At 40.5% G+C, this 144,179-nt stretch overlaps 2 protein-coding genes, 1 non-coding gene and 1 pseudogene across 14 annotated transcripts; 3 read left to right on the forward strand and 1 right to left on the reverse strand.

Annotated features, from left to right (window-relative positions):
* Positions 1–14,821: 14,821 nt before the first annotated feature.
* On the reverse strand, positions 14,822–17,769 carry LOC102283376 (phagosome assembly factor 1-like; annotated as a pseudogene).
* A 1,616-nt stretch (positions 17,770–19,385) lies between these two features.
* TRNAG-CCC (transfer RNA glycine (anticodon CCC)) lies at positions 19,386–19,456 on the forward strand. Its single transcript has one exon. It is a non-coding gene; the product is annotated as a tRNA-Gly (tRNA).
* Positions 19,457–19,714: 258 nt separating this feature from the next.
* TIA1 (TIA1 cytotoxic granule associated RNA binding protein) lies at positions 19,715–74,763 on the forward strand. Of its 12 annotated transcripts, none has more exons than XR_011466023.1 (14): positions 19,716–20,019; positions 30,403–30,499; positions 34,086–34,184; positions 36,129–36,183; positions 36,353–36,385; positions 37,644–37,731; positions 40,883–40,958; positions 46,962–47,070; positions 47,453–47,548; positions 47,648–47,732; positions 48,114–48,237; positions 49,080–49,225; positions 55,261–55,403; positions 74,568–74,697. XR_011466023.1 is itself a non-coding variant. In XM_070379318.1 (13 exons), exons 1-13 carry the CDS (start codon positions 19,994–19,996, stop codon positions 74,761–74,763), a joined length of 1,230 nt encoding a protein of 409 aa, XP_070235419.1. In that variant the 5' UTR covers positions 19,715–19,993. The 12 variants fall into 12 exon arrangements, 8 of the variants coding, with proteins under 8 accessions (XP_070235419.1, XP_070235420.1, XP_070235421.1 ...); XR_011466022.1 differs by lacking the exon at positions 74,568–74,697 and adding an exon at positions 55,508–58,690; XM_070379318.1 differs by lacking the exon at positions 55,261–55,403 and having other exon boundaries at positions 19,715–20,019; positions 74,568–74,763.
* A 550-nt stretch (positions 74,764–75,313) lies between these two features.
* C11H2orf42 (chromosome 11 C2orf42 homolog) lies at positions 75,314–101,681 on the forward strand. The gene is made up of 8 exons (XM_005893599.3): positions 75,314–76,136; positions 76,846–76,956; positions 84,272–84,376; positions 85,677–85,781; positions 89,162–89,269; positions 91,102–91,202; positions 92,544–92,706; positions 99,849–101,681. Exons 1-8 carry the CDS (start codon positions 75,314–75,316, stop codon positions 100,055–100,057), a joined length of 1,725 nt encoding a protein of 574 aa, XP_005893661.1. The 3' UTR covers positions 100,058–101,681.
* Positions 101,682–144,179: the final 42,498 nt, after the last annotated feature.

Here is a 144,179-nt window from a genome sequence, read left to right on the forward strand (position 1 = left end):
AGACAAGAAATCATAAATGTTGGCATGGATGTAAAGAAATAGCAATCTTTGTACAGTATCAGTGAGAAAGTAAATTGATGCAGCCACTGTAGTGGAAAATACTACAGAAACTCTTCACAAAATTAAAATAGAACTACTTGGACCCAGCAATCCAATTCTAGATATTAATCTAAAGAAAATTAAAATACTAATTAGAAAACATGTATAAACCCCTATGATCACTGCAGTATTATTTATAGTAGCCAAAATACAGAAGCAACCTAAATGTCCATCAATAGATGAATGGATAAAGAAGATGTGGTATAAATAATGGAATATTTCTCAGCCATAAAAAAGGATGAAATCTTGTCATCTGCAACATCGAGGGACCTCGAAGGTATTATGCAATGTGATATAAGCCAGACAGAGAAAAACAAATACTGTATGATATCACTTATATGTGGAATCTAAAAAACAAAACAAAACAAGGAAATCCCTGGTGATCCAGTGGTTAGGATTCCACAGTCTCACTGCTGGACCTGGGTTCAATCCCTAGTCAGGGAACTAACACTCCACAAGTCATGCAGCAGCCTAAATAAATAAATTAAATTAAAAAAAAAAAAGCCAAAACAAATGAACAAGCATAACAAAACAGAAACAGTATCATAGATAATAGACAGTTAAGAAGTGATTGTCATTGGGGAGGGACTGGGGAGAGGAAAGAAATAGGTGAGGGCGATTAAAAAGTTACACATTTCCAGTTGTGAAATAAATGAGTAACAGGTAGAAACATACAGTGTGGGGATTATAGTCAAACTATGCAGTATCTTTGTACATTGACTTATGACTAGAATTATCGTGGTGACTACTTTTTAATGTTTGGAAATATTGAATCACTACGTTACACAGCAGGACCCAACAGTATTGGTACTGTACTGGTATTGTATTTAACAGTAACAGTACTATAGGTAACTTACATTTCAAAACAAACAAATTCTTAGAAAAAGAGATCAGATTTTTGGTACCAGAGGTGGATATGGAGAGGGAAAACTGGATGCAGTCAGTCATTAAGTATGAACATCCAGTTACAAAATAAATAAGTACTAGGAATGTAAGTTAGTAGAGGTGATGGAATTCCAGTGGAGCTATTTCAAATCCTGAAAGATGATGCTGTGAAAGTGCTGCACTCAATATGCCAGCAAATTTGGAAAACTCAGCAGTGGCCACAGGACTGGAAAAGGTCTGTTTTCATTCCAATCCCAAAGAAAGGCAATGCCAAAGAATGCTCAAACTACTGCACAATTGCACTCATCTCACACACTAGTAAAGTAATGCTCAAAATTCTCCAAGCCAGGCTTTAGCAATATATGATCTATGAACTTCCTGATGTTCAAGCTGGTTTTAGGAAAGGCAGAGGAACCAGAGATCAAATTGCCAACATCTGCTGGATCATGGAAAAAGCAAGAGAGTTCCTGAAAAACATCTATTTCTGCTTTATTGACTATGCCAAAGCCTTTGACTGTGTGGATCACAATCAACTGTGGAAAATTCTGAAAGAGATGGGAATACCAGACCACCTGACCTGCCTCTTGAGAACTCTGTATGCAGGTCAGGAAGCAACAGTTACAACTGGACATGGAACAACAGACTGGTTCCAAATAGGAAAAGGAGTACGTCAAGGCTGTATATTGTCACCCTGCTTATTTAACTTATATGCAGAGTACATCATGAGAAACGCTGGGCTGGAAGAAACACAAGCTGGAATCAAGATTGCTGGGAGAAATATCAATAACCTCAGATATGCAGATGACACCACCCTTATGGCAGAAAGTGAAGACGAACTAAAAGCCTCTTGATGAAAGTGAAAGTGGAGAGTGAAAAAGTTGGCTTAAAGCTCAACATTCAGAAAACGAAGATCATGGCATCTGGTCCCATCACTTCATGGGAAATAGATGGGGAAACAGTGGAAACAGTGTCAGACTTTATTTTGGGGGGCTCCCAAATCACTACAGATGGTGAGTGCGCCATGAAATTAAAAGACTCTTATTCCTTGGAAGGAAAGTTATGACCAACCTAGATAGCATATTCAAAAGCAGAGACATTACTTTGCCAACAAAGGTCTGTCTAGTCAAGGCTATGGTTTTTCCTGTGGTCATGTATGGATGTGAGAGTTGGACTGTGAAGAAGGCTGAGCGCCGAAGAATTGATGCTTTTGAACTATGGTGTTGGAGAAGACTCTTGAGAATCCCTTGGACTGCAAGGAGATCCAACCAGTCCATTCTGAAGGAGATCAGCCCTGGGAATTTTTTGGAAGAAATGATGCTAAAGCTGAAACTCCAGTACTTTGGCCACCTCATTCGAGGAATTGACTTATTGGAAAAGACTCTGATGCTGGGAGGGATTGGGGGCAGGAGGAGAAGGGGATGACAGAGGATGAGATGGCTGGATAGCATCACTGACTCGACGGACGTGTGTCTGGGTGAACTCCGGGAGTTGGTGATAGACAGGGAGGCCTGGCGTGCTGCGATTCATGGGGTCACAAAGAGTTGGACACGACTGAGCGACTGATCTGATCTGCTCTGATCTGATAATGAAAGGACATCTTTTTTGGGTGTTAGTTCTAAAAGGTCTTGTAGGTCTTCATAGAACCGTTCAACTTCAGCTTCTTCAGCGTTACTGGTTGGGGCATAGACTCGGATTACTGTGATATTGAATGGTTTGCCTTGGAAACAAACAGAGATCATTCTGTCGTTTTTGGAAGTCAAATCACTATGTTGTATACCTTAAATTTACACAGTGGTCTAAGTCAATTGTTTCTGTAAAATGAAAAAAATGAAAAAAAAAAGTGAACAAAACATTAACATTGTTGCTAACAGCTCAAAGCTGCATCCTTGGGAATGACCCTAGTGCCCTTTTTAGTGCCTGAGAAAACACAAAGCTGCCAAAAGAAATTACTGTTTGTGGGAACTTCCCTGGTAATCTAGTGGTTAAGAAGCTGCCTTGCAATGCAGGGGATACTGGTTCCATCCCTAGTCAGGGAACTAAGATTCCACATGCCCAGGAGCAACTAAGCCAGCGCAGTACAACTACTGAGCCCATGCACTGTAACTGGTGAGTCCTTGTACCTCAGCAAAAGATCCTGCATAATGCAATGAACATCCCACAGGCCACAACTAAGACCCAACACAGCCAAATAAATTTTTTTAAAAAAGAAATTAGTGTTTGTTCCAGCAAACACTTTGAGTACGTGCATGCCTGCTGTCATTAAGTCATATCTATTTGCAACGCCATGGACTGTAGCTCAACCAGCTCCTCTATCTGTGGGATTCTCCAGGCAAGAATATTGGAGTGGGTTGCCCCTTCCTCCTCCAGGGGGTCTTCCTGACCCAGGGATCAAACCCACATCTCCTGCATTGATTGGTGGATTCTTTATCACTGAGCAACCTGAGAGATACAGCCCCTATCTTCTAGCCTATTAGGAATGGTATGAGTCTAACTATGATAAGCACAAGTTAAGGAAACCCTGTGAGTTTCACTTGAACTAACCCTTGCTTCTCATTTTCCAAAACTTTACTTCCTTGACTCTCAGTTCAGTTCAGTTCAGTCGCTCAGTCGTGTCCAACTCTTGTGACCCCATGAATCGCAGCACGCCAGGCCTCCCTGTCCATCACCAACACCCGGAGTTCACTCAGACTCACGTCCATCGAGTCGGTGATGCCATCCAGCCATCTCATCCTCTGTCATCCCCTTATCCTCCTGCCCCCAATCCCTCCCAGCATCAGAGTCTTTTCCAATGAGTCAACTCCTCCCATGAGGTGGCCAAAGTATTGGAGTTTCAGCTTTAGCATCAGTCCTTCCAAAGAACACCCAGGGCTGATCTCCTTCAGAATGGACTGGTTGGATCTCCTTGCAGTCTAAGGGACTCTCAAGAGTCTTCTCCAACACCACAGTTCAAAAGTACTACTGAGCTCCAAATCATTCCACTCCCTTTATCCTCTGTGCCTTTCTAAAAGAGCAGATCATCTCTGTACAAACTGAAGTGAAGTGAAAGTCGCTCAGTTGTGTCCAACTCTTTCCAATCCCATGGACTATACAGTCCATGAAATTCTCCAGGCCAGAATACTGGAGTGGGTAGCCTTTCCCTCCTCCAGGGGATCTTCCCAACCCAGGTATTGAATCCAGGTCTCCTGCATTGCAGGAGGATTCTTTACCAGCTGAGCCACAATGGAAGCTCAAGAATACAGGAATGGGGCGCAAACTGAGGTATCAGGGAAGCCCCTGTACAAATTGAAATTGATTTCAACTCACATTGGAATTTCTGTATTGCAATAGTATATTACTAATACAAATTTAAACTTAATTAGTGTCCACATTGTATTCAAACTGAACCTTCCCCTATTGTGATACTATATTATTGACTACAATTTAAACTTTAAATATTGTCCAACTTTTTTTTATCTTTGACAACACTGATATTTATAACTCTGCCAAAGCTCCATGTTTCTTTCTTTCAAACCACCTTGAAGAAATTCATTTTCTACCTTCTCATTTCCCCATAGCTCATTTCTTTCTTATTCTAAGTAGTCTAAATGATTACTTACTCTGTCTTAGACAGCATGTTGCAGCCTGGTGGGGCATAGACCAGGACCTGCCCCATGACTTGAGGGTGCGGCAAACTGTTCCCTCCTGATTGTCCTAGCAAGCATGCTGAAGGGACATTTTTGGGGCGGGACATGCTCTCTGTTCCACTTCACTGCCCACCCCTGCATCTGTCCTCATGGAAACAAAACAAGATATTCCTGATCAACAGCAGAGCCTTCATTAATCAAGCTCCCCAGTATAGCTATTCCCTAATGATCTCATGTGACTTCTGGTAATAAAAGTGTGGGCTGAAAGGAGCCATTCTCTCTTCCTGCCATGGAGAACAGGAAGGCCCCAACTCCTCGATTGCCAAATTATACGTGCCTGTCCTTTCATTGCGCTTGCCCCTGTTTCAGGTCTTTCTCACTCGCTGTGCTGGATGTGGCAACAACACAGAAAATTCAGAAGCAATATGAAAAGATAAACACATCTGATTCCATAAAACTTAAACATTCTCAGATAGCTAGAGATAGAATTTTTAAAGTTTTTAAAAAGACATGAGAAAAAATCTGTCACTAATGTGACAGGCAAGATTGTAGTTTATATCAGAAATATACACAGAGCTCTACATATGGATAGAAAGAGGTAAACAACTCAATATAAATACACTAGGTATATAAAATAAATTGCTTGGAGAATCCCAGGGACGGGGGAGCCTGGTGGGCTGCCATCTATGGGGTCGCACAAAGTCGAACATAACTGAAGTGACTTATCAGCAGGTATATAAAAGGCAAATCAAAAAAGAGAAAGCTAGTACCATTGGTCAAAAAAACACACATGAAGAGATGCTAAACTCCAGCAGCAGTTTGAAAGTGAAAGTCACTCAGTCTTGTCTGACTTTTTGTGACCCCATGGATTATACAGTCCATGGCATTCTCCAGGCCAGAATTCTGGAGTGGGTAGCCTTTCCCTTCCCCAGGGGATCTTCCCAAGCCAGGGATTGAACCCAGGTCTCCCACGTTGCAGGCAGATTCTTTACCAGTTGAGCCACAAGGGAAGCCCAAGGAAAGTAGTACTTTAGATGAATGCACTTGATCTTAAACAGGGAGATACAAGTCTTAATTGTTCATATTAGCAAAAATTAAGACTAAAAACAATTTAATGCAGAAGAAAATGAGATGAAGTAGTTGATGATCTCAGGAACTGATTTTGTTCATGTGGATGTAAATGAATAAAACCTTTTAAAAACATTAGTTATTAAGATATGTAGAGAGAGATAACACGTATTTCAAAAATCCCAAATTTCTGAAAAATTTCCAAATACGAAATCTATTCTACAGAAATAAAAGAGCTAGTTACAAGGATATATATACTAGGATGCTTATTGCAACATTATTTGTAGTATAGGGGGAAAAACAGATATAAAATAATAACAGACCTAAGGAAGAAATTGACTGAAATGCAGTAATAGTAGTGATGTTAACATCCCACTCACCAGGACTTCCTTCATGGTCCAGTGGTTAAGACTCCCATTGCTGAGGGCCCAGGTTCAATACCTGGCTGGGGAACTAAGATCCCGTAAGTCAAGCAGCACAGCCAAAAAATAAAATAAAATAAAATAAAATGTCAACAAATAATAACTGTTGGTGAGGATGCAGAAGAAAGGAAACCCTTGTACACTGTAGGTGGGTGTATAATCTGGTGCAGCCACTGTGGTAAACCATTTGGATAGTAAAAAAAAAAAAAAAAACCACACCAGCTGTGCAACATGGCTGCCCCCCAAAAAAAATTACAACAGAACTACTATACAATTCAACTGCTTCACTTCTGAGTATTTACCAGAAAAAAAAAAATTCAAAAAGATATGTGCACCTTCATGTTCACTGCAGGATTATTTACAAACAGCCACGATACGGAAGCATCTTAAGTGCCCATCAATAGATGAATGGATTTAGAAGAAGTACTGTATGATTACACACATGTGTGGAATCTAAAAAACAAACAAATGAATAAACATAACAAAACAGAAACAGAGTTGTAGATACAGAGAACGATCAGGTAGTTGTCAGAGGTGGAGGTCATGAGCAGGAATGAAATAGATAAGTGAGATTAAGAGGTACAAAAACAATAATAATAAAACAAGAACAGTGGACCTTGAATCTATGTCAATGAATGCTATTTATGGTCATTTATTCAATTTGCCATTGAATACATCGTGGCATATTCTAGGAACTCTTTGCAGCTGCCTTCTCAGTACTCTGCAGGTATCCCGAATAGTTCTCATGCTGAGATCTTACTGTTTGTTTGGCTTTAAATATTTACTTATTTGGCTGTACCGGGTCTTCACTGCTGCACGCGGGAACTTTTAGTTGCAGCCTGTGAACTCAATTGCAGCATGTAGTATCTAGTTCCCTGACCAAGCATCGAACCCAGGACCACTGCATTGGGAGCACAAAGTCAGCCACTGAACCACCAGGGAAGCCCCAAATCATATCAAATGATGACCTGAAAATTTTATTCTTGGAGACTTAAGGGACACTTGTACGTTTCTTAGGCAGGGACATAGTGGGATACGAGTGGAGTGCTCAAGGAAACATAGGTGGCCATGTTTTTGTTAAATCTGGCTTAATTGACAAACAAGTAGATACATGGTCTGAACAAACTGCTAGTGAAATGAAAGGTGAATTATTCTGCTCTGAAGAAAAGGGACATTTGCTCCTTCTGGCCACAAGGTGTCCTCAGGCAACTGAGAACCTAGTGGAAGCATCTGAAGATCAATCCTTCCAACGTGGACCAGTCTCACAGGGAATCCCAGCACAACCATTAAGGAAATGCTGCTCTTCCTGAGACGCACGATGTAAAGACTGATCATCTAGTGCCCTGAGCACCCAAAGCAGTTTTAAACTACCAGAGGGAAAAACAGAGACATGTCAAAGAGTCAAAAATCCAAGGCTAACTCTTTGGGGAGCTTAAACTCAGAAACAGTACACATCTGATCCACCACACTCTTCTCAGAAAATTGTTCAGATCGTATCTGAGTTAGGGTACCAAATTAATAATAGGAAATTGTTCCTCGAAAGCCTAACAGCTCGCTGACAGGCACCTATGGGCACCCCAGTAGGGCTTATGTACAACACTTATGGATAGGGAAGTCTGGTGTACCGCAGTCCATGGGGTCATAGAGTCGGACACGACTGAGCAACTGAACTGAACTGAAATATGGACAAAATACTTGCAAATGCTTATTTATTTGGGAACTGAGGAACGTTGCGCCCCCAAAATGACTAAGATGGGGCTCTTCTCACCTTTCCAGGCTGGCTTTGCACATGCATTTACATAATGCCAGCTTGATCAACATCTTTTCAGAATTCAGACCCTAACGGAACAAGTTCTTCTAGGAGGAACTCGCTTTTCTCTCCCTAAGCCTTGATATGTAAATTTTCTACCAAGGCTCTCAGGAAGTCTTAGCTTACTCCTATCTAAACCATCTGCAATTCCTGAGACTAAGAAGAAAAAAATGGAAAGGAGGCCTTTTTAAACTCACGCAAATAAAATTAACTACTCCAATTTTGGGGCTTCCCAGATGGCACAGAGGTCAAGAACCTGCCTGCCAATGCAGGAGACAAAAGAGATGTGGGTTTGATCCTTGGGTCAGGAAGATCTCCTGAAGGAGGGCATGGCAACCCAGTTCAGTATTCTTGCCTGGAGAATCCCATGGACAGAGGAGCCTGGCAGGGTTGCACAGAACCAGACACAATTGAAGCAATTTAGAATGCATGCACTCCAATTGCTATTTACAAACCAGTGAGTTTATACTGTAATCCCTGATTCATGACTAGATTTGAAAATGAAGTCATGAAATCTCTGGTTGTGTCTGTCTATATATGTGTGCGTGCTCAGTCACGTCGGACTCTGCAATACTGGAGTGGGTTGTCATTTCCTCCTCCAGGAAAGGATCAAATCCATGTTTCCTGTGGCTCCTGCATTGGCAGGTGGATTTTCCACCACTGAGCCACCTGGGAAGTCCTGTATGTATGTAAGTTATAGATATGATATACCTTTACTGTGAATGACTTTACCAAAATTAACTTGTAAATTAACTGTATTTAATTGGCTTAAAGAAAATTAAACTCTTACGTAAATACTCAGAAATAGAAAAGAAACTAATTCAAATGAATTTTAGGTTCATATGATTTGAAAAATACTCAAAAACAGTTTTCAGTTCAGTTCACCTCAGTTCAGTCGCTCAGTCATGTCCGACTCTTTGCGACCCCATGAATCGCAGTACGCCAGGCCTCCCTGTCCGTCAACAACTCCCGGAGTTTACCCAAATTCATGTCCCTCGAGTTGGTGCTGCCATCCAGCCATCTCATCCTCTGTCGTCCCCTTCTCCTGCTGTCCCCAATCCCTCCCAGCATCAGGGTCTTTTCTAACGAGTCAACTCTTCGCATGAGGTGGCCAAAGTACTGGAGTTTCAGCTTCAGCATCAGTCATTCCAATGAACACCCAGGGCTGATCTCCTTCAGGATGGACTGGTTGGATCTCCTCGCAGTCCAAGGGACTCTCAAGAGTCTTCTCCAACACCACAGTTCAAAAGCGTCAATTCTTCGGTGCTCAGCTTTCTTCACAGTCCAACTCTCACATCCATACTTGACCACTGAAAAAACCATAGCCTTGACTATACGGACCTTTGTTGACAAAGTAATGTCTCTGCTTTTTAATATGCCATCTAGGTTGGTCATAACTTTCCTTCCAAGGAGTAAGCGTCTTTTAATTTCATGGCTGCAATCATCATCTGCAGTGATTTTGGAGTCCAAAAAATAAAGTCTGACACTGTTTCCCCATCTATTTCCCATGAAGTGATGGGCATTACTATAAGTCAAATAAGGTCTTATTATATGTTAAAAAAAATTAGCAAGAAAAAGAACTTGATCTGATGAAACCAAGATTCTTTCATCAATTGTATTGTAAATAGATCTTTAACCACGCCTTTTAAAGTCTTTTGTCATTTAACAGACAGCTATTGTTGCTCTCTGATACTTTGGAAAAAGATATTTCATCTTCAAGAATATTCTTAGTAAGGACCTTTTGACAAGTACAGTTTCTAATAACTTTCAAATCATACCACTAATCTGAGTAAGAAATTAAAGAATTCTAATGGAAAACTGATGATGGTTTCATAAACTCTTAACAGACAATCAAGATCAACAAGAATTAGCTACAACAGGACTGAATGGACTGATGAATATAATTTTTATGACTTTTTGTCTGAAATATTATTGGCTTTCAATATTTGTTTTCCAGTTTTAAGGAAATCTTTCCCCTTAAGCTAATAAAGACTTATAGCAACTTGGTGTTAGTCACTCAGTCGTATCCAACTCTTTGCAACCCTATGGACTGTCCATAGGCTCCTCTGTCCATGGAATTCTGGAGGCAAAAACAGTGGAGTAGCCATTCCATTCTCCAGGGGACCTTCCTGACCCAGGGTCTTCTGCATTGCAGGCTGATTCTATCTGAGGCACCAGGTAATTCTGTCAGATTACCATCTGAGGCACCAGGGAAACTTGTACCTTTTTAAGCAGAATTTAAATATTTATCCTTTCTCCATAACTGCTCATTCCAGAATTTGGAAACTCTTAGTGAATATTCTTATTTTTAAGCAATATAGTTATTTGAGAAGTTTTCTTATAAGAGTGCATAACTGGAAACACTGGTAATATTACTTTGGCTTTTATTTGAATGTCGCATTACAGGGTATTTATAGAATCAAATATGACCAAACAGCTTTGAAGATCTAACGTGAACTTTATGACACCATAAAGCCTCTTGGAAACAACCTGGTACTCTGCTTGCAGGGTTCTCAGCAGCCTTACTAGGTAAAGAAAGAACTCCACCTCCTGGCTGGTAAAGGAATCTCCAGATATTCTGGAGACCACTAGAAGACAGGAATTCACCCAAATCTATAGATACTGCGCAGTCAGAATCTAATAGCAAGCCCTTGGGGTGGCTTTCCCGCCCTTGAGAATCCTTTTAAACATTCAGCCTGAGATTCCTTATGAAAACTTCCAGAAAAGCCAATTTAAAGAGCCTATAGAATCAATTGCTGCTGCTAAGTTGCTTCAGTCATGTCCGACCCTGTGCAACCCTATGGACTGTAGCCTGCCAGGCTCCTCTGTCCATGAGATTCTCTAAGCAAGAATACTGGTGTGAACTGCCATGCCCTCCTCCAGGGGATCTTCCTGACCCAGGGATCAAAGCCACATCTCTTATGTCTCCTGCACTGGAAGGCAGGTTCTTTATCACTAGTGCCTTACGTGAATAATCAAGACAAATTATTGAAACCAGGTTTATTTTGCAAACAAATTAGTCTTAATTTGGCTATATTTGGTGGAAATGAGGATAATTTTATTTTTCCAGATACCTTTTTTTTATTTTTAAAAAATTATCTACTTAAATTGGAGACTAATTACAATATTGTAGTGGTTTTTGCCATACATTGACATGAATCAGCCATGGGTGTACATGTGTCCCCTATCCTGAAGCCCCCTCCCACCTCCCTCCCCATCTCATCCCTCAGGGTCATCCCAGTGCACCAGTCCCGAGCACCCTGTCTCATGCATTGAACCTGGGCTGGCGATCTGTTTCACGTATAATACATGTTTCAATGCTATTCCCTCAAATCAGGAAATGAGGATAATTTTAGAGAGAAAAAAAATTATGTTTCAACAATATAACTTTGTGGATATTAAATTTTAGTGTTCATTTTTTTTTTTTAATTTACTGCCTAACATTCATTTCCTGAATGGCTTCTCATTACTATGTTATATTATTGTTAACTTTAAATTTTTCAAGAGCATTCTAAGTTTCTTTCTGAAGCTTATCACAGAAATCTATCTTTGGGTGAAGATCAAGTACCCCATGACCTGTAATCAGGCAGATTATGCATACTAGGAAAGGCATTATTTAAAGGATTATCTCCAACCTAGATGGAAGATCCTTACCAGGTATTCTTAACTAACTCACATACAGTAAAACTGAAGGAAATTGACTTTTGGATTCTTATTTCCCACTTCAAAAGGGTCCTGCACTGGGCTGGTAGAGAGACCTGCTGACTTCAACTCACTTTAATACATTGCTCATATAGAAGGGAAACGGACACCCACACTAGGACAAGAAGATAATATCAGAGGTAGACAGCTATCCTAAGATGCTGGACCTGACGTGTATGATCATTTATAGTTTTTTACTGATTTCTTGGACTTTTGTATAAACCAACTTTTTTCTATCACAGACACAAATCCTATGTAGAGTTTTAAATTAATTCAATTGTTTTACAGTCAATAGCCTATGTCCAACTTTTCCTAGTGTACTGTAGTGGACTTCTCTCCAAGGCTCTAATTGGATGGCGCTTAGAAATTTTATTTTAGAAGAAAGATACTCTAGGACTGCATAAGCTACTGCTGATATCACTAAGTGGGACTCTCTTATCCAGCCAGTTAATGACATTTGTTTGGAGTATGGCCATAAATACTCCTTTTCACTAGATGCTAAAATATTAGTTAGCTCCTACTAAGATCCAGTGAATTCATGGAACAAATTTATGGCCTTGGCTCTCCCCAGGCTGGTTAGAAAGATGCACTATTAGTTTTACTCATGCTCAAGGTCACGTAGAGGAGGTAGCCTTTGAAACTGCCCCTGTCAGTCTGCCTTTAAAGTGAACACACAGGGATCAGTCTTCCACTGGTATGATCACTTAGTCAACGAATTTATTCCTTCATTTGAAGATGTCATCATTCACAGAGACTTTAACAAAACTCACCCAGCAAGCCTTAAATGATAGTAACCAAGTCATTAGCTTGCTTAATTCATAAGTTTCCATGATGAGAAAATTCCGTGGCCTGGATATTTTCAACTGCTTCCCAAGAGGCTTCTAATATAACCCATATTGTGACACAAATGAAGACTCCAATTTCCACTCTGAATGACCTTCTTTCGAGTTTAGGGGAGATGCGAGGAAAATGGTTTGGTTTGGGAAGGAAGAGGTCGTATCTTTACTAACGGTATTGTTACTCGTTTTAATATATTTATTTATTTGACTGCACCAGGTCTTAGTTGCAGCACAGGGCATCTTCAATTTTCATGTGTCTTAGTTGCAACATGCAGGATGTAATTCCCTGACCAGGGATCGAACCCAGGCCCCCTGCATTGGGAGCACAGAGTTTTACCCACTGGACCACAGAGAAGTCCCTGGCATTGTTATTATTGATGGTAATTTTGATTACAGTTTGTGTGACTTTTAAAGTGATGGCTTCCTGCATTTCATGCTGTGTATCACCAACTTCTACTAAGACAGTAACATCTAAACTGCTTGAAATTATTGATCACATCTATAGTTCCCTATAAAATAATGAACATTCACAATGCATATACAATGTAAAACTGGCTTAAGTTCTATTGGACAATTTGGATTGACCGTTAGTCCTTGCCAGACATTCTACCAATATGTACATGCATGCGTGTTAATTCGCTTCAGTCCTGTCCAACTCTTCTTAGACACTATGGACTATACCCTACCAGGCTTCTGTGTCCATGGGATTCTCCAGGCAATAATACTGGAGTGGGTTGCCTTGTTCTCCTTCAGGGGGTCTTCCCAACCCAGGGGACAAACCCGAGTCTCCTGTGGCTCCTGCATTGCAGGCAGATTCTTTACCACTCAGCCACAGAGGAAGCCCCTCTACTAGTACTGCTGCTGCTGCTGTCATTTCAGTCGTGTCCAACTCTGTGAGACCCCATAGACCGCAGCCCACCAGGCTCCCCCATCCCTGGGATTCTCCAGGCAAGAACACTGGAGTGGGGTGCCATTTCCTTCTCCAATGCATGAAAGTGAAAAGTGAAAGTGAAGTTGCTCAGTCATTTCCGACTCTTAGCGACCCCATGGACTGCAGCCTACCAGGCTCCTCCATCCATGGGATTCTCCAGGAAATAATACTGGAGTAGGTTGCCTTGTCCTCCTCCAGAGGGTCTTCCCAACCCAGGGGACAAACCCGAGTCTCCTGTGGCTCCTGCACTGCAGGCAGATTCTTTACCACTCAGCCACAGAGGAAGCCCCTCTACTAGTACAATCCCCCCTAAAAGGAAAGAAAGAGCAGACTTTTAGAACCAGGAATGGAGGGATATGATGGTCCTAGAGCAGGTAAGCAACCATTCTGGGTGGCATCAAGGAACCAAATATTTGATTACCAAATGCCTCCTATCAAAAGATTAAAGATCAAAAGAAGGAGTTGATGAAATAAAATCATTTTTAAGGCACGACAAAAAAATTTAAACATAAAACTCTCTCTGCTCACTTAGGCCACTACTTCTCTTTAGTGTGCACTGTGCTTCCGCAATTATGTGTTAACCAGATTTCCTTAAAAGACACAGGAATTCCTGCTTGATGGTAAAGAGCAAGTATTTCTGGCACCAGAAATGTAATTCCTTAGGATATAACGTGAGGGATTGAGCATGGGGATGTTTTATTTCTTTTCCTTCTCAACTGAAGAGGGTTTTCATTTCTAGCTCAAATGTTCTTCTTATTTTATTATTATTATTTTTGGGGTGTACCATACACCATGCATGATTTTAGTTCCCCAACCAGGGATTGAACACAGTCCTGGGCAACGAAAGCACTGAGTCCTAACCACTGGACCTCCAGGGAATTCCCACATTTCTTTCTTAATCCTTAATCTGCATCTGTACATGCAGATTTGGACGATGCAAACTGTCATCATTTGTTTTGTCTTCAAAATGTATATAACTTTGCATTAATTTCTTTTTCTTTTTTTTTTTTAAGTGCTAACATTCCAGCAACAGCACAAGGTGAGCTGTTGCTGAAGCCATCGGAGGAGGACTATGGGCAGGGCATGAGGAATGTTCCCTCATTCTAGGAGGATGGGAACAGTTCTGGCTGCCCCAGAGCGGGATGTGTGCAGGTCTTTGGCCAGGCCACAGTCTACATAGGAAAACAATCAGTCACAAAGTTATGGGAATGCCACATAAGCTTGGCTATCGGCCCGGGCGCCACAAAGGAGCCCAGGGCAGGTCCTCTGCACACTCGTTGTTAAAAACTCTACAGGGTGAGGCTGTACATAAGTTTATTACAAAAGAGTTGTACTTACAAAAATCTGTACACACAGGTGAAAACTCTCAAAATTCTCATCTATGTGTCACAAGTTGCTAAGCCAAAATATTAAAAACAGGGTAAAATTATAAACTTCTCAGTTCTTTTCAAAAGGATTAATTTTTTAAAACACATATGCTACTTTCTTTAGCAAATCCCACAGACAGACTGAGCAGCCCAGCCCTCCTTGAGCCCCAGAGGCCTTGCACCATGAATGGGCCTGGCCAGGAGACACTGTCCAGAGTCAGGGCAGGAGAGCCAAGCCCACAGTGCAGAACAGAATGCTGAAACACACGCAAAAGAAGGAAGATGTCTTTAGCTAAAACCTTGGCATTAAATGAAAGAGGCAAACAGGATGGAAACATGCAGTCCTACCAGCCAGGTTGGGGAAGAGTCAGGAAACAGGCAACTTTTCAGGCTGGCTCCAAGAGCAGTGGGAACCAGGTCTGGGCACATACCTTGATAGTAGAAAGTTGTGTTTCAACCAGTTGGGTGTGCCCACTAGGCCTGGCAGGGAGCACATACAAGAAAGAAACAGGGAAGGGTAGGTGGGCCATCCTGGCCACCACCAGCTCATCAAGTAACTAATGTGGATGTAGTGCAAAAAAGTCACCACTAAGTACTATGGGCATGCTCCCTGCTTGCCTTAATGGTCACATGGCCATGCTGGGCCAAAGGCAGGACCTTGTTCTTATCCTGAATGCCTGTGTCCTCAATCACAGAAAGAGTCCCCAAAAAGACTTTTCCCAGGGTGCGTGGGACAGGAAAGACAGAGCCCTGTCTCCTTACATGTTAGTTGAGAGCTCCTGGGTCTGGGTATCAAGATGCACAGTTGCACTTCTCTTTGTAGTCTGTGTCCCCTGTTGGCACCAGCAGGTGAGAATGGGGGACAGAGGAATATCTGGACCTCTCACCTCATGGCAGAGCACCCAGCCTGAGCCCCACCTTAACATATCACAATAGCCCTTCCACACTGGCGAGGTGTCCAGGAAAACCCACAGGGTGGCCTGCTGAATAGTATGTGGTACAGTTTCATGGAGTAGCAGTTTCATGGGTCCTGATGTTCCTAGAGTACAGCTCCATGGTTCTCAGGTGGGCACCAAGCCTGGAGGGCCATAGGGAGTTACCAAGGCAATGTGGCTGTTCTGCCTGACCTCAGAGACCATCTGTTTAAGGCCAAAGCAGAATGTGGAGCCAAATGGGTTGGAATTGTTTGGGCAGGAGGACTTGTGCAAGACAACAGGTTCCCCCCACCCCCACCCCCACCCCACAGGATGGCCCAGAAGCTCCTGAATGTTGTCCCACTTGCTGTAGGTCATGTGTGTTTCTGTCTGACCCTCTGTGTTTTCTCTCTTTACAGATAGTGGAATCTTGAATTCACTGTAGTGATACATATTAAAATTATAATGTCTAGGGTAACTGGTGTGTAGGACAAACCTCTTCATTTTGTGTGTATTCCCATCAAAGCAGATGTTCATTCTGAGAGTGAAGTAGTTAAAAAGCAGTCATGGGACTTCCCTGGTGGTCCAGTACCTAAGAATCCACGTTCCAAAGCAGGACATGGGTCCCATCCCTGGTGGGATCCCACATAGCCCAGGGAAACTAAGCCCACATGCTCTAGAGCCTGTGCTCCACAACAAAACAGTTCACAAGCTGTTAAGGAAGACTCAGAGCAGCCAAAAAGAAACCGTAGTCATTACACTTGGATGGAACTTGCTTGTGAGGCGAAGGAGAAAGAATCTTCATCTTGTCTTCTGACTTGTAGAAGACCTTGTGTGGAGAGTCAAGCGTGCTAAGAACATCTTGGCAGGAATCGCCAAAATATACTAAGATTTCAAATACCTGCATCTGGGCCATCTGGTAATAAGTTGGGTCCACACCTGTGGCAAGTAGGCAAAGTTGTAAACCTGAGGATCCACTTTCATATCAAAGATTATCTACACTCAGCATACATGTTGCCCGGGAAACATCTCAGGGGCATCATGGGAGCCTCGGTATCCTGTAGGCTGTTTCCACTGTACATGTACATTCATCTCACAGTTGCTCTGTGGGGTACCTGGAGAGAAGCCAGAACATGGGCAAAATTGGGCTCATACTCAGGAAACTTGGTGCATGAGTCTAGCTGAAAAGAGAAAGACAGTCCTCTGAGGTTGAGCTGAAAAAGCTGTGCAGTGGAGTTGTCCACTCCAGGATGGGTTGCACCGAAGACTGGTCAATCTGCTCAATTAAAATGCACACCACAATAGTTTAACTGTACTTTCAGTTCAGTTCAGTAGCTCAGTCGTGTCCGACTCTTTGCGACCCCATGAATTGGAGCACGCCAGGCCTCCCTATCCATCACCAACTCCCGGAGTTCACCCAGACTCATGTCCATTGAGTCAGTGATGCCATCCAGCCATCTCATCCTCTGTTGTCCCCTTCTTCTCCTGCCCCCAATCCCTCCCAGCATCAGAGTCTTTTCCAATGAGTCAATTCTTCGCAAGAGGAGTTTCAGCTTTAGCATCATTCCTTCCAAAGAAATCCCAGGGCTGATCTCCTTCAGAATGGACTGGTTGGATCTCCTTGCAGTCCAAGGGACTCTCAAGAGTCTTCTCCAACACCACAGTTCAAAGGCATCAATTCTTCGGCGCTCAGCCTTCTTCACAGTCCAACTCTCACATCCATACATGACCACAGGAAAAACCATAGCCTTGACTAGACGAACCTTTGTTGGCAAAGTAATGTCTCTGCTTTTGAATATGCTATCTAGGTTGGTCAAAACTTTCCTTCCAAGGAGTAAGTGTCTTTTAATTTCATGGCTGCAGTCACCATCTGCAGTGATTTTGGAGCCCCCCAAAATAAAGTCTGACACTGTTTCCACTGTTTCCCTATCTATTAGTCAAGTGATATATTTGAATCACCTTAAGTTTCTGATTGAAAGCTTCAAACAGTAGTTTGATCCTCTCCCGAGTCAGGTTATGGATGAGGTCATGCTTAAAAGAGGAGACCAGTGCCAATACATATTGCTCTTTCCCCAGAGAGCGCTCAGGCACCACCTCCAGATCCACCATTGATTGGGCCCACCAGGCCGGGGTGGCCTCCTGTGCACAAGGGCTGGAGCTCCCTCACCAGCAGCAGCATGGGGCAGCCCTGAGCACTAACCTCTAATGGGCAGAAAATCCTCAGAGCTTGCTGAGAGACTGTCTCCTGGGTTAGAATCCTCTTGATTATAAATTGGCTTGAATAAAATTCTCTATTTCTTTTTTTTTAATTACCTATTTATTTAATATCTTGCTGCACTAGGTCTTAATTGCCATATGCAGGAGACATATATATATATATAATATATAATTTTTAGTTGTGGCCTGTGGCCTCTTTAGTTGTGGCATTTGAATTCTTAGTTGTGGCACATGGGATCCAGTTCCCTGATGAGGGAACAGAGTCTTAACTACTGGACCACCAAGGAGGTTCCTCTATTTCTTTCTTAGATTAACCATTAATCATTTTTTTGTGGACAATGTGAAATGTTCAGAACAGACAAATCTGTAGAGAGGGAAGATCAGTGGATTGGGGAGGAGGAGTGAGATGGGGTATTGGGAGTGACTTCTAATTGGTAAGGGTTTCCTTTGGTGGGGGGGGGGGTGAAAATGTTTTAAAACTGATTATAGAATGGGTGCATACCTCTGTAAATATACTAAAAAACCATTGGATTATACACTTTTTTTCCTTTGACTGATGGTATACAGTATCTCAGTTTCCAGAACAGGGATTGAACCGAGGCCATGGCAGTAAAAAAAAACCCCAGAACCCTAAACTTTAGGCCACAGGAAATTCCTGAATTACACATTTTAAAAATTTATATTGTTCACCCTCAAAATATTATTACTTGATGTCTTTGAATAAAATCCCAACAACGTACCACAGAGTCTAAATTCAATTTCAAAAATGATTATCTAAAAATGCTGCAGTCTAAATGAACTACTTCAAAGAAAACATCACATTTTTGGGCATGTACATTTCCCAATGTTTAAAAAAATTTTTACATAATTTAAAATGCAATACAAAATGCGTAATGAGTATACTGACATACATTTTTCTGCCTCCCTGGAAGAGGATAAAAATTTGTATATCTTCTTATTCCTTCAGTTTTAGAACTCTTGGATTGATCTGTATTTAATAACTGTTTCTTAAATATTTTCCAATGTACATTGATTATACCAAGGAAATTCAAATATAAAGAAAAATTCCTCAAAGATCTGGAATATATTCCTGGCTCAAAAATTTGGTTAACACCAAGAGGACAAATTCTTAATGAAACTCTTACTTTTTTTTTCCGGCTGCGCCGCGTGACTTGGGGAATACTTAACCAGAGTTTAAACCTGATTTCGGCAGTGAAAGCGTGGAGTCCTAAATACTGGACTACTAGCAAACTCCCGGAAACTCTTTTAAATTCCAAAAAAAAAAAAAAATTTTTTTTTTAAGTGAGATTTTTCATACAGAAAAAGTAGGAACATCCATTCAACCGTACCAAAATGAAAGAAAAGAAATCATCTCTTACCTGAAAAGTAACAGATTATGGAGACTCTCGGTAAACTTTTATTTTTAAATGACTAAATCTTCCTAATTTGGGAACGAACGTCCTCGTGTACTTGGTCCTAAGGTATTTCGGCAGAACCAGTTTCCGTGAGCGCCGCTGGTGTAGTGGTATCATGCAAGATTCCCATTCTTGCGACCCGGGTTCGATTCCCGGGCGGCGCATGCCGTTTTTGTCCCCGCTTTGGGTAATTTTTAGAGTCTTTCTTCTTCTAGAAACACAACTTTTCATTTCCATGAAGATTTATATTTTACTATAAATCACTGTTGACACATTCGAATCTGGAGGTGGAATTCAAAAATGTTTACTCAAGTCATTAAACAGTTAACCTTTACGCCTGCGCAGTCTGAGACAACCCCCTGGCGTCGTTGGAAGCACGGCTGCGCAACAAGTGAATATAAGGACTGAGGTGCAGCCTGGCGGCCAGGAGGTTGAAAGTGCAAAATTTCTCTGCGCCTGCGCGGCCCGGGTCACTTCCCTGGCTGCTCCAAGGCTCCCGGCTCGCCGCCATCTTGTATTGGGGCTTCATTGTTCGCGCTGGGCCCGGCAGTTGAGTGTAATTGCCGCCGAAGAAGGAGGCGGGGTAACCTCCGGTCAGCCGAGAATCCCGGCTACCCCTCAGCCATAGCCGGTCAAAAGATTTGTGAGGTAGTAAAGGGTAGGGAGCTGGACCTGGAGGCGCCGCCGCGACAGCAGCAGCCATGGAGGACGAAATGCCTAAGACTCTGTGAGTCTGGGGCAGCGATGAGGGGGGCGGGATGGTGATCGTCCCGGAGCGAGCCTTCGGCTCTGCGCCGCTCCCCAGCCTATTGTTCCCCGTGGACGCCGCGTTATCAAGGTTACTCTCTCTGGCGCTCACCTGGATGTCTAGGGACCGACACCCAGGCAGTGAGAACCAAATGGAAGGAGATGGGGCTCAGCCTCTAAATTAGTCCGTGCACCTAACTGCCCCTACAGCCTGGCCTTTGGCCTCGTCCCGGGCCCTCGGCGGCCTTCGGCCTGGAGAAGAGACTTTCATTCAAACCTCTTTTTAGAACTCCGCGAGCCTTTTTGTCCCATGCTTTCTTTCTCTCCTGCATCCCTTCCCCCGCTTCTTGATTAACCTATTCTGATTTTACAACCGTCTCGCTTTCATTTTACTTTGATTTTCTCCAGATACTCTTCCTTTCATTTTCTTTTCATTGATAAGAATTTTTGTCTTGAAAATCCGTGTACTCATTTTCAGGGGTGTAAACTTTATTCTCGCAGTTGCCAACTGGGAAAAAGTCAATTGTTTTTTCTTAAACTTTGGCTCTTTTTCTGTGGCAACCCCCCATCCCCGATCAAAAAGCCCCAAATCGGACCCCTAAGGATTTTGAAACTGCTTTTTTAAAATGGAACTCTCACCCGGAGGTATATATCAACTGAGGGGAAGTGGATTTAATGCTCTTTTATCTTCGCTTGCTACTTTTGTGATTGACATGTCGTTGAAGGAGCGGGGAGTTTTTAATAAAGCAACAATTGATAAGTACCTTAACTAAAATATTTAGTCACCTCTGAATTTTTGTAGTGTTAAGTGGTTTTAGTTTGGGATCATTTCTTTGTAGCGTAGCTTTCCCCCCGCCCCAGGCATTCTCCTTTGTTTTTCGAAGTACTATCCGATGAGGTGATCCTGCCTTTGTTACTCTTCTCGAAAATAAGAAAAAGCCCAATTTTTGACGTAGCTTTCTTATTTTTATTCTTCGAATACTGGCAATTTGAGAACCCTCTGCATTAAAAAAAAATACACTCTTAGGTTTCTTTTTGCAACTCTGCATATTATAGTTGTTATGAAATACAGTGTAGTCAATTATTTTTTTAGCGCCAAAAAATAGTTTTGTTATGTAATCTATGAGAAATATAGTCACTCTTTTCTTAATAAATAAGTACAATTTTTTGCTATTTTATCTCATGTTAGTGCCCTTTAGTACTAGGATGCAGCAATTAGCACATGACTTTTGTTTTTTGAAAAATTGTATCTGTAGATGAATACTCCCTGGGGAAAAAAAAATCATTAACCCCATAGAGTTTATGGAACCCTTTTTTCCCTTTTGTCTCTTCACTACAAGTATGATATCCAACAGCATACTGAATTAAGAAACTGCCTGTCTTTTTTTATATTATGATGTCTTCAAGATTCTTATTTCAAAATTTTTAATTTCAGAAACTGCCAAAAATAATCTGAGAACTTAACCTTTTTAGTATGTTGATTTGGGAATATCAAATAATGAAGACAACTTCCGCTTTCCCAGGTCAGTCTACAGAAACATGCAGTACTAGTCTGGGGACAGAGGACCAGCCATTGTGGGAGAATTAATGAAGGAAGTTTTATTCAACAAATACTTGCGTTCGCTGTTAAGCCTTTCATGTGCTTGTTTAATCCTCATCAGAATTCTGCAGTAAATGTGTCCATTTTGCATTTGAGGAAAAGCTGAGATTAGAATTTAAGTAAGTCATCCCAAGTCATACACCTTTTTGTTCATGAGCCTGCCACTTTGCAGTCCTCAGCTTTGACTCACATTTATGACTGATTTTGCCTTGTATACTACCAGAACACCACATCCAAGAATCTTCCCCAAGTTGTCCATACTTTAACATTTCCTAATATCTCCTCCCTTGCTTCTACCTTTCTCAACCAAAGCTCCCATTCTTCCAGTCAAACCAATCCTGATTAAATATGAGTAGGTACTCATCCCTAAGTTTTGCCAGCAACGTTTTTACTTTTAATACAAAATGTTTGTGTGAATAACCTTCGGAGTCAGAGACTCTTAATATGTTCTTGGCAATGTCTGATCCATGGTAAGTGATCAATAAAATTGTTTTAAAAACGGGTATAGTTTCAAGCAGTGAATCAAGGTTTACTCATTCTTGAGGGTAAGATATAGTCTGAATTTCAGTATTGCCTGTGTACCTAAATGGCTCAGAGGAAATACCTTCATTTGCCCCAAATGCGTGTTCAGCACTGCCTCTTTGGAGACCGCCAGGATTCAGTTTCTTGTCAGCAGTACTCTGGAAATGGTACAGTTTACCCTTGAACAATGCAAGGGTTAGGAGCTATAGCCCTTGAGCAATCAAAAATCCATGCAGAACTTTTACAGTTGGGCCTCTGCATCTGTGGATTCAACCAATTGTGGATTGTGTAGTACATATTTAGTGGAAAAAAATACATGTATATGAATGAATGGATCCACGCAGTTCAAACCCATGTTGTTCAAGGGTCAACCATATTGTGAGAAGCGATTTGATTCGGGATACATTTTGAAAATAAAGCTACAGGAATTGCCAGTGGTTTGATGTTGAATGTGAGAGTGAAGTCGACAATAACTTTAATTTGCAAATGCGTAATTATCAGTCATCTAGAATGTTAGTTTGTTGCAAAATAAAAATGAGAACTGCCTTGAGAGCCTGAATGTCTTAGTAAGTCTTCAGGGCATGTTTGCGTGTGCTCTGTTGTGTCAGACTCTGTGACCCCATGGATTGTAGCTCGCCAGGCTCCTCTGTCCATGGGATTGTCCAGGCAAGCATACTGGAGCGAATTTGTCTCCCATCTCCCTTATCTTTTGCATTGCATACTGATTCTTTACCTCTGCGCCACCTGGCAAGTTTTTTCTTCAGACTGATTTGTTTACAATTGGCCCTTTGTATCCACTGATGTGAAACCCTCAATATGACAAGCCAAATGGAAGAAACTTGGGCATCCATGGGTTTTGGTATCCATGGGAAGAGTCAGGTCCAAGAACCAATCCCTTCAGAGTAACAAGGGATGGATGACTGCATATGGTCTGATATCCAAGTGAAGGAGATGCCAACTAATAAAGGATTTCTGCTATCATGCAGCGGTCTTTTGTGAAGAAGAGACAGTTGTTACAAGGTTATGATGCTGGCATATAATATTTATATTATGTGCCACATGGCTCTTACCAAGTTCCATCCTCAGCTTCAATGGAGCTTGCTAGATTGTTCATGGAGAGATTAGATACCATCTGGCAAGAGCAGAATCATCTCCCCAACACATGAGAAAAGAACAGACACTGGCCTGCACCCATTTTATCCTCCTCTGCCTGTCCAGCCCATCATGGCAGCAAAAGGTGTCCCTCCTCCCATCAGAAGCAAACCCCAGGTAAAGGACTTGGATGTAAAGGAAACCAGAATATTGTCTTGAGCTGCAGATACTTTGGGGGTTCGCAGGCAGCTCAGATGGTAAAGAATCTACCTGCAATGCAGAAGACCTGGGTTTGGTCCCTGGGTCAGAAAGATCCCCTGGAGAAGGAGATGGCAACCCACTCCAGTATTCTTACCTGGAGAATCCCATGGACAGAGAAGCCTGGGAGGCTACAGTCCATGGGGTCGCAAAGAGTCACACACGACTGAGCGACTAATACATACATAGTATGTAAAACAAGTATTTACTGTTGTACATAATTCCTTTTTTAATTGAGATATAATTGATACACTGTATTATATAAATTACTAGTGTATAATTTTAAAGGTTATACTCCATTTATAGTTATAAAATATATTGCTATTTTAATATAAAATGTTGACTATATTTCCTGTGGTGTACAATATATCCTTGTCATAATTTCATAATTAGTAAGAGACATACACCTCTACCCCTGAACTAGAATAACTCCAGCAAAATGGATTAATTTTCTATCACATTGCAAATGTTCAAAAATAATTCTAAGAGAATACAGTTACCTCTTTTAAATTTTTATTTTTTTATTGGAGTATAATTGCTTTACAGTGTTGTGTTAGTTTCTGCTGTACAGCCGAGTGAATCAGCTACAGTTATCTCTTTAACAAGTATTTATAGAGCACCTAGAATATTCCAGGCAGAGTTCTAAGTAGTAGATATGAATGAAAATATGTCTCTACTCTTATGAAATTTATCATTAGATTAAAACCTATTTATTCATGTTTTTCACTCAAATTTTCAGAGGCTTCATATCAAATTCTACATTTTTATACAATGATTGTGGCTCAAAACAAACCCAATACAGCATTCTGCCTTGCAGATTTTTCTTTGTAAGTTAAATTTTCCAGAGCTGTACTAATAAATACTTAAAGTGTTTTAGATTCTAGTGTTATAACTATTTGAACTTAATATCACCTTAAAATAATGTATATGTTAAATTGACATGAAGTCCTATCCCAGAGCTGTCAAGTTTTTACTGGCATTGATGACTTTTTCCATTGAAACGTCTCAGGTAACTTTATTTTGAAAAATTTAAAACCTATGGAAATGTAGCAAAAATAGTGCATTTAAGACTTAGATACCTTTCATGTGGAATTACCAATTGCTAATAGCCACATTTGCTGAACCATTTGAGAAAACATCAATACATTTAGGGCTTAAATAAATTTAAAAATTGGGGCATTCTCTTATATAACCACAATATAATTTTCATACTAAGGAAACTACATTGATAGAGTGTTTTTAACCAATACAAAGTTCATATTTTATCCAGGTGCCTAAGGAGAACATTTACTTTGCAGTTTTGTATGAGATTGGTGCATGATCTCAGAGGTGATGTTATAAATATCAACATGACATACTTCAATCTAGGCTGTTAACAAGAAGTTCATGGAACACCTAGAAAAGGATATTTTAATGTTTTTGAATAAAAAGCATCTTGAAAAACTATAACTACATAAATGTAAGAAATGTACATTTTGGTTTAGTAGTCTATTCAACATGGTGACAAGAAATCTTGGCTTTCAGCTGCTCCAGAATCAATTTTGGTATCCATCAGAATTTCTTTAAATGCATTGCTGCAAAAAAATTTAAGCATGAAAGGAATTTGATTTTAAGAAAAGGATAACTGGGGCCATACTCTTATCTGTGAAGTGTTTCTCTGTGAATAAATCCACTTGTTACCTATCACTTTGTCTCACTGAGTTCTTTCCGCAGTGAGACATCAAGAAGCTGAGCTTCATTAGGTCCTTGAACCAGGCCCACTTGGAGGTTAGAGCTGGGAAATGAATGAGATACACATGCCCAAGAGTTTGCACTGATACTTCCAATTCTAGTCTGATGCTACAGAGTTCATTCTGTTCTTTCCCCTCTCTGTATTTGTAACTCCATTCTCCCAACTGTGAAGAACTTGGCTTCTATTGCCAGTATATATATTCCCAGTATATTCACTTATTTGCTCAGTCTTAGAATTTCAAAAAGTAGTTTCAGAATTGTTCAATCATGCTTCCTTAAAAATATATATATATATACAGAGAGAGAGGACACTTTCAGAATTTGGAGGAAGTTTATGGAACCTGGCTTAGAAAATGTTCAGGAAAGAGAGACAACTGTCAGGCCCACAGTTCTAATCAAGCTATAGACTATCCCAGAAAGCATACTCCTACCACATACAGTGAGGGCCTGGTATTACAACTTCAACTTCCACTGGACATGGGACTCTGCTGCTGTTTGCCACCAAAGTGGATTCTCTTCCGTTTCTGCTTCTAACCCCTGTCTTTGTCTTCTGTGTTCAGGGCTGGTATCTCTAATATGACCTCAGTTCAGTTTAGTCGCTTAGTCGTGTCCGACTCTTTGCGGCCCCAAGAATCGCAGCACGCCAGGCCTCCCTGAGTTCAATCAGCCAACTCCCGGAGTTCAATCAGACTCACGTCCATCGAGTCAGTGATGCCATCCAGCCATCTCATCCTCTGTCGTCCCCTTCTCCTGCCCAGCATCAGGGTCTTTTCCAATGAGTCAACTCTTCGCATGAGGTGGCCAAAGTATTGGACCTAGCCCAGATCATATGCGTGGTAGACTATATAACCATATTTAGCCTTTCATCTTTTGAAGAAGAGTCAGGCTTTGCCATAGGGTAAAGATTTCTCTAAATGTAGGAAGATGTTTGGCAGCCTTGAAAGAAAAAAAACAACATATGTAACTTAAATCTGCTGTTAATAGGAAATCCTTCGCTTCAGAAACAGAATAATATGTGACAAAGTATGGGATAACCAAAGAAACTTGTTTTATAAAATTGAGACTGTTACATATGTTAACTTAAGGTTTATTGTAATGGTGTCAAAGGTTGAGAAAAAGTTGTTTGTGTAACTTGCTCTGAAGAGACTTAATAAACAGCTGTGTGAAGTTAATTGATAAAGGCTCCAGGAATTTACATTATATAGCTGGCCACATTAAATAGATATTTAATGCTTTTTATAGTAGCTTTTATTATTAGCTATCTTCAAACTAGGAAAATCACTTAGAAATTTTGAGTTTCTGAGAAAAAATTTGATAAATTTTTTCTGAGAAAAATCTTGAAGTTTTGCAGAGTAAATGACAGACTCCAGGTTCCCTACATACTGTCAGTTTATCACTGGATTACCTAGCTTTAGCAAAGTAGATGTTAGAATTAAATTTTCAGAAGAGCCATTTTTTTCCCTTAGACATATGCAATCCTTAGGGTTTTTTATAGGCACATGAGTTGGGTAAAAATAGACAGTGAAGAGTTAAAGAGATGGTTCAGAGTTTTCACCTTCACCCTTCCCTCAATGTTAATATCTTACATAACCATAGTATGATTATCAAAACTAAGAAGTTAATAGATTGGTACAATACTATTAACTGCAAGTTTTATTACTGTTTTCCCCAGTTTTCCCACTAATGTCCTTTTTCTATTCCAACATCTAATCCAAAATACATTGTGTTTAGTTGTCATGTCTCTTTACTTTCCTATAATATGTGAGGAGATATCTTTCATTGTAGCACTTATGAAGGGTACTGATCTGTGTCATTTCAGTTCAGTCGCTCAGTTGTATCCAACTCTTTGCGACCCCATGGACTGCATGCAGCACGCCAGGCTTCCCTGTCCATCACCAACTCCTGGAGCTTACTCAAACTCATGTCCATTGAGTCAGTGGTGCCATCCAACCGTCTCATCCTCTGTTGGCCCCTTTTCCTCCTGCCTTCAATCTTTCCCAGCATTAGGGTCTTTTCTAACGAGTCAGTTCTTCACATCAGGTGGCCAAAGGATTGGAGTTTCAGCTTCAGCATCAGTCCTTGCAATGAATATACAGGACTGATTTCCTTTAGGATCAACTGGTTGGATCTCCTTGCAGTCCAAGGGACTCTCGAGTCTTCTCCAACACCACAGTTAAAAGGCATCAATTCTTCAGTGCTCAGCTTTCTTTATAGTCCAAGTCTCACATCTATACATGACTACTGGGAAAACCATAGCTTTGACTAGACGGACCTTTGTTGGCAAAGTAATATCTCTGCTTTTTATTATGCTGTCTAGGTTGATCATAGCTTTCCTTCCAAGGAGCAAGTGTCTTAATTTCATGGCTGCGGTCACATCTGCAGTGATTTTGGAGCCCAAAATAATAGTCTGTCACTGTTTCCATTGTTTCCCTGTCTATTTGCCTTGAAGTGATTGGACCGGATGCTGTGATCTTATCTCCACTGTATAGTGACTACCTTTTTTCTCAACATACCCTGTCAGAATTGAGTCACTAAGAGTTGCCCACACTCAAGGAGAGGGAAATTAAGCCTCACTTCATAAAGGGAGGTGTATCAAAGAATTCTTACCCGTAACATTATTACTAAGGTGTTTTAATGATGATTTCCCTCATTTCTTATACATTTATTAATCAGAATTCTGTAAGAAAAAGCGATTTCTCACCCCCTCGCTAATCTAGGATTCAGTCAAGGATTATTCATTGTAAATATTAAGTTGTCAGTGTCTTTTAAGTCCCTCTTAATCAAAAGTAGCCTTCCTTTTTACTTTTTTTTTTTTAAGGAGGGTAATCTTTAAGATATCAAATAAGTCACCTTATATAATATCCCAGATCTGAATTTGTGTAATTGTTTTATATGCCCAATATCCTGTAAACTTAGATCTGAATTTAAGCTTAGCTAAATTCAAGTTAGATCTTTCTGACTTGAATATTTCGTATATGATATTGTATAATTCATATTGTGTACACAATGTGTCATTGTTCGTTCATAACATGATTTAAAGTTTGATCACAGGGTCAAAGTGGCCTAGAGATCTCACTTTTTTCTTTTATTTTTTTATTGAAGGATAATTGCTTTACAGAATTCTGTTGTTTTCTCTCAAACCTCAACATGAATCAGCCACAGGTATACATATATCCCCTGCCTTTTGAACCTCCCTCCCATCTCCCCATCCCACCCCTCTAGGTTGATACAGAGCCCCTGTTTTAGTTTCCTGGGCCATATAGCAAATTCCCATTGGTTATCTATTTTACATATGGTAATGTAAGTTTCCATGTTATTCTTTCCATACATCTCACCCTCTCCTCCCCTCTCCCCATGTCCATAAGTCTATTCTCTATGTCTCCATTGCTGCCCTGTAAATAAATAAAATTTTTCTATATTCCGTATGTGTGTGTTAGAATATAATATTTATCTTTCTGACTCACTTCACTCTGTGTAATAGGATCTAGGTTCATCCACCTCATCAGAATGGACTCAAATGAGTTCCTTTTTATGGCTGAGTAATATTCCATTGTGTATACGTACTACAACTTCTTTATCCATTTATCTGTAGATGGACATCTAGGTTGCTTCCATGTTCTAGCTATTGTAAATAGTGCTGCAATGAACAATGAGATACATGTGTCTTTTTCAACCCTGGGTTCCTCAAGGTATATCCCTAGCAGTGGGATTGCTGGGTCATATGGTGGTTTCAGTCCTAGTTTTTTTAAGGAATCTCACTACCATCTTCCATAGTGGCTGTATCAATTTATTTTCCCACCAACAGTGCAAGAGTGTTCCCTTTTCTCCACACCCTCTCCAGCATTTATGGTTTGTAGACTTTTTGATGATGGCCATTCTGACCGGTGTAGAGTTCTCACTTTTAAGGTGAGTTTTCCCTTTGCATATGTTAAGTAATCTATGTGACATCTTAGGCACCCTGCACATATGCATTTTCTTACCAGCCTTTCACCTAAGTTTTACATCTATTGATGGTTCATGCCTGAATCAGTGATTTCAGTAGAGCTTACACATCGTTAATTTAATGCTGTCTGTCTACAATTATTGTCTAGCATTTTTCTGTAAAGGAATTGTTCATTGTTCTTAAGACTTGGCACTTCTATCTTTGCCATTTTAGCCTATTCCTATGCCTTCATAATAAGCATTCAGTAGTCTGTTGAATGGGTAAATGGAAGGAAGGAATTGAATCCACGCTTTCTGGCACGTATAGGTGTTTTATTTTTCTGGGGAGAGGGTCCGTACCTTTCATCACATTCCCTGAAGGATTCTTAGCAGAAGAATTAAGACATCTATAGTTGTTGGGAGACTACATTCTCTGATTTCAGAAGTAATAAAACTAACATACCTGAGGTAATCTCATTTCAAAATCCCATTTTGAATATTTATAAACCCTTAGATAAGGATAATCCTCCTCTCCCCAAAAAAGTCAGGATCATCCCAGTCATGTTGTCTTGTAATACATTATTTACAGTAATTTTGTTAGTCACCAACTTATATTATCTGTTAAAAGTCTCTCCTAGAATCTTTCTACTCCCTTTCTGCTTCCACTGATCAGTGATATTCATTAAAGGCTTCCCTTTATTTTGTGAGCATGTATAACAGTTCGATAGTGATTGATTCATCTTTCAAAAATATGTTTACTGTCTAAACCAAAGTATACCTCAATTGGACACTTTTAGGACAATCATGTGAATTAAACATTGAGGAAATTTTATTTAATGTTCTCAGTAATACTGTAGAAGGAGAATACTTGCAGAGTTTTCTAGGATTGATTGTATGAATTGTTCTACATGTCAAATGATTCATTTGAGAGATTTTAGGCATATCTTCCTAAGGTAAGCCTATAAACTTAAAGCAACAAGTTTTATTTGTGCAACCTGCACTAAAAACAGAACTTACTAGTTTCACTCTACTAAACTGTCTAGTATATTTGTAAGTAACATATATTACATCTGTTTTGTAAGAGATTTTGAAGTTTTCAAACTTTTATAAGTTCCTAAATAGTGTAGTACGCAGCAAAGATCTGCCTATTCCCCCAATTCATTGTTCAGTATTCAACTTTAAGAACTGATTTAAAAGAAGCAAATTTTAAGTGGTGAATTGTTTTTCTTTGTGTTTCAGATACGTTGGTAACCTTTCCAGAGATGTCACAGAAGCTCTAATTCTCCAGCTCTTTAGCCAGATTGGACCTTGTAAAAACTGCAAAATGATTATGGATGTAAGGGTATTTTACTTAGTTAACTTTCTTCTTTTTTTTGTTTTAAATACATTCTTTAAATCCATTATTTCCAGGATCTCTTAAATTGGTTTATACAGTCTAAATTCATAAAGGTTTCAGTAAATTTGTAGTAAATCCATTTTGGCCACCAAGTTTGTTTGACTCAGTAAAGAGAGACTAGATCTAATCATTTCCAAAACAGATGAGAACTATATGTGGGACTCTTGTTTTAAAATGTATTGAGGCATCAGAATTGTTTGTTTTCTATGTGGTGTCAGTTGATTGGCAAATCTAGAAATTCAGTTATTAATTAAAATAGGAAATTAGGCAAAAGAAATAATAGACTTTGATACTGTGAAGATGTTTTAAACTTTATTTTTAAAGGTCACAATTCAAGTTTTTCTTGAATTGTGGCAGTGCCCATTCATCAGACTTTTTTTTTTTTTTTTTAAAACAAGCATGTAGATTTTTATTTTGTATTGGGTTAGAGCCGATTAACAAACAATATTGTGATGGTTTCAGATGAACAGTGAAGAGACTCACCCATACGTATATGTATCCCTTCTCCCCCAAACTCCCCTCCCAAGGGATACAGATGTTTTAGACATAAGTCTTAATCAGTACTTGGACTCTAAGTAGATGTAGATAACTGAATCTGCATACTGAGGCTGTTTTGCTTCGGTGGGGAGAAATGTTTCTTGATTTTATTTATACCTAGAGTTCATGGTTACAGCAAAGGGGGCTTATCTTGGGGAGATGGGTATGGGCTTATTAAAGAATTGCTTGCAGGAGATCCAGAGCTTTTGCCCCAGGGTAGAGGAGTCAGAGTTTTCACTTTATACTGGAAGAGACAGTAATGAGGAACAGGACTGAACTTGGCACAATCCAATCTATACTGGAATGTTGATATTATACACATGACTCTAAGGCTGCTGCTGCTGCTAAGTCGCTTCAGTCGTGTCCGACTCTGTGTGACCCCATAGATGGCAGCCCACCAGGCTCCCCCTGTCCCTGGGGTTCTCCAGGCAAGAACACTGGAGTGGGTTGCCATTTCCTTCTCCAATCATCAGACTTTAATGTATAGAAAAAACATCAATTCACTCATGTAATCGGTATTAATCCTGAGTCATAATATGTGTAAAAAGGCAGCTTCAAATTCTCTTGATGAGAAAAACAGTACTAAAGAGAAATCCTTTTATCCCATGGTCTTTCCTGCATTTAAACGTTCAGTTTTTGTTTCTCCAGGAAAGAAAGTCATGTATGTATCGGTATCTACTACTTTCTCTTCTACTATATTCCAGTTTAATGTTTTTTACCTTGGTATTTTTAAAAGTAATTATTTAGCCAGTTGGCTTTGGTTTGTTGTCTTGTATTTTAAAATGTCAAAACTTTTCTCCTAATGTGGCAGAGTCACCCACACATAATACAGATGGATTCAACGATGTTTTTATTCTTTACACTCTTCTGAAGTGTTCTGTTAATCATATTTAATATCTGTATGCCTTTGGATAATGAATGAAAGATTCCCATACCCATAGAGAAAGATAAGAGGGAGAGAGAAAGGGAAATGATGGAGAATTTAAAACCAGTCTTTCCTTCCTCTGGGTCTCCTTCCTTATCTTAGTAATAGCATTTACTAAATGTTTACTGCCTATCATTTTTATACTGATGCCTCATCAAAAATACTAAATAGAAACATTACAAAGCAAATGTTATTCCTGTTTAATATATACAAAAATGAGGCAAAGCAAGGATGTAAACCCAGATTGATCTATTCTCTCCATAGGTCTATAGGGTGCTATTCTCTCTCTGTCTAGGTCTTTCTCAATTTTCTGGTAAAGATCGCTAGCAAAATGTTAGTGACTGCTGCACCTACAGAAAAAGACTAGCTAGGGGAGCCTCTACCGCTTTGTATAAATTGGACTTTGGTCACTCAAAGACTTAGATTCACTACTCTTTCTCCTGCTTATCATTATTTTATTATTATTAAAGTCTAAATTCCAGTCTGTTCACATCACACTGTTGGACTGATGGTCATATTTATTAATTTTATACTCCCTAGAGTATGAATTGGGAGAAGGCAATGGCACCCCACTCCAGTACTCTTGCCCAGAAAATCCCATGGATGGAGGAGCCTGGTAGGCTGCAGTCCATGGGGTCGCAAAGAGTCAGACACGACTGAGTGACTTCACTTTCACGCATTGGAGAAGGAAATGGCAACCCACTCCAGTGTTCTTACCTGAAGAATCCCATGGACGGAGAAGCCTGGTAGGCTGCAGTCCATGGGGTCGCACAGAGTCGGACACGACTGAAGCGACTTGGCAGCAGAGTATGAATTGGAGAAGGAATACTCCAGTATCCTTGCCTGGGAAATCCCTTGGACAGAGGAGTCTGGCAGGCTACAGTCCATGGGATCACAAAGAATTCAACGTGACTGAGTGACTAAGACTTTAGAGTACAAAGGCTGATAATGCATATGCTTAGAATTTTTTTTTTAATCTAAAAAGTAGTTTTTATTTTTCTGGACACAAGTGAAATGAACATTCTTATTTATTTGATTGCCATATTCTTACGTGTAAGCCACTTTTTTAACCAGTTTTCTGATTCTGATGCCTGTCAACATGGATCTTGGTAGTAGAACTCCCACTAAGAATAGCATTAGTTTGAATTAACACTTATATATTCTCTAATGCTTTTAAAAATAAATAATGGATAGTTTCAATGTCATCAATTTGGTGGTTGCCTCTTTACCCTAAAATTCTTTGAAATCATTGCCAGGGACATTTTTTTTTAACTGCTAGTTGTGCATGAAATAAAATGGCATATTTCTTTATTTTATTATCATTCTAGTCTTTTGAATTAGTTTCTTATTTTAACAATTCTGCTTGGGCGATTATGGAAAGAATTGTAAAATGGACTATGAAGCCGTTTGGTGTTTTACACCAAGAGGTGTGAAAACACTGGGTATTTTTTCTACTTCCTTGTAAGAAAACACCCAGGCTTTGCCTGTCATCAGGCTTCAACTACTTCGATCACCAACAGAAGAGAGGAGAGAGTTTCCTTCTGGTTGCACTGCACAGTGGCTTACAAGATCTTGGTTCACCAATCAGGGATTGAACCCGTGCCCCCGTAGTGGACTCATGGAGTCCTAACCACTGAACCACCAGGGAATTCTCAAGAATTTTTATTTTTAAAGGCCTTCTAAGCAGGCAAAAATTTTGATGTCATAAAGTGCACGTTCTAAAACCTATTTTAAAACTTTACTTATCTGAAAATGTCTTCAGTTTTTAGAGTGTATTTACTTCTATTTTAATAATAGGTTTAAGAAGGTTAATTAGAAGGTTTAGTCATTAATAAAAGATTAAATTACATATAGTATATAATACAAGCTGTTGAAGACGATAGCTTTCTATAAAAATAGTTATTTTTTGTTGTTGTTGTTTACTGTCTTATCTTAAACATTTACTTGCAGAACAGCCCCTCATTCTCCATGGCCTGATACTGAGCTATATAAAACTTTGTATAGTTTTAAAGTAAGGAGAGTATATAAAGCATAAAACTGACTTTTGTGTCTCTTCTTCAACAGACAGCCGGAAATGATCCATATTGTTTTGTGGAGTTTTATGAGCATCGTCATGCAGCTGCAGCACTCGCTGCTATGAATGGGCGGAAGATAATGGGTAAGGTAAGCTATCGTAATTAAAGAAGGTGACATGCACTGGAAAATTCTAAGTTGTAAAAGGTTTTATTTCCATTTTAGAAGCATCGTATTTGTTTTACAGAAAACGATCACAACTAATATTAAAAAGATGGGGTAAAGCTTTTAGAGTATGTGTTTATGTTAGTATTCTTCATGGTTCCTTGCATATGGTAAATACTGAAGTAACTGTTGAATTACTAGGCTTTATTGAAATATATAGGAATGCTGACTACTAATGGGGAAGAATAAAAGAAAAAAAATTTATTGGTAATTTAGGCAAGTTCAGTTCAGTCACTCAGTCGTGTCTCTTTGTGACCCCATGAATCGCAGCACGCCAGGCCTCCCTGTCCATCACCAACTCCCAGAGTTTACCCAAACTCATGTCCATCGAGTCGGTGATGGCCGTCCAGCCATCTCGTCCTCTGTCGTCCCCTTCTCCTGCTGCCCCCAATCCCTCCCAGCATCAGGGTCTTTTCTTATGAGTCAACTCTTCGCATGAGGTGGCCAAAGTATTGGAGTTTCAGCTTCAGCATCAGTCATTCCAGTGAACACCCAGGACTGATCTCCTTTAGGACGGACTGGTTGGATCTCCTTGCAGTCCAAGGGACTCTCAAGAGTCTTCTCCAACACCACAGTTCAAGAACATCAATTCTCCGGCGCTCAGCTTTCTTCACAGTCCAACTCTCACATCCATACATGACCACTGGAAAAACCATAGCCTTGACTAGACGAACCTTTGTTGGCAAAGTAATGTCTCTGCTTTTGAATATGCTATCTAGGTTGGTCATAATTTTCCTTCCAAGGAGTAAACGTCTTTTAATTTCATGGCTGCAGTCACCATCTGCAGTGATTTTGGAGCCCAAAAAATAAAGTCTGACACTGTTTCCCCATCTATTTCCCATGAAGTGATGGGACCAGATGCCACAATCTTTGTTTTCTGAATGTTGAGCTTTAAGCCAACTTTTTCACTGTCCTCTTCCATTTTCATCAAGAGGCTTTTTAGGTCCTCTTCACTTTCTGCCATAAGGGTGGTGTCATCTGCATATCTGAGGTTATTGATATTTCTCCTGGCAGTCTTGATTCCAGCTTGTGCTTCTTCCAGCCCAGTGTTTCTCATGATGTACTCTGCATAGAAGTTAAATAAGCAGGGTGACAATATACAGCCTTGACGTACTCCTTTTCCTATTAGGAACCAGTCTGTTGTTCCATGTCCAGTTCTAACTGTTGCTTCCTGACCTGCACACAGAGTTCTCAAGAGGCAGGTCAAGTGATCTGGTATTCCCATCTCTTTCAGAATTTTCCACAGTTTTTTGTGATCCACACAGTCAAAGGCTTTGGCATAGTCAATAAAGCAGAAATAGATGTTTTCTGGAACTCTTGCTTTTTCGATGATCCAGCAGATGTTGGCAATTTGATCTCTGGTTCCTCTGCCTTTTCTAAAACCAGCTTGAACATCAGGAAGTTCACGGTTCACGTATTGCTGAAGCCTGGCTTGGAGAATTTTGAGCATTACTTTATTAGTGTGTGAGATGAGTGCAATTAGGCAGATTAGTTGAATGTTAATAGAGAAGTTATGTATGGTTAGGATTTGTTATTTGCAGAACTGTACATTAAAAAATAAATATTTAAGGGAAAAATGAAATAATTCTGAGATTATGTCCTTTCTACATTTTTCCTAATGTTAAAAAAGCCTTTTCTCAAAAAAAAAAAAATGATAACAATGATAACAGATGGTAATGATTTTTTTAATGTCCTTACTTAATGAAACAAAGTTGCTAATTCTTTTTTTAAAAGTATTGAAATTTTGACCAGAAAATTTTGAATGCGTCTTGTCAGACAAATACCATTGTATTCATAGATGCAAATCTTGTAACACCTGATTATGACCTTTATTTTTATGAAATATAAATGTAGAAAAAATTTTTTTAGGAGGTCAAAGTGAATTGGGCAACAACTCCCAGCAGTCAAAAGAAAGACACAAGCAGTAAGTATATTTTATACTCTTTGAACTTTTGTGTTTATTGTACATAGTAGTTTTCTTGTAAACATATAAACATCATGCATTTGCAGTAATGTTTTGATCGTTATCCTAAGATATGATTGACTGTGTTTGTGTTAATAAATTTAAGAACAAATCTAATCTTTGTCATCAGGTAGTACCGTTGTCAGCACACAGCGTTCACAAGGTAATTGTATCTTCTTAAACATAAAATGAAATCTCTTGAAAGGGTATTCACTAACCACCTGAAGTTTTTTTGTTTGATGTTGGGGGGAGCGGGGAGGGAGGGATCGTATTTCTATTTGTCTCTCTGGCAATATTTTTCCCCCTTTTTCCCAGTGTTGACCAAGTGTGGCTTGTCCGCTACTTGGGTGCTATTTCAAGTTCTCTGATTCCCCCCTTGGTAGCAGCTGATGCCTTAGAAATACTTCACCACTGAAGGGCAAGATACCCTGTTTCCTTGAGGTCAAGTTCTGTGCTTCATACCCAGATCTTCTTATTGCTTGAGTTGCACTTGAAACTGTGTCTTCCAAATGGCAACCTAATATGTTGCTTAAGGCCTGCCAAGTAGGGGTAACTTTTCTTTCCAGATATACTTTGTCAGAATTGATGTGTATGTCCATTTAAAGTGTTGATCCAACTATTTTGTATATTTAAAGTGTTTCTTTTTTTTTTTTTTTTTTTTGAGCATTGTCTTTTTAAGAAAACTTCATATATGGGATCATTATTTCTCTCCAGTGCTTTTTTAATGACTCTGATATAAAGTGAAGGGATTACTGTTTTCATTCTGTTGCCTTCAGTCTTAGTTCACTTGCACATGGATTCACATAAACTGAATGGTGTAATGTCTGGGCAACCAAAACTGTTGGCTTTTGAGAAAACTCAAATACTTTAACATCAAACTGTTGCAATGCAAGGTATTTCTTTGATTGTTCTTCACAAAATATGGTTAAACCAAGTATATCGCATAGCTAGCTTCAGTAAACTGTCTTAACTGAGGCAAATCTAGCCTAATAACTCATAATACCACTATTTTAATTTGTAAAGATTTAATGTAGTGGTAAACTGAATAAATGTGAATAATTACTATTAGAATGGTAAATAAGTCATTTATTTATATATATATATTTTTTTTTTTTTTGCAAAACTTGTTATATATTAATAGTTTATTTTGGCCAGTATTATAATTGGTTATAAGTAGAAATGTAACTGTCAGTCTCCCATTAGATATATCATAGGAGAATCTTTCCTGTATTGTCACCTTGATTCATTATTCATTATGTTTAAAACTGATAGAATTTGTCTAGATATAGGATAGTGTTTTACTTATACTTTATTGTAATACATAAATTATTTTAAGAATACTTTATTGAATAGATCTTAGCATTTTTTTAAATTCTAAAATTGTATTTTTCTTTTCAATTCCCCTTCCTTTCCCCTGTAAGATCATTTCCATGTCTTTGTTGGTGATCTCAGTCCAGAAATTACAACTGAAGATATAAAAGCTGCTTTTGCACCATTTGGAAGAATATCGTAAGTAACAGAGGATAAATTTTAAAATGCTTTTAATTAGAAACAATCATATAGAAGTAATTTGAAAATCTGTTGTGAATGTTTTTGGACATAAATTTTGACACTTGAATGTAATGTATTAATATTTACTTGAATAAATGTATTGTTTAGAGCCTATTCAAGTAGTTAACAGCCAAAGATTATTTTCCCATTGATAAATCTTTGGTCTTCAATTATCTTAAATTTTTTTTTCAATTAGCATTAGTTTTTAAGAGACGAATGTGCTGTCCTGCATCCTGTTTCTTGTATGAGTGTCTTGCTAGCCTGGTCATTATCTTTAGTGAACTTGTGCTGTGACTAAGGAGTTTAGACCCTTTGGCACTTCTATGATACCATGCATTTTCTGTTAATATATTTTAACAAAAAGAAACCTTAATAGTTTAAAAAGCAGTTATTAATGTTAATTCCATTTAACATTTTGTTGTTGTTATTGTTGCTATTAACAACAATAATAATGCCTCTTACTATTTTGTGAAGCACTATATTGCTTGCGTTGTTATTAATTGTACAGTTTAGGCCTGTTATAAATAGCTCACTTGAGTATTCATCATAAAAGAACTTTAATATTTTGAAAAGCATGCCTGTAATAGAGTAACAATAAGTTGATTATTGCACTTTCTTAGAAGTAATTGTTGAATCTAGAAAACAAAGTTTTTAGAGTTTCTGGTTGCTTTATTATTGGTGTTCCAGCTAGAAAAGTAGAAAAAAGGAAATTCTAGCTTTGATTTAGTTTGATGAACAGACCAACAGCAGAGATGAGAAGGAGACTGGAAAGTAAATGCTGGTGATATTGATGTTGAATTTGGGAATTTTCATTTGAAGAGTTTTAGTTCACTGGTAGGAGGATGAAAATGGATAGTGACCAAAGAATGATCATAAGTAAGGGGCCAACTTTAAAGGCAGTCACAAGATGAGAGTTTATAGGTGGGCTCTTCTTTTAGGTAACATTTTTCTTGATCTCTTAGAACTGACTTTAGGAAAAGTTCTAATTTCTTGATTGTTCTTTTTAGTCTGTTTTAGGGTTTTGATGATGGTTAGCTGGCTTTCAAATATCTAGATTGGATAGTCTTAACCTTTTACCTCTTAAAGGCTTTATAAATTTCTGTATACAAAATTTTGTGCTTGTTTTCATTTTGGTGTGTAGTATCTTTGTAAATTTTATCCACTTTCAGCATAGTCACAGGACTGTAAAGGATTAAAGAACTTTGATCTGTATCTTTGCTACTTCTTCTTTAGAGAATTCTTTCAGATAATGTAAGAATCAAGGCTAACATTTCGTAAAACTTAACTTTAAGAAGAAAAGGCTTTTCTAACATTTTAACAGATTAAATGCTATATTATTAAATGTTTAGATTTTGATTGAAGTCGCTTTTCTGAAAGCGTGGATATTTAGTTTAGGGTTAAGATAAAGATTGTTTAACAATTGGTGAGTGTAAGTTAAATGACATCCAAATTTTAGTAATTTCATTACTTTTTAATCAAAAATCAATCATTTCTTTTTGTTAAATATGTTGGTATCATAATTGTAGTCTGTAGGTTTTCTTAGAGTCTACTATGATTACTGATGTATATATGATTTTTTTCTTGATAAGACCTTTAAGTTTTATAATTTTCAGTTGAGATAATGTCTAAGCTTTAGGTTATCTTAAGAGTTAGTGTTTCTAAATTTGAAGGAACCATTTTCAGTTGGTAGCATCACTTCTTGATTTTTTTTTTTTTTAATTAAAGGAGATACATTGATAAATACATACATTGAGAGATTCTCATGATAGTCAGGTATTGTCTGTAGATTCTACAACAGTGCTTGATTTATAAAAATTGTGTAGTAAGTGTTGGCCTATTAAAATATTGGGTATAAAAATTACAGCACTTTCTTTCCCTAATTTATACAGCTTAAATTTTTCCTGTTCCTTGAGTTTAGGGTAGTCTAACAGATTTTGCTGTAGAAAAGAATCAGCAACAAATTAAATGCATGTGTACCATAAGTATTTTTACATATTGAGAAGTGACTTGCATTAGTTTTCCTCTTTCACCATCACCTCTTTGTCATTTTGACCCTAAGCACTTAATAAATCACTCCTAAATTTATCAAAATATGCTTATGTATACTTTAATATAAAATTATATTGCATGGCTTTCTGACTTGGGTTTTTGTTGTGAAAGTGCCTGTTTTGTTCATGTGTCCTGAGAGAACAAGCATTGTGACATACCTGGCTAACTTAAAAGCAGATTGCCTGCGAAGCACAATTTGAGTCCAATTTTTTGAGGTATGGAGTTTTAGCTATCATGGCTGGGTTTTTCACTCAATCTCAAATAATAGGGCTCTGGTTATTTTGCAGAGTATCTCTGAAGAATGGACAGAATTGCCCTGGCTAACTACAAGCTACGGTTCACAGTGGATAAATGTTGGCGTGCTTTTTTACTTTCTGACTTTTTAAAATTTTGCTTTTATATCTTGTAGTTTCCAATCAATCTTATATGATTGCTATTTTAGAATTTAGTGTAAAATCTTTTCTTATATAGAATAAGACTAAAGTGTGTGTCTAGTATTTTTCTTCAATAGTTTAACATTTCTGAAAATGTCAAGTTCTCAAAATTTACCCATAGTTCAGAAGGGGGGTGTGAACTGATCTGAGAAAATGAAAAAAATTAATTGATTTAGGGAATATACATCTTTTTCATTCTTTTAGTTTCCAGTTTTCTATTTTAATTTTTTAATGATTAGGTAGTATATAGTGTAAAATAGCAAATTATAAATTGCATGGTTAAAGAAAGCCATTCATTTAGTGTGCCAGTGAACCCTATAAGTTAAGTAATTCATGTGAATAGCTGCTTTTACCATGCTTAATATTTAAAAATGTAAAAACTTTTTGAAGTGGGAGGCAGTTTCTGTAAAATGTATACATATATATTTAAAGTTTTTGATTTGCATGTTTATAAAATTAAGCCTCATTTGCTAATACATAATAAATTTTATAGAATAAAAGGTAAATTTGTATTAAAGGTTCATTTTAATGAAGATGAAACATGAAAATGAGTTGTGTATGAAATTCTCGCTTGATATCCAGAGGAGAGTTTGCAAACCTAAACTTCTGATTGTTTCTGATTTCAGAGATGCCCGAGTGGTAAAAGACATGGCGACAGGAAAGTCTAAGGGATATGGCTTTGTCTCCTTTTTCAACAAATGGGTGAGCTCAATAAAAAGTGCATGTGCAATATAAGAAGAAAGAACAAAAATGTTCGTTTCATTTTGATTATTAGTCATTTCTGTCATCTACCATTTGTTCATGTCATGATAATTAGTACTCTTACTAGAGGATACCTTCTTTCTCCTGTTTGGTTATTTAGTCAACATTTATTTAGCACCTTGGGCTTCGCTGGTGGCTCAGATGGTAAAGAATCCCCTGCAATGCAGGAGACGGGTTCGATCCTTGGGTCGGGAAGACCCCCTGGAGAAGGGAATGGCCACTCATTCGAGTATTCTTGCCTGGTGAATCCTGTGAACAAAGGGGTCTGGCAGGCTATACAGTCCATGGGCTCATAAAGAGTTGGACACAACTGAGCAGCTAAGCACATGTATTTAGCACCCTGATGCACGCTGCCGTCTATGGGGTCGCACAGAGTTGGACATGACTGAAGCAACTTAGCAGCAGCAGCATGCAAAGTACTGAGAAAATGTTTTCAGAATATAAAAAGTAGAGGTGTTTAAATCATCATCCAAAGATAGGACGGATATTGAGTATCTCATATATATTTGATTTGTTTTCTCCCTGTTTTATATTCCCATGTTAATTTAAAAGTAACTAATAAAATGTTCCAGTGGATGGGAATTTTTCTAAAAAGAGTATATTAATGTATTTGAAAATGTCTCATCATTTCCTTCATTCAGTAAACACTATTGAACATGAATTTGTATAGGCTTGAAGTTTCTGAGTTTTGCAGAGAAAAGGAAGGATAGCATAGTTTCTCAAATGAGAGGTGAAAGGCGGTTATAGAGAAGGAAAGGCTTACATATATGACAGCTGGATAAAATCTTTGGTATGTTCTCCATACAATGTAATACTGTGGTGTTTACAAAAGGAAAATGAATGAGGAACCTCTGTAAGTACTGGTTATGGAAAGATTTCCATGGGAAATTGTCAGGTAAAAAAGCTTTTTTGTGTAAAAAAGAAGAGATCTCATTATATGTGTATGCGTGGCAGGGGGCAGGGTGGGGGTGATTTCTTTTCCCCCTGCATTCCCCCTGCAGAGATTAACAAGAAACTTGTAAGGTTTCCTGTTTGTGGGGCAGGTAATGAGAGGCACATGGGCAGGAGGGCGAGAAACTTGTAGCTGTACTGTACTATGTGAAGTTTGAACCTTGTAAATATATTACTAATTCAAGTAAATAGTTTTTTTAGTGTGGTAACTCGAGGTTCCAAACAATTAAATGCAGAGATATCACACTTCTAAAAATATAGGGGTGGATGGTAGGAGAATTTATATGCATTAATCCTGGATTATATACTGAGGCTCCATTAACCTTTAATTTTATTGTATTGCCTCTATGTTACGATTGTTTGCCAGTGATAAGTGCAAAAATACTGTATTTTTTGTGCAAGAGTCCCTTAGAATGAGCCATTAAAATTTTTGATACTATGAAATGTATTTTAGAAAGGATTTTCCTTAGTAAAGGGAGTATTTGAATAGGTATCATTTCTTGATAACTTTAGGTGAAATTTATAAGCATCATTTATTGTACCAGTTCCTTCCGAGTTTTTAAAAACAACTGTTTGCAGTTATGCCAACTAGTGTCAAATTATCTTATATTTTCTAGTTTCTGTGTCTGCCTATATTGAAACTAATGTCTGGTTATTCCTCCCTATCCAGATATTCACTATAACAGCCAGCTTGCAGCAGTTTTACTTTTTCAAAATTTACTTTTCAAATAAAAAATCAGCCCTAAAAATGTTAACGTGGCCTTTTTCTTGTTTAATTAATGTCTGTGCTGGGTCTTTATTGGTGCGAGAGGGCTTTCTCTAGTTGTGGAGAGTGGGGGCACAACTCTGTTGCGGGCCCTCGAGCACACAGATTTCAGTAGTGTGGCACACAGGCTTAGTTGCTCCACAGCATGTGAAATCTTCCCGGACCAGGGATCGAACCCGTGTCCTCTACATTGGCAGGCGGATTCTTGTCCACTGCGCCACCTGGGAAGTCCTTAACACGGCTTTTAAGTTAAGGCAAAAGAAGGTAGAATGCACCGTAACTATGTGTCGGCTGTTCACACAGAGGCATTGTATCTTTCGATCACATTCTAACTATCATCTTCCTCTAATGAAGCGAAAGTGTCTTCTAAGAAGCAGGTGTTAATCTAAGAGGTCAGGAAAAATCCATATATTAGAAGAAAAATTGCAAATGGTAAAGCATATTGAGAGATGAAGATGTAAAAGCTCTGTCATGTATGGTCCCATCTACCAAGTGTAAAAGGAGATGAAAAAATAAAAACTATGAGACAGTAACTAGTTTGTAAAGCTTTACTGTTAATCCCAGCATAATATTTAGGGAAGGTAGAAGAATACCTCATGCACTGAATTGATAGCCACATTTACCTTAAAGGATTGATAAATAGGTTGTCAATGTTTTGTGATACTTGGTGATATAGGTTGAGGTCTTTGGGTGGAGTAAAAACTCACTTTTTTGCATTTGGGATTATGGAATATATTACCCTGCTATATGTCACTATTTAATGCATAGTTAGTATGGAAGTCAGATATAGCAGAGGATGTCTGTGTGTGACCTCTGTAGTTACCAGACATGGATTATAATCCTGACAGTCATCACACAAAAGGTATATAACTTTGAATAAGTGATACAATTTGATCTTCCCAAGTTTATGTTTTAGTTTCTATAAATTTGTGCTATGTAACTGGCAGGCATTCCTGGTGTTGAGAAGTGCCACAGCACTGATTGCAGTTGCCCCTGGCTCCCTTGCCTCTCCTGTGTTGTGTGTCCTAGGCAGACTCCAGTATTGGTTGAACATACCTCCCTGCCTACTCTGAAGTAACAGAGTGTTGCTATAGAGAAATTGAGTCAGCTGGTTTCACTTCTAATTTAGCAGTTACACATAGATAAACACATGGTACTGTCTTTGTAAACCTGTGTTTCTCTAGTAAAATTGATTTCCTGTTCTTTGAAAAACTGTTTCATGCTCCCTCATTTCTCCTCAAATATTCCTCTTTTTCTCCATCATCACCCTGAGCTTCAAATGAGAAAGTAAAAGCTATCATACAGAAATTCCCTCAGCTTTACCACCAAACCTACATTAAATGCTCTCACCTTCTCCCTCTTCCTCCTGTTACAGTGGAGGAAGTCTTTCCTGTAGTTGTATATGAGCATGTAATTATATTTGTTTTCTAGGGCTGCTGTATCAAAGTAGCTGAATGACTTAGAGTAATAGAAAGAGTCTCTAAGTTCTAGAGGATAGAAGTCCAGAATCAGGTTGTCATCATGGCCATGCTCCATCTGAAGATGCTGGAAGTATCCTTCCTTCCCTCTTTAGTTTCTGGTGGTAACTGGCAATCCTTGGCATCCTTGACTTGTAGCTGCATCACTCCAGTCTTTACCTTTGTCTTCACATGACCCTCTTTCCTCTGTGTGTGTCCTCATTAACTTCTCATGTTCTTACAACAGCCCTTCTTTAAAAGGGCCCACCCTAACTTGTATGACCACATCTTAATAATATACCTGCGAAGACCCTATTTCAAATGCATTGAGGTCACTTTCACAGTTATGAGGCTGGATGGACTTCATATAAATTTAAGTGACACAGTTCATCCAACAGCAGATAGTTATTAAACATCTTACAGAGTTCAGACTGGTTAGTGTGGAAAGCAATATTTGTTTTTTTAAGAAGAATCATTTCCTTTTTATGTGTCTTAAGAACAGCTTTTAGCCTTAAATTTACCTGTTGTTTTGTGCTAGGTGAAGCCCACATTTGACGTAGGCAAACCAAAGCTGAAGCCCACGTCCTTTTCAGTCTACTCTTAAGTTGGCTTTATTCTTTACTCTATACCAGGCCTACTCTTTTCAGGTTCACCTATGGATTTCTGCTTGCTTGGCTCTGGACAGTACATGGTTGTGGGTTTCTTCCTTCATCACTAGCTATTCCTTCTTAGTCACCTTAGCTCGCAATTTCTCCTTTATCCAGTTTTCACATTTTGCTGTTTTTCTAGGACACTCTTTTCTCTCCAGCCTTTCTTCATGGCTCTGAACCTTATATCTGCAGCTCTATTTACTTCACACTTAACTAACAAATTATCTTCATTTAGATGTCTTACATATATCTGAAACTTAATGTGTCTTAAATAATCGTTTCTTCCTCAAACTTGTTCCTCCACTGCCTCCCAGACTTCTCATTTCCGTCAATGCTAGCACTGTCCTCCCTGCTGCCCAAGCAGGAACCTGGGAATCGGCTTTGATTCCTGCCCTTTTAGTTACTGTGCACACGGCCCCCCCACCCCCATTCTGTTGACTCTTCCTTTAGATTACATCACTGCTACTGTATTAGTCCTGGTCACCAACATTCTTTTTTAATCTGAATATTATATTAGTCTTATAAAGTGTCTTTTTACTGTCTATCTCCCCAAACTGTTCTCCTTAAAACATAAGGATGGTCTTCTTAAGACATAAATTGGATCATGATAATCTCTTACTTAAAATAATCAGTTTTTTCTTCTCACACTTTTCCTTTTGGCACACTAGATTCCAGTGAAACTAGTTGTGTTTCACATGCTTCTTTTAGATGTGTACCAAACTCATGCCTGCCTTAACACACTTTGCAGTGGTTTTCCCTCTACCAGGAACACTCTGGTTTTTTGACTTTTCTAGCTCCTTTTCCTCAGCTTAAAAGTCATTTCTAAGAGACCTTCCCTAATCGTGCTGCCCTAAGGTAGATTTTTTTTTTTTAATATAAATTTATTTAATTGGAGGTTAATTACTTTACAATATTGTATTGGTTTTGCCATACATCAACATGAATCTGCCACGGGTGTACACGTGTTCCCCATCCTGAGGCCCCTTCCTACCTCCCTCCCCATACCATCCCTCTGAGTCATCCCAGTGCACCAGCCCCAAGCATCTTATATCCTGCATCGAACCTGGACTGGCGATTCGTTTCATATATGATATTATACATGTTTCAATGCTGTTCTCCCAAATCATCCCACCTTCTCCCTCTCCCACAAAGTCCATAAGACTGTTCTATACATCTGTGTCTTCTTGCTGTCTTGCATACAGGGTTATCGTTACCATCTTTCTAAATTCCATACATATGTGTTAGTATACTGTATTGGTATTTTTCTTTCTGGCTTACTTCACTTTGTATAATAGGCTCCAGTTTCATCGACCTCATTAGAACTGATTCAAATGTATTCTTTTTAATGGCTGAGTAATACTCCATTGTCTATATGTACCACAGCTTTCTTATCCATTCATCTGCTGATGGACATCTAGGTTGCTTCCATGTCCTGGCTATTATAAACAGTGCTGCGATGAACCTTGGGGTACACGTGTCTCTTTCAATTCTGGTTTCCTCGGTGTGTATGCTCAGCAGTGGGATTGCTGGGTCATAAGGCAGTTCTATTTCCAGTTTTTTAAGGAATCTCAGTATGGCATATTCTTGCTCTCAGCCTTTTGTTTCTGTCATGGCACTTACCACAACTAATAATTACTTAATTTGTCTCCTCCAAAAAATGGAAGCTCCATGGCAGCAGAGACCGTGTCTGCCTCTTTGACTGTATTCCCAGCACTTAACGTTAACTGCTGTCTAGAACATGATGACTGCTCAGTATTTACTTGTAAGATGAATGAGTAACCAAACGCTGTTGTTGAAAACTTGTTGGATTGTATAAAGTGAGATTTTCATCCATAATAGTCTGGGTTGTTACATGAACTTGCCAGTTCACGTCTTTCAGGTGATTAAAAATTCCCAAAAGCCCTTATGAGGTAAAAGAAAGACAGTTTAAAAGCACCATTGTAAAATAAATAAAAGCACCATTGTATTTTAGGAAAGCTGTCATATATTGTGAATATCATAAAGTATTCCATTAAGAAAACATTTGTGGAACGCAACCATGAGTTTTCTCTTTTGCAAACAGTTGTTTAACGTCAACTAATAGTGGCTTCTTTGTCATTTCTAATGTTGTGTGGAACAGGATGCCGAAAACGCCATTCAACAGATGGGTGGCCAGTGGCTTGGTGGAAGACAAATCAGAACTAACTGGGCAACCCGAAAGCCTCCAGCTCCAAAGAGTACATATGAGTGTAGGTGTATTGGAGAAGAAAAGGAAATGTGGAATTTTGGAGGAAAAAACACTAGATTTTAAATGTTAGAGCTGTTCCCGGAGACTTATTGCAGAAATAGATGAGAAGCAAATCAAGACTACTGTTCAAAAATGTACTTAGTTTTCATTTTTGTAATTATAAATAATAAGTAATATCTCTAATGTCAAGTCTCCTATTAATTAGAGAATACTGAATAATATTTAGACATTCTTGGGGGAGGTTTAATCCTCAATCAAATTGTAATATGTATTAAACAAGCATTTTGATCAAGATAAATATTACCATTACAGTAGTATAGTTAATATTGCTTTCCTCTTTCTGAACATTTTGTGAACTAAAAATATTAAACTTTTCTCCCCAGCAAACACCAAACAGCTATCATATGATGAGGTCGTAAATCAGTCCAGTCCAAGCAACTGTACTGTGTACTGTGGAGGCGTCACTTCGGGGCTGACAGGTGCGGGGACCTTACCTATGTGGCATCTTAAGATTAATTTTAAAGTACTTGATATTGGTAGGATTTTAATGCGATTCGGTTTTGGTTTTTGTGTAACAGAACAACTAATGCGTCAGACTTTTTCACCATTTGGACAAATAATGGAAATTCGAGTCTTTCCAGATAAAGGATATTCTTTTGTTCGGTAGGTGTGGTTTTTAAAAAAACTTTTACCTCCAGATCATTTTTGAACTTTTAAGTTAGTGGTTTTCTTTAAAATTTTCTTTGGTTATAAAGAAATAGAAATTAATCTAGCTTTTATTAAATTTGCCACAATAACTCCTTCCTTCCAATACAAAGGCAAATCATTTTCTATTAAGAGAATTTTCTCCAAAAACTGAAAACATAGGCCATTTTATTCTCTTATATTAACTTCCTGTTTTACCTCAGGCCCAGTTTGATTTTTTCAAATACGTTTTATTTATAAGTACCTTAAACAATTTATATTGTAATTCTTAATATTATTGTAATTGTAATATCATTGTAATTGTAATATCATTGTAATTCTTAATATTATTTTCAATAGGTTCAATTCCCATGAAAGTGCAGCACATGCAATTGTTTCTGTTAATGGAACTACCATTGAAGGCCATGTTGTGAAATGCTACTGGGGCAAAGAAACTCTCGATATGATAAATCCTGTGCAACAGGTGAGAGGGTTCTTGACTTTGCAAAGTAATGGCTGGGCTAATAGGTATATTTAAATGAAATTGTTAAAGATTCTTGTTAATGTTTCTAGCTACAATGATGGCATATAGGGGCTCTTCCTACATGTATAATATTATAGTTCCAGAGTGATGGTTCATGGATGCAGTGGTGACATGATGAATGTGACTGCCTCAACTGACTCATGCTCACACCACATTGGATTTTAAAATGTTCTAACAAACCTGACAGGGTATTAAATTTTTTTCTAATTCTTAGTAGACTTACATACTATTTGGAGAACTCACAAGCATGTTTGAGTTCAGTTGAAACAAAAGCTATAAATATATTTAGGACCTTGGCATTTTCTTCCAGATTTTGCCACCTTTGTTTTTCCAGGCAGCTCTAGTAGTTCAAACTTGATCCCACAAACATGTCTATGAGGAAATAGTAAATGAAACATCAAGATAGGATTGAGAAAATCCTAAACTATATAACTTTCTTAAGTAAACTGAATATAAGAATAGTCTTCATATCTTCCTTATCTAAAGGAAACAGTCATATGGATAATTTACAAAACACTTAAATGTTCTCTTGAGTTGAATATTTATTTCTAGGGCATTACCTGCTGGCTCAAAGAATATGGCATTTAGAGCATCACTGTAGAGTTGAAGCAGTATGACCTTGCTATTTTTTAGCAGTGACAACTTACTCTTGCTTATCCTTTAGTTTTCATTGTAATGATGACCCTATCTGTTATGGTTATGTATTTGTGGTATATAAGGACTATATATGCACCTATAATTTCAAATAATACTAAATTATCTGTTATAACTTTGTTTAATAGCAGAATCAAATTGGATATCCACAAGCTTACGGCCAGTGGGGCCAGTGGTATGGGAATGCACAACAAATTGGCCAGTATATGCCTAATGGTTGGCAAGTACCTGCATATGGAATGTATGGCCAGCCGTGGAACCAGCAAGGATTTAAGTAAGCACACTTGTTCTTTTCCTTTATTATTAACCTTTGAAAATGTCAAGAACTTAGGAAGAGATTTTAAGTAATTAGCAGGTAATGTGGCCTTCTATCTAAAGCATAGCCTTTGAAGGACTTAGAGAGTTTTTTACTTTATAGTTTTAAGTGTATATCTTTTAAAAATTGCCTGCAAATGTGTTGCTTTGATTTATAACCAGCATTATAAGCACTTTGGTAATGCTTGAATGACTCAACAAATATTTAAGTAAGAAAATAGGAACTTAATAGTTGTTAAGGTTTTTATGTGACTAATGGTCACTGGCCTTTCTTGGATACAGTTATTTCGATCCTAGTTGCTTTATTCATTAGGCTTTTTTCCTGTGCAAAAGGGTTTATTCATACATTGTTATACAAAAGCTTCTTTATACATCCTGAATTATGTAATTTTACTTAAATTTCTGAAAAACACTTTACAGTTTTTATTTAAAATTAATCTTATGTTGAAATATAAGCTTACATATACTAATAGATACTTTAATTTCTTCTTTGAGTAATATAAATGCAAGTCCGTATTATACCAGATGATCAAGATTCTTTCAGACAGTGGCTTGTTCAATGTATGTCAAACCCCAGGAGAACAGTTCTGAGATTAGAGATGAGTTTTTCTGAGTTCAAAGGGAATAAATGTTTATAGATAAAGGGTATTTTCTTAGCTGTAGTTAAACTAACAGAATTAAACCATACACATTAAAGCTACATGGATACTTATTTTTAAAAGAAAAAACCTTTTGCCTTTGCTTTCTCTGACATAACAATTATTCTTATATTTGGGCTTAAGAAAAAGGATATTTCCCACATATGTGTAATTTCTTCTTGGCATTACATTTTATTTTAATCAGTGGATTTCCCTTCCCCTCTGCTTCTTTCACATTCTCCACCAGTCAGACACAGTCTTCTCCACCATGGATGGGACCAAATTATGGAGTGCAGCCACCTCCAGGACAGAATGGCAGCATGATGCCTAATCAGCCTGCAGGGTATCGAGTGGCAGGGTATGAAACCCAGTGAAAAAGGACTCCAGAATCTAAAGTCAGGGGCTTAAGGCTACAGGGAGTAGTAAAGCCGTTGTTTACTTACAGATTTATCAAATCAGTCAGTGCAAATGTCAGATACAGTGTATTTATTTAAAAGATTCATTTTTCAATCATGAAATTACTTATCATCCACATTGTTTTAAAAAGAAACAAGATGCTGGATGTCTGCCAATTTTTGCCTTCATTACCTTTTTTGATAAAGATTCTCAGATCCTTGTTTCAAATACAAATGCAGGGATTGCTGCCACTTTTTTTAAAATTGAGGCAGAAAATTGCACAATGTTGAACTTTTTTCCACTGAAGTAGTGTGCAGTTCTAGTTTGCATTCCTGATATGATTTAAAACATGTAATATAAAGATGTAAAAAAAAAGAAAAACCAAAACTGTGCAGAGTCTAGAAGTTCTTTGTAATCTTCAGCTAATGCACAATTCTGTTTTAGGTTTTTTTGAAATAGACATTGTTTGAGCTGTCCCATCGCCACGGTTTCCCTCTGCCGTTTTTAAATATAAATTATTAGTTTACATCATTTTTGTATCTACATTTTTTCGTAAATTTGTCTTGCCTTATTAAAGTTCTGTAAAATACACTTAAATGGAAAAAAAAATGATGTTCATTTAGATTGAAAACTTTTCTCAGATGGATTGATAATTGTATTCATCTTGTGTTTTATATGAGAAGGTGCCTCAAGAATTCCCTGTTGAATCTGTTTAAAAGGGTTTTTATCTTCTGTGATAAACTTTGCTGTGTACCAGGAATTATAAAAACAAAAACTTACTAAAGAAAATCTCTGAAATGTGATAAGTTCTTATGAACCCATGTTAATTTCATATGTCAACTTCTATAATTACATGTATTATTTCATTATGTAAAATGTTTTAGCAATTTAATATTTTGCACAGTTACCAAACTTTGTATGTCATTTCATCCTTAAAGGCATCATGCAGAGTCGACAGGAGATTTATAAAGTTTTGTTTGCATGTGAATATGAAATACACACTTTGGTAGTCTTTGAATACAAAGTCATCAGCTCTTGTTTTTCAAGAATTTTGAGACACAAAGTTGTATGTAAAAAAATATATTAATTTGCCATATTCTAGTTACATTTACTCAAAAAGAGTAAATCAACTTGATTTTAATGTACAAATGATAGCTGTGAAACTGTAGAATATCCTTAGGTCAGGCATGGTGGTTCCTTGTGAACTCCAAAATTAGCCTGAATGACCAGCCGGGCGAAGCATTTTTTAAATGTTCAGAGGCCAAAAGATAAACAACAACAAAAAAATAACAAAAACCCTTGAAATCCTACCTCCTTAAACAGCCTTCGAAGAGGAGAAGCCTCAGTGCAATCATTACTTTGATTCTTTTGGTACCTGTTTTCCTGGAGTTCCCAGTTTTATTTTGGGTTGGCTCCAAGCATTAAGAAGTTTAATCTGTGATGGCATTGTTCTAGTTTTGAAATTTCTAGTACATTTCAGAGTCTCTTAGAACAATAGTGGGAGATTTTGTTTTATTTTGTTTTCAATAAAAGTCACAAACTCTCCTGTTTGACTCACAAAGGAAAAGGATCCCCACTATACCTATTTGGATGCTTGGTTGTTCTTTTTAAGACCAGAGAGCTCCCGGTATTTTGTTTAGGAACAGAAAAGGCCCATGGAATCTTAAGAGATTCCTAGCCTGTATTCTCCAGGTAGCAGCATAGGAGCCTGAACTGGTCTCTAAGCCAATACTCTAGTAAACCAGAGCCCAGGAAAGACAGCTCATAAATGTATAATTCTCTGGAGCTCAATTCTATGCAGTTGTAAACACTTGGAAATTTTATTTCCTTGTTAACTTCTACAGATCAGGGCATGCAACCAAAAGCAGCTTAAATGAAATACTCAAAAAATGAAATAATAGGATGCTGTTTTTAGATTCTTCTGGTTTATGTTCCTGTTTTAGGACCCTCGTTGTTTTTCTCTTATTCAAAAAAATTTTATGTCCTGTACATCTGTGGACTGCAGGGTAAATTATTTGGGCATAAATAATCTAAGCAAAAGTGTAGTTTTCCTTTCATTTTGACTATCTCAAATAATAACACTTTTTATTAGCCAATATTTTTTTATTGCACAATTCTAAAATGTACAGACTACTTTTTGAGAAGAAAGTAGTATTACTCAAAGGGTTACTACTGAACACATTTGCAATTCAGGAACATTGCTGACTTTGCTTTAAATCTTATTCTCAGTGTTAAATCATTTTAAAAATTAAAAGTCTAAAAATCATACTGGTATTAGTATCCAGTAAGGAAATTACAGTTTTTAAAATGAATTCTTTCTCTGCAATATGCATTCAGATTTTACTTTAAAATACATCTGGTACTGTAAAGAACCTGAAGTGGTTCACACTTAAGGGGTTCATTAATCCAGTATTCTTTGCCCTGACTGTTTGGATATTAAAGTTCATTTATGTTTTCTATAACCTTTGGGATCTTCTTGCAGTGATTATTGTGTGTGAGATTTTTTTTTTCTTTTTGGTCTAGCCATATTGTTATATTCACTCAGGTATTTGTTATATTTCTTTTTAATCTTATTTCAGAAACCATGCTTTGCATTGGGATACTGCAAAGAATTGCTGTAGAAAACTTATTATATGAAATCAGGATCTCATTTTCCTTGTTGATATTCTCTCCCTGTTGAAAATGAGATTCACATTCTAGTTTTATTCTTGTTTTGTTTCTGTGCTTGCTTAGCTTCCTTTTGTATGTGTGTTAAGAGTTCTATTACTTTGGAAAAGGCGGTTGATAAGGACTAGTTTGCATAGAGAATTAGAATTGAGTTTACCAAGAGATACAGGGTGCTCTTGAGGTTACAGTTGAATTGGAAAAATAAACTGTGTTTGTAGGAAATAAAGAGCAAACCCTTTCAATGAAAGAGTGATGATTTCTAAACACAAAATCTTCTTTGTGTACAGGATTATTGCATTTTTTCCAGTGACTACATTTTGACTGTTTAGAACTTGAAGAACATACCTCTAAAACAACAAATTTTAAGAACCTTGAGTAAAATGTATATGAATGAGTCTCAGTTGAGTAGTACTTTACCCTATGGCCTCTGAAGTTGGAGGCCGAAGTTATTCTAATAGTAATTCACCTAAAAAAGGAAAAAGTAGATTTTTGACTCAGGGTTAATATGCTTAAATGAGTTACTGCACAGAAAGTAGGAGTTAAGCAGATTTACATACTAGATAAATGAGATCCCTAGCTTATCTGTTTTCAGCTCTAGAAGACCAATAACCATACTTAAACATGCAAGATTTAGAGGCTCCTACTGTGGAAATACTAAGCTGCTTTGGAGTGAAAAGACACATGCTGATATTTGAAGGTCCTCACTGACTCAGTGGACATGAGTTTGAGCAGGCTCCAGGAGGTGGTGAAGGACAGGGAACCCTGGCACGCTGTAGTCCATGGGGTCGCAAAGAGTCGGACACAACTGAGCAACTGAACAACAAAACCAAAAAGTAACTGGCCACCAGTCCTCTTAGAGTGGAGTGTGTTGACCAGTAAGCCCTACCCATGTACACAAACCTTCCAAACAGGTTTTTAGTGCTTCACTTTTCAATGAAGTCAGCCAGAGGTCACCAGAAATTGAGAAAAACTTTGACTGCAAAAGGTAGAGCTAAATAAAAAGCAGCTCTCAAGAATCTGAAAACTTACACTGTATTCAAGAAATTAGAACAATCCTAATAAAATGTCACAACAAGAAATGAGAATAAATAAATTCAGTGGGAGTATTAAAAGACAAGGAGATGTCCTAGAACAGAAATCAAAAGTAGAAAAAATAAATATGGATCAATTCAGGAGGTTTATAATATAAAATCAATAAGTGTTCCAAGAAGAAAACAGAAAATAGGCGAGTGGGTGGAATTTATTAAATAAAGGGAAATTTCCCTGATGATTTTTTGAGTTTAAAGGTTGAAGAAAGGCTAATGTTGAGTTTGTACAATAAATAGGAAAGATTCATGTGAAGCCATACCACTATAAAATTTTAGGATGCCAGGCCTGTAAGGGGCCCATCCTAAAATTTACCAGATAGAAAAAGGATTAAGAAAAATACCCAATGACAACATTGAACCTAGGAATCAGTGGGGCACTATCTTTAGAAGTGTGAATGAATTATGGTCATGGGTCACAATAGAATAAAGACTAGATATGTAAGTTCATAGAAGACTGATTCTCAGGGAAAAACTGGATAAACTCCATCAGAACAAGTCATGGAAAAAAATACAATGTAGTATCTAGAAACAGGATCAAACAGGAGTGAGATAATAGGAAGTCCTAGGATTACAGTTGTGAAGAGACCTGGCAGCCAATCCAGATTGATGGTCAGCAGGCCAGACTTAAGGCTCTCTAGAGGTCGAGCTGTGTATTATGAGAAGCTTCACAGAACTATGGAGAAAGTGAAAAGACTAAATACTGGAAAATCAGGCAAATGGGAAGAGACAAGCCAGGGAAAACATTGTGTAAGAAAAGAAACATTCCCTGAGCCAAGTACATGCACCAAGCTAATATTTCTTGTTTTCCTGAATTATATTCATAAATATTTGTACTATTCCACTGCTTTGGTTTTTTCTGGCAACTCCAGTTGTATGTTGGATTTCCTCTGCCTGTCATCAATTTCTGTCATTTGTTCTTAATTATCTTTTCGTTTGCCTTTTTTTTTTTTTTGGCACCGTGACATACGGTATCTTAGTTCTCTGACCAAAGATCGAAGCCGCGTCCCCTGCTTTGGAAGCGTGGAGTCTTAACCATTGGACCGCCAGGGAAGTCCCTGCGTTTCTCATCTCTAATCTCTGTTCCTTAATGTGCTTCCTGTGGTATCCCGACTCAGTTGTGTTCCTTTTAATGTAACCTTCATTTCTGGGGGGAAAAAATTTTTTTTTCTGTTTCCTAAATTCTACCAATTTCTGTTTCACTTTAGGGACAGCTCTTCCCTGAATTCTTACATTTCTTAGCTGCATTTGCTTCATTAGATTTTTAAAATTTACATTGGAATGTCAGTGTATTATTTTCAACTGCTTTATGGGAACATTTTCTTGTGAGTTTTCTCCGGGGAAACTCTGGGTAAGTTTTGCTGTCTTTCTTATTTTTAATTACAGTGTCTTGGTACAAATGCTGTGCTTACATCTTTCTGTTTATTCATATTTGAAATGGTTGGTTTTTTCTAGACCAAGTACCAGCAGGAGGATGAAGGGGAAAGAACCTGTCAGGGTTTCTTACCTCCCTTCTCTGTGGCTACAATGAATTGTCTGCTTAAAAGTGTAGACGTGGTTCCTCTCTGGGATGAGGCCCTGTTCAGAAGTTCTGTGCCAGCTGAGCACCCTTGATTGCTTCATGTGCTCCATTAAGTGACAAAACTCTTGTCTTCAAGGAGATCCCCTAACTTGCTTTCTGAAAGACATCTCCTCTGGATCTTTTAGGCACTTAACACATCTTCCCTCCCTGCCTCTTCCAGTACTCACATACTAGTTCAGTCCTTCTGACAGCTGGCTCCACTCACGGTTTGGCTCTCAGACTGAATATTTGCAAGTGATTTCTGAGGTCTGCCACTACTGGCCCCCTCCTCACTCCCTGTCCTTGCCCCACAAAACTCAGTTGGCCTCCCATCCAGTACCACACTTCTTCTCAATGTGTCAAGTTTTCTCTGTATCTCTGGCTTCACTTAAGATACTGTTTGTGGGAGTTGGTGGTCATAGGTTTTCCTTATTGCTCCCTGTGGTTTCCAGGAGAAGGGTAAAGATCCAGGTACCAGACTACTAACCTTTCTGCCAGAATCAGAAGCCCAAAGGAATCTTTCATAGATGTAGATCTGATCATGACTCTTCCCTTCTTGAAAGTCTTTGCTTCAGATTATATTTAGGATGTAATCTAAAATCTTTGGAAAAGACCATGGTGCTGGGAAAGATTGAGGGCAGGAGGAAAAGGGGGCAACAGGATGAGATTGTTGGATGGCATCATTGACTAAGTGGACATGAGTTTGAACAAACGTGGGAGATGGTTACAAACAGGGAAGCCTGGCATGCAGCAGTCCATGGGGTCACAAAGAGTCTGACACAACTGAGAAACTGAAAAACAACGACCAAAATCTTTAATACAGCCTTCAGTTGTCTTCTAAAGTAGTCTGTGTTTACCCAACTTCACTACAAGCCACTTTATATATCAGAATCCCATCAGGATACAGAGACCACCACTAAAATTTGAAAAGGGAAATTTTAGTGTAAACAGTGAAAAATGGTTAACCCCTAGAAGGAGTGCAAAAATTGCAAGTGAAAAAAAAAAAAAGATACTACTTCTGAGCAGAGTGGACAGTGCTAAGGGTTTAGGAGAGCACTTGAAGTTTCTAACCTCTTCAAAGTGGGCTTGATTATTGATTATCGCAGGAACCTGCAGCCTGGTAAGAAACATGCCAGAAGGTGTGGGCCAGACCTGTTCCTTAGAAGCTGCCTACCATTGGCCAGAGTTGATCTTCAGAAATGGTCCACCAGGTGAGGGAGCTAGGGTTGCCAGATTTAGCAAGTGAAAGCACAGTCCCAAATATTACATGAAACAAACTAAAAGTTATATGATGTTTAACTGGAATCCACGTTTAACTGGGTGTCCTGTGTTTTATCTGTCAGCCTTTGAGGGTATTACAGGCTGGTGCACCCAAAGCTGCCATAGAAGCAGCTGCAAGTGAGGAAAAGTGTAGCCTAAGGGTGCAGCAGGGGCAGGTCCAGAGAACCACTGAGGGGAGCACCCCTGGGTCTTCTGTACACCGATCCATTGGATTGCACACTGAATACAAAGATTGAACCAGAACCCATAAGGAACATTCCTTCCTGTCATTGCCTTGCATGTTCCTCTAGGTCCCTCTGTTGGCAGAGCCTAATAGTGAGCCAGCTGGCACAGGTGAAATGCTTTACAAAGCAAGGCATAGCAGAGTGGATTGGGGATCAGAACTCCCATTGCAGAACCCTGCCGTGTGAATGCCTTTTGTCTGTCTGCTGTTTGTCTTCAGCTCTCCACTTAAATGTCTCTTCCTCTAAAACTTCTTCCTTTCTCTACCCACAATCTAAATCAGGAGCCTCTCACGTCATCTTATAGTTTCCCTTTAGAACATCTGTCATAATTTTAAATTATGTATTTATGCGATTATATCTTTAAAACCTGTGTTCCCCATTAAAAGTTGGTGACTGTTTTCTTCAGTGCTGTATAGATACCCTGTAGGTAGTAAATCATGTAATTAATTTAATTATCTCAATTTCATTTTAAACAAATGGCTCTCTGCTGTGTGCTGATAAAATACTGGGCGTGAGGTAATAAGAGCTAAAACTAAAGGACCACACCAGGGCCAATTCTATGAGATCTACCTTCCAAAATGTGGGGTGTAGGCACGTAAGACATTCAGGTAGAAATATCCAGTAGACAATGTTGTAGAATTTGGAAGGGAGATCCAGACTGGAGTAGAGATGGGAGTCATCAGCATTTAGGTGGTAGTTCAACCCAAGGAGTGGCAGTCACCCAGAGAGACAGTAGAGTGAGAAGAGGCCTGAGGACAGAACTCTTAGGTCTATCTGTATGGAAGGGGGCAGAGACAGCTAAGCTTGCAAAGGAGAATGAGGAAGAGCTGCCTGACAGGGGAGAAATACTGAAGGCCAATAATGTTGCAGAGATCAGGAAGGAAACCACTCAAGGAAACAGTAGTCAAGGGTCAAGCGTGGCAGAGGGGAAAAATGTTCACTGGATTTAGCAATAAAGAAGTAACTGGTGACTTTAAAAACTAACACTTTCAGTGAAACAGTAGGAACAAAATGTGGATGCAGTAGGTTAGGGAGTGGGAGGTGGAGATGTTCAGTGCAGACTGCCTTCCTGATTTAGTGGGCTGTAGAGAAAAGGAAGCAGAGAGGAAGGAGCAGATAGATTTAAGAAAGCAATAATTTTTTTAACATCTCAAGACAATAAATTATGAATAAATCACAAAGGTAAGTAAATGATCACCAAAAACAAAACCTCTACTGTTCACCCATTTGGAAATACACAACAAAAAAATACCTCTGTTTTATATAAAAAAACTGGAACAGCAGTTCAAGAATGTGTTTGTGTGCATGTGTGTACTATTTCTCTAGGATACTTAGAATTGAGAGATGGATTAAAGAATTTAAAGTGTAAAAATTGTATGATACATATTGTCAAATTGCCCTCTTAAAAGTTGTATCATTTTACACTCCAACCAAAAATGTCTGAAAGCACCCATTTGCCCGGCTTTTACCAATGCTGATTGTTATTAAGCTTTCATTTTTGCCAATCTGAGACATGTAAAATGATCTCTTCTATTTCCCTGATTGCAAGTAAAGTTAGTGATTTTTTTCCCATGGTAATTGGTTGTTTGTGTTTCTTTTCTGTGACTTTTCTGTTTATGTCCTTTGTCCGTTTGACCTCCAAGGACTTTTAGACATAGTGATTGCAAATTGAATAATAAATAACTACTGAAGCCCATGCACCTAGAGCCTGTGCTCCACTACAAGAGAAGCCACCGCAATGAGAAGCCTGTGCACTACAATTAGAAGCCCCCACTCACCACAACTAGAGAAATGCCCTCGGAGCAACGAGACCCAGTACAGCCAAAAATATATATATATATTTTTAAAGAAATATGATCATAGTATCTTATGTTAAGTGACAGAAGCAAGTTGCAGGAAAAAGATAACATTTATCTTTGAAAGTAATAGAGGAAGTTTTGGAAACAATATTTTTGAACTAGACATCTTTCTTAACTAAGTATAATTAGAGTGAAAGCTAGGCTCATGCAAATGGAGAAACTAGAAACATTCTTAAGGTCAGGAAGACAAGGTTATCTACTATTACCTTATTAATTAAGTATTTCCAGGACTTACCTGGTTGTCCAGTGGTTAAGAATCCACCTTCTAATGCAGGAGACACAGGTTTGATCCCTGATCAGGGAACTAAGATCCCACATGCCTAGGGGCAACTAAACCCACACTCTGCAACTGCTGAGTCCATCCACTCTAGAGCCTCTGCTCCCCAAGAGAAGCCTACACGCTGCAATGAAGACCCAGGAGAGCCAAAGAAGAAAGAAAAATAAAAATCCCAAACCTATGACAATTAGAAAAATACTATAAAAACAATGAGAGAATTAAGTGGGTAAAAAAATATTAGCATACTGAAATAAGGCCCTTATTTGTATAAAGCCCTTATTTGAAGAAGGAATTGAAGAACCCAGTATGCCTGGCTTGGAAGAAAGAAACCTCTTTTAGAATGAGGTTGTTTGAAACATAATGTGTATCAGCTGGAAAACCCACAGATCTCTTAGGATGCATTTGGGCAATTCCATTGGAAAAAAATTTTAAACACTCTCTCTTTACAACAGAGTCTCTTCATTGTGACACTATTAACATTTTGGTCCAGATAATTCTTTGTTGTAAGGGATGTCCTGTGCATTGGAGGATCTTCAACACCTATGGCATCTACTAGATGTGTAAGCAGTGCTCCCAGCTGAGAACAACTGTTTTGTGTAACCACTTGGCACTAATATAATCATAAACACAACCAGACGTTGAAACCCCACTGTATTTATTAATAGGTGATCATTTAGATGATCCAGGATGTACTTAAAAAATTTTTTTTTGGCTGCACAGGCTGTTCATTGTATAGTGTGGACTTTGTCTAGTTGTGGTTTGTGGGCTTCTTTCTTGTGGTGCATGGGCTCTAGGGCGTGTGGGTTCAGTAGTTGCAGTGCAGGGGCTTAGTCCCTCCATATGTGGGATCTTAGTTTCCTAATTAGAGATTTAACCCACCTCCCCTGTATATTGGAAGGCAGATTCTTAGCCACTGGACAGCCAGGGAAGTCCCGATCCAGGATATTCTGATGATCATTTTAAAACTTGAAATGGAAAGACAAAATTGGAAAAATTTCATGGAAAAGGAAAAATGTGCCCTTCTCCCCCTTACCTCCAGATTAGGAAACAACATATCAAATCTTAATCACAGAAGGGACCCCTTCTCTTATTAATAGTTAAGAAGACTAAGGTTCTGCCAGCTAAAGAATGCCACTCACCATCTGGCTCTGTAAGGATTAAGTTATTAGCCACTGCAGTCACTGACCTTCAACACACCTTGAAGGGAGTTCAGGGTGGAGATCAGAAACAAGGCACTCTGTGCTCTGGAAAAATTGGGAGAATAGGACTTCATATGGATATTTTCAGATTTTATGAACCTAGTTTCCTGCATCTTTCCATACTTAGCAAAACACTAAAATCATTAACTAATATACCTGTGCTTTGTCACCAGAAGCACCCCTCTACCAACGTGTGCTTGATGCACATACCCCTTCTCCAAAATCATACATGTGCTAACCTCCCCCGCTAACCTCTTCACATCACTTCCTCAGAGCTGAGAGACTATCTCATTGACTACAGTCCTCAGTAAGTCCCTGAATATAACAAACACAACTCTCACCTTTTTATTTATTCATATTATTTCATTTGACAGTTCTCAGTGACCAGTCCACAGTGCAACGATTAATAAGTAGCAGGATGAAGGCTAAAGGTGCAGGAAATCTCATTTCGGGGTTTTCCAGTACATACAAGCCTCACCCTTAACACATTTGTACTCAGCAGCTATTGTCAACAAAGAGTATGTAGATTTATTCTGCAATTCCATGGACCAAAACTAGGTCATGCCGGAACTCCATTAACTCAATTCCAACCCCTTCTAAGGGAAAACGTTCAAGTAATACGTCAGAGTATAATTAAGGGAGAAGAGATAACTTGATACAAACACACAAGTGATAGAAACAGCGAATACTTTGGTGGACAACACTCCCTTGACAAAACACTAAATCGCAGCCGACGTTGCTAAAAATATATAAAATCTAAGACTTGCATCAATGACGGATGGAATTCTACTCAGAAACAGGACTCACTCAGGCCTAATCTAGCCATGACCAGCCCTAGAATTGTCTGTGCCTTCCAGTACCAGCAGAGTTGTCCAGAGCACTCTTGCCATAGCAAAAAAAAAAAAAAGTGGTACAATCGCCTGGTAGGAGTAGATTCCACCACCTGATTCCGCAGCAGTTGTCCGCTGCCTCTAGGACGAGTAAACTACAACTCCCGTCAGACAACGCGAACTGAGGCGGGGCGGCTCTGACCAATAACGACTGTCGTTACAGCGAACAGTTTGGCCGCGTTTGTAAAAGGCCGCGGCAGGCGAAGAGAGAGGAGGTGAGGGCGGTCATCAGCGTGGGAGCCCGGGGCCGCGGGGTGGGGGGCGCAGGGCAGGTAAGGGGACTGTGTTGACCGAAGGCGTGGGCGGCAGTGGGACAGGGGCGTACAGCCGGGAATCCCGGCAGATAGCGTTTCCCAAGAGCAGGGTGCTGGCCGAGTGATGCTTCTACTCGGGCCTACTTAGGACCGGAAGTGAGCGGTCGCACGGGGAGGATGCCGGGAAATAGGTTCCCGGGTGATGCGTCTGGGGGCGGGCTGCGTCCTGGAAGCCAGGTGGAAGGTGCGGGACCCGCTGGCCGGGTGACAGGGGATCTTGAGCTTTCTCCGGTGTTCCGAGGCAGCGCAGGGCAAACGGAAGCAGCCTGGACCTGAAGTTGAGAGTTCTGCCTTTAGTCTTGCCCCTTCCTCTCTTTTCTGGTTTGACAAAGAATCCAGCAGATTCCAAACTCACCTTAGATTATCTAGAGGCTGGCCGAGGAACAGGAATCAAATCCCTGCTTTCTCTGAGCCACTGGTAAAATAATACCTGTTTCAAAGGATCGTGGTGAGCATTACATGAGTAAATGCATGGAAAGGGCTTACTTGTACTCAATAAATATTAGCAAGTTTTATGTTTTATTCATGGTGCTCGTTCACTTACTGTGCTTCACAAGAGTTAAACAGCGTTCAGCGACCTGAATATAGCTCGACAGCCAAATGGCACGTGGCTGAAAGCCCTCCACCACAGGGAGTGTTCGTGGGGTAGCTCTTCCAGCCCCAGTCCCTCTACACCATCCGAGGAGGCTGTTCAGAAAACTTGCCCAGAAAAGGAGACCCTTAAGGCAGAACTCAAATACAGATTCTTTATGAATCTGCATTCCTTCTCAGGTGGGACTCAGCCAAAACTCAAATTCGGACTTAAACCCAAGATCCCTGACTTAGGAGGAAATGGGAACTCACTATATTGATCTTTTAATTGAAACCGTTCAACTAGTGTCAGGACTTAGTGAAGCTCAGAGAGTTAAGTGTGAGGCAAAGTGGCGGGTAAAGAATGAGTTTATTAGCATAGGAGGCTTTTGAGAGATACAAGCAAGCCAGCAAGGGAGCACAACCCTGAGAACTGTTCAATAGGGCTGCATTTTTATAATCAAAGGAGAAGTGGGGAAGAGAGAAGACCACCTTCCCCCATTCTTGGACCTGCATCAGGGCTTACATCATTAGTTCCTCCTTTGACCCTCTCTGGCCTAATTGGAACTGTCCTGGTGCTAATTAAGACATTTGTATATTAGCAAAAGGCTAGTAAATTATACTAAAATATAGTGGGATTTCTAAACTTAACTAATTATCCTACTCTATCTGTGTCATTTACAAATTGTGTTACTTGTTCATGTATGCTTTCTGTAAGAAGTAATACTCGTGCTCAGTTGCTAAGTTGTGTCTGACTCTGTGACTGCTTGGACTGTAGCCTGCCAGGCTCTTCTGTTTATGGGGTTTTCCGGGCAGGAATACTGAGTGAGTTGCCATTTCCTCCTCCAGGGGATCTTCCTGACCCAGGGATCAAACCCTCATCTCCTGCATCTCTTATATTGGCAGGCGGATTCTTTACCATTGAGCCATCTGGGAATCCTAAATGATACTAGTACAAGTTTAAAATTCAGTCTTAAAAAACAGTGAAATGTGCATATCCCTTCCTCTTTCCATTTCCGAAGTCCCCCGTCACTTCTTTTGAGGCAATATGTTATATAGGTGTGTGTCTTCCCTGTTTCCTTTTTTCTCTTTTAAACCAGGAGTATCACATTAAACACGAAGTTTTATACCTTTTTTTTTTTACTCCACAGTGTATCTTGATATTTGTTCCTTATCAATACATATAGATCTGATACTTTTTAATGGCTCTGTAGTAGCATATTTTATAGTTACACTATGATTTATTTAGTTAGCTCTTAGACTGCTTCTGTTCTCGTGCAGTTTTGGACAACCTTGTATGGACTACCCCTGTGCATGTTTCATGTTCATGTGAGACTTGAACTCATGGAATCTTAAAAGTGGAATTGTTATGTCAAAGTGTGTTTTAAGTTTTATTTACATCCCTTTGAAGACGATATGGCAGTTTACACTCCTACCAACAATGCAGAGTGTGTTTCTCCACATCCTCCTGTGATAACATCTTTTTGTCACTTTGCAGAAGTCCTGTTTTAATTTGCTTCTTGCTTATTGCAAGGTTGAGTTTTGGACATTTAAAACTTTTTTTTTTTTTAATCCCCTGGTGGTCTGGTGGTTAGGATACTGTTCTGCCACTTCTGAGTGGCAGATTCAATCCTTGGTTGGGGAACTAAGATCTCACAAGCCACACCACCAGAAAAAAAATTTTCTTTCCTTTTTTTTAATAAGTTGTCTTTCCACGCCCTTTACTCATTTTTCTAGTGGGATTGCTTCTTTTTTATTGATTTGTAAAAACTCCAGTCTTCTCCAACACCACTCTTGAGAGTCCCTTGGACTGCAAGGAGATCCAACCAGTCCCTTCTGAAGGAGATCAGCCCTGGGATTTCTTTGGAAGGAATGATGCTAAAGCTGAAACTCCAATACTTTGGCCACCTCGTGCGAAGAGTTGACTCATTGGAAAAGACTCTGATGCTGGGAGGGATTGGGGGCAGGAGGAGAAGGGGACGACAGAGGATGAGATGGCTGGATGGCATCACTGACTCGATGGACGTGAGTCTGAGTGAACTCCGGGAGTTGGTGAGGGACAGGGAGGCCTGGCGTGCTGCGATTCATGGGGTCGCAAAGAGTCGGATACGACTGAGCGACTGATCTGATCTGATCTGATTTGCATTTCAAATATTTATTTTTCCCCATTAAATATAATTTTTACTTTATCTTGGAATATAGTTGATTTACAGTACTGTGTTAGTTTCAGGTGCACAGCAAAGTGATTCTGTACACATATATATATACATACATATATCCACTCTTTTTCAGATTCTTGTCCCATCCAGGTAATTAGAGAGTATTGAGTAGAGTTCCCTGTGCTATACAGTAGGTCCTTGTTGATTTTCAATTTATCCTTTTGTTTTTAGTGGCAGATTTATTGAAATATAAATCATATAACATAAAATTCACCCTTTTAAAATGTTAAATTTGGTGATTTTAGTATATTCACAGAGTAATGCAACCTTCCTTCACCCCATAAAGAAACGTCACACTTATTAGCAGTCACTTGTAATCCCTCCCATTCCCCTCAGACCTTAGCAGCCACTCATCTGTCTATGCATTTGTTGATTCTGGATATTTCGTTTAAATGGAATCATACAATGTACGGCTTCTTATGTCTGGTTTCTTTCATGTAGCATAGTATATCAAGGTTCATTCATCCATACCATACCATGTATCAGAACTTCATTCCCTTTTATAGCCAAATAATATTCCATTGTATGGGTATATCACATTTTGTTTACCCATTCATCAGTTGATGGACATTTGGATTGATTCTACTTTATGGCTTTTATGAATACTACTGCAATGAGCATTATGTACAAAACCACCAATTTTCTAAAGTGGTTGCAGCATTTTATAATACTATCAACAATGTATGAAGGTTCCAATTTTTCTTTATCATTATTATTGTCTGTATTTTTTTAGTCATCTTGGTGAAATGGCATCTCGTTTTGATTTGCATTTCCTTAATGGCATGATTTTGAACATCTTTTCATGTGTTTATTGGCTATTTGTATATCTTCTTGGGAGAAATATCCATTCATATCGTTGGCTCATTTTAAGACTGGGTTATTTGTCTTTTTACTGTTAACTTATAAATGTTTTTATATATTCAGGATACAAGTCCTTTATCATATATATTACTTGCAAACATGATCTCCCATTCTGTGGATTATCTTTTTACTTTCTTAATGCATCCTTTGAAGCACAGTTGTTTTTGATTTTGATTAAGATCAATTTTTCTGTTTTTTTGTCACTCAGGCTTTTGGTGTCATATCTAAGATACCATTTCCTATTCCAAGGTCACAAAGATATATGCCTGTATTTCTTCCTAAGAGTTTTATAGTTTTAGCTCTTACATTTATGTCTACGATCCACTTTGGGTTAATTTTTATATACAGTGTGAAACAGGGATCCCAACTTCATTCCTTTGCAGGTGGCTATGTATTGTTGCAGCACCATTTGTTGGTGGGACTGTCCTTTATCCAGTAATGGATCTTGGCATCCTTGTTGAACATCAACTGACCATAAATGAGAGAGTTTACTTTTGAATTCTCAATACTATTTCATTGGTTTCTATATCTATCTGTATGTCTCTTGTCACATTGTCATTTCCCCCCCAATTTTATTGAGATGTAATTGACATATAACATTGTGTAAGTTTAAAGTGTAACACACTTACATTGCAAAATGATTACCACTATAGCATTACCTAATGCTTTCATCACTTCACATAATTACCATTTCTTTTTAAAAAATCATTTATTCTTTTTGGAATAAAGATTTTAAAGCACTGTATCTTCATTGCTGCACCCAGGCTTTCTCTGGTTGCAGTGAGCAGGGGCTACTCTCTAGCTGTGCTGTGTGGGCTACTCATTCTGGTGGCTTGTCTTCTTGCAAAGCAAGGGCTTTAGGGTGCACAGCCTGTGGCTCACAGGCTCTAGAATATAGGCTCAGTAGTTGTGGCACACCGGCTTAGTTGCCCCACAGTGTGTGAAATCTTCTGGCCTAGGGTTCCCTGTGTTGCAAGGTGGATTCTTAACCACTGTAACTATGCTCTACATTAGATTCCCAGAACTTATTCGTCTTACAACTGAAAGTTTGTACCCTTTCACTAACATCTCCTGGTTTCTCCAATGCCCTAGGCCCCTGGCAACTACCATTCCATTCTGCTTCTGTGAGTTTAGTCTTTTCAGGTTCTACATGTAAGTGATGTAATACAGTATTTGTTCCTTCTCTATCCACATTGTCTTAATTTGCTGTGTAGTAAATTTTGAAATCAGGAGTGAGAGTCCTTCTACTTTGTTCTTTCTCAAGCTTTTCTGGCTCTTCCAGATCCCTTGCATTTCCATTTGAATTTTAGGATCATTTTGTCAATTTTTGCAGAAAAAGGCATCTAGGATTTTGATAGGAATACATTACATTGGATCTGTAGATCAGTTTGAAGAGTAGTGCCATCTTAATAAGATCAACTCTTCTGATTCACAAACATGAAAAGATGCCTTTCCATTTTCTAGGTCTTTAACTTCTTTCAGTTATGTTTTGTAGTTTTCACTGTACAAGTCTTCCAGTGCTTTGGTTGCTTAGTTTGTTTTCATCTTTGAACTTAGTCTAAGGTACTTTTTTCCATAAAGAAAAATACCATTTTCATGTAATCAAATGAGTCATAATTTTAAACTGGGTCAAATATTTGAGTAGTTATTTCCCCAAAGAGATAGACATATGACTAAATAAGCATGTGAAATGTGACCAACATCATTATTCACTAGGGAAATGCAGTAAAAACCATGGTGAGGTACCACTTCACACCCATTATAATCCAATGGCCATAACCAAGGAGACAATAACACATGTTGGCCAGGAAATGGAGAAAGTTTGTGAGAATGTATAATGGTGCTGGTGTAATGTAAAATGGCACAGTCACTTTGGAAAACATTTTGGCAGTTTCTTAAAACGTTACACTTAAACTTACCCCGAAGTGTTAGTTGCTCAGTCGTGTCCGACTCTTTGTGACCCCACAAACTGTAGCCCGCCAGGCTTCTCTGTCCATGGGATTCTCCAGGCAAGAATACTGGAATGGATTGCCATTCCCTTCTCCAGAGGAACTTCCTGACCCAGGGATCAAACCCTGTTTTTTTGCACTGCACTCAGATTCTTTACCATTTGAGCTACAGGGAAGTCTGACTACTCCTATTTATCAGTGTTGTTTTTTTAACTTCTTTATTGAGGTAAATGTAAAATTACCCTACCACTCAGTAATTCTAATTCTCGGTTTCTACCCAAGAGTAATGAAGACTATTGTCTACATAAAGACTTACATGTTAATGTGCTCGACAGTATTGTTCACGATAACCCTGAAGTGGAAACCATCCAAGTATGTATAAGGATCAATGGATAAACAAAATGATATAGCCATACAGTGGAATGCCATTCAGCAGTGTAAAGGAATGAAGTACTGATTCATGCTACAAGATGGTAGAACCTTGAAAACATGATGTTGAGTGAAAGAAGCCAGACATAAAAGGCCTCATATTGTATGATTCCATCTATATGAAGTGTCCAGGAAAGGTAAATCTATACAGATGGAAAGTAGGTTAGTGATTACCTAAGGGTGGGTGTGGTGATTGACTCCAGAAGGCAAGAGGGCTCTTTTATGGGGTGGTAGAAGTGTTCTAAAACTTAATTGTCGTGATGGATACCCAACTCTATAAACAATAAATATTATTGAATTTTACACTTAAAATGGGTTTATGTTACAGTATGTAAAACAATACCCCAATCATTTCAGTTCAGTTCAGTCGCTCAGTCGTGTCTGACTCTTTGCAACCCCATGAATCGCAGCACGCCAGGCCTCCCTGTCCATCACCAACTCCCGGAGTTCACTCAGACTCACGCCCATCGAGTCAGTGATGCCATCCAGCCCCCTCATCCTCTGTCGTCCCCTTCTCCTCCTGCCCCCAATCCCTCCCAGCATCAGAGTCTTTTCCAATGAGTCAACTCTTCGCATGAGGTGGCCAAAGTACTGGAGTTTCAGCTTTAGCATCATTCCTTCCAAAGAAATCCCAGGGCTGATCTCCTTCAGAATGGACTGGTTGGATCTCCTTGCAGGCCAAGGGACTCTCAAGAGTCTTCTACAACACCACAGTTCAAAAGCATTAATTCTTCGGTGCTCAGCCTTCTTCACAGTCCAACTCTCACATCCATACATGACCACAGGAAAAACCATAGCCTTGACTAGATGGACCTTTGTTGGCAAAGTAATGTCTCTGCTTTTGAATATGCTATCTAGGTTGGTCATAACTTTCCTTCCAAGGAGTAAGTGTCTTTTAATTTCATGGCTGCAATCACCATCTGCAGTGATTTTGGAGCCCAAAAAAATAAAGTCTGACACTGTTTCCACTGTTTCCCCATCTATTTCCCTGTGAAGTGATGGGACCAGACGCCATGATCTTCGTTTTCTGAATGTTGAGCTTTAAGCCAACTTTTTCACTCTCCACTTTCACTTTCATCAAGAGGCTTTTTAGTTCCTCTTCACTTTCTGCCATAAGGGTGGTGTCATCTGCATATCTGAGGTGATTGATATTTCTCCTGGCAATCTTGATTCCAGCTTGTGCTTCTTAAATAGGAAAAATTAATCATTTCTAGATTTAATGTTTACTATTTTCTGGATTCTGGGTTTTGTGTCATGTAGGCCATCTTCAATCTGACATCCTTAAAAAATATTTTAAGAAAAAATTCCCTCCTCTTTTTGTTCTAGTGTATTGATGGTTCCATTTTTTGTGTGTGTTTGAATGTTTTATCTGCTTGGAATGTATTTGAGAACAGAAAGTGAGATAGGATGAATAAGACAATAATAACATTTTTAGAAGTCAAATTTCTGTCTCCCAATAAAATTTTATTCTGTACCCAATAAATTAAGAAAACTAGAAACAATGTTCAGAATCTTTTCTACTGAAATACTTGCACCTATATACTAAAGTCAGTGTTTAAGATGTTAATTGCAACATTGTCTAGAACTAAAACTCACTGATAGAGATGGTTCAACTGTGGTAAAATATTAAGAATGCAAACTTGAGGACACTGAGTATAATGTAACTCAATTTTTCTAAAACCAAAATCCCACATTTGTACATATATATATTTATTTATTCATAAACACAGAAAATAGTCTGATGGATATATGCCAGCCTGTTAACTGTATTTACTCTTGAAAAGTGAGGATTTGTGGGGTGGAAGGGCAAGTGGGGATAGTGAAAGTAGAGCATAAAAGGGTCATTAGTCCTTTAGTCTGCTTTTGCAAGATCATAGACTTTATTTATTTACAAAATAAACTATAACTGGCAAATAGTTCCTCCTTTAATAAGCAAAGTTGTTCTGTTTTTTCACTTTAATAATAATATGAAATCATCATCATCAGTGTAATTTTAAAATTGATTTATATATAAAGCAATCTGAAGCTCAGAATTTAAAAGATTTGGTCATAGAGATAATCAGCTTTGGGTTCTCGTTCCTAAGAACCCACGTTTGACTGATTGAGAATACCTACCAAAAAAATGTATTGACCTCAGAAGGAAATGCTGTGTAAACAGGCTAATGTCTCTAGGTGTTTTTAAAGGGGTGATTTTGCCCCCCAAGAGGACATTTAGCAATATCTGGAGACATTTTTGTTTTTTTATAACTTGGGGAGGGCACGTTGACTGCTGCTGGGATCTAGTGGTGGAGACCCGGGATGCCACTAAACATCCTGTGACACACAGGATAGCCCCCCATAATAGTTGTTGCTGTTCAGTTGCTCAGTTGCATCTGACTCTTTGTGACCACCATGAACTGCAGCATGCCAGGCTTCCCTTTCCTTCCTTATCCCCCGGAATTTGCTCAAACTCATGTCCATCGAGTCGGTGATGCCACCCAACCATCTCATCCTCTGTCATCCCCTTCTCCTCCTGCTCTGTCTTTCCCAGCATCAGGGTTTTTTCCAATGAATCAGTCAGCTCTTCACATCAGGTGGCCAAAGTATTGGAGCTTCAGCTTCAGTATCAGTCCTTCCAATGAGTATTCAGGGTTGATTTCCTTTAGGATTGACTGATTTGATCTTGCTGTCCAAGGGACTCTCGAGAGTCTTCTCCTGCATCACAGTTAGAAAGCATCAACTCTTAGGCACTCAGCCTTCTTTCTGGTCCAATTCTCACATCTGTACATGATGGAAAGACTATAGTTTTGACTATATGGACCTTTGTCGACAAAATAATGTCTCTACTTTTCAATATGCTGTCTAGGTTGGTCATAGCTTTTCTTCTGAGGAGCAAGCGTCTTTTAATTACATGGCTTCACTCACCATCTGCAGTGATTTTGGAGCCCAAGAAAATAAAAATCTGTCAGTTGTTTCCATTGTTTCCCCATCTATTTGCCATGAAGTGATGAGACCGGATGCCATGATCTTCGTTTTTTGAATGTTGAGTTTTAAGCCAGCTTTTTCACTCTCCTCTATCACTTTCATCAAGAGGCTCTTTAGTTCCTCTTTGCTTTCTGCCATAATGGTGGTGTCATCTGCATATCTGAGGTTACTGATATTTCTCCCAGCGGTCTTGATTCCAGCTTGTGCTTCATCCAGCCCAGCATTTCGTATGATGTACTCTCCATATAAGTTAAATAAGCAGGGGACAACCTTGATGTACTCCTTTCCCAATTTTGAACCAGTCTGTTTTTCCAGGTCCAGTTCTAACTGTTGCTTCTTGACCTGCATACAGGTTTCTCGGATGCAGATAAAGTGGTCTGGTATTCCCATCTCTTTGAGAATTTTCCACAGTTTGTTGTGATCCAGACGGTCAAAGACTTTAGGGTGGTCAATGAAGCAAAAGTAGATGTTTTTCTGGAATTCCTGTGCTTTTTCTATGATCCAGCAGATGTTGGCTATTTGATCTCTGGTTCCTCTGCCTTTTCTAAACCCAGCTTGTACATCTGGAAGTTCTCCATTCACGTACTGTTGAAGCCTAGCTTGAAGGATTTTGAGTATTACCTTGCTAGCATGTGAAATGAATGCAATTGTGCAGTAGTTTGAATGTTCTTTGGCTTTGCCCTTCTTTGGGACTGGAATGAAAACTGACTTTTCCAGTCTTCTGGCCACTGCTGAGTTTTCCAAATTTGCTGGCATATCGAGTGCAGCACTCTAACAGTATCATTTTTTAGGTTTTGAAATACCTCAACTGGAATTCCATCACCTTCACTAGCTTTGTTCTTAGCAGTACTTCCTAAGGCCTACTTGACTTCACACTCTAGGATGTCTGGCTCTAGCTGAGTAATCACACCATTGTGGTTGTCCAGGTCATTAGGACCTTTTTTTGTATAGGTCTGTGTATTCTTGCTACCTCTTCTTAATATCTACAGCTTCTGTTAGGTCCATACTGTTTGTGTCCTTTATTGTGCCCATCTTTGCATGAAATGTTCCCTTTTTCTAGAAGAGATCTCTAGATCTCTTTCCCATTCTGTTGTTTTCCTCTATTTCTTTGCATTGTTCACTTAAGATGGCTTTCTTGTCTCTCTTTGGTATTCTTTGGAACTCTGCATTCAGATGGATGTATCTTTCCTTTTCTTCTTTGCCTTTGGTTTGTCTTCTTTTCTCAGCTATTTGAAAGGCCTCTTCAGACAGCCACTTTGCATTTTTGCATTTCTTTTTCTTGGAGATGGTTTTGGTTACCACTTCCTGTGCAGTGTTATGAACCTCCATCCATAATTCTTCAGGCACTCAGTCAGATCTAATCCCTTGAATCTATTTGTCACTTCAACTGTATAATCATTAGGGATTTGATTTAGGTCATACCTGAATGACCTAGTGGTTTTCCCTACTTTCTTCAATTTAAGTCTGAATTTTGCAATAAGGAGTTCATGATATGAGCCACAGTCATCCTGGTCTTGCTTTTGCTGACTGTATAAAACTTCTCTATCTTTGGCCACCAAGAATATAATCAGTCTGATTTTGGTATTGACCATCTGGTGATGTCCATGTGTAGAGTTGTCTTTTGTGTTGTTGGAAGAGTGTGTTTGGTATGACCAGTGCATTCTCTCAGGAAAACTCTGTTAGCCTTTGCCCTGCTTCATGTGTACTCCAAGGCCAAACTTGCCTGTTACTCCAGGTATCTCTTGACTTCCTACTTTTGCATTACATTCCCCTGTTATGAAAAGGACATCTTTTTTTGGTGTTAGTTCTAGAAGGTCTTGTAGGTCTTCATAGAACTGGTCAACTCCAGCTTCTTTGGCATTAGTGGTTGGGGCATAGACTTGGATTACTGTGATATTGAATGGTTTGCCTTGGAACAAACCGAGATCATTCTGTCATTTTTGAGATTGCACCCAAGTATTGCATTTCAAACTCTTTTGTTGACTATGAGGGCTACTCCATTTCTTCTAAGAGATTCTTGTCCACGATAATAGATATAATGGTCACCTGAATTAAATTCACCCATTCCCATCCATTTTAGTTCAGATTCCTAAAATGTCGATATTCCCTCTTGCCATCTCCTGTTTGACCACATCCAATTTACCTTGATTCATGGACCTAACATTCCAGATTCCTATGCCATGTTGTTCTTTACAGCATCGGACTTTACTCCAATACCAAATACATCTACATCTGGGTGTCGTTTCCACTTCAGCTCAACCTCTTCATTCCTTCTGGAGCTATTTATCTGCTCTTCTCCAGTAGCACATTGAACACCTACAGACCTGGGGGCTTCATCTTCCAGCATTACATCTTTTTGCCTTTTCATACTGCTCATGGGGTTCTCAAGGCAAGAATGCTGAAGTGGTTTGGTATTCCCTTCTCCAGTGGACCATGTTTTGTCAGAACTCTCCACCATGACCCATCTGTCTTGAGTGGCCCTACACAGCATGGCTCATGGTTTCATTAAGTTACACAAAGCTGTGATCCATGTGATCAGTTTGGTTAGTTTTCTGTGATTATGGTTTTCATTCTGTCTGCCTTCGGATGGATAAGGATAAGAGGCTTGTGCAAGCTTCCTGATAGGAAGGACTGGCTGTGGGGAAAATAGTCTTGCTCTGGTGGGTAAAGCCATGCCCAGTAAGTCTTTAATCTAAATTTCTGCTGATGGGTGGGGCCGTGTTCCCTCCCTGTAGTATCCAGCCCTAAATGTCTGTGGTGCCAAGGTGGAGGAACCCTACTATCAATCATATATCACAAAACTTCATTCACTCAGCAGATATTACATGGGGGATTAGTTCTTAGCACCAAAATGTAGGCATTCCTAGATTTTTCTTATTTGTACTTTTCAATTTGTTAATCAGTGGACTAGAGAAGATGTGAAGGGAGAGTCTTTTATCAGGACCATTCTTTGGGAACTTCCCTGGTGGTCCTTAACTCCTGGTGGTCCAGTAGTTAAGAATTCACCTGCTGATGGAGGGGATATCGGTTCCATCCCTGGTCTGGGAAGACTTCACATGCTGCAGGGAAAGTAAACAAGTAAGCCCATGCATTGCAACTCGAGAAAGCCCTCGCACAGCAACACTCAGCACACCTGGGAAAAAAAAAAAGACTGTTCTTTGGGGTCAGAGAGCAAAAGCAAATCTCACACCTTACTTCAAAATCATAAGCAGATTTACCTTTTTAAAAAGCATTAAAAATATTCAACTTTAGTTAATAATATGCATGCTGCTGATACCTGCAGCTTACTTTGAAATGCATCAAAATATGAAAGGGATTGATAGATGAAGAAAGGGATATGTAATAAACAAATATAGTAAAAGGTTAATTTTAGAATCTAGTGGGTGTGTATATGAAGGTTGACTGTATAATTCTGTTTTTCTATATGTTTGAAAATGTTCATAATGTTGGGGGAAAATCAGAAACAGAGATTCACATTCTTTTTAGCAGACACTGGGTTAGTGGCAACCACACTGCTGATTTTGATAGGTGGCCTCAGGCAAGTTACTTAACTTTTTGATTTTCATCTGAAAAGCCATTGTTGTTTGGCTCAAATATGGTGACACTAATATGGTGAGGTTCAAATGAAATAATGAGCATAAAAGCATGTTGAAAAGCATAAAGTGCTCTAAAAAGGCAGTGCATTACTCTTAGGAAGGCTGAGTGTTCAACTATTTACATACCTGGCTCTAGGTGTTTTTGAAAGCTCCCTGTGTAGTGACATTAGCACTGTTTTACCTTCTTGTGATTGGAAGTATAAAACAACCATGATAATTTCTATCAAATATTTCTCAAATATTTGTGAAAGACTTTTCTTTTCTAAAAGGAAAGAATCACTCTCTGTATAACTTTAATAGTTTTTTCCTGTTTTACTTACAGGCTGCCATGGTCTCCACTTAGGGCAGTGGGAATCTTTGACTATGGAACACTGGGCATGAGCCTTGCCATTGGCTGGCCGAGAAGGAGGAGGCAGAATGTCTCCATTGTTACACCACAGAGTTCAAACTTCAGAAGACTTGAGTTAAACAGTGTTTTTTACTCTGCAAATTGTTGCATCTTCATTTGTCCTCTATGATCATCACAAACTAATGAAACATTTTTTAGGTCTTACGAATTCAGGTTATACTGTTTTCTGGATACTCTGGCAATTGATACAGGTAAGATTGGTCTGAGTTTTGTGGGGAATGGTGAAAGAGAAAGAACTCATCCAGTTGCTCAAGTCAAACATCTGTGCATGTTGAAATCAGGTTAACTAGGGAATTCCTTGGCAGTCCAGTGGTTAGGGCTCTGTGCTTCCACTGCCATTGATCCCTTGGTGTGATCAAAAAAAGATTAGGTTAACCTAGCTTGTTGTATAAAACAAGACTGAATCTTGAGAAATATTTCAGTTATTACATTAGGCCTTAAAACTAGAGAGATGCAAAATGCAAAGTTTCCTACACTTTTATTTGAGGGTTTAAATGGATGTTTTCTTTGAGGGTACAGTTTGATAGCTTCTACAGTGGATAGCTTCTTTTCATTTTACTTTTCTGTACTACATATTGTAAGTGATTTTAACTGTGTGTGTGTTTGTACATGTATACTCGGGCTGATGAGCTTATTGTCCTTTCTAGAACCTGTGAAAAATGGAACCAAACTCTCTAAGGACCAAAGTTCCAGCTTTCTTATCTGATTTGGGGAAGGCCACATTGAGGGGGATCAGAAAGTGTCCCCGATGTGGCACATACAATGGAACCCGGGGACTGAGCTGTAAGAACAAGACATGTGGGACCATTTTCCGGTACGGTGCCCGGAAGCAGCCTAGTGTTGAAGCGGTCAAAATCATCACAGGCTCCGATCTGCAAGTCTACTCAGTGCGGCAAAGAGACCGGGGCCCCGATTACCGATGCTTTGTGGAGCTAGGTGTTTCAGAGACGACCATCCAGACAGTGGACGGGACCATCATCACTCAGCTGAGCTCTGGCCGGTGTTATGTTCCCTCATGCCTGAAAGCTGCCACCCAGGGCGTTGTGGAGAACCAGTGCCAGCACATCAAGCTGGCAGTGAACTGCCAGGCAGAGGCCACCCCTCTGACTCTAAAGAGCTCGGTCCTGAATGCCATGCAGGCCTCCCCAGAAACCAAGCAAACCATCTGGCAGTTGGCCACGGAACCCACAGGTCCCCTTGTACAGAGGATTACTAAAAACATTCTGGTGGTGAAATGCAAAGCAAGCCAGAAGCATAGTTTGGGGTATTTACATACATCCTTTGTGCAGAAAATCGGTGCCAAAAGCTTGCCTGAACGCCGTTTCTTCTGCTCCTGCCAGACTCTAAAGTCACACAAGTCGAATGCTTCCAAGGATGAGGCGGTCCAGAGATGCATTCATTTCTTTGCTTGCATCTGTGCCTTTGCCAGTGACGAGACATTGGCTCAGGAATTCTCAGACTTCCTAAACTTTGATTCCAGCGGTAGGTGGTGTGGTTGACACATTTACTCTTGTTTTTCTAAAACGGCGATGAAAGAGTCCCACTGATGGCATTTGGAGATTGTCCTAGCAACCTTCAGAAGCAGTTGCTAGATAAATCCAAAGAAAAGCATTCCTTCTTTTAATTCCAGTCAGCACACTTGCATGAAGGTTGGTTGGTTGGTTGAAATTAACAATAATGAAACTTGGGCATTTTCACTGAGTCAATGAATCAAGCAAAGTTAGCTTTGCTTTGATTTTTTTTACTTTTCTACAGGTGCCCTATGTTAGTAAAAACAAAGAAAAAACAAAAAGTACCTTCTATTTTGTCTCACTTGCTTGTTTCTTATCTTTGAAGATGGGGAAAACTAGTACCTTACTCAAAAAATCTTTTAAAGTTTCTACATCAAGACTTAACGTTGTTTTTAACATTTTTATCTTGTGCTTTTATTTTCATTTCTGAATGATCTTTAGCTTGCAGCAACTCCCAAATTTTTTGTTTTACATTTCTCTGTAGAGCCTTTTATCATATTAATGGCCCATGAACAAGAACGTATGTTTGGGGAGTTCTTTAAACGAACTGATTTAAGCAGGCAGTCATGCTGTAATTTGTTTTGGGGATTTGGATTTTTTAGAAATTAATTTTTCTCTAGGTTGGGACCCATAGTTATTCATGGATAGTATTAATAATTCAGAAATTTGTTTTATTTTAGGTCTAAAGGAGGTTATTGTGCCCCAGTTAGGTTGCCATTCAGAATCACCAGTATCAGCTTGTGAGTCTACCGCCTCTAAGCCAAAGAAGAGGAAAAAGGAGGAAGTATCTGGTGAGAAGCTGTTTCGTTTGTTGGTGGTGTGACCTTTAGATATTGTTTTACTGTGTTTTATATGTTTCACTGAATCTCAGCAAATACAAGAGGTAATGTTGTTGTCTAAAAAAAGTTTTACCCTTATTGATAATTCTTTGTCAAGCTAAGAGTTGGTTCTGTTGGCCAAGTATAAGATCCACTCAAACTCTGCTTGTATTATTGATATGTTTGTTCATCCCTGAATCATTTCAGACTAGTTTTACACCTTAATCTGCCTTAGGATAGACTTACAAAGTTTTCATTGATAGATGTCTGTTTAAAAATTTGTGATAGTGTTTAATTATATTTTCCATGATAATTTAGAAATATACTTTGTTTTCTGCATTTTCAGTAGGCGGCATTATATGTGTATTTTTTTTCTTTTTTAATTCAAATATATCAGTGTCAGTTAAGGACTCATATAAATCAATGTGAAAATGCTAAAGTGGCATAGTTGATAAGTGTTAAAAGACCTAGACTCTGAATGAAAGGAAAATATTACCTGGTCTGCACATGTGGACCAAACTCCAGACTCACTAGTGAAGAGAGAAATGCAAATGTTTTATAAAAACAAAATTAAAACAAGATACTTTTGGATACCAAGTTGGCAAAGTTTTTTTTTTTACGTGATGAGACCACAGGCAAATTGGTCTCTTCAGCATGGCTAATGTAGGGTAAGTTGCTTTAGTCATTTGTAAAAGTAGTTTGCAGTATTTGTTAAGAACCTTGAAAAATGTTCCTGTCCACAGAGGGAGTATTACTGGAGGCGGGTCAAGTGGTTGTGCGTGGTTTAGGTGCTGGGACGCTGGAGAAAGATGGAGAGACAGCGACTTGGTTATTTCTGTGTTTTTGAGAGAGAATTCTGGCAGCAATATAGAGCAGAGATTGTGGTTAAATGTTTACTTATGAGTCTTTCCCCAGAAAACTTGAAATTAAAAAAAAAAAATGTATACCCTGTAATTCAGTAATTCTACTTTTAAATAATCTTTTTTAAAGGAAATAATCCTTGATATAGGAAAAACATTTTGTCCAGAGATGCTCATTGGGTATTTGTTTATGGTAATGAAAAATTAGAAGCAACTAAAGGGCCAAACCACTGGGCATAGTTAAACAAACCACTTGAGAGAATGCCAGGCAGCCATTAAAATTGACTGTAAGGAGTTTGTAGAAGTGTTAGATCACTCAGGTAGCCAGATAAAGTACAGAATACTCAATTCAATTTGAATTTCATACAAACAGTGAATAATTTTTTGGGTGTAAGTATTTCCATGTAACTTTTGGGACACATTTATAATAAAAAATTATTTGAAATTAAAAAATTTGTTTTTGCTAAATCTGGTAATCCTGGTATAATTTTTGTTGTTGTTGTTCGACTCTTTGTGACCCCATGGACTGCAGCTTGCCAGGCCTCCTTGTCCATCACCTTCTCTTGGAGTTTCCCCAAGTTCATGTCCATTGAATTGGTGATGCCATCCAGCCTTCTCATCATCTGTCACCCTCTTCTGCTTCTGCCTTCAATCTTTCTCAGCATTAGGGTCTTTTCCAATGAGTCCACTGTTCATGTCAGGTGGCCAAAGTATTAGAGCTTCAGCTTCAGCATCTGTCCTTCCAATGAGTATTCAGGGTTGATTTCCTTTAGGATGGACTGATTTGATCTCCTTGTTGTCCAAGGGACTCTCAAGAGTCTTCTCCAGCACCACAGTTTTGAAAGCATCAATTCTTTGGCACTCAGCCTTCTTTCTGGTCCAACTCTCACATCTGTACATAACTACTGGAAAGACTATAGCCATGACTATGTGGACATTTGTCAGCAAAGGGATGTCTTTGCTTTTAACACACTGTCTAGGTTTGTCATAGCTTTCCTTCCAAGAAGCAGTCATCTTCTGATTTCATGGCTACAGTCACCATCCACAGTGATTTTGGAGCCCAAGAAGAGGAAATCTGTCACTGCTTCCACTGTTTCCCCTTCAGTTTGCCATGAAGTGATGGGACCAGATTCCCTGATCTTCATTTTTCCAGTACTGAGTTTTAAGCCGGCTTTTTCACTTTCCTCTTTCACCCTCATCAAGAGGCTCTTTAGTTCCTCTTCACTTTCTACCATTAGGTTGGTATCATCTGTATATCTGAGGTTGTTGATATTTCTCCTAGCAACTCATCCAGCCCTGCATTTTGCATGATGTGCTCTGCATATAAGTTAAATAAACACAGTGACACTATACAGCCTTGTTGTACTCCTTTCTCAATTTTGAACCATTCGGTTGTTCCATGTAAGGTTCTAACTGTTGCTCTTGACTCACATACAGGTTTTTCAGGAGGCAGGTAAGGTGGTCTGGTATACCCATCTCTTTAAGGGCTTTCTACAGTTTGTTATGATCTATACAGTCAAAGGCTTTAGTGTAGTCAATGAAGCAGAAGAAGATGTTTTTCTAGAATTCCTTTACTTTCTCTATGATCCAGCGAATGTTGGCAATTTGATCTCTGGTTCCTCTGCTTTGTCCAAAGCCAACTTGTACATCTGGAAGTTCTCGATTCAAGTACTGCTGAAGCCTAGCTTGAAAGATTTTGAGCATAACCTTACTAGCATGGGAAGTAAGTGCAATTGTCTGGTAGCTTGAACATTCTTTAGTACTGCCCTTATTTGGTATTGGGATGAAAATTGGCCTTTTCCAGTCCTGTGGCCACCACTAAGTTTTCCAAATTTGCTGACATATTGAGTGCAGCACTTTAATAGCATCATGTTTCAGGATTTTAAATAGCTGTGCTAAAATTCCATGACCTCCACTAGTTTTATTGGCAGCAGTGCTTCCTAAGGCCCACTTGACTGCACACTCTGGGATGTCTGGCTCTAGGTGAGTGACCACACCATCGTGGTTATCTGGGTCAATAAAATCTTTTTTATACAGTTGTTCTGTGTATTCTTGCCATCTTTTCTTGATCTCTTCTGCTTCTATTAGGTCCATACCGTTTTTGTCCTTTGTTATGCCCATCTTTACAGGAAATGTTCCTTTGATATCTCTAATTTTCTTGAAGAGATCTCAAGTCTTTTCCCATTCTGTTGTTTTCCTGTATTTCTTTGCATTGTTCATTGAAGGCCTTCTTGTTTCTCTGTGTGCTTCCCTGATAGCTCAGCTGGTAAAGAATAGCGTGCAATGCAGGAGACCCTGGTTCGATTCCTGGGTCAGGAAGATCTGCTGGAGAAGGGAAAGGCTACTCAGTCCAATATTTTTGGGCTTCCCTTGTAGCTCAGTTGCTAAAGAATCCGCCTGCAATGCAGGAGACCTGGGTTTGCTCCCTGAGTTGGGAAGATCCCCTGAAGAAGGGAAAGGCTACCCACTCCAGTATTCTGGCCTGGAGAATCCCACGGACTGTATAGTCCATGGGGTCACAAAGAGTCAGACTCGACTGCGTAACTTTCACTTTCACTTCTTGTTTCTCCTTGCTGTTCTCTGGAACTCTGCATTCAGTTGGGTATACCTTTCCCTCTCTCCCTTGCTTGTCGCTTCTCTTCTTTCCTCAGCTATTTGTAAGGCCTCCTCAGACAACCACTTTGCCTTTTTGCATTTCTTTTTCTTGCAGATGGTTTTGGTCCATGCCTCCTATACAATATTACAAACTTCCATCCATAGTTCTTCAGGCACTCTGTTTACCAGAACTAATCTCTTGAATCTATTCATCACCTCCACTGTATAATTACAGGAAATTTGATTTAGGTTGTACCTGCATGGCCTAGTGGTTTTCTCTGCTCTCTCTAGTTTAAGCCTAAATTTTGCTATAAGGAGCTGATGATTTGAGCCACATTCAGCTCCAGGTCTTGTTTTTGCTGACTGTATAGAGCTTCTCCATCTTCAGCTGCAAATAATGTGATCAGTCTGATTTCAGTATTGACCATCTGGTGATGTCCATGTGTAAAGTTATCTGTGTGTTGTAAGAAAAGGGTGTTTGCTGTGACCAATGCATTCTCTTGGCAGAATTCTGTTAGCCTTTGCCTTGCTTCATTTTGTACTCCCAAGGCCAAACTTGCCTGTTACTGCAGGTATCTCTTGACCTCCTATTTTTGCATACCAATCCCCTATGATGAATAGGACATCTTTTTTTTGGTGTTAGTTCTATAAGGTCTTATAAGTCTTCATAGAACTGGTCAACTTTAGCTTCTTCAGTGTCAGTGGTTGTGGTATAGACTTGGATTACTGTGATATTAAATGGTTTGCTTTGGAAATGAACCAAGATCCTTCCGTAATTTGTGAGACTGCACCCAAGTACTGCATTTCGGACAGTTTCGTTGATTATGGGGGCTACTGCATTTCTTCTATGGGATTCTTGACCACAGTAGTAGATATAATGGTCATCTGAGACCATTCAGGTATGACCTAAATCAAATCCCTTATGATTATACAGTGGAAGTGAGAAATAGATTTAAGGGCCTAGATCTGATAGATAGACTGCCTGTTGAACTATGGAATGAGGTTCATGACATTGTACAGGAGACAGGGATCAAGACCATCCCCATGGAAAAGAAATGCGAAAAAGCAAAATGGCTGTCTGGGGAGGCCTTACAAATAGCTGTGAAAAGAAGAGAAGCAAAAAGCAAAGGAGAAAAGGAAAGATATAAACATCTGAATGCAGAGTTCCAAAGAATCGAGAAGAGATAAGAAAGCCTTCTTCAGCCATCAATGCAAAGAAATAGAGGAAAACAACAGAATGGGAAAGACTAGACATCTCTTCAAGAAAATTAGAGATACCAAAGGAACATTTCATGCAAAGATGGGCTCGATAAAGGCCAGAAATGGTATGGACCTAACAGAAGCACAAGGTATTAAGAAGAGATGGCAAGAACACATAGAAGAACTGTACAAAAAAGATCTTCAGACCCAGATAATCACAATGGTGTGATCACTGACCTAGAACCAGACACCCTGGAATGTGAAATCAAGTGGGCCTTAGAAAGCATCACTATGAACAAAGCTAGTGGAGGTGATAGAATTCCAGTTGAGCTATTCCAAATCCTGAAAGATGATGCCGTGAAAGTGCTGCACTCAATATGCCAGCAAATTTGGAAAACTCAGCAGTGGCCACAGGACTGGAAAAGGTCAGTTTTCATCCCAATCCCAAATAAAGGCAATGCCAAAGAATGCTCAAACTACCGCACAATTGCACTCATCTCACACGCTAGTAAAGTAATGCTCAAAATTCTCCAAGCCAGGCTTCAGCAATATGTGAACCGTGAACTTCCTGATGTTCAAGCTGGTTTTAGAAAAGGCAGAGGAACCAGAGATCAAATTGCCAACATCCGCTGGATCATCGAAAAAGCAAGAGAGTTCCAGAAAACATCTATTTCTGCTTTATTGACTATGCCAAAGGCTATGACTGTGTGGATCACAATAAACTGTGGAAAATTCTGAAAGAGATGGGAATACCAGACCACCTGATCTGCCTCTTGAAAAATTTGTATGCAGGTCAGGAAGCAAGAGTTAGAACTGGACATGGAACAACAGACTGGTTCCAAATAGGAAAAGGAGTACGTCAAGGCTGTATATTGTCACCCTGCTTATTTAACTTCTATGCAGAGTACATCATGAGAAATGCTGGACTGGAAGAAGCATAAGCTGGAATCAAGATTGCCAGGAGAAGTATCAATCACCTCAGATATGCAGATGACACCATCCTTATGGCAGAAAGTGAAGACGAACTAAAAAGCCTCTGGATGAAAGGGGAAGTGGAGAGTGAAAAAGTTGGCTTAAAGCTCAACATAAACAAAGATCATGGCATCTGGTCCCATCACTTCATGGGAAATAGATGGGGAAACAGTGGAAACAGTGTCAGACTTTACTTTTTGGGGCTCCAAAATCACTGCAGATGGTGACTGCAGCCATGAAATTAAAAGATGGTTACTCCTTGGAAGGACAGTTATGACCAACCTAGATAGCATATTCAAAAGCAGAGACATTACTTTGCCAACAAAGGTCCATCTAGTCAAGGCTATGGTTTTTCCAGTGGTCATGTATGGATGTGAGAGTTGGACTGTGAAGAAGGCTGAGCACCGAAGAATTAATGCTTTTGAACTGTGGTGTTGTAGAAGACTCTTGGGAGTCCCTTGGCCTGCAAGGAGATCCAACCAGTCCATTCTGAAGGAGATCAGCCCTGGGATTTCTTTGGAAGGAATGATGCTAAAGCTGAAACTCCAGTACTTTGGCCACCTCATGTGAAGAGTTGACTCATTGGAAAAGACTCTGATGCTGGGAGGGATTGGGGGCAGGAGGAGACGGGGACGACAGAGGATGAGATGGCTGGATGGCATCACTGACTCGATGGACGTGAGTCTGAGTGAACTCCGGGAGTTGGTGATGGACAGGGAGGCCTGGCGTGCTGCAATTCATGGGGTCGCAGAGTCGGACACAATTCAGCAACTGATCTGATCTGATCTGATCCATTTTAATTCACTGATTCCTAAGATGTCGATGTTCAACATTGTTGCCATCTTCTCCTTGACCACATCCAATTTACCTTGATTCATGACCTAAAATTTCAGGTTCCTATGCAATACTGTTCTTTACAGCATCAGACTTACTTCCATCACCAGTCACATCCACAACGAGCATCATTTCTGCTTCGGCCCAGCTGCTTCGTTCTTTCTGGAGCTATTAGTGATGCCCTCCACTTTTCCCCATTAGCCCAGGGGACACTTTCTGAGCTCAGGGGGGGCGGGGAGCAAGGAGGGTGGAGCTCATCTTTCGTTGTCTTATCTTTTTGCCTTTTTGTGCAGTTCATGGGGTCCTCACGGCAAGAATACTTGGAATGGCTTGCCATTCCCTCCTCCAGTGGAACACATTTTGTCCGAACTCTCCACTATGACCCATTGGTCTTCGGTGGCCCTGCATGGCATGCTCATAGCTTCATTGAGTTACGCAAGCCCCTTCGCCACGGCAAGGCAGTGATCCATGAAGGCGGATGTAATCACAGGTCCTTAAAATCACAAAACCAGCAAAATAAACTATTTATAAAAAAGAAAATGAACACTGCTTCACCAGAAAATTGATAGTGATTGTCTGAGACGTAGAACAAAGGGTGAATTTATTTTCTTCCTTTCACTTCTAGTCCCCCCACCAACTTCCTGTAAAGAGTGTAAGACACTTTAAATGTTATATATAAAGGCTAATGCTAATTCCTTTTAGAAACTGAAGCTAAGCTAATGTAGAAATTAACAGGCATTTTATATGTTTTAGACTTCAGAAATTAACATTGAATTGATTTATACTCTGCAGACGTCTTGTTAAACACTATGATGATTGTGGTTTAGGTGCACAGACGAACAGTTCCCTGCTACCTCCAGATGCAGTGAGCGGTAATCTAAGGAAAAGTGGCCTGAAGAAGCCTGTGGTTGCTTCTTCATTAAAAAGGCAGGGTAAGTGTCCCTTCCTCAGAATAGGGTAAAGAGGTGGAAAATTATCCTAAATAAGCCCAGGGGAATATAATCACGTGAAATGTTGCATGTTGTCCCCCTAGATAAACAATAGCAAGCACCGAGGCCAAGATCTGTGCAGTCCCTCCCACTGCCTCAAAACAAGCTCACAAACAAATTGTCTTTTAAATAACAAATGCAACAAAAATTACTGACATGATTTAGCATCATGGATTTTGTAGAATATTTTATTTTTGTTGCTCATTACCCACATGTAGTTGGTATAGGTGGTTCAAAACTGAAGAAGAAACATATTTTACAGTTATACAATGATAAATATTTGTTAAGAAATACAAAATTAGTGAAATTTGAAAACACTGAAAGGCAGTAACAGGAATATCATTCTGAATTTTTGAGACAGAATGACTTGATTTGAACATAACTTATATATATATATATCACTTTTCTGTGCAGAAGAGTTAAGCCTGTATGTTTGGGGATCAGCATCTTCTTAACTCTCATATACTTTGGCGGGATGATTAAAAATTAGACGTCATCTCTACGCTCACACTCTGGTTTTGAAGACAAGACCAATAAATATATAAATAGCAGATGGTGCGTGTGTGTGTGTGCGCTAAATCGCTTCAGTCATGTCAGCAAATAGCACAAGACCAAATCTCAATTTTAATTAAGAACTTACACATTCCAAGAACAAATGTTTGTAGAAGGTCAGGAAGTAAACAAATTAAAAGTATCACTTTGATACAAAGAAAAAAGAAAATAGTTTTTCATCCAGCTTATCATTAGATGCTTTTACCTATGAGAATTTTAATTTTAAATGAATAGTAGTTTTGGCATCTTTACGTCTTTATAAAAAGGGGATATATACTTCAGACATGTGAAGACATTTCAGGAGAAGAAATAGAACGGTAGGTCAGTATATAGACACACTTATCGGGAATCTGGTCAATTAATGGCTCTATACCAACCATTCTTCAGTTTGCAGTTTGATGTTGAAAGGCTGCAAACTTTCTGTGGTTAATAATCTTGAACCTATTAGTCTCTCAGAGCTTCCTATTTCTTTTTTTTTTCTTTCTCTAGATGGATTTTTTTTTTTAGATGGATTTTTAAAAAGAAAATCCCTGCAGTATTCCATTTCACTTAATTTACCTACTGTCATTGAATTTCGGCTTGTTGCTCTTTTGTATAGTATAAACTCCTTAGCTTTTTCAGAGTTCAGTTAACTGTTAAATTCTGTAAGAAAAGATAAAAATTAATGACGTTTTTTTTTTCGTTTTCCTAGCCTGTGGTCAGCTGTTAGATGAGGCACAAGTGACCTTATCCTTCCAAGACTGGCTGGCCAGTGTCACAGAACGCATCCATCAAACCATGCACTATCAGTTTGATGGTAAGTGTTGGTCATCTAACTGCACTGTTGCTGAAAGTCAGAGAAATTAAAGTGATTGTGTATAGCTCTACTCTGTTTTGAAAAAAAAAGTAATTGGGCTTCAGTGTAGAGGTCACTGGACCACAAGACAGTAGAAATCTAAATGAAATAAAGGAATAATCACATAATTAAAATGCAGGACCAACAAAATTGAATTTGGTGATGGAAAAGAAAAACCACAGCAAATAATAATAAAAATAGACAGCCTTGGTCTTAGGGTGTGTATTTGATGAGGGTGATAACAAGCCTTAGAAGGTCACTCTAAACCCTCAAACTTAAAGCATGAGAGGAAAAAAGTATGGAAAAAAATCTAAATATGTGAGACTAAGATGAAAGTGAAAGTGAAGTCGCTCAGTCGTGTCTGACACTTTGTGACCCCGTGGACTGTAGCCTACCAGGCTCCTCTGTCCATGGGATTTTCCAGGCAATAGTACTGGAGTGGATTGCCATTTCCTTCTGCAGCGGATCTTCCCTACCCAGGGATCGAACCCAGGTCTCCTGCATTGTAGACAGACGCTTTACCGTCTGAGCCACCAGGGAAGTCCGTGAGACTAAGATAATTATATAAAATTACATGGATATGCTAAGGGCTTCCCTGGTGGCTCAGATGGTAAAGAATCCACCTGCAATGCAGGTTCGATTCCTGGGTTCGATCCCTGGATCGGGAAGATCCTCTGGAGGAGGGCATGGCAACCCACTCCAGTATTATTCTTGCCTGGAGAGTCCTCATGGTCAGAGAAGCCTGGTGGGCTACGGTCCATGGGGTCGAAAAGAGTCAGACATGGCTGAGCGACTAAGCACAGCACATAGCACAGGTTTGCTAAGGAAGATTGGAGAACACAAGCTGCATTCGGGTTGATCATGATAGCCTCATAGAACCTCAGCAATTTCAGAAGTGGACCATCTACCAGGCCTTGCCCATTGCCTGAAAAGCATCCTTGATGGATGGTTTTCAGGTTTTGTGCAGTGGTGAGCAGTTCACTCCTTTCTGAGGCAGCTCATAACATTGTTAGACAGTGAGAGCTGTGAGGAAGGTCTTCCTCATACTAAGGGGAAATGTTTGCTAATAATACTTCCTGTTGGTTTTAGTCTTCGCTCCAGCCACATGGAGTAATTTTCTGTTCCCGTTTTCAAGTAACAGGCCCTGCTACCGCACACACCCATTGGCCTGCATGACAGGTCTTCTCTTTTCCAAGTGATACATCTCAGGTCTTCAAACACTCCTCATGGCATTATTTATAAACCTCACAACATTTTGATGTTCTTTGCTGAATATGTTGAACTTTATGAATATCATTTTAAATACAAAGCACCCCAAAGGGAATAGTAGCCCAACAGCAGACACTCAGTAGGAGGAGATGAGTTAAAGGATTGGAACAGTTGTGGCTTCATGGTGAAGAAAGGAACAAGAATAGAGGTGTTGAAATACATGCTTAGTTTTATATACCTTGGTTCAGAATAAATAAAATTTATCCAGAAATAAAATTTTAGAAGTTACTTTTAGAAAAACAAAATAAACTAGGGAAGTTTAGGGATTTCCCTGGTGGTCTAGTGGCTAAGACGACACAATCCCAGTGCAGGGGGCCTGGGTTTGATCCCTGGTCAGGGAACTAGCTCCCACATGCTGCAACTAAAGATTTTGCATGCTGCAAAGGTAGAAGATCATTAAAAAAAAAAAAAAAAAGATTAAAAAGAGAGTCTGTTTTTCTTTTCTTTTAAAATTTCATTTATTTATATATTTTTTGAAATAATATAATAAATATCTACTAACCCACCTCCCAAAACATAAAATAGAACATTGAAAATAATGTAAGCTGTAAACTATGGCCCTTTTTCATCCCATTCCTTATACCACCCTCTCTCACCATCTCTGTTACCACCACCTTTGTCAAAGTCACCATCAGCTCCCTCCAGCACTGTGATTCTGTGTCTTTTACAAGGGTTTTTCAAGATTAATTTATAAACCTAAACCCTAGCATCCCATCAGCTGAGTTCTGGTGAGTTAGCACTTTTAGAGTCGTAATGATCTTTGCATGTAGCCTATAATCTAATTTCAAGATGAAACTTTAAAATTCCTTTCTTCAGTGACTTCTCTAAATTGCCTATACGGGAATTCCCTGGTGGTCCAGTGGTTAGGACTTCACATTTTCACTGCTGAGGGCGAAGATTCAATCCCTGGTTGGGGAAGTAAGATCCTGCAAGTCATGCCACATGGCTAAAAATAAAATCAACTGCATATATATTAATATTCAAAAGTGTGTTAGTCACTCAGTTGTGTCCGACTTTTTGTGATCCTGTGGACTATAGCCCACCAGGCTCCTCTGTCCATGGAATTCTCCAGGTAAGAATACTGAAGTGACAGCCATTCCCTCCTCCAGGGTATCTTCCCAACCCAGGGATTGAACCCAGGTCTCCAGAGTTGCAGGCAGATTCTTTACAATCTGAGCCACCAGGGAAGCCCCTATATTAATATTATAGTGGCTCAAAAGCAATGACAGTTTTGTTATTGACATTCTACATTCAATTAAGCAGGTAAAATCAATTGAAAGGATGTAAAATCTTAATATGAAATTCCAGAAAACCTTTTATTTTTCTTGATTTGATCTTTATTTCAAAAAAGGTATCTGAACTGTCTTTAAGAACTGCTCTTTAAGTTGCATCCAGGGAGATGGAAGTTACCTATTAATCTACTTGGTTCTGGATGTTTTTGCTGTGTTGGAGCTTGACCCTTGGGCAGAGTTAGTAAGAAAAACTCTGAGTTTTTTCAGCCTCTCTCCTGAACACTATTTTTTGTTGACGTTTTGTTGACCTAGTGTTTTGTAAGTTTTTAAAAAGAAGTTTGTTAAGTATTTTCAAACAGTTTTCCTACCTTCAGATCAGAGAGAAGACTGATGCTTATTGGATAGTGTACTAACTTTGCAGTCTCTGGCACTCACAGTTCTGGCCATCTGAGAGGATGAACACAAGCAGCAAGTGCCTGGGAGAGTGAGCAGGAGTGAATCAAGTTTACCTTCTCAACTCAGCCTCAATGTCCTCATCTCATTTCATGTCCTCTTTAAAGGGAAAAGTCTGTGCTGTGGTGGCGTTTACAAAATTGAGGACTAGAAAAGTTATTTTTGGTAGATGACAAGAATCGGTTATAATTGCAAGGGATCAGGAGTAGGGCGAGTGCAGTGCTAGACTCATGAAGGTCCATCAAAGCTCGTTTTTGCCTCTGTATAAAGAAATCTCGGTGGTATTTTTAGTTATTACTGCTCATCAGTTCCATTTCCTCTACTTTTCCCTCCACACCAGAAAGCCCACTTATGTTTCTTTAAATGAATTCCTCTTATTTCCTGTAGGCAAACCAGAGCCACTGGTTTTCCACATTCCTCAGTCCTTTTTTGATGCCCTGCAACAGAGAATATCCATCGGCAGCGCAAAGAAACGGCTTCCCAACTCTACCACAGGTACGAGATGTTTCTTTAGGAATAGCTGTAGATGTCTGGACCTTACAGAATTATGTTTGGGAAAAACTGTGCAGGATTTTCAGGATTAGGTCTTCTAGTTACATGCTCAGAGCATGAAGCCTTAGCCCATCAGCTCTTAGAATAATGATCACACTTCAAAGGCCTCATGCTTATTCTAGTAAGAGTTGACGGAAAGATTCAGAAAGCACAACTTGATGAAAGAACCACCAATGAAGGGCAGTGAAGGTGCACACCAAGAAGTTGGGTATTTTCTAGATATGAGCCAGTTTCAACAAAAGCATTGCAAGCTCCAGTTGTTATTTGGGCTGGCTTCTTAGAAGCATATTGCAGTATGTGTCAAACACTAAAACTTTTTTTTCACGATTCCTGATTTTTGATAGAGGGAGATTTTCTTTTTGGAGTGATTCTCAGGCTTGGTACATTTTACCATTACAGTATTCTGGTACTAATTTCTTGATTTTATGTAATATCTTTCTACTAGAGATCTCAAGATACTTATTAGGTAGTATAGTAAAATGAGGGAGGAAAAAGGAGGAAGAAAAGATTGCTCAGGGGCTAATAGCCCAAGAGTGTCTATAGCTGGAAATCAGAGCTATTTCTTCAGTAAATTGTTATTTGATGATATAATAGGAATTCTGGAGAATTCCATGGACAGAGCAGCCCGGCAGGCTACAGTCCACGGGATCACAGAATTGCACACAACTGAGCAACTAACACTTTCACTTTCACTTTAAATGGTACATACTGTGAATCACTCTGTTTAGGGCCATAAAAATCTCCCATCTTTACACCTTATCTCTCTAACGTTTGAGACAATGTTGATTCTTCCCGTTTACACTTGAGGTCTAATGTATTAATTTTAACCCATCCCTTAGATGTTTTTAGGCCCTTCAGTAGAACTGCTTTATAATCGCGAAGCTGGGTAATAGATTGGCAACTGCAGGAGCAAGGTTTAAACTCTGTGTAATTATTTTAAGGACTCTGATTTGACCTCTGATGTATCTAAAGTTGTAAGAAGCTGTTTTATAATAGAGTCTTGTGTCTGTAGTTTTATGAAACAAAGAAAGAAGTTTCTAAGATGCCCAAAATTAGTATCTCAAGGAAGCATCAGAGACTTCATATAGCAAAAATCCATATCATTTGGTTCTCCACATTTTGCCAAAACCCTGTTCATAGATTTGCTTCTAGAATTCCTTTTTTAGGGATTTCGCTGGTGGTCCAGTGATTAGGACTCAGTGCTTTCAGTGCCAGGGCCTGAGTTTGATCCCTGGTCAGGTAACTAAGAGCCTGCAAGCCATGCAGCACAGCCAAAAAAGAAAAAATAGGATTTTTTTTTAAATTTTTATTTATTTATTTTTGGCTGTGCTGGATCTTCCTTGCTGCTTGTGGGCTTTTCCCTAGTTGTAGAGAGCGGGGTGTACTCTCTAGTTACATTGTACAGGCTTCTCATAGCAGTGGCTTCCCTTGTTACTGACCATGGGCTCTAGAGTACTCGGGCTCCAGTAGTTGCAGCTCCCAGGCTCTAGACCATAGGCTCAGTAGTTGTGGCACACGGGCTTAGTTGCTCCAGAGCATGTGGGATCTTCTGGGACCAGGGATTGAACCCAGGTCTTCTGCATTGGCAGGCAGATTCTTTACCACTGAGCTACCAGGAAAGCCCAGGATTTCTTTTTTAGAGGGCAAAATTCTATAAGGAACGAATATCACTTCACTGAACTCTCTAGAAACTAAAATGACAAATTCAGTGAAAGAGCACAGGTAATGCTATTATTTTTCAGTACTTAATTTTGTCCCCTGTTTTTACCTTAAAGCTTTTATTCGCAAAGATGCCTTGCCACTGGGAACCTTTTCCAAGTATACCTGGCATATCACGAATATCCTGCAGGTTAAACAAATCTTAGATACCCCGGAGGTAAGAGCTGATTTCTACAACACTGGGAGGGCAGAGTGGGGAAGAGAGAGAAGCAAGTGCAGGAAGCACCAGCTCGTTGAGTTACGGAAACTACAGAGAATTCCTTTTGTTCATCCTAAGAGATTATTCAGGAACATTTGTGGCTTTATGGTTCCAACTCTGATTTTAATAGGTATTCACTGGAACCTGAGGTTGTATTCTTTTTTCAATTGGAGCATCCTCTTTTCTTTTCCTTTGGGATGAGAAAACAAGGATGCTTTTTCTTGTAAATTAAATAATGCTCCCTTACTATCTGTGGTGAGCCCTAGATTAACTGGCAGGCACCTGGGAAGTATATGTATAATTTGAGATGATATGCTACTTGTGAAGTCAGTAGGTCCAGCACAATTTGGTGTCCCTCTCCAAACTGCAATTGAGTTCTCATTAGAGAAATGATTCTTAGTTTGTGTTCCTTTTTACAGGGATAGTATTAGACATTTTTAAACATTTTTTTCAAGCAGATCCTAAAAACTTGAGGATTTTCCCTTCCTATGATAATGAAATATTGTGGAAAACTCAACATCCTGTGATTTCATACATTAAGATTAGCTTGATTGCAAGGCGTTGTTATGTTCAGAAAAATAATAAATTGGTATTTGTAGAACTTACATGTGAACACTAGGGAAGACTTATGTTAGCCCTAGGCTGACATAAAGACAATGGAGGAACTTCTTTAAATGCAGGATGTCACAGAAAGAAACACATGGTGCGCAGGGAGGCACCGAAACAACCCAGAGTAAAGTCAAGTTGCCGAGCTTCTGTCTGTTGCACATCACTTACCTATATCACCCTATTCCAGCTCACAGCCATGACTTGGTGTGGACTGTGTTTTGCAGATGATAAACAGGCTGTGGGAAGCTCAGCCTGCTGTTTAGTGGCAAAGATAAAACTCAGTTCAGGCGTTGTCTGACTCAGTGCCAAGGATGGTGGAAACACAAGACATGCACTGTAGGTGTTGTCGATAGAGTTTTTAGGAGAAGACTGCTGCCAGCAGAGCAGTGAGGAAGGAATAAAGTGACTTTAGAGCAGATCTCTGCCAGCAGCAGTTATGTAGCCATGAAGGTATTAGGGGTTCAGTTCACTAGGGTTTGGCAGGAATTCAAATTAAAGTTGTAGAAAAAAGGGAAAGCCATGAACAATATATAGGAGAAAAGGCAGAATTGTTGAAAAAATTTACTTGAAAATACAAGGGAAAGTCTTGAGTGCACTTGAAAGAATGAATAAAACCTACTGTCATCCATTGTTTGTCTACTTGTAAAGGTTTTCCTTTCTCACCTTTCTGGGTATTGTCTCCATTTCCAGATGCCTTTGGAAATCACCCGGAGTTTTATCCAGAACCGAGATGGGACCTATGAGCTGTTTAAATGTCCTAAAGTAGAAGTAGAGAGCATAGCAGAAACCTACGGTCGTATAGAAAAGCAACCAGTGCTGCGACCCTTGGAACTAAAAACTTTTCTCAAAGTTGGTAAGTAAATTGGTGGTTTCAATAGCAGACCTTCCTCTGAAGGTCACCTGTGTGTATTATGCTGTCCTGGACTTTGGGTCTTGCCCTTAACTGAAGAAGACACATTCATACATTTTGTAAAGGCAGTCATGGGATAAGGTGTTTTGTTTCATTTGAGCCACTGCTTTTAAAATAAAAGTAGAGAAGTAATACCTGTTCATTATATAGAAATCATAGATTTCACTATAGAGCATAAAGAAAAGTAAAAACCACCGATAATCCCGCCCGCCATGCTTCCCAAGTGGCCCTAGTGGTAAAGAACCTGCCTGCCAATGCAGGAGACGTAAGAGAGAAGATGCGAAGATCTCCTGGAGGAGGAAATGGCAACCCACTCCAGTATTCTTGTCTGGAAAATCCTGTGGACAGAGGAGCCTGGAAGGCTGCAGGAAAAGCCCACCAGGGTCCTCTGTCCATGGGGTCATAAAGAGTTGGACATGACTGAAGTGACTTAGCACACAGCACAATCCTACCCACCATAGATGACATCACCATTAAGATTTTGGTGTACACTCTTTTTTTTTTCTGTACATAGAGTTTCTGAAACATGGTATCATATCTAAATAGCTTTTTCCACTTAAAAATATATCATGAACAACTTTCCATGTCTGTCTTCAACATTATTTTAGACTTTTTTATTATTATAAAACATATATAAAACTGAACATTTTAACCATTTTTAAGCATAAAATTTTTCTGCCACAAAGTGCTTTGGCATTGTTATGCAACCATCCCTACCATTCGTCTCCAAAAGTTTTTCATCTTCCTCAACTGAAACTGTCCCCACTAAATACTAATCTGCATTCCTGCCTCCCCCAACCCTAGTTACCATTCCACTTTCTGTCTGTACGAATTTGACTACTTAAATTAGAATCATACAATTTTTGTCCTTCTGTTACTGGTTTAGTTCATGTACCATAATGTCTTCAATGTTCGTCCACAATGTAGCATATGTCAAATTTTCTTTCTAAGGCTGAGAAATGTTTGATTATATGTATAGACTACACTTTGTGTATCCATTCATCTGTCTGGATACTTGGATTGCTTGATCTTTTGGCTATTGTGAATATGACATTTTTAAACAGCTGCATAAAATTCATTCATTAAGTTATCTCCCTCTGATCAACCCTGAGTTTAAGTTATATCAGACTTTTTGCTATTATAAACAATGCTTCCTTTTATAATTAACTTCCTTTTAGAAGAAGCTTTTATGGCCTTAATTATTTCCTAACTTATTTAGGATATTTTGGGGGATAAATTCTTAAAAGTTAAATTGGAGGACTTCCCTGGTAACACAGTGGAAAAGAACCCGCCTGCCAATCGAACCTGACACAGGTTCGATTCCTGGTCTGGGAAGATTCCACATGCCTCAGAGCAACTAAGACTGGACTGGGTGCCACGACCACTGAGCCTGAGCTCTGCAACAAGAGAAGCCACAACAACGAGAAGCCCGAGCGCCACAGCTAGAGAGGGGCCCCCAGGCACCACAACTAGAGAAAGCCCTTGCACAGCAACGAAGATCCAGTGCAATCAGAAATAAATAAAACTATTTAAAAAGAGAAAAGTGAAATTGGAGAGTCCAAGTTTATTTACATTTTTAGGACTTTTGATTTTTTTTGTCACACTGCTCTCCAGAAAGATGGTACTAATTCTATACTTTACTCCTGCTAAAGTGTATGAAAGAGTTTCTCTTTTTTAATCTTTGTTGATCTGATAGGCAAAAAATAGCCTATCATTCTTTTAATGTACATTACCCTCAAATATTAATGAGTAAGTTTTTCAGTTAGTCATTTGTATTTGATGAATTGCTTTTGCTTTGTCTATTTTTAACTGCGGGATTTTAGTAATAATGACACCTGCAACAAAATGCACTTAATGAGCTCTGTGCTGGGTGTTATTTTAAGTGCTTTATATAGATTAATTCACTTAATGCTCATCAGCCTACTCAGGGCCGATCACATCTGTAAATGTGATCCCCATTTACAGATGAATAAACCGAGGGGAAGACAGGTACAGTAACCTGCCCAGAGTTAGACAGCTAGTGAAGTGGTAGAGCTGATCTTCAACCCCAGGCAGTCAGAGCCTTCAGTCCTAGCCATCCAGTCAGTACTCACTTACCTGTCTTTCCACTAACTAGGCTATAAGCACTTTCAGGGCAGTGAACTATGTCATGGAGAAATTTAGAATTTGTAATTATTTTGTCAAACTCCTGTGAAATATATTTTTAACTACTCTTGTGAGTAAGATGTTTGTCATGTGTCTAACTGGTTACTGCCAGTGTATGGGAAGCTTTTGATTTTGGTATGCATGCATGCTAAGTCACTTCAGTCGCGTTTGACTCTTTGCAACCCCACAGACTGTGCAACCTGCCAGGCTCCTCTGTCCATGGGATTCTCCAGGCAAGAATACTGGAGTGGGTTGCCATGCCCTTCTCCAGATTTTGGTATAATTACTATCAAATTGCTGTCCTTAATGACTTCCTATTAGTGATGATAGTTGTTTCCCTGTTGGTTTTTGGGAAATTAATTATATCACTTGAAAAATGATGACAAATTTGTTTCTTATCAAATGTTTATACCATTGTCTTTTTCTTGTTAAATTACCTACAACTTCAAGAGCAACAATGAATAATAGTAAAGCTAGCAGCTGTGATTTTCATTTTATTATAGTACTATATTGTTTTTACTATAGTAAAATTCCCCCAGCATAGCATTTTCCAACTGTCTTGAAGAAGAGATAGTGATAAATATTCTCTGAAAAAAGTGTTCCGTGATCTGATAAGTTTGAAAAATGCTATATACTGTATTTCTTTGATTTGAAGACCCTTGAATGTAAGATGTTCAGTCAACTTTGTAATAACTTTTTTGGTTGGAAAAGAAATTTTGCCATATGAAAACTTCCCTAGTTGTAAGATACACTCAGATCTCAGAAAATGTTACAATTGGAGTAGGGAGGCAGTAGTGAGTTGTATCTTACAATATAATGTATCTCTCCTAGTAACTCATCCTATAAATTTGCATATTAAAAAGATCCTGAAATAAAGATTTGTATTGAACTTTATATAACTTAAATTTTCCCCAATTTATTTGACCAGTGAACTCTTTTCAGGGGAATGCCATTAGTATTTCATATAGAATACATTTCTGGAAAAAGCTGCTCTAAGTTTCACTAGTAAATAATGAACTATTGTTTATTAATTTCAGATAAATTTTTTATTTTAATAGCATATCATATTCTTAGTTTATTAAGTTATTTTTATTTGGAGCTATATTTTATTTTTAATATAGTTTAAAAAATATTTTTATTTATTCATTTATATTTTGGCCTTGCCACACAGCTTGCAGGAGTTCATCAACCAGGAATTGAACCTGAGCCATAGCAGTGAAAGTGCTAAATACTAACCACTAGACCACCAGGCAGCTCCCTGGAGTTGAATTTTTTTAAATACCTTTTACCATCTTTTGAGAAACCTCTAAAGATAAATTCTACTGACCCAAGTGCAATGAAATTTAAGTACAGTTGATGTCCAATATGAATTTTAGGAATCAATTTCTAATATTGAAATAATCTTACATTTCTGGAATAAATCCTATGTGGTCTTTTTTCTTTTAATATATATGTAGATTCTATTTGCTAATACTTTATTTAGGATTTTTTATTATCTATTCATAAGTATTCAGTTCAGTTCAGTCCATTCTCTCAGCCGTGTCTGACTCTGCAACCCCATGAACCACATTACGCCAGGCCTCCCTGTCCATCACCAACTCCCGGAGTCCACCCAAACCCATGTCCATTGAGTCAGTGACGCCATCCAACCATCTCATCTTCTGTCGTCCCCTTCTCCTCCTGCCCTCAATCTTTCCCAGCATCAGGGTCTTTTCCAATGAGTCAGCTCTTCTCATCAGGTGGCCAAAGTACTGGAGTTTCAAACAGCTTCAGCATCAGTCCTTCCAATAAACACCTAGGACTGATCTCCTTTAGGATGGACTGGTTGGATCTCCTTGTAGTCCAAGGGACTCTAAAGAGTCTTCTCCAACACCGCAGTTCAAAAGCATCAATTCTTCAGCGCTCAGCTTTCTTCACAGTCCAACTCTCACATCCATACATGACTACTGGAAAAACCATAGCCTTGACTAGATGGACCTTTGTTGGCAAAGTAGTATCTCTGCTTTTGAATATGCTATCTAGGTTGGTCACAACTTTCCTTCCAAGGAGTAAGCATCTTTTAATTTCATGGCTGCAGTCACCATCTGCAGTGATTTTGGAGCCCAGAAAAATAAAGTCTGACACTGTTTCCCCATCTATTTCCCATGAAGTGATGGGACCAAATACCACAATCTTAGTTTTCTTAATGTTGAGCTTTAAGCCAACTTTTTCACTTTCCTCTTTCACTTTCATAAAGAGGGTTATTAATTGCCTACAATTTCTTTTTTGGAGGCTATCTTTTTTGGGTCTTGGTAGTAGTTATATAGAAAATGATTTGTGTGTTTTGAACTATTTTCCACTTTTGTCTGTTAAACTTTCCGAACTCTTTAAAAACTTTTTCTAACATTTTCTTGGAACTTTTTAATTTTTATACCTTTTGGAGTTATCAGTTAACTTTTAAAAGTCATGTTTGATAATAGGAACATTTAAGGTTCTTCTTATTAATATCTAAATAGTCTATAATCGTAGTTTAGTTTCTGTGTTCCCAATACTTTGTATTTAAAATTTCTATTTGGTTGAGGCTTTTGATTTCTATATTCTTAAGTATCCATTCCTACTTTTATTATTTTGAGTTCAGAAGATGTGCCTTTTCAATTTTTTTAAAGGAATTTAAAAATATTTTCTCACTAACCTAATGTATGATATGAATTTGTGCTAGCAAACGTATTATTTATCCAATATAAAATTTTGTATAGCTTTAAGATTTATAAAACTTAGATAGCAGAGTTGTAATACAATTTACTACTACAGTTTTGTTTCTCTACATGCCTTCTGATATTGCAAAAGCCTTTAAGTATTGTAATGCAATGTTTTTTGGTACATTAGAGTTATTGACCGGAGAAGGCAATGGCACCCCACTCCAGTACTCTTGCCTGGAAAATCCCATGGATAGAGGAGCCTGATAGGCTGCAGTCCATGGGGTCGCTGAGGGTCGGACATGACTGAATGACTTCACTTTCACTTTTCACTTTCACACACTGGAGAAGGAAATGGTAACCCACTCCAGTGTTCTTGCCTGGAGAATCCCAGGGACAGGGGAGCCTGGTGGGCTGCCGTCTATGGGGTCGCACAGAGTCGGACACAACTAAAGTGACTTAGCAGCAGCAGCAGCAGAGTTATTGATAGATGTCAATGTAAATATATTATCTTAGTCCCTTTGGACTGCTGTAACAGAATACTGTAAACTAGGTGACTTAACAGAGATTTATTTCTCACAGTTCTGCAGGGTGGGAAGTCCAAGATTCCTACAGATTCGATGTCTGATGAGGGCCTGCATCCTGGTTCAAAGATAGCCATCAGCAGGCTTCTCTCTGTGTCCTCACATTTTGGAAAGAGCATAGATGTCTCTGGGGTCTTAAATAAGGGCATTCAATCTCACTCATCAGGGCTCTTCCCTCATGACCTAATAACCTCCCAAAGGCCCCGCCTCCAAGTACTGTTACATTGGGGATTAGGTTTTCAATTTATGAATTTTGGGAGGATACAATAATATTAGGGAGAAATTTTAGAGAATATAGATTCAGCCTATAGCAACAGTTCATCAATTTAAAAATAACATTTGCCTTTAATTTGTCTGTATTCAGTATTACAACAGTGACACCAGCTTTCTTTTGTTTTACATTTTTCTGATGATTGCCATCCTTTTAACTTTTTTGTGACACTTTGTTCTTGTTGAAACTCTTATCAGTATTTTATTTATTTTTTCTCTGATTTTAATATATCCCCTTTACCATAATATAGTTGGCCTTCTGTCTTCTTGTTTTTTTATTATTATTACTGAATATTTTTGGCTACGCTGGGCCTTCTTTGCGGTGCAGGCTTTCTCTACTTGCAGCAAGCAGGGGCTACTCCCAGTTGCCCTGTGCAGACTTCTCACTGCAGTGGCTTCTCTTGTTGTGGAACATGAGCACTAGGGCGCACAGGCTTCCGTAGTTGCGGCTCCCTGGCTTAGAGCACAGGCTCAGTAGTTATGGCTCATGGGCTTTGTTGGTCCTCAGCACGTGGGATCTTCCCAGATCAGGGACTGAACCCGTGTTTCCAGCATTGACAGACAGAATCTTTACCACTGAGCCACCAGGAAAACCCCCTGTCTTTTTGTTTTTTCTGTTTTTTGCTAAATGGACTATGTCTTCTATGTTTATTGTCTCCATGTTTTAGAGGTGATACCATATGCTTATTTTTAATTCTGCTAGTACTTTATATTTATTCAAGAGCATTCTTTAATCTGAGTTTTTCACATTTAAATCTTTAATATTCTGGACTTTATCTTGATGTAAGTTATGAAGTAAGATTCTGTCATCTTTTAGTTTCTTCCAGATAATTATGTAGTTGATGCACCCCGTTTGTTATAAGAAACACTTACTTGTATTTCTTACACTAATTGAAAATACCACTTTGGCCTTATCTTAAATTCCTCTTCTTTTTGTATCCATTTTGGATCTTTCTGTTTTGTTCTTTTCCTCTGTCTAGATATATGCCATTACAACTCTCTTGTGGTTATTATGGATTTGTAATATATTTTAGAACCATTTGGATTTTAATTCTGTTTCTTTCTGGTTTCCTTGAAACTTGACCTTTTCTTGCTAGTCTCCCTTTTCATCTCATCCAGCTGTCTTTCCCTCTTAGCCTGGCCTCTCCTTATGATTCTTTTGGCCCTATTTTCATCCAGGCTGGGTGTTATTTTATTTGAGAATGCCAGACAGTTCCCTGAAATTTTATTTTGGATAGATAGAGCAGTAATCACTTTTCGCTTGCCTTGATTATTCTTGTTGCCCACCCCCCACCTTTTTTCCTTCTCATATAGTTTTTTGTTTTTAACTTCTTTTTCTTTTTAAAATTTGTGAAAATTTATTTTGGAATTGTACTAATCAATTCTTTTTTCTTTTCTTTTTTATCTTCAGGCAACACTTCCCCAGATCAAAAGGAGCCAACACCTTTCATCATTGAGTGGATCCCAGATATTCTTCCCCAGTCCAAGATTGGTGAGCTTCGAATCAAGTTTGAGTATGGGCACCACCGCAACGGGCATGTGGCAGAGTACCAAGACCAGCGGCCCCCCTTGGACCAGCCCTTGGAACTGGCCCCGCTGACCACCATCACTTTTCCTTGAAGCAAAACAAGAGTCTTTTGCTGCTAAATTTGCACATCCCCACCCTTTGACAACTTTAAATACTAGTTAGACACTTAGATGGCTCTGTTCCTTAGTGAACTACTCTTAGCTAAGATGCAGTTTCTCAGTGCATTCAAGTGAATTCTTTTGAAGAAAAACTCTTCTTGTAAATAGCCCTTTTGGTGCTGCTGTGTATAGTCTACATTTAACTTGGATGATATTCCTAGGTAGAGTTTTTAAAGAAACAGAAAACCAGCTCACTTATCTTCCTGAAGGACTCACCTTTAGAGTTTGTTTCAACCTCTTCCTAATTCTCTAAGAAGTCAGCAGCACTCCACCTTATACTAACATGTTGGAAAATTAATAATACCTTGGTTAGGGCAAAATGTTGAAGATCATCCTGACAGAGTTCCAATCATATCCTTTTATTTTCTTCTCAAATAAAGCACAGTGTCACTAGTTTTTATAAATTATATCTTGTATTGGCCTAATTATAAAAGTATAAACCTTTTGGGAGATTTAGGTGATAGTGAACTAGGAAAAAGAGATTCAGGTGTCAAGGCAATATTGATTGACGTTTCAAACTAATGCTTGTAATTGCTTGTTCACTTCATTTTTATTTCCTTCATTACTCTCCAAAAAGCTTAACAGGTGGTAAGATTCAGTTTCTATTTTTTAATTCACTGATCACAGAATGGAGATACTGAAAGTCACAGAATAGAAGCCTGCCTTTAAGGAGAAAAGAAGAGAATGGAACATTTCCTATTTGCCTGTTACATCCCAGGCATTTTCATTTATAATCTCACTTAATCATTTTTCTCATTTAGTCCTCATCATTATTTGAATTTAGCCACCACTCCTTTTATAAAGTTACACAGTCTCTCTGAGATTAAATATCTTACTGGAAATAGCATTAAAAATGTTTCATTTTATTCCAAAGTGCATGTTCTTTCCACTTTATCATATTGCTTTATAATTATAAATTCTTCATAATTCATTATCTTTGGAAGACAAGAGAAGTGTGTAGGTAGGCATTTTTGATTGCACATAACAAAAAGCCAACTCTAACCAGCTCAGGCAAAAACAGGAATGAATGACTGGCTCATGAACACTAAAATAGGGCTAGACAACTATCCTTGGGTGGAGCGGGGGTGTGGTTAGGCCTCAGAACCCCTGCAGCCAGGGTCCATCTGACCCATCTCTACCTCTCCTGAGGCTTCATTACTATCAACACAGTGCAGCTCCTTCTGGTAGGATATCTGGCTCCTAACACATCCTGGACAGCAAAGAGATCAAATCATTCAATCCTAAAGGAAATCAATCCTGAATATTCATTGGAAGTACTGATGCTGAAGCTGGAGCTCCAATACTTTAGCCACCTGATGTGAAGAGCCAGCTCATTGGAAAAGACTTTGATGCTGGGAAAGACTGAAGGCAAAAGGAGAAAGGGGTGGCAGAGGATTAGATGCTAAGATAGCATCACCAAGTCAATGGACATGAATTTCAGCAAACTCCAGGAGATGGTGAGACAGGGGAGCCTGGTGTGCTGCAGCCCATGGGGTCACAAAGGGTCGGAAAAGACTTAGTGACTGAACAACAATAAATGCACCTGGAACTGCGGCTATCACTTCCGCTCTAGAGCAGGACTGACTGCTCTGCTCAGCTCGAAAGTACAAAGTCCAAAGTCCCCAAAGAAAGGTCTGATGGACCTAATTGAGGTGGGAGATGGGTCTATGAGCATTTTCGGTAAAAGAAGGACCTGTGCCCCTACATGAAGGAGATGGGTAGGCAAATTAAGGGTTGTTTGTCCTCTACAATTGAGGGGCTGGCTTGTGTGGAGAGTTCTCAAGTGCTTTAGACAATGGGGAAGATCCTTGAGAACCCAGAGGTCCAGGGAGAATTAGACTTTGTGCTGGGCTTTAAAGGAGAGGAAAAGGGGAATTCCCTGATGGTCCATGCTTCCATTGCAGGGGACACGGGTTTGATTTCTGGTTGGGGAACTAAGACCCCACAAACCCTGCCACGTGGACAAAATAAAAAAAGATAGGAAGGGCTTGGATAAGTATAGAGAAGAGGAGACATTAAAGCTAGGTGAGGCGGAGTGCCTGCCTGAAAAGTAAAAATACCCAAAGAAACATAGTGGCTGGCCTATCCTAAGTCCTTCACTTCAGTCTTTGAGGACATCAGTCACAGTTTTTTGATCAAGCTAAACCTGTGAGTGACAGGCAAATCCTGGCTCAGTCTAGCAGTACTTGACTCTAACCTTGGGAGCCATTAGAACCACATGGGCCATAAAATACATAGCTGGGGCAAATAATTTACTCAAAGAGGCTGCCTCTCCAGTGCTGGGGTGTTCACCCAGGACCCCCCCGGCCCATCAACACAGTCCATCAAAATCTGGCATGGGTTCGGAGTTACATTGACACCATCTACCAGGTTGAGCACAGTCCTAAGAGTACCAGTAGGGTTGCTGCACCCACTCCCAGCATCCAAATACCTTTGGGACAGCATCAGCACTGACTTCATTTCAGACCTGCCCCTCACTACAAGAGTAGAGGGGGCCTAGATACTCCCATCAGTCCAGTGCTCTTCAAACCCTGCACCCACCCATACACACTCCCACCTGTACCATCTGCTGCACACCTCCTCCATTAATTGCTGGTCTCTCCCAACTCTGAGGGCTGCCCATCTGCTGCCTTTCCATGCTGCAGCCACTGTTTGTATTCTGGAGTGGGCAGTGCAAAACCTTCCCATGTCCACACAGCCTCCTGCCTACTGCACAGACTGACCATCCTCAGACTGAGTGTATACTTATGGGCATCCTAACTCCTCCTTCAGGCAACATAGCCAGGGCCCTAACACAGTGGGTATGGTGAGAACTACTTGCTACTCCTAACACCCAGGACACTTTGGTTCACATCTGCCTCTACCAAAATTGCTAGCATCTCAACAGCTTGCTACTATTCAGAGGCATGAGAGGCCAGAGACCTTCAGAAAATCTGACTCTAAGAACCACCCACCTAAGGGAAGTTCTGTAGGCCTGCCACCTGGCTCTCTCAAGGTACCAGAGGTCATCAGCTCTGTAACTTTCTGCGGAAGGTCCCCCTCTTCTCTCACTGATTCCTGTTCTGTCTGGTCAGCCAATCACTTCCCTTTCCCTCCAGCCCACATGTGCATACACAGGCACCCACACCAGCCCCCAGGCCAGGCCACTTAGAGAGTGCAACCTGTATATGTCATCCCAGAGGAACTCCTCTATCACTGCCTGGTCTCCTATGTCAGAAACAGGCCAAGACTTGCCCTCCACTAGAATTCAGGGAACTCCTGCTTTATCCACTGAAGGTGAGGGAATGAATGGGCAGGGGCTGCCCTCCTCCAGCCCTTTGAATGAATGGACTCTCCCAGCCAAAAGTCACAGACAACACAGAAAAGTCAGTCACAGAGAACAGCCCTGTGTCTATTTTGTCCGTGAACTTCCCAAGATGAACCTGCTTTACTCAACATAGTCCCTTTTTCTTTTTTATAGATTCTGATTTCCTACTTTTCTTCTGGCCCGTCTCCTGATATTTCCTGACATTCCTTATTTGATCCTCTTTTTAAACCTCCTTACAGGGAGTTCCCTGGTAGTCTAGTGGTTAGGATTCCGGGCTTTCACTGCTGTGGCGCAGGTTCAATCCCTGGTCAGGAAACTGAGATCCCACAAGTCATGTGGCTTGTCAGGTAAACAAAAAAACAAAACCTCCTATCTGCCTGCCCTCCCACACCAGGCTCCCTTCACATCTTTCTACCATCCCACCTATCTCAACAGGAAAGGGCGGGAGGACATGTTTACACTAGTGCTTTAATGTGCACAGAAGTCACCCACGGATATAGTCAGAACATATATTCAGAAATTCCAGGGTGGGGTCCAGGAGCCTGCAATTTCATCATCCAGCTGGATGAAGCAAGGTGCTGGACTGAAGCAATGCTCCCAGAGTGCAGGTTGCACTTCGAATTGCAGGATCTAACACCAACGCTGGTGCAGACCCTCACCTTTCACTGCTAACGGGAGAGGGCAGTGCTTCTGGTCAGTAACAAGCACATAGCTGTGTGGTTCAAGGCACATATTAGTGGGAGCTGTTTTATGGCGCACTACTGCAAAGCTGATGCTACGGATGAAGCCTTGCTCCTGGGAACTAGTCACCATCTGACGGTTATAGAAATACAAAGCCGCTCTGCCACCATCTATTTTCCATGCAATTTTTCACCCTCTCCCCAGACTTCCATCTTAAAGTTCAGAGTTCAACCGCTGGGTTCAAACCCCTTACTCCGTTACCCGCTTATGAACCGTGTAACCTTAGGCAAGTTTTTAAAAGATCTGAGCCCGTTTCCTCCTGTGGATGATGTGCATGGTAAATGAGATAGTCTGTTAAACGTTCATTAAATACTATTACCCTTAACCTATTCTGTTTCTCCTCTATCGTGTTTTTCTAACAGTTTTGGTGCTTTTCGTCCCTCAAGAGCTTTTGTACTTAAAACCATTGCCATACAGCGAGTTCACAACCTGATTAAAGCAAAAGAAAGGCCAGAAGTAAACACGAAAAGGGATATTGCTATTCCTTTCCTTCATATATTTTCCTTTGCTTTTTCCCCCCGAACTCTCTATAACCAACAATGTAACTTACATTGCTAACCTCGAGAAAAGGCAAGGTTATAACCTTAAAAGAAAGGGGAATAAGCTACCACACTGTACTGATAAAAGTAGCAAAAGAAAGACGCTCCGGCGCCGAGGGCGGAGGCTGATCACGCGGCCACCGCCCCCTCGGCTCCGCAAGCTGACGTCAGTCACGTTCTCCTCTCGCCGGCTCCGCCGCTTCCGGCCACCTTGGGGCTTTTCTTCCACCAGGCGGCGCCGCAGGACGTTCTGTTGCCGACGTCTTTTGCGCAGCCGCGTCAAAACCCCGGACACGTCACCACCTTCGCGTCTTTTCTGGAGAGCGCGGGAAGGCGAGAGCTGGAGGACGGTGACGTCACCGGGGTTCCCCGCGTGGCTCTCGGGGCCCGGGGCGGAGCCGGGGACGTGGCGCGCGCCGGGTGGGGGCCGTGGGTGGCGCCGGGCACAGGTCCTGCCGGGACTGACCCGGCCGCGCCCGCCGCCGACGCTGCCTCGTGACCCACAGTGGGGCCGGGCCGGCTGCCCGAGCTGCGGCAGAGGTGCTGAGGAGGCGGGCTCGGAGGGGAGGGGTGCTGGCGGCCCGGCATGAGTCTCTCCTGAAGTCTTTAGCCGGCCAGGCCGCTCAGGCGTCACCCTAACCTTCACATCCTATGTAAGGCCGGGCACCGACTTCCTGTTACCCTCGCGCGGTTGGGGCCGATCCTGGACTCTGGCCGGCTGGTCCGCCGGGCCGGCGGGGCACGTGGGGCCTGACTGCACCCAGAGCCGCCGCGCCAGACCCCGGGCCCCTCCCCGCCCAAGCCTCGCCCTGGCTGTCCTGCCTGGTGTGGAAGGAGAAGGGAGCGTGGCCTCTGGCTGGCCTGTCTCCCCTGAGTGAGCCGTTCAGATCTCCTTTTCAAAACACCGTCCGCTGCACAGACTCACTAGTCTGTGCCTAGCAGCCTAGTAGTAGTTGGCCAGTCAAAATGTAAAAAGTTGCTTTTCCACTTTTTCCCACCGGCTTAGAGTCACCCTAACCCTTAGAGCCACGTTGCAGGGCCGTTAATCCCTGGGTAGTTCTTAAAATGCTTTGTGTGGTTCCCCAGTACTGAGTTCTAATGGAGAGAAACTTCCCTTTTCCTAGCATGAGCTCCACAGCCTGTCCAGTGAGTGGCTTTAGAAGAAAAGGTGGCAGAGGGCTCATCCATTATCTGATGAGTTGAATGTGGGGCCTGATGAGAGTTTACGGAAGGGTGGTTAGGGGAATTTTCTCTGGGCCCCAGCACCTGTGATACTGCGAGGCCACAGGATTTCCTGCTGGGAGCCTTGTCTAGGGCACACTGCCTTGTGGCACTGTGCAGTTGTCTTTCTGTTCTAGCTGCTCCTTCCTAGAATTTTTCGTCTCATGTTACAGTGCTATGGCCATTTCCTGGGATGGCATGAGTGAGCCATGGGGACAAGCCACTCTCCAGTAGCTTATAGGAAGCTGGTCTAACAGAGTAAGCAATGTAGGACCATCTCCTGCAAGGAAGAAAACGAATGTATCCTGGAGTGCTTATGTAGCAGGGACTGTATTTAACTTTTCACGCAAGTTAGTTCATTAGATTCCCACAGCTGGTTCTGTGAGCTAGGTTTGAATTATCCTTTTATAGAGAGGAGGAAACTGGTTCAACAGGGTAAATGGTGTGCATCACTTCTTAAAGCAAGAATGCGATAGAGCAAGTGATCCCAGAGGCCCTACTAAAGTTCCATTGCAGGACTCGGGCAAGAAAGAGACAGTAAAGAGTCAGCCCTTTTCTAGAGTATGAGGTGCTCAGGACCACCGAGAGGGCAAGAGTGAAGGCATATTACACTAAAACCCTCTCCATATCCCAGTCTCTTGGCTACACCTGCCATGTGTATAAGGCAAAAAAGCAGGTTAAGTGATGGAGCGCTGAAGGGCAGCCTTTGAGACCCTAGAAGTCCGCAAAAACAAAGAAGGATCACCCAATACACACTTTGCTTTGGTCATGGATGGGTTAATGGAAAGACTTGTGTATCAGACTGGGGCCTTTTTTTAGCACCATCTGGCAGAAGCCACCTCTCCTGCACCTGCTCCATGTACAAACCATTGCTCATTTGCCAGTCAGCAGTGTGAAAGAAGTGTGGTGAGTGTAAGTTAGGTTTACTGCTATCTCAGAGAGGTGTTCTCTGAACTTCCTGAGAATGACAACCCATACCCACTGCTAGTTTTCTGTGGAACTGCAAGAGACCCAAGTAAGGCAACAAAAGCATTAGTCCTCTCTCCATTTTCTTTTGTTTGCTTTCTTTTTGTAAAATCTTGAACTTGGCTAGAGCAGAAGATAGACACATTCCTGGGATAAGGCAAACTAATCAGGGCCTAGGTATTTCGAAATCGTTCCTCAAAGCCCAGGACTTAGTAGGTGAATATTCCCTGGTTTTGAACAAGGTAGGTAGCTGTTGTATTTCAGATTGAGAGAGCAGATGAGCCTTGTTAGTTGACTCTGGGCCACTTTAAATGGAAGGTGTTCTTTCCTTCCTCTTTGCTGCCAAAGCAATTCTTTCTGTCCTGTCTTAGGACCTTAGTTTGAAACCTACAAGGCATGGTCCCCCTGGTGCTTTTTGGAGAAATGTCTTCTATTTTGTCAGTGCAGTTTACACACCCCAGTGACAGGAAGTAAGTTTGCCTTCATACCAGTAAAATCCACATGTAAAGGATGATGAGTTCTCCGTGAGAGTAAACCTATGAAGTGTCTGTAAATTTGTTGCCCAAATGGTTGAAGACACTCCAAGCACTAATCAGATGTCTGGGAGCAGTCTCAAGAAGAAAAGGCTGGAACGTGGTTGTAATTTAGGTTAAGTGATAAAGCAGTTTAGAGTCTAAACTGAGAGAAGGGGTTTGGCCATCCTTGGAAGTAGAGCACTAGCCCTGGTACTACCTAAGGAAGGGCAGGCCTTATCTGAGGGAACTTGAGCCCTGTGATGGCCTTGATCAAACTACTCTTATAGCAGGGAAGGGGGCCCTGCCATAAAGAGAGATGTGACTTTAGATTGATTACTTTTGTTCTCAGTTTCTGTTAACCAAGCACTCTTTAGCCCTTGAGGAAAAGATCAGCCAGTCAGGCCAATTCAAGCATTCTAGTCCATTAGAATGTCCACAGTTCCTTGGTATGAATCATTACATTGGCATTTGGTCTGTATGCCCTGCAACCTCTGTGTGAACTTGGTTAATAGGTGTTTCAGAGATGGATCCCTTTACATGGGATGGCTTAAAAGTGTAAGGCCCAGATCTGGGTCTTGTTAAATCAGCAAGAAATTAAGTTGGGGAGGAGGGGCAGGAAGCTAGCTTTGCCAAGGAAATACTACCCTTGTCTTATTGTTGACCTTCCTTTTGCAATCACGTTCAGGAAAATTATCAGCACAAGGCAGAAAGTGTTAAATTCTAGATGAGAGATACAGGCATCAAGTGCTATGGATTCCAAGGTGGGGGGAGATTGCTGTGAGAGGTTAAAGAAAAGATGGTGTCACAGAAGAGGTGGGTAGGATTTGCCAAATGGATAGGATTTCAGTAGATGGAGATGTTGGAGATGGAGAAGAAATAGCCTCTGCCATTTCAGTGAAGTCCCTCTAGAGCTGATGTAAAATGTATGGTCATCTGATTTCTGAGCTGTTAAGCCAAAGAAAAAACACTGTTGTGGCAGGAGAGGGAGTGGTAGGCCCCAGAGAAAAGGAAAGAAAATGAACTGTTTAGTCAGCAGCTTGTTTATTTAACATGTCTTGAGTTTTTAGTATGTGCCAGGCGCTGAGCTGTGTCCGGGGGATATAGAAATGAACAAAACAAACAAAAGCCCTACCTTTCTCTCTAGTGAGGAGAAAGAAAGACTATGGAAGGAAGGTGGGAAAGAAGAAGAGTTGGATGAAGGGCTATATAGTATGTCAGATGTGCTGTGGAGAAAATTAAAACAAGGGTTGGGGAAGTTGGAGGATGTACTGAGGATTTTTTTTCTTAAGAAGTTTTTTTTTCTTTTATTTTCTTCTTTTAAATGTTTAATGAATTATGTACAAGCTAATATAAAGGTAAAATATATGTGCAAGCTAAAGACTCGGATCTGGGCCTTTGATCATTTTCTGTGAGAAGGCGGAGCTGACCAGGTTGTGACCCAGAAGATAAAATTTGTGAATATGACTCACTGCCTGGGGAACAGTAAGCCATGATGTATGAATGGAGCACTTCTGAAAGCAAGAAAAACCAGGTGCAATGATAGAGGACAGAATTGTACCCTAAACCTCTAAATATGAATATTATGGTTCTAAGAAAATAGGTGTTGACCTTGTGAGATGTGATAGATCTAAGCGGGGAAAGAGGAAAGAGCTAAAGAAACAGCTTCTCTGCTCCTTTTCCTGCTCAGGGTGGGTGGGTCTGGGGGAGGGGGAGGGGAGGAAGTCAGGCCTTGAGACAAGGTGGCTGTGGAATCTGCAGAGACCACATGTGTTTCCTCGAGAGGTTCACTGTTCACAGATGTGCCTGTGAAGCCGGAGATACGAAGTTCAGGAGGGATCTCAACCTGCTCACCTTGTGTGTCACAGCACTGTTTTTTCTTTTTTTTATTAAAAATTGGGGAAAAAATAAAAATTGAGGTATAGTTACTTTATAATGTTGTGTTGGTTTCTGCTGTACAACAAAGTACGGTTTGTTGTATGTGTATCTCTGTGTGTATACATATATCCTCTCCCGCCTGGACCTCCCACCCCTTCCACCTCTCTGGGTCACCACAGAGCACAAGATGAGCCCCCTGTGCTATATACAGCAGGTTCCCACTAGCTATCTGTTTTACACATGATAGTGTATATTTGATGGCAGTTATCTGAACTGAAAAGTCTGGTCCTGACCAACCCTGGAGTAGGAAATGGCAACCCATGCCAGGATTCTTGCCTAGCGAATTGCATGGACAGAGGAGCCTGGCAGGCTGCAGTCCGTGGGGTCACAAAGAATCAGGCGTGACTGAACGACTGAGCACAGTGTATATATGTCAACCCCAGTATTCCAGTTCCCCCGCCCCCATCTCCCCGCTTCCTGTGCACATGTCCACTCTACCTCTGTGTCTGTACTCCTGCCCTGCAGAGAGGCTCATCTTTGCCATGTTTCTGATTCCATATATATGCATTAATAGATGATATTTGTTTTTCTGATTTACTTCAGTCTGTATGATAGATTCTATGTCCCTCCATGTCTACAAATGATTCAGTTTTGTTCCATTTTATGGCGGAGTACTATTCCATTGTGCCCATCTTTGCATGAAATGTTCCCTTGGTATCTCTAATCTTCTTGAAGAGATCTCTAGTCTTTCCCATTCTATTGTTTTCCTCTATTTCTTTGCATTGATTGCTGAGGAAGGCTTTCTTATCTCTCCTTGCTATTCTTTGGAACTCTGCATTCAGATGCTTACATCTTTCCTTTTCTCCTTTGCTTTTCACTTCCCTTCTTTTCACAGCTATTTGTAAGGCCTCCTCAGAGAGCCATTTTGCTTTTTTGCATTTCTTTTTCTTGGGGATGGTCTTGATCCCTGTCTCCTGTACAGTGTCACGAACCTCATTCCATAGTTCATCAGGCACTCTATCTATCAGATCTAGGCCCTTAAATCTATTTCTCACTTCTACTGTATAGTCATAGGGATTTGATTTAGGTCATACCTGAATGATCTAGTGGTTTTCCCCACTTTCTTCAATTTGAGTCTGAATTTGGCAATAAGGAGTTCATGATCCTAGCCACAGTCAGCTCCTGGTCTTGTTTTTGCTGACTGTATAGAGCTTGTCCATCTTTGGCTGCAAAGAATATAATCAGTCTGATTTCAGTGTCGACCATCTGGTGATGTCCATGTGTAGAGTCTTCTCTTGGGTTGTTGGAAGAGGGTGTTTGCTATGACCAGTGCATTTTCTTGGCAAAACTCTATTAGTCTTTGCCCTGCTTCATTCCGTACTCCAAGGCCAAATTTGCCTGTTACTCCAGGTGTTTCTTGACTTCCTACTTTTGCATTCCAGTCCCCTATAATGAAAAGGACATCTTTTTTGGGTGTTAGTTCTAGAAGGTCTTGTTGTTCAACTTCAGCTTTTTCAGCATTACTGGTTGGGGCATAGACTTGGATTACCGTGATATTGAATGGTTTGCCTTGGAAACGAACAGAGATCGTTCTGTTATTTTTGAGATTGCATCCAAGTACTGCATTTCGGACTCTTGTTGACTATGATGGCTACTCCATTTCTTCTAAGGGATTCCTGCCCACAGTAGTAGATATAATGGTCATCTGAGTTAAATTCACCCATTCTAGTTCATCTTAGTTCACTGATTCCTAGAATGTCGATGTTCACTCTTGTCATCTGCTTGACCACTTCCAATTGGTTCATGGACCTAACATTCCGGGGTCCTATGCAGTATTGCTCTTTACATCGAACCCTGCTTCCAACACCAGTCCCATTCACAACTGGGTGTTGTTTTTGCTTTGGCTCCATCCCTTCATTCTTTCTGGAGTTATTTCTCCATTCTTCTCCAGTAGCATATTGGGCACCTATGGACCTGGGGAGTTCATCTTTCAGTGTCCTATCTTTTTGCCTTTTCATACTGTTCATGGGGTTCTCAAGGCAAGAATACTGAAGTGGTTGGCCATTCCCTTCTCCCAGTGGACTACATTCTGTCAGACCTCTCCACCATGACCCTCCCGCCTTGGGTGGCCCCACACGGCATGGCTTAGTTTCATTGAGTTAGACAACGCTGTGGTCCATGTGATCAGATTGGCTAGTTGTCTGTGATTGTAGTTTCAGTCTGTCTGCCCTCTGATCCCCTCTCTTAGTGCCTACAGTCTTACTTGGGTTTCTCTTACCTTGGACGTGGGGTCTCTCTCCATGGCTGCTCCAGCAAAGCGTAGCTGCTGCTCCTACCTCTGATGCAGGGTAGCTCCTCTCGGCCACTGCCCCTGCCCTCAGGCAGCCGCACTCGTGCGCCATGGCAGCCGTCTGTGTACCACATCTTCTCTATCCATTCATCTTTTGATGGACTTTTAGGTTGTTCTGTGTGCTGACTATTTTAAATAGTGCTGCAGTGAACACTGGGGTACACATGTCTTTTTGCATTATTGTTTTCTTAGGGTATATGGCCATTAGTAAGATTGTTGGTCATATGGTAGTTCTATTTTTAGTTTTTTAAGAAACCTCTGTACTGTTCTCCACAGTGGCTGTACCAGCTTACATTCCCACCAACAGACAACACTGTTTTCTGACCAAGACTCAGAGCTATAAAGTTTATCATACTACTTGGTGCCAGAGGTGAAACTGGGACAAAAATATTAGCACTGTAAAAATGTTTTTATGACTTACAGAATAGTAGAAGTAGAAACTTGTGGTTGACGCGAGAGCAAAGGTGGATAGTATGAATACTAGTGTTAATAGATAGTACTCCCAGAACACAGCTGAGAGATGGACAACAGGGCCTCAAAAGTCTACACTGACCTGTAACAACAGTCAGAGTCAGTAGTCATCTCTCTTCTCTTTGAAGCTGGGGAAACGTGTGGCTTAGCTGAGTTGGCTCATCTTACACACTGGCTTTACCTGTCTCCTCCTCCCCTCTGTTAATGATAAGGTTAGGGGAACTTTAAAGGACTTCCTAATTGGGGGCGGCGGGGGCAGGGAGTAGAGATCACACTTGTGTTCTTGGCTGTCCCTCCCTGTTCTCTTGTTCCTCTCTAGGTCTGTCCTTGGGCAAGTCTCTCTCCCTCTTGGAGTTCCGGCTTCCTTTCTGTATACAAAGGACTTGAATTGATCTCTGTTGTTCCCTCTGACATTCTGTAAAGAGATTGGGGCCCCTTCATCTTAACCCAACCTGTTCATTTGGACAGAGATTGGTCACTTAGAGATAGTTGGGTGTCATCCTTTTCTGAACAGTGTTTTCCTTTTTTTGCTTCCTCTGCCACAGAAGAGGCAATGGGAATAAGCACAAGAGAAGTTCTGTGGGGACCTGAGAAGGGGCATCTTGCCCAGACACTAATGGGCAATGGAGACCACCAGCTTTATAGTCTCAGTCTGTGGTCTTGAAGAATCTTCAGGTTGGCCAGTAATTTCCACATGTGGTCTGGCTTTGCCCATGAGATGTGATAAACATCAAGCATACTGTTTGACCTAAAAATGGCAGCCCCTCTCCTGTCTGAAGTACTGATCCTGTGTGCACTCACTTCTTTCCACTCCCACCGGCACTGCCTTAGTTCAGCCCGTCTTCATCTCTTACCTCAATGACTGCAGGTCATTATGGTCATCTGGTCTTCCTGCATGCACTTTAAGTGTCCTCAAGTCTTCCCCGAATATGCCTGTCTCCTATGCAGCCCTGGTCATGTTACTCCCCTGCTTAAAACCCATCAGTGGCACCTCGTTGTCTTCAGATATTTATTGGCAACTAATATGTACCAGTGTCTCCATCCCCTGGGGGACACAAAGGGAGACCCAGCTCCTGCCTTAGCATGACAACGAGGGCCTCGATCACCTGATTTTAATTTCCCCATCCATCCTCATCTCTTCCACCCCACTTTTCCCACCCTCTATTCTCAATCCACGTAGCCATGGCTTCTCTCTCTCCTCTGTACCTTTGCCCATGATGCTAACACTGCCTGAACATTCTTTCCTTCCCCACTTCCCCTGACCTGGTTCTATTTACTCTTCAGGTGTGCAGCTCAGGCATCACTCTTCCCTAACTCTCTGTGCGCCACCATGTTTGAAACAAGGCAGGCACACAATAAGAAGGGCAGTCACACTCAACACCCACACAGTGCCTTACTGTACTTGATCTTCCTGGCTCTCCATCTTCAACTGTGAACTTCTCAAAGGCAGGAAACTGGGTCTGATTTGCCTTTGTGTTCTCAGACCCCCTAGCATAGTGCTTAAAACCTCAGAGGTATTCTATAAATGTTTGTTGAATGAGTAAATGAATAAATGAACTAACGGATGAGTGCTCTGATCTGGAGCTTGCCATGACAAGCCTGGGGAACAGGGCTCTGGCTTACAGTCTCCTCTCCTTTTAATGGATCCTCTTTTTATCTTGTGGGCTTCCCTGGTGGCTCAGTGGTAAAGGATCTGCCTGCCAGTGCAGGAGATGCAGCTTCTATCCCTGGGTCAGGAAGATCCCCTGGAGAAGAAAATGGCAACCCACTCCAGTATCCTTGCATGGGAAATCCCCTGACAGAGGAGCTTGGCGGGTTACAGTCCATGGGTTGCGAAAGAGTTGGACATTATTTACTGATGAAACAACTTTTATCTTGTGGTTCTCCCAGGGAGATGGCTGTTTTGCTGAACTGATCTGTTCAATGTGGGTGGCAAACCCATGGGGCAATGGGGAATTCACAGGTGATCTTCAGAGTCAAAAGTGAAACAGTGCCTACTGTCTTATATGGTAATGCTTATACCCCAAGTTTGTTAAATCCTGTCGTAAATTTGGTCCAAGGCTGTTTAAGACAGGGCTCTGGGAATTCCCTGATGGTTCAGTGGTTAGGACTCCACACTTCCACTGCAGGAGGCACAGGTTTGATCCCTGGTTCACGGCAAATAGATGGGGAAACAGTAGAAACAGTGGCTGACTTCATTTTGGGGGGCTCCAAAATCACTGCAGATGGTGACTGCAGCTATGAAATTAAAAGATGCTTACTCCTTGGAAGGACAGTTATGACCAACCTAGACAGCATATTAAAAAGCAGAGACATCACTTTGCCAACAAAGGTCCATCTAGTCAAGGCTATGGTTTTTCCAGTAGTCATGTATAGATGTGAGAGTTGGACTATAGAGAAAGCTGAGCACCGAAGAATTGATGCTTTTGAACTGTGGTGTTGGAGAAGACTCTTGAGAGTCCCTTGGACTGCAAGGAGATCCAGTCAGTCCATCCTAAAGGAGATCAGTCCTGGGTGTTCATTGGAAGAACTGATGTTGAAGCTGAAACTCCAGTACTTTGGCCACCTGATGAGAAGAGCTGACTCATTTGAAAAGACCTTGATGTTGGGAAAGATTGAGGGCAGGAGGAGAAGGGGACGACAGATGATGAGATGGTTGGATGGCATCACCAACTCAATGGACATGAGTTTGGGTAGGCTCCGGGAGTTGGTGATGGACCAGGAGGCCTGGCGTGCTGTAGTTCGTGGGGTCAAAAAGAGTCTGACACGGCTGAGCAACTGAACTGAACTGGGGAACTAAGATCCTGGAAGCCGCACAGCATTGCCAAAAAAAAAAAAAAGACCTTGTCTGCTCAGAATGTGTACATGGAGTCTTCCCCAGACCCCATTCCTTGAATCGGTTCATGCTCGCTCTTTGCCTGGAAGAAAATCTACCAGTTATTAATGGAAATAGGTGATTTTCATACCAGCTTGTGAACTCTTTTGCAAACTGACCAATTTTCTGAGATTCTCAAGGACACAATCTGGCAGTCTCCCATCTGTTGACTAGCTCAGATTTTTCAGTGACAAAACCGTGTTTCAAGCCAGGATGTCCTGACGGGAAACCTGAGAAAGGCAACACTCCTTCCTGCCGCTGTGTTTTGTAGGATCTGTGGAAGCCACAACAGTGCAGTGGCTTCTGGCTGCTACTTTCAGTCTGTGGTGTTCATGATCCTCAGCCTGGTTGGGGTTTTCCCTGAGAATAAGCCAGGGCAGATGAATCTCACGGTGTCATTCCTGGGGATGCTGTGCATGTGTAATACATGTGGGCCTACAGTCTCTGTGGTGCCTTCTGCTCTGTGTTCCCAGCACATTTAGCAGCACTCACTAAATGACAGTGTTCCAGCCCAGTACTCTGCGGGCTGGGGCGGATTATATGATTCTAGACGCCTGATTCCCTGCCAAGCTCAACGTTGCTGAGAATGACTTGCTTTTTGACTCACATTTGATTTGAGCAGAACCTTTCATTGAATGCATCTGGCATACATCTCAAATTTCCTGCATATTAGCCAAGGAATTCTAGCTACTGAAAGCTGAACACTATGACACTGTTATAACTAATTAACACCCTGAAAGGTTAGTGAATCTTGTGTGGATTACATTACCCAGAGTTTGAACTCTTGCTATGATCTTTATAATGTAAAAGCTATTTCTCAAAAGTCTTTAAAAAGGGAGAAGCTAGAGAAAACCATCCCTGTAAATCATATTTCTGAACACGGCTAACCATGAAAATGTTCACAACTTAGTGATATAGTAGATAGCTTGCAAATGGATTTAAAAGAACAAAACGAATGAGTCCAGACACATTTATGAGCTGAAGATGTCCTAACGGGGGATTAGAGATTGAGGGCCGGAGCTGGGTCTTACATTTGTTTTTGTCTCCAGCACAGGGCCTCAGATAGCCATGGATACATATTAGGTGTCAACTGACAGTCACTGAATTGCTAAATGGAAATTTACTGGGGCTCTCTGCTCTGCTAAACTCGACACACAATTAGTCCTGCCCCATGGGATTCCTAGCTCGAGCAGATATTTTATGAGAGTTGTCACTCCGAGTTGATTGGGTAGACAAAGTGAAACCAAGGGATTGTGTTTAAAACCAAATACATTTACTCGCCTAAATTTTTATAACTGAGATGTTCTACTTTGGATGAAGCTGGACAAAATGACCCCTAACTTGAGGTTTGTAGGTTTAGGAAAATACAGTTGTTGTGTTTTGTGTGTGTGTGTGTGTGTGTGTGTGTGTGTGTGTGTGTTTGAAGACACTGAAATGAACCCAGCAGGCCAGCTGGCAGGAAGTCAGACTGCGGTCCTTGCCTCAGAGGATGACACAGGCCAAAGGAGAGAAGAAAAACAAGGCAGCCAGAGCAAGTAAGTCATTTTGCAAAGCTTTGCAGAGCTTTCCAGGTTTTTCTGGAAAAAGGAAGAAAAGAAAGGAAAGGGCAGGAAGAGGATTGGTTAACAGCTGGCTACAGAAATGCTGATGAGTGGGTTTGTGTTGGTTTTGTTTTTCTAAGTTAGGAGTAAGGAAAGAGGGCGTGCTTGGCCTGGCACTGCTTGCTGGCCGGGCGTCTTCCTGATCTCTGTGCTGACGCTGTTGTTCCAGCCACTGGAGGAATCCTGAGGCCTGCTACCCCATGTGTCTCATTGAAAAGCGGATGCAGACTACCTTCCAAAGACGTCTAAGGCATGTGGAAGAGCAGAAAGGACAAAGTTTTGTTTTATTTTATTTTGCTTTTAAAATGTTTATGTGTATTTACTTTTTTGAATTGGTAATTTATATACATGGCTCAAAACTAAAATAGTATAAAAATGTATATGACAAAAAGTTGGCACGACTGAGCGACTGAACTGACTGAACAAAAAGTCTCTCTCCTGTTCCTGTTCCCAGTCTGCCCATTTCCCCCATCCTAAACAGAAAACTCTGTTACTAGGTTTTGTTTATCCCACTAGTGATGTTTCTGTGCATGTGTGTGCATGCTCAGTCCCTCAATCATGTCTGACTCTTTGCAGCCCCACAGACCATGGCCTGCCAGGATCCTTGGTCCATGGAATTTTCCAGGCAAGAATACTGGATACTGGAGTGACTTGCCATTTCCTACTCCAGGAGATATTCCCAACCCAGCAGTTGAACCTGTGTCTCCTGCATTGGCAGGCAGATTCTTTACCACTGAGCTACCTGAGAAGCCTTTTATGTATATACAAGCTAAAATATATTTTCTTCTTTACTCCATTCTAACAAATGGTGCCATGCTATACAAACCTTTTGCACCTTGTTGGGTTCCCCATCCTCCACCCCCACTTAACACTATATCTTGGAAACATTTCCTTCTACGTGTACAGAGAGCATTCTCAGTTTTATTTTTGTAGCTGCAGAGTTTTATACTGTATGAATGTAGTGTAATTTATCTGGTTCCCCTGAAGGAGGTTTAGGTTATTTCCAGTGTTTTGGTATTACAAATAAGGGCATGGTCCTTAAAAACAGATGTGACTTCAAATCCTAGTCTGGTGCTTGACTTTAGGCCTTCATTGCCTTATCTGTAAAGTGGGGATTATTTTATATTTTTATTATCTGTCTCAACAGTATTGTGAAAGATTAAGTAATATAAGTAGGTACCCAGTGAAACCAATATATTATACCTTGCAACCAAGCATATTAGAATTTTATCTTGAAAAAGAAGATACTTTGATTACTCCTAATTAGAGTAATCACATAAATTTAAATACTTTTTTTCAGAACCAATGTATATTTATTATTTTTAAAAATCCAGATCAGTAAAAAGAGGAAAATACAGATAGCCTATAGTGGCGCTAGTGGTAAAGAACCTGCCTGCCAATTCAAGAGACATAAGAGATGTGGGCTTGACCGCTGGATTGGAAGGAAGAAGATCCACTGGAAGAGGGTGTGGCAACCCACTCCAGTATTCTTGCCTGGAGAATCCCCGGGGCAGAGGAGCCTGGCAGGCTACAGTCCATAGGGTCGCAAAGAGCTGGACATGACTGAAGTGACTCAGCACATAATTGTACCACTGAAAAAAATTACTGATATGTTTGGATCTGTCTTTTGAGTTGTTTCTCTAACCATATATGCATATAGTAAAAAATTCTGAATGGAATGGTGCAGTACATACTTTTTTATAACCTGCCTTCTTCAATTAACAGTGCTTGCAGTCATCTCTCCATGTCATAAAATATTTTTCTCATTGTTTTTAATGACTGCCTACTATGGCATCCTTTGGATTTACAATAATTTATAATTTATTAAAAATTCTCTCTGGGTAGAGAATTTACTTATACATAAATATTTATTTAACCTCTCTAGAATTAATGGTGATTCATGATATGAGTTAAGTAATATAAATTATTATTTTTTTATACAAGTGGTTAATTAGCAACTTGCCTGACATCCTTTATTGAACAAGCCACACTTACCCCACCAGTTTGAAATGCTATCTTAATCATATTCTAAATCCTTATATAAGCATAGATAGAATTGATTTTAGATTTTATTCTATTCTATAGATTGACTTCTCTATTCTCATGTAGTAATCACAATTTCATTAAAGCACACTTAAATATCTGCTGGTATAAGTCCTTCTTCATTACATTTTTTTCTTTCCAAGAATGTTATGGCCATTTTAATTTTCTTATTTTTCTCAAAATGTTAGAATAATTTTTACAGATTCTAGAAAAGTAGAATTGGATGAAAAATTGAATTGTATTTAATTTAAATATCCTTTTGGGGATGTTTTTGTTTCCTATGGCTGCTATAACAAATGACCAGACTTTATGGCTTAACAACAACAGAAATGAATTCTTGTAGTTCTGAAGGCCAGAAGTCTGATATCTGTATCACTGAGTTGAACTCAAGGTGTCAGCAATGCCACAGTCCATCTGGAGGCTGGAGGGGAGAATCCATTCATTGCCTCTTCTAGTTTCTGGTGGCTACTGGCCTTCCTTGACTTTGAAGATACTTTGATTGCTCCTAATTAAATAGGAATGCGTGTGTGCTAAGTCTTGTCCAACTGTTTGCATCCAGGGATTGAACCCGGGTCTCCCGCATTGCAGGCAGATGCTTTACTGTCTGAGGAGACCATTTTTCAGTTTCCCATGGGGAAAAATTGACATCTTTATAATTGGGATATTGTGATTTATTATAATAAAAAAGTACATTTTGTCTTCATCCCATTTCTAAAACCATTGGAATTTCTAAAGGTTAAGAGCAGGGCTTCTCTGGTGGCTCAGTGGTAAAGAATCCACCTGCCAATGCAGGAGACATGGGTTTGATCCCTGTTCCAGGAAGGTCCCACATACCACAGAACAGCTAAGCCTGTGTGCCACAACTCTTGAGCCTGTGCTCTAGAGCCCGGGAGCCACAGCTACTGAGCCCGTGTGCCACAATTACTTTGCTGCCTGTGTAGCAATGAAGCCTGTGAGCTGTGGAGCCCATGCTCTGCAACAAGAGAAGCCGCTACAATGAGAAGCCTGTGCACAAGAAGAGAGTGCCCCCTGGTCACTGCAACTAGCAAAAGTCTATGCAGCAATGAAGAACCAGCACAGCCAAAACTAAATTAAAAAAAAAAAAAAATTAAGAAGAAACACCTTCAAGTAATAAGAGCAAAATAGATGTATTGATTTGCATAACAATCCCCTTTGAACCACACTGGAGTTTATGTTAATGAGGTGACTTCTGGAAAGCATCTAAAGATGAGGGCTGGTTGCCAGGGGAACAAACCATGTGATTAGAAGGTTGGAACTTTCAGTCCCAGTCACCCAGAAGGGGAGAGGGGCTGGAGGTTAAATCAGTCACCAAAGACCAATGATTTAGTCAATCATACCTATGTAATGAAGCCTCCATAAAAAGTCCAAAAGGATGGGATTTGGAGAGCTTCCAGTTTGGTTAATCAGAATTTTCTACTTGCCAGGAGGGTGGCATATGCCATACTCCATGGGGACAAAAATTACTGTGTTCTGGACCCTTCTAAACATTGTCCCATGCATCTCTCTCTCTCTCTCTCTTTTTTTTGGTAGTACAGCACTTTTATTTTTTATTGTTATATATTTGTTTAATTGTATCTATCTATTTTTGGCCACACTGGGTCTTCATTGCTGTGCTCAGGCTTTCTCTAGTTGCAGTGGGCTCTGGCTCCTCTGTTGTGGTGCTCCAGCTTCTCACAGCGGCGGCTTTTATTGTGGAGTGTGGGCTCTAGGTGTTTGCCGTTCTGTAGTTATGGCACAAGGCCTAGTTGCTCCAAGGCAAGTGGAATCTTCCTGGACTAGAAATCAAATCTGTGTCCCTTGCATTGACAGACAGATTCTTATTTACTGTACAACAGGGAAGTTCATATTAATTCTGTTTTATGTTTTGGTTTTTTGGCCACAAGGCAGGTAAGATCTTAGCTCCCCACCAGGAATTGAACCCATGTCCCTGCACTGGAAGGCGTAGTTATAACCACAGGGCCAACAAGGAAGTCCCTCCCATCTCTTCATCTGGCTGTTCATTCCTATCCTTCAAAGTCTTTCATAATAAATTAGTAATCTATTAAGTAAATTGTTTTCCTGAGTTCCTTGACGCACTGTAGTAAAGTAATTGAATCAAAGGAGCAGGTGATGAGAACCTCCAATTTATAGCTGGTCACTCAGAAGCATAGGTAAGAATCTGGACTTGGAATTGGTATCTGAAATGGGAGCAGTCTTGTGGAACTGAGCCCTTAAACTATGGGATCTAACACCACCTTCTAGAAGATAGTGTCAGAATTATTTGTTGTCGGTGTCTACTGAGAATTAAAGAAGTGTTTGGTGGCATTGGAAACACAGACATTGGAATAATCATTTTTCCATGCAAATCAGAATGTTCCTCTAAATATTCTTTTAAGTCTTTGGATAATATTTAAGAGTTTTCTTCACATAGGCTCTGGATGTTTTTGAGGGTTTTTTAAAAACCATTATATTTTCTAACTGTATGTTATTGGCATATAGAAACATCTATCATTTTTTGTACATTTATTTTGTAGCTATTTTATAACTGGGATATACATAATTAACAATTTGTCTATTAATGCTAGGTGAGTTTTCAGAAAATTTTCTAGTATTTTCAGGTAACGTAGCATATCATCTGCAAATATTGATACTTTTGTCTTCTTTCAAATATCTAGAGCTCCTATTTTTTGTCTTACTGCAGTGGCTAGAATTTATAGAAAAATGTTTTAAAATAATGAGCATTCTTTCCTTGTTTTAGACTTTAAAGGAGTAACTCTAGAATTACTAAGTAACCATTAAGTATGATCAAGGGACTTCCCTGGTGATCCAGTGGTTAAGAATCTGCCTTGAAAGGCAGGGAATGAGGGTTTGATCCCTGATTGGGGAACTAAGAGCCCACATGCTTCGGGGCAACAAAGCCTACCCACCCCAACTAGAAGCCTGAGTGACGCAATGAAGACCCAGTGCAGCCAAAAATAATAATAATAATAAATTGAAAGTTTTTTTAAAAGTATGATCAAACTATTGGTTTGAAAACTTTTACAAGATTCTATGATCTTCTAATCATAAAGAGGTCTTCTATCAATGCCTTTGCTTAGATTTGAAATTAATTAGATCAGTGCTAAACAAGCAAACAGGTGACACTAGTGGTAAAGAGCCCTCCTGCCAGGGCAGGAGACATGAGGTGCAGGTTTGATCCCTGGGTTGGGAAGATCGCCTGCAGAAGGGCATGGCAATCCACTCCAGTATTCTGGCCTGGAGAATCCTGTGGACAGAGGAGCCTGGTGGGCTATAGTCCATAGGGTCACAAGGAGTTGGACATGACTGAAGCGACTCAGCAGGCACGCAAACACAACTGATTCACTCTTTCCTGCTTTGTTTTACCCTGCTTTCAAGCAAGAAGTACCTGCTCTGTAACCTATACTTTGTTATTGTTTTAGTCATTAAGTCATGTCTGACTCTTTTGCAACCCAATGACTGTAGCCCTCCAGGCTCCCAGGCAAGAATACTGGAGTGAGTTGCCATTTCCTTCTCCAGGGAATCTTCCTGACCGAGCAATTGAGTCTGTGTCTCCTGCATTGGCAGGCAGATTCTTTACCACTGAGCCACAGGGCCTCATATATCACAAACACATAAAATAATAAATTATTTAAAGAACTCACAGGAATCTTTGTCACTGAGTATCTTGTATTCAGTGCCAGTCCAGTCCCACTCATAAACCTAAATATCTACTCTTATTACTAACTGTATTCAAGCCTTTAGAAACCCCGTTCTCCATCTGTTAACCTGTGTTCTCAAAAGGGGACTGCGACCAAATGCAATGAAAATTGTGGGTTGTGTGCCTCTGTGTTGGAAGATTGCTTTGGCATTCAGGGAGGATATGAGGAACAGACCACTTTATTATTAAGAGAAAAAAACAAATTAAGGACTCCCTGGCAGTCCAGTGGTTAGGACTTTGTGCTTCCACTGCAGGGGGCAGGGATTCAATCCCTAGTCAGGGAACTAAGATCCTTCATGCCACAAAGTGCGGCCAGATACATAAATAAACATTGAAACTATTTTTTAAAAAATAATTGTTGGATCCTTCTTCTCAGATGGCAGAGGTATTAGTTTCCTATTGCAGCTATAACAAATTATCACAAACGTAATGGCTTTAAACGACACAAGTTTATTATCTTACAGTCTGGAGGTCAGAAGTCCTAAAACTGAGATGTTAGCAGGTCTCTGTTTCTTCTGGAAGCTCTAAAAGAGAACCTGGTTCCTCCCCTTTTTCTAATTTCTAGAGGCCAAGTATATTTCTTGGCTGTGGCCCTATCCTCCATCTTTAAAGCCAGTTATGTAGCATCTTCCAATCTCTCTATCTTTCTCTCTCTGACCTTCCTGCCTTCTTCGCATATGAACCTTTGTGATTACACTGGGCCCACAAAGATACTGCCCCCCATTTCATGATCCCTGCCATAATCATACCCATAAACTCTCTCTTGCCATAAAAAGTAACACGTTCAGAAGTTCTGGTGATTAGGATAAGGCCTTCTCCACCATCAATATACCATAGTAGAGATACAACAGATTCCTGAAAAATACAGTATGGTTTCCCAGTAGTGCAGATCATCAGTTTTCTTTCTTCTTCTTGATGTACTCATAGCTTACCAAATACTCACAGCATTGCACATGACAGTTTAGGAAATGAACTTTTTCAATATTATAGACTCATATTACTGTTAAATTTTCATAAATGTATCTGTGATGTGCATAATTCTTTGTCAAGTCAATATATATATAATCCTAGAATTATAAATAGTTCTAGTTTTATAGAAATTAATATGTCATTCTGTTTAAACTATTTGTTAAAAATTAAAGTGTGGATTCACTTTATTTAAATATTTGATATTCATTAATTATGATTTATATTTTTCTTTTAATTTTTAAAAAACTTTAAAATTATTTTTTTTTGCCACATCACGTGGGATGTGAGATCTTAGTTCCCCGACAAGGACTGAACCCTCACCCCCTGCAGTGGAAGCTCAGAGTTCTAACCACTAGGCTGCCAAGGAAGGCCCTTAACTTTAATATTTTTCAGTGTCTTAGAAGAAATATTTGTGAAAACTTGAAAAATAATTTAAATTTTTTATATTTTACATTTGTTAAAATTTTTGAGTTATTCAGATTTTATACACTTCAAATTCATTTTAATTTTTAATCCTTAGGTCAGCACTATGCTATAGCAATATAACGCAAGCTAAAAATATAAATAAACTTTTTGTCATATATCTTAAAAAGTAAAAGCTATAGGTGAGATTAATTTTTTTAAAGTATTTATTTATGTTTGGCTCTGCTGGGTCTTGGTTGCTGCTTGTAGGCTTTTTCTAATTGTCACAAGCACAGGCTTCTCATTGCAATGGCTTCTCTTGTTGGGAAGCACTGGTTGTCGGTGCTAAGGCTTCAGTAGTTTTGGCACACAGGCGTAGTTGCCCTGTGGCTTGTGGAATCTTCCTGGATCAAACCCATGTCCCCTACCACCAGGGAAGTCTGGTAAAATTAATTTTAATAAGGCAGCGGCCAGGAGGAGCTACCCTATGCCCGAGGCTAGGGACGGCGGCCAGGGGACCAAGCCCACGTCCAAGGAGCAGTGGCTGCACGGGCGCAGGAGGGCCTAGAAGAGCTATCCCACGTTGAAGGTCAGGAAGGGTGGCAGTGAAGAGATACCCCAAGGCCAAGGTAAGAAAAACCTAAGTAAGATGGTAGGTGTTGCAAGAGGGCATCAGAGGGCAGACACACTGAAACCATACTCACAGAGGAAACTAGTCAATCTAATCACACTAGGACCACAGCCTTGTCTAACTCAATGAAACTAAGCCATGCCCGTAGGGCAGCCCAAGATGGGCGGGTCATGGTGGAGAGATCTGACAGAATGTGGTCCACTGGAGAAGGGAATGGCAAACCACTTCAGTATTCTTGCCTTGAGAACCCCATGAACAGTATGAAAAGGCAAAATGATAGGATAGTGAAAGAGGAATTCCCCAGGTCAGTAGGGGCCCAATATGCTACTGGAGATCAGTGGAGAAATAACTCCAGAAAGAATGAAGGGATGGAGCCAAAGCAAAAACAGTACCCAGCTGTGGATGTGACTGGTGATAGAAGCAAGGTCCGATGCTGTAAAGAGCAATATAGCATAGGAACCTGGAATGTCAGGTCCATGAATCAAGGCAAACTGGAAGTGGTCAAACAAGAGATGGCAAGAGTGAATGTCGACATTCTAGGAATCAGTGAACTAAAATGGACTGGAATGGGTGAATTTAACTCAGATGACCATTATATCTACTACTGCGGGCAGGAATCCCTCAGAAGAAATGGAGTAGCCATCATGGTCAACAAAAGAGTCCAAAATGCAGTACTTGGATGCAATCTCAAAAACGACAGAATGATCTCTATTCGTTTCCAAGGCAAACCATTCAATATCACAGTAATCCAAGTCTATGCCCCAACCAGTAACACTGAAGAAGCTGAAGTTGAATGGTTCTGTGAAGACCTACAAGACCTTTTAGAAGTAACACCCAAAAAAGATGTCCTTTTTATGATAGGGGACTGGAATGCAAAAGTAGGAAGTCAAGAAACACCTGGAGTAACAGGCAAATTTGGCCTTGGAATACGGAATGAAGCAGGGCAAAGGCTAATAGAGTTTTGCCAAGAAAATGCACTGGTCATAGCAAACACCCTCTTCCAACAACACAAGAGAAGACTCTACACATGGACATCATCAGATGGTCGACACTGAAATCAGATTGATTATATTCTTTGCAGCCAAAGATGGAGAAGCTCTATACAGTCAACAAAAACAAGACCAGGAGCTGACTGTGGCTCAGATCATGAACTCCTTATTACCAAATTCAGACTTAAATTGAAGAAAGTAGGGAAAACCACTAGACCATTCAGGTACGACCTAAATAAAATCCCTTAAAATATACAGTGGAAGTGAGAAATAGATTTAAGGGCCTAGATCTGATAGATAGAGTGCCTGATGAACTATGGAATGAGGTTCGTGACATTGTACAGGAGACAGGGATCAAGACCATCCCCATGGAAAAGAAATGCAAAAAACCAAAATGGCTGTCTGGAGAGGCCTTACAAATAGCTGTGAAAAGAAGAGAAGCAAAAAGCAAAGGAGAAAAGGAAAGATATAAACATCTGAATGCAGAGTTCCAAAGAATAGCAAGAAGCGATAAGTAAGCCTTCCTCAGCGATCAATGCAAAGAAATAGAGGAAAACAACAGAATGGGAAAGACTAGAGATCTCTTCAAGAAAATTAGAGATACCAAGGGGACATTTCATGCAAAGATGGGCTCGATAAAGGACAGAAATGGTATGGACCTAACAGAAGCAGAAGATATTAAGAAGAGGTGGCAAGAATACATAGAAGAACTGTACAAAAAAGATCTTCACAACCCAGATAATCACGATGGTGTGATCACTGACCTAGAGCCAGACATCCTGGAATGTGAAGTCAAGTGGGCCTTAGAAAGCATCACTACGAACAAAGCTAGTGGAGGTGATGGAATTCCAGTTGAGCTCTTTCAAACCCTGAAAGATGATGCTGTGAAAGTGCTGCACTCAATATGCCAGCAAATTTGGAAAACTCAGCAGTGGCCACAGGACTGGAAAAGGTCAGTTTTCATTCCAATCCCAAAGGAAATGCCAAAGAATGCTCAAACTACAGCACAATTGCACTCATCTCACACGCTAGTAAAGTAATGCTCAAAATTCTCCAAGCCAGGCTTCAGCAATATGTGAACCGTGAACTTCCTGATGTTCAAGCTGGTTTTAGAAAAGGCAGAGGAACCAGAGATCAAATTGCCAACATCCGCTGGATCATCGAAAAAGCAAGAGAGTTCCAGAAAAACATCTATTTCTGCTTTATTGACTGTGCCAAAGCCTTTGACTGTGTAGATCACAATAAACTGTGGAAAATTCTGAAAGAGATGGGAATACCAGAGCACCTAACCTGCCTCTTGAGAAATCTGTATGCAGGTCAGGAAGCAACAGTTAGAACTGGACATGGAACAACAGACTGGTTCCAAATAGGAAAAGGAGTACGTCAAGGCTGTATATTGTCACCCTGCTTATTTAACTTCTATGCAGAGTACATCATGAGAAATGCTGGACTGGAAGAAGCATAAGCTGGAATCAAGATTGCCAGGAGAAGTATCAATCACCTCAGATATGCAGATGACACCACCCTTATGGCAGAAAGTGAAGACGAACTAAAAAGCCTCTGGATGAAAGTGGAAGTGGAGAGTGAAAAAGTTGGCTTAAAGCTCAACATAAACAAAGATCATGGCATCTGGTCCCATCACTTCATGGGAAATAGATGGGGAAACAGTGGAAACAGTGTCAGACTTTACTTTTTGGGGCTCCAAAATCACTGCAGATGGTGACTGCAGCCATGAAATTAAAAGACGCTTACTCCTTGGAAGGAAAGTTATGACCAACCTAGATAGCATATTCAAAAACAGAGACATTACTTTGCCAACAAAGGTCCGTCTAGTCAAGGCTGTGGTTTTTCCAGTGGTCATGTATGGATGTGAGAGTTGGACTGTGAAGAAGGCTGAGCGCCGAAGAATTGATGCTTTTGAACTGTGGTGTTGGAGAAGACTCTTGAGAGTCCCTTGGACTGCAAGGAGATCCAACCAATCCATTCTGAAGGAGATCAGCCCTGGGATTTCTTTGGAGGGAATGATGCTGAAGCTTAAACTCCAGTACTTTGGCCACGTCATGCGAAGAGTTGACTCATTGGAAAAGACTGATGCTGGGAAGGATTGGGGGCAGGAGGAGAAGGGGATGACAGAGGATGAGATGGCTGGATGGCATCACTGACTCGATGGATGTGAGTCTGAGTGAACTCCGGGACTTGGTGATGGACAGGGAGGCCTGGCGTGCTGCGATTCATGGGGTCGCCAAGAGTCGGACACAACTGAGCGACTGAACTGAACTGATCCAAAACATTATCATTTCAGTATATAATAAATATATATTTCAATGAGAAATTGTGCATTTCTTTTTTTTTTTTTTCGCAACAAGTCTTCAATATCCATGTGTATTTTACACTTACCACACATCTTTAGCTGGAGAAGGGAAAGGCTACCCACTCCAGTATTCTGGCCTGGAGAATTCTTGGACTATATAGTCCATGGGGTCGCAAAGAGTCGCTCAGCACAGCTGAACGACTTTCACACACACATCATTAGAGGTTTTGCCAAAATGAGCACAAGAGAAATAATTTCATGGGATGTATGATAATTTAAGAATTACGTTTCTGAGGACTTCCCTGGTGGCTTAGTGGTAAAAAATCCACCTGCCAATTCAGGAGACATGGGTTCTATCCCTGGTCCAGGAAGATCCTATATGCTGAGGAGCAACTAAGCCCGTGAGCCACAACTATTGAGCTCACATACCACAACTACTGAAGCCGGTGTGCCCTAGAGCCCATGCTCCACAACAAGAAAAACCACTGCAGTGCCCACTCACCGTAACTAGGTAAAAGCCCACGCAACAACGAAAACTCAGAGCAGTCAAAAAGACATTTTTTTTAATTATTTAAAAAAAAAGAATTATGTTTGTTTATTACTGTATATTGCTAGTCTTATCAAGGTATACCCCAATTTATGTAAAATTAATTAAATTCAGTCGACTTTGGTGAAACTTTGAGTTGTATAAAACCATAGTTCATATTTTGTGGTTTTGTTTTGTGAAGGTATGTGGCATTTGGTAAAGGGGCCTCCATTTACACTCTTGTCCCTGGCCCCACTCATGCTAGGACTGGGCCAGATGACTGTCTCCACCATGTGACCAGGTGCAACTGGAGGAGAGAATCTTTAGGCAACTTAGAAGATGCCTTCTATAGCAGTGCTTACCACTGTGCTTTCTTATTCCTGGGTAGCTTCTCATGTTCCCTCTGTGATTCTCCTCAACCATTTCACTTTCAATGAATAAATATTATCGACTAAAAAAATTCACATAGGTTATTTTTGCTATCTGTCAAACCTTTCACATATATATCTACTTGATATACAGTAAATGCCACAGGGAAGGAAACAGCAGATAAGGAAACAGGCTGAGAAAGATTAGGTGACCTAAGTATAACAGTTAGTAACCAGGGCTTCTCATTCTAAGTTGTTATTTTTTCTATTTCATTTTGTTGCGATTCCTTACAAGGCTCTGTGCTAGGCCCTAGAAGATGTAGCCATGGGAAATCAACTCTTTTTGCCTCAATCTTAGGCTTCATTCCCTGGAGAAGGGAATGGCCTGTGTTGATGGAAAATAGAATATGTGGCAAAGGACAGGCCTGTTTTGATGAGCCCTTAGATGTCAACTTTGGGATTCTGTATTTTATTCTGGTGATAGCATGAATCCCTGAAGACTTTGCAGACAAGAAAAAGGCCTGCTGGGAGCTCTGCATTAAAAACAGGAAAAGTCAGGGACTTCCCTGTTGATCCAGTGGTTCAGAATCCACATGCCAACACAGGGACACAGGTTCAGGTAAGCCTGTGCGTCACAAATATTGAGCCCACACTCTAGAGAAAGCCCGAGTCCATGAACTGTAGCTCGCCAGGCTCCTATGTCCGTGGGATTTTCCAGGCAAGAATACTGGAGTGGGTTGCCATTTCCTACCCCAGGGGATCTTCCCAACCCAAGGATCGAACCCAAGTCTCTTGCATCTCCTGCATGGGCAGATGGATTCTTTACCACTGCGGCACCTGGGAAAATACTCAGTAGAATATTTTTTTTTAAATAAAGCCAGGACCATGGAAACCAGATAAAAGGCTTTTTAACAGTCCAGGAGAGACTCAACCAGGGTGGAGGCAGGAATGAAAATAAAGAGACATCTGTGGGACACAGCCTGGCTGTAGAATCTGTAGAAACTGACCACTGATTGGCCGTGGAAGATCAGGGGCATGGGTAAAGTCAAACAAACCATACTTTTTGTCCTGGGAAAGAGTGTTTTTGTTTACATAAGCATTGCAGTCACAAGGATAAGGTGGTCACGAGGGGTAAGGCAGGAGGGGGTGGGAGTGATGGAAAGTTAGAGAAGTGTTTTCTTGGATTATATTGAGTTACTATGGGACATCCAAGTACAAATAACTGGTCAATTGTTGGAAAATCAGTTCCGTAGCTCAGGAGAGAGTTTTCTACTGGGGGTAGGATTTAAGAGATTTTTGAGACATTGGAGTTATGGGAATGAAGGAAGGCACGCAGGAGAAAAGAAGAGGACCAAAGGAAAAAGCCTCAGGAGAGGACATCTTTGCGAACTGAGAGGAAAAACAGGAGGAAGTAAGAGAGGTGGACGAGGAGCCAGGGAAAGGGGAGGCCCTTTGTGAGTGAACCTGAAGACAGACACCAGGAGTCTCACCCTTTTGTCCCCCACATCCATCACTATGCTTGGCATACAGCAGGCACGACTGAGTGAATAAAAAATGAATGAACCAGAAGAGAGCTATATTCCCCCTACCCACCCACATACACACACCCCCAAAAAAAGGAAAAAAGGCTTTTCAGAAGAAGATGGTTAATAATATAAATGCTGGTGAGAGGAAAAGAGTAATATTGACCAATAAGAGGCTCTCGGCTTTCTCCCTGTTCTTTTTCCCAAAACTCAAGTGGTCACAGGAACGTGTTCCAGGTGGGACAGGGCTGACCATAGTGACCAGACAGGAGAGAACCGTCTCTGGGAAGAGTCGAACCCTAAGGACACTGGGGACTGGGGAGCTGTTGGAAAGGACACTAGATGAGGCCCACTTGGTGCCTTCCCAACCCTCCACCCCACTCTCCTCTTTGGTTCATGTAGTTGCTGGTATTTGGGTGCTGGGCCCTTCCCTCTGAGTCAGGAAAGAATCATTTCTAATCCTTTGGCTGACTAAAGTGAGGGACCTGTGTTGGCTTCTTTTAATGTTGGACTCCCAGTGAATGGGGGAGGCAGGGAACACCCACATATGGAAGCCGGCTTTACATGGAGTGAGGCACGTTGGTCCCTGGGCTGTAACTGAAGACATCCCCAGCCCTGGCTTCCAACACAACTATCTTTTAGAATGTTTACTGAATGTTCAGACGGCTTTTCCCTCCAAGGTGGGGCCTGGAAGTGCCTCAAGAGAGGCATTTTGTAATGCAATAAAGCAGGGTTTCAACTAACCATCCTCTCTCCTATTTGGGCCCCTGAACAGTCTAGGAAACTTCCTAGAAGTGTATGAAGGGAGACAGAATAGGGTCACTGCCGAAGACTGGCCAGCCAATCCATAGAGATTCCCCATGGTGTCAACTCACCTCAGGGCTTAGTTAGACTGGCCCTTAGCCTTGCCTGGCTTGAGACCTCATGTATTAACACACAGAGTGGATCAGCTCTCTGGGAGATGATTCATTAATCCAACTTTCAGATACTCATGTACGTGCAGGGATGATATTCTGACCTCCTAACCAACGTATTTTTTTTCCCTGTTTCCTGTAACCCTCCCTCCCTTTGAGATGACTGCACCATGAGGCATCTTTCACCTCAAGGCTCCTGCCACAGAGCAGAATGCAGAGACCCAAAGGCTGACTTAGTCTGAGGGAGTTTCTTCCCACAGCCCTACATCAAGTTTTCCCAGATTGAAAAGTGCAGGGCCCCAGGCACCTGTGGAGGGTCCACACTTGCCCCTTGAGTATTCTCATGCCTGAAAGTACAACCAAAAAAAAGCAAACAATATAACAGGTTGGCAGAGACTGCAGAAGAAAGGATAAAGCTTTTTTTCCTTCTTTTATGAAAAAGAGATCCCACATTTTCATTTCACACTGGGTCCCCCAAATACGTAGCTGAACCTGCTGGCAGATAGAGCATTCCTGAAGGAATTAGCCAAAGTCTAAGAATATTCTGGGGGTTTTGTGGCTTAAGTAAGAATGTCAGTTAGCCCTGCCCAAATTTGGAACAATGTTGGGACTATTTCAAGGTACATGAAATGTCAACAATAGTGGTGAAGGACTGTTACCAAAGCAAATATGTAGTGACTGCACAAGGGGTAAGTAAACATAAATCAAACTTGCCAAAAGGTGTTTGTGGCTATTCAGCTTTGTTTGGAAGAGGGATGAGGTGGATAGAAAGGCTGTCTGGCTAGCTTCCCCTTGAAGCCAGAACTTTGCTTGTTTACTTTGATAATCTAGGAGTATATCTGAAGATTGAAACTTCAGAAAATCTTGATTTGAATAAAGAGTTGATCTCCCCACCTCATCTTCCAAATTAGGTGCCACCCAATTCTGGATGTTGCCAGTTTGTTACTGAGCAATGGTATAATGTGTTTATTTTCATTCAGTTCTTAGGATAGCTGAAGTTATTTCAAATGGGTCTTCCTTTAAAAAAAATCAGATATGGGTGTCCTTTTTTGAATTCTCCACTTAAATTCTTCATATTCTTATTTATTTGCATGTGCTTTCTACATATTAAAAATAATATTTTGCTTATCATATATGTTGCAAATAAGTTTTCCCAGTTTGTCCATTTCTTTTAACTGTCCCTCTGGACTGTCTCCAAAGCACAACATCTGATGGGAATGAATGAAGTCACAATAACAATAATACCAAAATTCACTAATTCAAATTAGTAGTTATCTAATTTACCACTAATAATCATCTACATTTACGAGTGCGTACTAAATGCTTCATGCACGATTGAAAGTGTTAGTGAAGGTACTCAGTCCTGTTGCACTCTGTGGGACCCCATGGACTATGGCCCACCAGGCTCCTCTGTTCATGGGATTTCCCAGGCAAGAATACTGCAGTGGGTTGCCATTTCCTTCTCCAGGGGATCTTTCTGACCCCGAGATGGAACCTAGGTCTCCTGCATGGCAGGCAGATACTTTAATGTCTGAGCCAACAGGGAAGCCCCATCTACCATTAATCCTTACAATGACCCTATAGGGTGGGTACTGCTGTTAGTTCCATTTTATAGATGAAGAAACAGGTGAAAGAAGACAAGTAATTTGTGTTTACACAGCCTAGGAAGGGATGAAATATGGGTCTTGATACCTGTCTGACACCCACCCCAGGTTCCAACCCTGGACTGTTCAATACAGTAGCTGTATGTGGCTATTGAGCACTTATGTGACCTCCCCAATCTTGAAGCCCAAGGATGAAAGAATGAGATATATCTCATTAATATTTAAATTGATTATATGTTGAAATAATATTTTTACTACATTGGACTCAGTAAAATGCTTTACTGCTCTGAAATTTTTGTTAATGTGGTTACTAGAAAACTTTATCTCATTTTATTTTCTTGGCCACCCCACTTGGCTTGCAGGATCTTAGTTCCCCCAGCAGAGATTGAACCTACGCCCTAGGCAGTGAGAGCACAGAGTCCTAGCCACTGGACCGTCAGAGAATTCACTCTTTTACTTTACTTTTTTTGTTTTCCTTTTTTAAAAAAATGAAATATGAATCACTTTACATTTTTATTGACAAGACAGTTCTAACTGCTTTCCTCCACTCCCATCCTTCACTTGGGTGTAGTCTTTGCTGTCCCTTGATTATTTTCGAGCTGCACGTTGTTGGCTTCTCTTTTTTTGATGGTGTAAACAACGAACATTTATTTCTCACAGTTTTGGAGACTGAGAATTCCAAGATCAAGGTGCTAGCAGATTCAGTGTCTAGTGACAACCCTCTTCCTGGCTTGCAGATGGTAAACCATTTTCTTGCTGTGTCTTCAGATGGAGGAAAGCAAGCCTTTTTATAAATTTGTTAAATTGAAATCTCTAGGATTTTGTGTATTTTCTTAATGTTTGCCTTCCTTTTATTAATTTTTAAAATATGCATTAAAGTGGTAAATTTTAGGTTGCAAAAAAAAAAAAATGAAGTCCTCATACACAACATGCTGCTGCTGCTGCTAAGTCACTTCAGTCGTGTCCGACTCTGTGGGACGCTTTAAAACAAATGCAAAATAATGCAAAGCAAAATAAACCTGACGCAAAAGGCCAAATATTGTGAGATTCCTGACGAGATATCTAGAACGGGCAGATTTGTAAAGACGGAGAAAGTAGATGAGAGGTTACCAGGAGCTGAGGGAGGTGGGGGCGGGGGGAGGGGGATAAAAAAGAAAAAGGGAGTGCGGAACAAAGGGCTGCTGGGCGGCCGGAGAGCGGGGCGGCGAGGCTCCGCGCCCGAGGCAGGCGTCTTTATCCGGGCGGGAGGCGGCGGCGGCCCGGCGGTGGGAGGCGCGGGGCCGAGCAGAGGAGCAGCGACCGCGGGGGAACGCCAGGACGGGCGCAGGGCCCGGCTGACCTGCAGCGCGACAGAGCGAGGCAGGGCCCCAGCCCGCGCACCCTCCCCTGCCCTTCCGCAGGGGCGGGCAGCGCACGCGCCCTGTCCTCTCCCGGTCCTCCTTAACAAAGAGCCGGGAGGAAGCCCTTAGCGAAGCCCAAGAATTGGAAATAAAGCTGTCGGGCCCTCCCTCTGCTCTAGTGCAACTCGGCCTGCGCCCCGGCTCCTTGGCCTCAGGGACTTTACCTTACCGCGGATCTCGGTACTGGGTGGTTTCTGCTTTTGTTTAGCACTTGCTCCTTTTTACTGTGTAAGTAGGAAGGAGTGCCCCCTCTCCCTTCCTCGTCTTCCACTATCCCAATTTTAACCTATATACTTCCGTGATTTCCCCCATGACCACGTAAAATCTCTCTCTCTCTCTCTCACACACACACACATATGCACGCACACACGGCATTTCCTTTTGTTTTCCAATACGGCATCATATAATATACACTGCTCTGCATCTTTTCTGTTCCTCATGGAAACCCCAAATCCCAGTTGGGATTCACTTAATATTAATCCATGGCATGAAGGGACCTCCTGCCATGCCGGTTTACTTAACAGTTCTGCCGTTTTACCACCGTAAATAGTGCTGCCTTGAATGTCAAACCCCGAGAGCAGGAGCAATTCCGCTTTTCACCAGGGAGATCTGAGAGGTCGTTCTCCCCAGGTCCACGGGCGTGTTGCGGGCCCGCCGGCTGTCAGTGTCACACTCGCTTTCTGAGCGGAATCCGCGAGCAACACTCCCTCCATTTTCCTCTTTCCCACCCTGCTTTTCCTAAATGTCTTCTTCCTCCCTGGCAACGCGACTTCCTCCGGGGCCTCGGAGCTCTCTCCTCCCACTCGCGCTCCCGGGCCACGGTTCACTATCCCCTCCCCCTCACATTTTCAAGGTGCTCAAGTCTCCTCTTCCAAAGGAAAAAAGAACCATTACTCCTTTGTGTTATTTTCTCCTTTCCTTCCATTTTATATACAACTTGAAAACCTTTTTCTAATTATTTTGCTATTAGATATTAATGCCCGTGGCTCATCATCCAAAGGTATATCTGAAAGGGAGAGACCACAGACAGACCCCTGTCTGTTAACCACCCATTTTTCTCCCAAGGCCCTGAGTGATACCACTTTTTTGTGTATTTTTCCAGAACAACTATAGCAACCTATATATCTTTCACAAACTGTAGCCAGAGGTGCAGACTGCTCTGCAATGCTGCAGGAATTTTTGGAAGTCTACCTGGTCTCTCTGGCTCCTCATTGACTTCTCCCCACCCCCACCCCCCTCACAGCATCAAGCTGCCTTCTCTGAGGGGGTGGAAACTCAGATCTAGTCCCTTCTCCATTCCCTCCCTTATCTGATCAGGTCCTGGCTGTGTGACCTTTGCAATATTTATCTCCCAGTTCCCTCCTCTTTGTTCCTCTGACTCCTCCTTCCTCGGACCTCCTCTGTCACCTTGCCAGGCCACTGCGGTAGCCTCCTGGCTCTTCTCCCAAGGTCTGGTGCTGATCTCTCATTTTGCTGCAGGTCCTGGATCCATCGCAAAGACTGTGCCATGGAAATGGCCCCTTAAATTTGGGAGATCAATCAAGTTTATTGCAGGGAAGAAGCACTGGCCTGGGTGGCCAGAGGCTAGGGTAGAATCAAGAACCTGCCCTTTCCTCGCCTCCTACTGCCTTCAGCAAATTCCTTCCCGTCTCTGGTTTCCTCAGCCGAGGAGCTCCAAAGCCCTCTGGCTCTAACTTCTGTGAGGCTACAATTACCATTGCATTCCTCTCAGCCCCACCCCACCTACCCCTCTCTGTGCTGCTCCTTTCCACAATCAGCCATACTTTCCTTTCGCTCACACTGCGCCTCTGGAAAGTCCTTCTTACTTTATATCCAGATCCTACTCCTCTTCAAAGATCTGACTTTTAGTCATTTTTCTCCAAAAACCTCTACAGTGTCCCCCAATGAGAGGAACTGCTTTGTCCTTGCAAGGCCCGTGTTGGTGCTACTTTATCTGTATGTCTTCAGTGGCATTCACCACACTGCTTTGTAGAGTTGTTCCATACCTGTCCTTCTACTGCTGTCTGTCCATCTCTTCCCCCAGGACACCCTATCCTAATACTTTGCATATCGTAGAGGATGTGGTTTTAGGAGTCCGAAGACCTGGGTCCAAGTCTAAGTTCTGACATTCAATAATTGTATTGAACATGACATGTAGCCTTTCTGAGCCTCATTTCTCCAAATGTAAAATGGGAATAACAGCCTGTTTCATAGTGTTGTTGGGTCCATTAGATGACGTGGGGAAAAGAGATTTATGAACTGTAGAGCTATATACAGATATAAATAATAATAGTAAAGACAAATATAACTCAGATGCTGGCAAGAGTGATTGCCCTTCCAAAGAAGAATTTTTTTTAAAAGTAGGGAAATCTTTGAAAAATGAAAGAACTTTTCCTCTTGGTTGTAGTCTCAAAATTTGAGGATTGCATCCTAATCCTTCCTTTTAGATCAGATATATGGTATTTAATATGAAGTAAAAGCTAGAAATACTCTACATGTTAACAATGGGGAGTGATTAAAGGATGGTTATGCTAAGTCACTTCAGTCGTTTCTGACTCTGTGCGACCCCATAGATGGCAGCCCACCAGGCTCCCCCAGTCCCTGGGATTCTCCAGGCAAGAACACTGGAGTGGGCTGCCATTTCCTTCTCCAATGCGTGAAAGTGAAGTCACTCAGTCGTGTCCGACTCTTAGCAACCCCATGGATTCCAGCCTAACAGGCTCCTCCGTGCGTGGGATTTTCCAAGCAAGAGTACTGGAGTGGGGTGCCATTGCCTTCTCCGAAAGGATGGTTAGGTAACGAGAATAATACATGTGATCATCAAAATTATATTTTTGAAGAATGTGTATTGACATGGGAAAACTAGTCATAATTTGACTTGAAAGCTTATAAAGCAGGTTACTAAACAGTGCGTGTGGAGCCGAGGTCTAAGAGGGAAAGAGGCTTTCTCCATTTCTCTTCATAACTTTTTATTAGACCTCCAAATCAGGAGCCTGCTGCCAGAGAACTTGGGATACATTCCTGGGCCATGGCTTATACAAATATTTCACTCCCTGCCTCCCCAGAGCTGGGGCTTCAGGATGGATGAACCAGGAGCCCAGTGCCTCAGGGGAAGCTGCGGCCTACCCCAGATCTACCCCAGATCCGGGGCCAGCCTTTGGCCTGTCTGTGTCCCATTGGCTAACATTCCGGGCCTTCTCCCTACCACTTCTTCCAGCTGAACTGTGGCCTCCAGACAAATAGAACCCTCCAGGGCCTGCTTTGACAGTTTCCAGACTGGGTTTATAGGACCACTCCCTCCAGTCAAAATGCAAGCTCCACGCACAAAATCTGGAGAACTACGCTCCAAAAATGAATAAGCAAAAATGAGCCATCGCAGGGGCTTGGGGGAGCTAAAGGGACTCCAGAGAGGAGGTAGCATGTCTGCTAGCCATGGAAGGATGGTAGGAATTTGGCAATGGGAGATACTAAAATAAAGCCCTGTGATTGTTATCTTACCCATATTTTATATCCCAGAGTGGGGGAGGAGAGATGTTTTGTTTAAAATGTCCTTCCCGGTGATGACAACTTTTATTATAGAAAATAAAGATTAAAGAAGAGCGTCTCCTATAACCTATGACCAATGTAGAGCTGTGGTTTTCAACCCTGGTTAGCATCTCCTTGGGAAGCTTTTAAGAAATATGAACTATCTGCATGCAGACAATCTGATTCACTTGGGATGAAGTGGGGTTCCCATGTACACACACACACTCACACACAAACACACATAAACCAACATCTCACCCATCCATTAGCAGATCCTGCCAGTTTACCTTCAAAATTTATCTAGGATATGAACACTTCTTACCATTTCCTCTGCCATCATCCTGGTCCAAGTTACTGCCTTCTGCCTGGGTTATTGCTGTAGCCTTCTAACTATCTCCAGGGTTTCCCTGGTGGCTCAGAGGTTAAAGCGCCTGCCTGCAATGTGGAAAACCTGGGTTCAATCCCTGGGTCAGGAAGATCCCCTGGAGAAAGAAATGGCAACCCACTCCAGTATTCGTGCCTGGAGAATCCCATGGACGGAGGAGCCTGGTGGGCCACAGTCCACGGGGTCACGAAGAGTCAGACACGACTGAGCAACTTCACTTTTACTTCTCCTTCCTCCTGCCTTCACCTGTCAGCTCAGGGAAATGAATTCCAGAGGAGTTATCAGCCTTCCAGCCCCACAAATGGCCCAGACTCTAAGCCCAGGCTGGACTTAACTAGGACACTCTGCTATGCACGTTATTTATTTCAGTTTTTACACAAAGGAGATCTTAACGTTTCTATTGTTGGACAGTTAGGGTGTTTTCCAAGTTTCTACTATTGTAGCAACCTTGAACACACCCATCATTGTTTCCTTGAGATAAATTATTTGAAGAGGAATTATTGAGTCAAAGGGTACATGATATTCAAGGCTTCTGGTGGGGATTGCCAATTTTTCCTCCAGTTTATCTAATTATAGTCCCACCAGCTGTATGTGATGCCTTTTATATTCTTACATCTTTGACAAAACTGGGTATTTAAAAAACACTGGGAGGTGAAAAAATATTTTGTTTTAAGTAACATTATTGGTGAAGTTGGACATCTTTATATTTCTCTCCCTTTTTTGAATGATTTGCCTCTGCCCTTTTTCCTTCTATTGGAAAATGCAGACTTTTATGTATAACCATTAAAAAAAAGTATTTTATTGAAGTATAGTTGATTTACAGTGTTATATTAGTATAGTCATTTTTATATTAAGAACATTGACTCTGAAATGTGTGTGCAAGTATTTTCTTCAATTTGTTTTTTACCTTTCAATTCTATTTTATACTTTTAAAAAATAATTTAATTAATTAATTAATTTTTATTTATTTATTTTTGGCTGTGCTGTGTCTCCGTTGGTTCCTGGACTTTTCTCTAGTTGTGCTGTGCAGGCTTCTCATTGCAGTGGCTTCTCTGGCTGTGGAGCATGGGCTCTATGGCACGCAGGCTCCAGTAGTTGCCGCTCCTGGGCTCCAGAACACAGGCTCAATAGTTGTGGCCCATGAGTTTAGTTGCTCCACGGCATGTGAGATCTTCTCTGACCAGGGATCCAGCCCGTGTCTCCTGCATTGGCTGGTGGATTCTTTACCACCGAGCCACCAGGGAAACCCTCTTTTTTATACTTTTTAATGCAGGAAATTTAGGAATATTTTTAAAACCAAGTTTCTAAATCTTTTCTTTCCAGCTTTTGGTTTTGGCTTCATGCTTCTACATGGCAAGTTTTAAATAACCCCCATGATATTTCCTGACAGCTGAAACCTAGTATAAAATGCAGAGGATTATAAACCTAGGCATTTCAGCTCTCAATCCACCTAGCCAGTGGCTTTTAAACTTTTTTTTTAAACTGACTTGTTGTAAAAAAAAAAAAGCGGGGGGAGGGTTTTACATTTCAAGCCACTACTCTCAAAAATGTTTATTTTAAAAAATTATTTTAGGGAAGTACCTGGTGGTCCAGTGGTTAGGACTCAGCACCTTCATCTCTGGGGCCTGGGTTCAATCCCTGGCCAGGGAACTAAGATCCTGCATGGTGTGGTCAAAAGTTTTTTAAAAATAAAATAGTATCAATCTTAGTAAATTGACTTAGCCCATCAGTGAAGCTTGACCCAGAGTTTGTAAAACACAGATCAGAACCACGAAGAGGCTGCTTTTCTGTCTCCCCAAATCTTACCCACTTCCATGCCACTTTCACTCATCTCTCACGCCCAGGGGTGACGGAGAGGCCAGACAATCATCAATCCATAAAGAACACTGAAGACCTTGTGTATAAGCACTGAAGCTGAACTAAGTTTTGATTGACACCTAACAGGCAAAAGCAAAAACTGGTTTTGGATTTCAATCCTGAGGTTTAGAATAAGGTTCTCTCTAGTTCATGGTCCTGAAACCCTTACCTTAACTATACTCACTTTAACGTAGTCCTAGAAAACCCCTCTTGTCTACAGTGTAATCCGAGATTTGGCAACAAATGGTCAACAGGATCTGCTCCAGCTCAGCTGTTCTTGCAATCAGAACACAGGGAAAGGGTGACACTATTTTCTTGGGCAGAGAAACTAATCCGATGCAGTCTTTAAAGGTACCTTTGTATGGAGAGGTCAGCCCCTCTGTGTAAAGGTAGACAATCATTAGGTAACATACTCTGGGGTCAGATGACTGAAGTCAAGTCCCTATTTTGTCTGGGATTCCCCAAGATTCTGTTCTAGGGCCAAGTTAGAACTCCTCTGTGTCTCATTTTTCTCATCCTTCAGTAGTTGTAATAACAGCTTTCTCAGGATCGTAGAGACATGCAGTTGAACCGGCAGTAAGGTGTTGTACAAGGGTAGTTGCTGCTGCTGCAGGTTCACTCACAGGCCTTCATGACTTTGAAAGGCTGGCCATTTAATGTAGTTAGTGATCTGTGTCTATAAGCTGAACTTGAGATAGAGTTAATGGTTCTGATAACCTTAAATGAGTTTTAGAATTTAGACCAGGCTTGGTTATTGCTAGACGAGACTGGCTGTGGGGGCAGGTTTCTATGCAATGGGCCCAAACACACACAGCTAAATGGAGTCAAATGCATGAAATACATATTAATTGTCTTTTTCAGAGAGCCCTCCGGGGTTCCTGGAGAATGAACACAGCCTGCCACCCAGCCAGCTCTGAGCTTTCTAGATTGTAGTAGGCCTTCATTTCTTCCTCCCCTGAGCAACCCTCTGACCCTCTAAACCCCCTAGGGTGCCTTTGGAAGGCAAACCCCAGAGGAGACACCTTGGCACAGGTGAGATGAATTTTAACAGTTTTTGAAAAGTCCGCTGAGGTTAAAATTGCAGATATGCTGCCAAAGTTTGTAACTCAAATAATGATGAAACCATGAATGGAACAATATGCAGAGCTTAGGCTGAATTTATATAGTTCAGAGCCTATTTCCACGGGGGCCTCTTGGGGTGACAGGGCACTCCTGATGCCTTCTTCCCTCCTCCAGAAAATTTCCTTCTAGGGACACACCTAGAGGTCTGCCTAGCCCACAGGGACTCCCCGAACTTCTCTGAGAAGAGAGCCAGCACCCAGGATGAGCTCCAGTGGCCAAGTCTGGGGTCCAGAACTCCATTTCCCTGGCAGAGCTAATTGATAGATCTGGAGACACCTAACCCAGGCAGGAAACCAGATTCTCCTTCCTGAGAATTTGAAACCTAAATAGAGAGTCTCTGTGCCTGGCAAGCTCAAGTGTGTGTCACATGAACCATTGCATTCTAGAGAGAAGGTCCCCTAGCTGCCTGGTTCCTGCCAGTCTGGCCCTGTTTGTTAGCCGTTCCTTCAGTTCTCTGAGCCCCTAGTCTCCTTCCAGTAAAGTCCTATTTGGATCAGGCAGTCAAAGTTGTTTTGGGGAAACAAAACAAAAACCATACAAACTACTATGTATAAAATAAATAAGCAACAAGGATATATTGTATAGGGAATGTAGCCAGTATTTTACAATAACTTTAAATGGAGTGTAATCTATAAATATTTTGAATCACTAAGTTGTACACCTGAAAAGAATATAATATGGTAAATCAACTATACCTCAATAAAAATGGCACAAAATGAAATAAAAACCAAACCAAGTGATATAAGGAAGACATTATAAATATTACAGCATCCAGGAAGTCAAACCATGGTGAAATGGAAACAGCATGAACTTGAATTTTTTTTTCTTTTAAAAATCTTTCCACACCTGAAGTAGTATTGAATCTTAGTTCTTTAACTGGCCAGCTGTATAAATTTAGACAAGCTACCCTTTCTAAGCCTCAATTTCCTTGACCATGAAGTAGAGATTGCCGACCTCATAAAATCAGCTCTTTAATTAGTCTAGTGACATTTATTGTGGTCACTTAAGAGGCTATTTTTGCTTATTTCTTAGATATGGGCTGCATGACAGCTGAAACTTCTGGAAATTAGTGGTATTAAGGTACTCTGAGTATCATCATACTTGAACATTTTGTTAGACCAGGAATCTTCTCTTTCTCCATTTTCTTTAGGAGGCATTATGGTAGCAACTGAACATTCAGAATGGTCCTTTTGAAAAAATGGTGGTGAAAGACATGTAACATAAAATTACTGTCTTAACCATTTTTAAGCGTACAGTTCAGTGGCATTAAGTACATTCACGTTGTTATGCAACCAGAGGATTTACTAAACATTTTTATGCTTTACTAAAAATAAACAAAAACCTTTCAAACCCTTTGTCAGACCACTTGTCTCTATTTTTTCTGGATTGGAAACTGCAGTGACTGTTAGTATGAACTGGGTCAAATTCTAAGCAGGTTTGAGCTCGGCCCAGGGGAACAGTTCTCAGAAGCTAGTGCCAGAAGAGAATTTAGGAATTGTCTTGTCCAGGGGCCTTAATTTACATGATAGCTCAGTTAGCTGGTTATTTAGGCAGCAGACCTTAACTGAGCCTGTGTCCCAAGAACCGGGATGGGTGCTGGAGGGTGGACACAGCTGGGGTGGTCCAGCCACTGTCCGTCCTGCTGGAGCTCATGCTGCCCAGAGGGGAATATGGCACACGGGACAGTAGGAGGTCAACAGGTTCGGTGGGCTGGAGAGTAGGAGAAAGGCACAGATCTACACGAGATGGAATAACAATTGTAGTCTGGGACCAGATTGTGAAGGGCTTCAAAGGACGTGGAGAAGAACTTAGATTTTACTGATTTTTTTTCTATTGGTCATGGAGGTGGTCTGGTAGGAGTCAAGCTGGGGACTGATTCTAAGCTAGGGAGGAACATGGTCAGATGTTCATTTCAGAGCACGCACTGGCAGCGTGCAGACAGATGGTGGGCTGGAGGGCCCCAGAATGGGACTTGGGGGTTTGGAGAGAGGCCTTTTGGCACCTAATGCTTGGAAACATGAAACATCGTTTTTCAAATGATACAGTGGGAGAACCAAGTCCACAGCTCAGTCCCTTGTTCTTTCTGAGTGACCTTGAAGTGAACAGTTTTTCAAATCTTTGCATATCAGAATTTGCTGATGTTTCCTTTCCAAAAAGACTCCCCCACCCTGTCCTTGTTCTTCCCTACATTCCATCACCAGTTTCCCCAGGGTCTTGTTGGAGGAAAGTCCCTGCTCTGAGAATATGGTAGGAATAAAACTTGCCAGAAAAATGTGAAGCATGCAGAACCATGCCACCTCCACACTAGCCACAGGCTTTGCAATGCTATCTTTATGCCTCCAGATAAAGAGATCAAAGTTTCTCGATCTGAGTCCCCAGGCTAATTTACATGAGGAGGGTGGGGGTGGGAAGGGTGGGATAAGCATGATAGGATACAGAGGGAAATTTTTGTTTCATAGGTGATATCGCCATCATGGCCAACAGCACAGGATCTGCTGTAGAGAGGGGACTTGCCCTGGGGAATCAGACACAGAATTTAAGGCAGAGTCTGCCCTCAATCTAGAATTCTGGAATGGGGACTTCCCTAGTAGTCCAGTGGCTAAGACTCTGAGCTCCCAATTCGGGGACCTGGGGTTCCATCCCTGGTCAGGGAACCAGATCCCACATGCCACAGTTAAGAGTTCCCATGCCACATGGCACAGCCAAATAAATAGAATTCTGGAATTTCAACACTGGAAGAGGTCTTCAGTTCAGTTCAGTTCAGTTGCTCAGTCGTGTCCAACTCCTTGCAACCCCATGGACTGCAGCAAACTCCAATATTTTGGCCACCTGATGCGAAGAGCTGACTCATTTGAAAAGACCTTGATGTTGGGAACGATTGAAGACAGGAGGAGAAGGGGACAACAGAGGATGAGATGGTTAGATGGCATCACCAACTCAATGGACATGAGTTTGGGTAAACTCCGGGAGTTGATGATGGACAGGGAGGCCTGGCGTGCTGCAGTTCATGGGATCGCAAAGAGTCGGACCTGACTGAGCAACTGAACTGAACTGAACTAGACTGCAGCACGCCAGGCCTCACTGTCCATCACCAACTCCCAGAGTTTACCCAAACTCATGTCCATTGAGTCGGTGATGCCATCTAACCATCTTGTCCTCTGTCATCTCCTTCTCCTCTTGCCTTCCATCTTTTCCAGCATCAGGGTCTTTTCCAATGAGTCAGCTCTTCGCATCAGGTGGTCAAAGTACCAAAATTTCAGCTTCAACATCAGTCCTTCCAATGAACATTCAGGACTGATTTCCTTTAG

This window comes from Bos mutus, chromosome 11, assembly GCF_027580195.1.
Source record: "Bos mutus isolate GX-2022 chromosome 11, NWIPB_WYAK_1.1, whole genome shotgun sequence".
NCBI lineage: Eukaryota > Metazoa > Chordata > Mammalia > Artiodactyla > Bovidae > Bos > Bos mutus.

Bases quoted from the DNA above. Each gene is read 5' to 3' on its own strand.
- TIA1 (XM_070379318.1), top strand. From the start codon at position 19,994: ATGGAGGACGAAATGCCTAAGACTCT. The intron at 36,386-37,643 runs GTAATTGTATCT...TTCCCCTGTAAG, and splicing joins CAGCACACAGCGTTCACAAG to ATCATTTCCATGTCTTTGTT. The intron at 48,238-49,079 runs GTGAGAGGGTTC...TTTGTTTAATAG, and splicing joins TGATAAATCCTGTGCAACAG to CAGAATCAAATTGGATATCC.
- C11H2orf42 (XM_005893599.3), top strand. From the start codon at position 75,314: ATGGAACCAAACTCTCTAAGGACCAAAGTTCCAGCTTTCTTATCTGAT. The intron at 89,270-91,101 runs GTACGAGATGTT...TTTACCTTAAAG, and splicing joins GCTTCCCAACTCTACCACAG to CTTTTATTCGCAAAGATGCC. The intron at 91,203-92,543 runs GTAAGAGCTGAT...CTCCATTTCCAG, and splicing joins AAATCTTAGATACCCCGGAG to ATGCCTTTGGAAATCACCCG.